We start from the raw sequence: 144,179 nt of genomic DNA on the forward strand, positions 1-144,179 counted from the left end.
ATTCACGAGGATATACCGACAGTGTACTCTCCCATTCTTGTAGTCCTACCAAACCAAATTTGACTGGCCCATTTGCCAACTTCTTTATTGTCAAAGATGAAACTATTCAGAGTGCTAATACTTTGACAACGACTAGAAGCTATAAAGACATTATTTTCTCAACATCAGATCTTAGTATCTTAGAATTGTACTTATAATTACTGTATACTTTGGATTCTTTTCCCACTTCAAATTGATTATATTTTAAGCAAACTAGATATGCTCACTTGACATAGTATCAGACTGCTTTTCTTTAAAAAGAAGAACAATATATATATAGCTCATAAAATGTCAATAGAAGCAACACAAATTAAACTATTGAAATGATTCTACTTATCTTTTATTTGTGGTTTTATAATAGATAAGCTCACTTGACATATTTAATTAGAAGAAGAACAAGAAGCACCAGCAGGCACAGATCATGACATGATTTTAGTAGAGTGTGAATAAAAAAAAAGAACCAATTAAACTATTAAAATGATTTTACTCTTTACTTCATTGTTTTATAATAGAACCCATAATTAAACTATATATTTAATCTGTCATTATATTCTCTTACTTTTCTCTTTTTGCTTCTTTGCAAAAGTGTTCTCTAAGTTGGACTGAAGTTGCAAATAAATATATATAGAGATCCATTCAACCAAAATGTTTAAAGCAAGGGGTTTACTCAAGCACTCATTTAGTATATATTCGTTTTTCCAATCAAATTGCTGCATTTCTAGGGATGAAAACGGAGCAGATACGGAGCGGATAGTGGTAAAATCATATTCATGTTCCTTTTTCTTTTTCCGGATGTAGAAACAGAGCGAATATCAGACGGATCAGAATACAGGTACGAATCTAATCGGATATTTATTAAAATAATATAAAAATATTAAAAACTAAAGTTCATCGTTTATCTAATATAATGGTGAATAACATAATTTTTTATAATATAAATTAAAATATATGTTATATATATACTATTCGGATACAGATAATTGAAACATAAAACCATATTAGTATCCTTATTTACACGGATATTCAAATATCAAATATCCACATCTACTTTTTCGAATACAGATTAAATATAATCCATACCATTTTCAACCCTATGCATTTCACCGTAATATTTTCTTGTGAGTTGTCATCTATCAATTGTGAGCTAAAAGCCAGATATAGCATGTACCGATCGTGATCCAGCAAATCGATTACTGACCTATATATATATTATGACAATGATGTGGGAATAAACTGCTGCTGCAAAATAATGAGGCATCAACTAACCTGCCACTGGCATTCGACGCTGATGGGTGGGCCATTATGCACAGACCGATTGAATCTTTTTTTTTTTTTCTATGAAGGCCTACTTCTGATTTGTTGCAATAGGGGTGGAAAAATGTACACGCCAAGCTAACTATTAATGTAATTAAACGCTTCTAGTCTATTTTCTTAGCAAAGCAAGCTAGAATCATGAATTACAGGGATGGTTAATTACAACTACACATTTTCGAGTAATTAATTCAGAAAATGTAAGCTGTCACCATATATATTCTCATGTTCTTAAAATAACGTTGAATAAGCATCTACTTAAACATGCATGAATAAAATTTGACTTTTCTCCAAACCATATGCATTCCAGGAGAACGGATCCAACTGAACTGACGTCTTGTTATTTAGCTAGATTTTTCTCAAGTCAGATTGCATATATATATATCCATCTTTGCTAAAATATATGTCGAATAAGCATGTAAACAAGTAAAAGATATGAATTTTCACCGAATCATTTCAGGAACGGGTCCAACGGAACTCATGACTCCTTGTTATTTAGATTTTTCTCCAGTAAGAATACATCATTACATATTGAATTAGCATCTAATAAACATGTAAGGAGATTTGAATTTTCTCCAAATCAACTGAAATGACGCCTTGTTATATGGACTTTCTCAGGTTATATATATAATTAATCTAACCAATTGAATGTACGTATCTAATCCCAACATACAAGCAAAAGATCAATTTAAATACATAAAAAATCTAGAGAAACAGCTAGACCCTGGCATCAGCACAAGGACAAGTACGTACGGATTGTACAAATTTTAGAAAAAGTAAATTAAACATAAAAAGTCATAAATATCTACACACAAGATATATATACACACTGTAGCACTGACTCCTTTTTCACATATATATGGTGTAGAAAAACACAAAATATTATATGGACTCAGAACAAGACAATTTTTTTTTGAGTGGTGGTACTATGCTCTGATTAGTTTGCCCTTTGGTGCACACTAAAAGCTCTTTTATTTTTTATACGTCCATGCTGTTCAGTCTGCATGGCTCTTCTCATAATCTTGCACGTAGGTTTCAAATGCCCTTTGGAAAAGTTGGAGAGGTGTATGTACTATATATTTGTATAGCAAATATAACCCTACAAATCTCTGTGTAGCTACATCTGTAGATTGATTTTGAGCCGATCCTACAAGAATGGAACAGTATACGTAATGGTAAAAAGTGACTATCCACGAGGATATACCGACATAAATTAAGGTGTTTTTTCTATTAGCAATGGTAGCATCTGCGAGGGGGTATACCGACAGTATCGTTCGCGAATATTGTCCCATTCTTGTTACACTTTTTGGTAGCATATATTGTTGAATTACCACATAATATGGAATGAGAGGCAAACATGAAAATTTCAGTAAAATTCCTATATAGATGGTTAAATTTTGGGGTGTTAATTAAAAGTTTAAACCAATTCCCAAGACAAATTGTGGAAATATAGAATACCATTGAAAATAATAGTTTTGTGTCGTTAGCAGTGATAAGAATTTTTTTTAATCAAAGAAAATTTGGTTAAACGATATTAATTGGAATGGGGATACTGATGAGAGTGTGCAAAGATCTGACTTTGTTTAAGTACATTTTATAAATACTATCATTTTCAAAACCAGACTGTCAAAACGAATTGGTATAAAATTATGATATTTATCTCAATAAGATATTTTTCAATTCAATTTGTTTGTCGTCTATATTAAGAGAAAGGGTCACTTTTGACCAAAAACTATTAACTGCATTTATCATTTCTCTAATCAATACTTACATATTTTTGGGGATTAGGTTTGAATTGGCAAAAACTATTGCATGTAGACATGTAGTGGTACCGCAGAATGTGGAGTTGATAGTTGATCAAATGAAAGATGAGCGCCAACATGGTCAACTTGTAGATTTTTGTTATATATACCAGCTTGAGGAAAGCTTTACTTGTTGCAGTGCTATTTTGAATAAAATGCATTATGGTTTCAAATTCAGAACCATTCCACTAATTAGGTTAATTTACTTCCTCGCAGTTGTGTTACATGTAGTGGATTGATTAAACCCGCCTAGGGCAGCCTGTGCCCGGTCTGCTCATGCCTGAGCCCGGGTATAGGTTGGGTAAACGGGTACACCGGTACGGGCAAAAAACGGATCGGTCACCGTTTTTTGGGCAAAAACCCGACCATACCCGGACCGAATTATACCCGTGCCCGTCGTGTCCGTGCCCGTGTACCCGTATACCCGTTGTACCCTACCCGGGTACCCTACCCGGATACCCTACCCGACCCGCTTTAAATTTGAAATTCAAAATTTTGAAAAATATGATTAATTGTGAGCTGACGTTATTTAATAACTTTGAATGAGTAAAATGTCTTAAATATTATCTAACTGAATTACTACTGGTTATGTTCAAAAAAGTAATTTATACTTTCACATTTTATCTAATAAACTATTTGGACAAGTATTAGAGAGTGAGTCTATGGTACTATGCATATTACGATTTGGCACCGTGTTACGGCTCTATATTTGAGTTTTCAAATCTTAATGGTCGATCTGAACCGTTCATCTTGTTCTCCATATTAATATGTGTTTGGAGACCAAATTTTACATTTTTTGAAATTTTTTTACTATTTTTTTTACTATTTTTTTAGATTTATTAAAAATCACTGTTTTTGGATGGTCCAGAATTTTCAGATCAAGTGATTTTCTAAATATCTAAAAAAATAGTAAAAAAATTTCAAAAAATGTAAAATTTGGTCTCCGAACACATATTAATATGGAGAACAAGATGAACGGTTCGGATCAACCGTTAGGATTTGAAAACTCGAATATAGAGCCGTAGCACGGTAACAACCCGTGAAATGCATAGTACAGACTCACTCAGTATTAGATTATATTAATTTCAAGTATAACTGTCAGTTTTGTTTATTTAATCACTTGAAATGAGTTCAAAATTAACCAAATATACCTACAATACATACAACATATTCTAACATGTTTCATAAAAATATATGAGTGAGTCTATGGTACTATGCATATTACGATTTGTTACCGTGCTACGGCTCTATATTTGAGTTTTCAAATCCTAACGGTCGATCCGAACCGTTCATCTTGTTCTCCATATTAATATGTGTTTGGAAATCAAATTTTACATTTTTTGAAATTTTTTTACTATTTTTTTAGATTTATTGAAAATCACTGTTTTTGGATGGTCCAGAATTTTCAGATCAAGTGATTTTCTAAATATCTAAAAAAATAGTAAAAAGTTTTCAAAAAATGTAAAATTTGGTCTCCAAACACATATTAATATGGAGAACAAGATGAACGGTTCAGATCGACTGTTAGGATTTGAAAACTCGAATATATATAGAGCCGTAGCACGGTAACAACCCGTGATATGCATAGTACCATAGACTCACTCAAAATATATTTATACTTTAAAAATTGATCTAATAAATATTTATCCAATTTGATGATTTAATCACTTGAAATGAATCAAGAATAAGAAAAATCTTATAATATGCATGCGACATGATAAATATTTATTACTAAGGTTTTATACAGTAAAAGTTATTTATAATATTCAATTAAGCTAATTGAATTCGGTACAAGTATTAGACTATATTTGGAGTATTAACTATCAACTTTGATGATTTAATCACTTGAAATGAGTCAAAATTGATAAGTTTAAAATAAAAAAAATAAAAAAAAAATCTAAATGAGAAGGAGGGTAACTTTTATTTTTTAATCTATTGCTTTAAAATAATTCATAATTATTTTTAAAGTAATTGATTTAAGAAATTTTTTTATTTATATTTTATTGTTTTAGAGTAATTGATTTAAGATATTTTATATTTATATTTTATTGTTTTAAAGTAATTGATTTAAGATATTTTTTTATATATTATTTAACCTATTGAAAATAAATGAACGTTTACAAAATATATTATCAATTTAAAATGAACGTTTACAAAATATATTATCAATTTAAAATGAACGTTTACAAAATATATTATCAATTTAAAATGTAAACTAAAAATTTCGAGATATAAATAAATTATGAAACTATATAATTAGAATGAGAATTTGAAAATAAAATAAAATGACTCGTGTAAAGAAATAAATAAATACATTTGTACTTAGCTGAATAAACATACAAATTTTCGCAAGAATAATTTTTATATATAAGTTACAAATTTTATTTATTTAGGAATTATAAAGATGTGACTTGATAATTTTATGGATATATATATACTATTTGATATTGAACTATTCAGATTTTAAAAGTCGAAAATAAACACGTAATAATATTTATACGACACTGTTAAAAACAAAACAGAAAAAAAGAAAAAAAAAACCGGACCGGACCGTCTACCCGGACCGCCCTGCCCCTCAAGGGTACAACAGGCACGGGTATATGACGGGCAGGGCATGTTTTTTGAAAAAAAAACCCAGGATGCCCAGCCCGAGATACCCGTCTACCCGTGATACCCGTGCCCGTGCTCGGATATGCCTAGCCCACCCTGCCCCTACCCGAGAGCAAACCACTAGGTACATGGTAAGTTTTATCCTTTTAATTTACTTAACATAATTAAACTTGAATTTAAACCGCAAGCTAAATTTTTTTCTATAAATATATAGTTACAATCATTTATTTCTTTGTTGGATACGTAATACACACCGATAATGTACACTTATTTGCAATGCACGTACACTAGTAGTACAAGAATGGGGCAGTATCCGCGAGGGTATTCGTGAGAGTATCATCGCGGATACTCCTGTCGGTAATACTGACACACCCTGTAAAAGCACTTTTCTGTTGGTGTACCATTGCGGATAGTTATTTTTTACTCTCACGGATACTGTCCCATTCTATAGCTTGATCACTACGTCCATAAGCACTCACGTATGATGTCAATACACACGTGCTTATGGCGCTGCACACATCATTGAGATTTGATGCACACATGCTGGAAGAGTTTGTAACCTTATAGAGATGATAGTTTGTCCTTAATGAATCAATTTCTCCTCCTTGATCCTACTTGTTTCTGTTACAGATCAAACTTTGGATAGATAGCTCTTATGTAACCCTAATGGGTCTTCGTTGTGCATACAATAACATCAGATATTAGTTGACAACTTTAATCTACGTACATCAACAACTGACATTAATTAATTAGTTGACATCTTCATTGTGCATTAGTTAAAGCAGACAAATTAACATTTATGTCCACAATGAATTTGTATTATATCAAATCACATTAATTGAAGTTATTGTAACAGTCGATGGGCACTTAAACTGTATATGCACATATCAACTATACAAATCATTAGAATTGGCAATATAGCATGCAATTGCGCCTCTGTCAAGATTTTCGAAAAAAAAAAAGACACTATAGCAATTGCAATTGCAGAAAAAAAAAGGTAATGCTAATTTACCAAACTGCAGGAACATAAAAATAAAATTTTAATTGCAAATATTGAAATATATTAAAATATTGGGTAAATCGCATTTACCTTTTTTAAGAAGTAATTGTTGAATTGACAATGCAGTAAAAAATCATATTTTATATATAACTCTACAAAGAAGAAGCTTTAATTATTCGGCACTCAGAACAAATATTAATGTGGTGCCACTGTCTATTGATTCTAAATGTAATTATATATAGATGATAGATCAAGCTAGATTTTGGTTTGCGTTTAAAAGTTCAAAACATGGTAAACGAAAAGATCGGCGCCAGACGTGATCAAAATTAATCATTTATAAAGCAAGTAATTATTTGCACTCCAAAAATTGCGCTTGACCTACAGAATACAGAGCAGCCGAGCAGGTCAAAAGCGCTAGAAGGTTGGATTAAGCAAGGTCCTCCTTTAATGATATGTGCTTGCTGGTCAATTCTCTATTGATAAAGTAGAAAAAAGACTTCTTAATTGGAAATGACAACTGTTATCATTAGAAGGAAGGTTTACTCTAATTAATTATATATTGTCTGCTTTTTTTATATACCTTATCACTTATTAGAGCTCCTAAGAATATACTTAGACAATTAAACTCAATTAGAAATAGATTTCTATGGTTTCTAATGAAATCGGTAGGTTGCACCCACTTTCTCAAAAAAAAAAATAGATTTCTATGACAAGGCACTACTTCTTCTAGGAAAAAGTATACTTTAGTTAAATAGTCTGTAGCTTGTCTAGCTAAAAGTAATGGTGGATTAGGAGTTCTAAATTTGCACGAAATGAATATCTCATTACTTTTAAAGTGGTAGTGGAAATTCCACAATCCTCAGTATTCAGCCTTGTGAAAAAATAGTAATTTTGCATCACTATTACTTAGCTGATCCTTTACAATAGTCTCCATTTTGGAAAGAGATAATACAACTAGATAATTTAGAAAAAATATGTGTAGAATATGCACCCGGGACAGTCCCAGTTAGAATTTTGGAATGTAATTTGGTTTGGAAATTGTACTCTTACTTCTAGATATCCCCAATTATATAATATATGCACTAATCAGAATATTACAATAGCTGCAGTAATAAACTCTCAAGGAAATGTCATAAAATTTAAAAGAAGCCTTAGTGGGATTTTGGCTAATGAATTGCATGAAATTATATACCTCATTAGTGCATCTAGCTTTACTCATTGTATGGACAAAGTAGCTTGGAGATGGGAATCTTCAGGATAGTTTACAGTGAGAAATCCATTTAGAAAATTCTAAAATTTAGATGAATTAATGCAAATAAGTTTGCTATTGTCTGGGTTACACCAATTCCCCCTAAAATAAGAATCTTTATGTAGTTGGTACTCAATAATAGGATATTAGCTAAGAAATATTTAAGAAAAAGAGGATGGACTGGTATATTGATTTCTCACTTTTGTACTGATAATGAAGATACTAATAATCCTTTTCTCAGGCGTCCACAAGCTCAGAAAATATGGTTCTGGTTAAGCCATAGTCAACGGTACTTAGATACTTGGAGTTCATGTACTGATATATTTGAGTTTGTATGTCAACTTAGTTTTGTGCAACAGTTAGGATTCTTAGTTATTTTTTAGTGCAGTGTATTGGACGATTTGGAAACAACAAAATGATGAGATTTGCTTTCAATCCAGTACTGGTAACAGTGTAAGATATATTATCATACTAATCATATCTGTGTTTGAATATTGGACATGGCATATGGATAAGAGAATTAAGGAAGCTGCAGAGAAATGGCTGCCTGATAACATCAATGCAATACCTCTTCGCGTTTGGGATCCCTCTGACAACGGAGGGGCAAAAGATATTTTGATGTTGAGTGATGCTGGATCTCCAGCTTAAATAAAAAATGATGAAAAACTGCTTTTTTGTACAGATCCGAGTTTAGGACCATTACTGTTATGTATGTGGGCCTGATTTTAGGAGTATGCGGGGGGTGGCAGGGAGGCGGCAGCCCCCTGCGAGCGGTGTCTGAAGCTCTGTTTAGCCCGGAGAATTTTATTTTCAGATAAGTCAATTGCATGAAAATCCTTTAACCGACGGTCCATATTAGTCAAATTATTCATTAAGATGTGCAGTCCAGATTAATCCGTTTTTCGCACCCTTTCAATGGGTTTTGTATTTTATATATGCATTAAATCTCTCTGTAATTTGTAGTAACTGACTTTGAGAAATAGTGGATTTTGTTTGGCGAGCGGCCGTGGGTTTTCTTCCCCTAGAGGTAGGGGTGAGTAAATCGCTCATAACTCGTGAGCCGCTCATAACTCGCTCATTAAAAGCTCGCCTAAACTCGCTCATTTATCCACTCATTTAAACTCGCTCATTTACTTAATGAGCGAGCATGAGCATGTCCCAACTCGCTCATAACTCGCTCATTAAGAATTTGCCACATTTAATCCTATGTAATTATGTGTAACATCAAACTTGCCTCATTAAGATTGATAGATAGTGAGCATAGTTTCATATTTAATCTTGTGTAATATAGTGAGCATAATGTAACATTTAATCATGTGTAATATACTAATATTCATAGTTTCATATTCTTTTTTTTATGTAAATCGGCAGAACCAAAACCTCCGCCTAAAGTCCAAAACAAGTAATAGTCATAACAACTCGCTCATTTAAATGAATTATGACAATTTGTTGGATTTTGTTATGATGACTTTTAACAAATTTTGTTATGTGTGAGCACATTATATAATTATGTTATGAGTCATAAGTTATAACTCGTGAGCCGCTCATAACTCGCTCATTAAAAGCTCGCTCATTTACAACTCGCTCATTTATCCGCTCATTTAAACTCGCTCATTAACAACTCGCTCATTTACTTAATGAGCGAGCATGAGCATACCCTAACTCGCTCATGCTCGCTCATTAATCACCCCTACCTAGAGGGTTTCTCACGTAAAATCTGTGTGTTCTGTTTGTGATTTTTCTCAATTTTCTTTCTTTCTGTGTTGTGTAATTGCTCTCTGGTACTCGTATTCTCAACAATTACTGTACCAGTCCTTTAATATGTGGCTTAATTAGTACTAGTTTCTTGATTTTCCATAACTGTGTTTTGGTGGCTAATTAAACGCAGAGCTTTTGTGTTTTACTCTGTGTTAGCTCTTTATAACTTTGGGTTAGATATGCTATGAACCCTCAAATTTTCTTGGGTACGTAGCTATAATTGTTTCGGATAAGATCTACAAACTCTTTCCTTCAATGATTTCGATCCGGTCAATAACGCTAAAAAAAAGCTAAGTTGTTTAAGTAGCAGATTCTCGACCTTCAAATTAAAAAGTAGCAGATTCTCAACAAAAGATGAGACAGGGAATAATACTTGTTCATTGGTAGGTTCTCGTAAAAAATGCTAGAGCGGAATTGTTTGATCAATTATTTATGGGGTCGGTTAGGCTTGAGGAATCCCGAGATTGCTACTAGCCTAATAGTATTTATATTAGCACGACGGGTTAAGCAAATTGTATGATGAAAGTTTGTTTAATATAAATAAATATTAATCCAAAACAGAAAGATACCTAAATAATTAGAAAAAAAAATAGCTTTCGATTATTTTTTGTTGTAAATATATGTATGCTAGAATTTCTTTGAATTGATGAGGTTTTGGCAACTTTTATTGAAAAGTTATTTACAAATGCCACAAAAACGGAATGTTTGTGTTGAAATTATGCTGGCTAGCTACTTTCTTATTGGGTATTCTAATTCTGGACAGCAAGGAACAATGGATTAAATTTGTTTTTCTCTGATGTTATGGTTGATGAAGAAGAAGATAAGATTGAGCAATCTGATGAAGATCTATCTGAAATTTGTGTAGTAATTGTTTGTTTTGTTTCAACAACTTAATAGGAAGTTGGAATGGGTGGTGTTTATATTTTAGAATTTTCTTTTCTCTGAACACAAGAGGTTAGGTTTCTCCCATTTTTCATAAATTTCACCATATTGAGTTAAAATTATGTAATCTTTCATATATCAAATATTTTATCATAACTAATTAAGTATATATGCTAGACGCTTTTTATATTTTTTTTTCCTTTTATTTTGTAGCTGTTTTTTTAAATAAAAACTCATATGAAAGCTGGTGATTCTGCTATAGATTATTACTTCTAAAAAAAAAAAAAAATACACGACGAGCTAAGCTCCAACATATACTTACAAACGGTATATACTATATATATATCTTCTGACCCGATTATTATGGTTTAGAAAAATACAACATAATTATATATATATGGAGTAACGACAAAAATTAATTAAGGAGAGGTGGTGGTATAGTGTCACTAATTAATTTGCCCCTTGGTGCACTTAAAAGGACCCTTCAATTTTTGCTGTCTGCATGGCCCATGCCTCTTCACGTAAGCATGCAGTTTCAGCAATGCCCCTTGGAAAAGTTGGAGAGGCATTAGATGACCAACCCCACATTAATCCTATTGGCATCCATAGGTTTATTTTGAGGGCTTTACTGCCATTAACGCAGTTGGTTTAGTGGCAGTTGTTTTTTTTTTTTTGGTAAAAAAAAAAGGCTTGGTAGAGACTACCAGGATGGTTTAGTGGCAGTTGATTTGAAGATGATGTAGTATCTATCTTTCATTCCTCTAATTACCAATTATATATAACTTAATTATAAAATGATGTAGTATCTATATATCTTTCATTATTATGATTATCAATTATAACTTAATTGAGGAGGGATCTAATTACACCTTTTTTGGTGATACCGAATTACACTCTTGATTTTCAAAGTTTTCAAAGTCCAAATAGTCGATCCAAACCGTTCAACATAATGGATATATTAAAATGTGCTTGCAAATCAAAATTTACATTTATTGAAATTTTTTTACTATTTATTAAGTATTTAACAAAATCGCTATATTCATACCATTGAATTTTTGTACCCATCTTACTAAATAGTTAAAAAAAAATGTAAATTTGATCTGCAAGCAAATTTTAACATATCAATCATGTGGAACGGTTTGGATCGACTGTTTGGACTTTGAAAATATAGTGTAATCCGGTGTCACCAAAAAAGGGTGTAATTGGATCCCTCCTCAACTTAATTAAGATGTAGTATTTTCAAACAGGTACTAATTAACTCGACGAAATTCTTAAATTAATGATTAATTAATTTAAACACATATTCTTACAACTGTTGTAATTATCATCTTAATATTTTTTTGCAGTTGTCTCTTTCATTCCTATGAATATGATTATCAATTATAAGTTAATAATAAGATGATTTAGTATATTTTTAAACGGGTTACTAACTCAACGAAATTCTTAATTATTAATTAATTAATATAAACACATATTCTTACAACTGTTGTAATTATCATCTTAATAAAAAAAAATTCAGAAGCCTCTTTCATTCATATGATCATCAATTATAAGTTAATTATATCGATTACTAAATCAACGAAATTATTAAATTAGTAATTAATTAATACATATTTTTACAAGTTTTGTAATTGTCATCTTAATAATTGTTTGTAGTGGCTTCTTACATTCCTATTTTAATAAAAAGAAAATAAGGGCATGACCCTTAATTATTTCTCTCCGAAAATAATACTTTGCAGTAGCTAGCACACCCTTTCTAAATCATTACATACAGTGAGCTTGAAAAAAAGGAGACAAAAGAAAATGCAAGTTAGAAAAACTTTTCTTGATTATGAAGTTTGTAAAGTAAAGTTTGTAACAACGTGACTTAATTTTTCTCTCAAAAAAATCAACGTGACTTAATTTAAATTGTCAAAGCGTTATAATGCCAGTATGAAATCACAATAACCTGACATGCACCTGTGTGTGTTGCGCTTCCCCAGTTCGATATATAATTAGTCTTTTGCCAGCTGTTTGTGTGTGTTTATATATTTTTATGAGTAGGAGTGTAGGACAAGAGTGTTTCTACTTTTATTAAATTTTTTTGGAACTCAACTCTAAAATTTATTGGATTAATTTCAAACAATGAATCCAAACTATTAAAATCCATCTCCTTACAAGTGATGTGTCTATATGCAAAAATATTAAAATTTTAAATTAATTTTGTATAGAGTTATAAAGTGGTCGAAAGGCGTTCAGAAAATAGGTGCGTTAAAATTAATTTATAGACGTTCTAATTTTGACCGCTTGATTTTATACTAAATTAATTTCAAAGTTTAAAACTTTTACATGTAGACATATCACTTGTAAATTAGAAGGATTTCAACATGTTGAATTTGTCGTTTTAAACCAATCTGATATATTTTACAGTTGAATTCACAAAGAGACTTAATGAACTTAGAAACAACTTAGTTCTACTCTATTTATATATATATCACAATAATACAACTACACCAGTTAAATATGTTGTATTAGCCCCTTATATACATCTACTAATTTGATCTATTTGTGCAGAAAAGATACTTATTTTCTTAGGATGGAAATTAAACTTGAGAAAAGAAAAAAGCAGTCGGCCATTTTAAGTCCTATGACAAATTAACCAATGAAAATTTACAAATTTGGGATATTGAAGAAAGATGAAACAAAGCAAGAAAAATCAAAATTATCCAAAGATTTTTTTCATTTGGTAATAATGAACAGTGAAATTTTATGTCCTATCAAAAGTCACAACCAATGAAAATTTACAAATTTGGGATATTGAAGAAAGATCAAACAAAGCAAGAAAAATCAAAATTATCCAAAGATGTTTTTGAAAAAGTGCATGACCTTTGGATACACTAAACAGCTACCAAATTAAAATGCGGCGCAAAATCAAGTGACAGACAGCTCGCAACTCCGAAACCGTATGTGGTTCCTGTTCAAAATCACATGCAATCAGAAAAAGATTCACCAATTGACTGGCTTAAATTTCTTCTGATAGATGCATGTTGTCCTGACTTGCTACATTTCTTCTGTTTTTAGATCTCCTCATTTTTGATCAAATTTGGACGGCTCTATTTGCACAAATTCAAATCGTTTACGGTACTGCAAGTTGTGAAACGACAACATATATATATATATATATAGAGTGAGATGGGCTATGGTGCATTGCAATGCATGGAGGGGTTTGTGCATTGGACCATAAATTTAAAATTCAAAATCCAAATGGCCAATCCAAACCGTTTATCTTGTTCTCCATATTAATATGTGCTTGGAGACCAAATTTTACATTTTTCTGAATTTTTTTACTATTTATTAAGTATTTTACAAAATTGTTGATCCAACGGTGGCTGCTGATTTTACTGTTTTGTTAAGCCACCGTTGGATCAACAATTTTGTAAAATACTTAATAAATAATAAAAAAATTCAGAAAAATGTAAAATTTGGTCTCCAAGCACATATTAATATAGAGAACAAGATGAACGGTTTGGATCGGTCATTTAGATTTTGAATTTTAGATTTATGGTCCAATGCACAAACTCCTCCATGCATTGCAATGCATCATAGCCCATCTCTATATATATATATTTATATTTATATTTAAGCAGTTTTACTTTGCTGGTCAACTTCTTGAGGTTAGCACACAGGGTGGTGCTCTTGGAAAAAAAAAATATGAATATAATAATAAGGCAAAAAAATAGCTCTGGTTCTTTTCCTTTTACCAGAATTTTTTTTACCAGTATCTTAACTGGGTGCTTTGTTTTTCAACCTTTTTCTTTTTATTGCATGTGGTTTTGTTTATTTAGTGTCAAATGTATTGAGCGAAATAACTTTTGTTTTGTAAAAAACCAGTTACAATCTCTTTTGTAATTACTTTATCAAATTGGGGCATAGAACCTTATTTTTCATCAAAAAAAAAAAATTCAAGATTCATATACAGATTTAATAAATTATAAAATATAATTTTTAGATATTCATACATATTCGAATTAATTTATATATTGAATTACAAAAAATTCATTGGCAACTCTACTTACAATTAATGTCAAGATAGCAGGTTTGGCAGCAATATAGTCTCAAATTTTTTTGGAGGAAAATGCAGTTTCAATTTATCAAGTGTCAATTCTGTAGATTGATCATGTGTTTCAATTAGTTTCAACTTTTGACTATTCTGTTTTTAGAAAGAAAAAAAAAAGTAACCCCAAAGGAGCCATTTAATTTCCAGCTTAGAGTGCTTAATTTCTTTCTATTGCAATTTTTTTTGTTTAAAGTGCGGTAAATATTCAAGACAAGAAACTTCGTAGAAACATCCATTTATTTGACGAGTCTCCCTCAAAACATGAGCTCATCCTGAATGAAGGGAATTTTTTTATTTTATAGAAAATAATAGATAAGAAGAGAGAGAAATAAAAAGAGTGCATGAGAATTTTCACTGACAGTAAGATCGGTGGTGCGCTGCTACTGATTATAATTTATTTATTTTTGAATCAGTAGAGCTTACTACTAAATAAATATTTGTTGCAAAAAATAAATATACTTAACAATATGGTTATTTTTTAAGAGAGTATTACCTTAAATATCAGCAAATTCAGACATTAGAGTAGACATAAATTTTGAATTTCCTTTATAATTAAAGAGGAGACATAACTTAACAATATGGTTATTTTTAATTTCGAATTTTTTATTATTTGTAGACACAAAATTTGAATAATATAGATAATGTCTATATAATATTAATTTCAACTTTAGGCGTTATTTTTTAGGATTATTAAAAGATTTTCAAAATAAAAAAGTTGACAAGTAATCTATATACCCTCATTATTAATAAGGCGTATTTCTTCTTTTTTTTTCTTATCATTAGCTTCTTTTGAGAAGATAGATATTAATTTTTTTTTATATTTATATATGCATGACTAAATGTGATGGCGAAATGAACCATTATTTATTTATTACATAGTTAAGATGATCCAATTATTAGATAACTTTTCTCTACCTCATTGGGCAAATAAAGAACGAAAATTACCTTTGTATTAATCTCAAAGTTCAAATAGTTCAAATAGTTGATTCAAACCCATTTAATATGATTTTGATATTAAAATGTCTTTGGAGACCAAATTATTTCTTGGAACTTTTTTTATTATTTTTTTAGATAGTACAAAATCATTGTTTCTGGACCATCCAAAAATAGTGATTTTGTACCTATCTAAAAAAAAATATAAAATTTAGTCTCTAAGCACATATTAATATGGATATCATGTTGAACAATTCGGATTAACTATTTGAACTTTAAAAACAGAGATAGAGATGTGAGATATAGTTAAGACACAAAATCAATAATATATTTTAACCCTCATTTATTAAACACATATACGTATATATGTTTAAACCTATGTATATTTAATGCAATTGAACTCAATCCCTCATATCATGAGTCCTAATTCTCACTTGTTAATACTTTCAACCAAAATTATATCAAGCACTGAAAAAAAAATATTAATTCTACTATGTTTAAATATATATGCATGTATAATGGTGTAAATATAGAGCGAGGTATATACGTTAATTTGCAATGTGCACATCAAGTCGTATTCTGAATTCATTTTTTGGTTTTCAAAGACACAAGCAGTTGATCAAAATCACTCAACATGATACTCATATATGAAAATATATTTCGAGACAAAATTTTAAATTTTTAGATTTTTTTTTTAGAGTTGTTGTGTTATAGTTTTTTTTTTCTTTTATCTTACTTAAAAGCTATAATGCTATCAGTTTCCTTTTTTTTTTTATCATGATTCTACATAGTTGCACTATAGTTTTTTCGGACATTAAAAGTGATTTTAATGATGACACAATAATTGCTATTTAGAATCTTTAGATAAGTACAATATTTCATGATTCAAAGATTCTCAACCATTCAAAAATAATAATTTTCTATTTATAAAAAACATATTAACATAATTCTAAAAAAAATAATGGTCTCGAAGTACACCTTTATATAAAGATCATATTAAACAGTTTGGATTAACTATTTAAATTTTAAAGAAAAAAAAATATTAATCTTTGCAACCTGATCTGCACATTGCAAAGCAACGTAGCCTCACTCATGTAAAAATATATATCATTTTTTTAATTAATAGTTTTAGAAACCAATCCTGTATTTTCTCTAAAATCATTTCAATATATCTTAATTAAGCTAAAAAATGGTCTAGTGCTTACAACTAAAAGAATCTTCAATGGATAATGCATTTGTTCCTGTCATAATTTCCACAAACAAAAACAAAACCAAGTTGAATCAACAAAATAGATTCTCATCAAAAGATGAATTAACCCACCCGGTTGGTCCTCATCAAAAGATTCCATATAGCGATTATTAGTTAATTAATCTGTGGGTCCAGATGATCACAAGGGAATTTTTCTTCTTATGAAAAAAGTATCAAGTACCATTTCTAGCTCGAAGAGCTAGTTAGTATCGCTAGAGCAAGAACAGGAGGGTTGACACACCGTACAGTAACATTTATTAAAAAGATTGAAATGATCAAATGATTTGATGTACGGCATGTCAACTCTCTCTCTAATGCTTTCTCCAAAGCGGCAGGTAAAAAAAATAGCGAATTGAATTTTAAATAACTAATTGAATTTAATTTTATTAAATAATTAGTTACTCCATAAAAAAAATGTTTTGATTTATATTTTTCAATACTTAACTTGTAATTTTTCATATTTTAACTTATAATTTTATTTATCAATTATAATTTAAAAAATTTATTTTGATTTTAACACTAAATTTAATCTGAATTACAAATTAAACATGAGAAAAACAAAAAAGATTTCAAAGAAGACAAAGTCATCAATATCAATAAATCACTGCTAAAACTCAGACAGCTGCCTGGATCTGCCTCTTAAGAACCTCTCAAGGAAAACAAATGGAATAGTTTTTCAATCATAACAAATATTGATCATCGCGCAATACCAATACCAGTATGCTGCTGGTTTTTGTTACGACTGATGTGCGCATTACGCTGCTGGTTGCGCAATACCAATACCAGTATGAAAACAACGAAACCATTGAAATCTTTTTCAGAAAAAAGGAGCCCAAAAATGACCCATAACTACTTGACTCGTCGCATTATATTGCTCACAAAAAATCGATAAATAGTGGCCTTAAAATCCAAGCTCCCTGCCGGGAGCACACTCACGCCACATGAAGTACTTGTTTTAATTTATATTTTTTATTTATATGCTGATTGGATCAATTACTCAGTCCCCACAGGCCCACACCTCTCCGAAACCAGTCTATATAACCTCTTCTCGTCCTGCTTTCCCAAAAGCGCAGAGAAAGATATCATTATTCAAATTGACAGACAAAATTATTAAAGAAAGGAAATCAATCAAATTTCCTTCTCTCTTCTTTTGTCTTTTCTTAATTTCTCTCCCTCATGGCGACCTACTTCGACAACCGCCAACTCGACCGTCTCGCAACCCCGGTTCGGTCCGGTTCACCTGTTCGTGGCTGCAGCTTTCCTGCTCTCATATCACCTGTACCTTCCTCGACTCAACACGAACACAAACTAATCGACTACTCATTCTCTGATGGAGAAGATGATGATGACGAAAAGATAGACTGGACCGCTCTCTGCATGTCTCACCTCGAACTGGAGCCCTCTATCCGGGACCCACGAGACGAGGGCACCTCTGACTCGTGGGTTGAGCGCAATCCATCTTTGATCCGTTTAACCGGTAAGCATCCGTTTAACTCGGAGCCACCTCTCGCTCGCTTGATGCACCATGGTTTTATAACCCCTGTTCAACTCCATTATGTGAGAAACCATGGATATGTTCCACGAGCTAACTGGGCCACCTGGACTGTGGAAGTCACGGGTCTAGTTAAGCGCCCGGTTCGTATTACCATGGATCAACTTGTGAATGATTTCAAATCGATAGAGGTTCCGGTTACTCTAGTTTGTGCCGGGAACCGTCGTAAGGAGCAAAACATGGTTCAACAAACTATCGGGTTCAACTGGGGCCCAGCTGCAGTGTCCACGTCAGTATGGCGTGGTGTTCGCTTGTCTGACATACTACGCCGGTGTGGTATCATGAGCCGTAAAGGCGGTGCCACAAACGTTTGCTTTGAAGGAGCTGAGGATTTACCAGGTGGTGGTGGGTCCAAATACGGAACCAGCATCAAGCGTGAGGTGGCGATGGATCCGTCGAGAGATATCATGCTTGCTTACATGCAGAATGGAGATCATCTAATGCCAGATCACGGTTTCCCGGTACGGGTTATTATACCGGGCTTCATAGGAGGCCGTATGGTGAAATGGTTGAAGCGGATTGTAGTCACCCCTGAACAATCCCAAAGCTATTATCACTACAAAGATAACCGAGTTCTTCCTTCTCATGTCGACTCTGAGCTAGCAAATGCTGAAGGTATACACATATAGTCATATATTTTATATAGACATATCATGACTAAATAAATAATGTGAGCTAGAACTAATGGGAGATTTTTTTTTTTTTTTTTCTTTTGAGTAAAGCTTGGTGGTACAAACCGGAGTACATTATCAATGAACTGAACATAAATTCTGTGATTACAACGCCGGGGCATGACGAGATCCTTCCCATCAATGGCCTCACCACGCAAAGGCCTTTCACCATGCGCGGATACGCGTATTCTGGTTAGTACGCTCTTCATTTTCTCCAAATATTTCAAAATTTTCAATCTCCCTCCTTAATCCTTGTAGCCAGGATGTCTATTTGGTAAAAAGTAAAATGGGGAAATATATAATATATTGTTCTGTTATCCGTCCCCAAATATTACATAATAAAGAGAGCGTATAAGAAACTGTTTTATAGATTACCTACCTAATCGAAAAGGTGTCTCAAGGTAGAAGTATTCATTTAACATAATTATATCGGGAATACAAAATAAAAAAATTAATATTATTCCAATAATAAAATAACTAACGGTCAAAACCTCAAATAGTGTATGAACACATTTAAAAAAAAATAGAAAGAAGATAAACAATCGGACGGGCACAGAGCACTAGTCTGGCAACACCTTGCATCTCAGGAGTGGCTCAGTAAACAATTTGTCAAGGTGGCGGTGCTCATAAATGGTTCTTGCGATGAGCGGATGAGATCCTAAACAAAATTCTACTGGCGTGCCGCGTGCATTGGAAATTTTGAATAGTTTGTAGGGTATTACTCAAAAATGGTGTAATTGGATCCCTCTTGTTCCAATCATCTGTGTCTAGGGTATTATATATCGTACAATATATGCATAGCGAGTCAGCAGTGTAGGTGAATGGTGAACTGTTGTAGTTTAATTACATCCATTAGTGACAAATGAATTATCTGGATTCGGTTCGGCGAGATTAAAAATTCATGATTCGGAAATAATTCGGGTATAATTTGGAAATGATTCAGAATTATTCGGATCAGAAATCTCAGTCCTACAAGAGAGTGATGCAAGAGAGCAAAAACAAAATGTTATGGGAAAATTTCGCGAATAATTCGTAAAATTCGCGAATCATTCGGGTTTAATTCGGTCAAAGTTCGGTCAACCGAATAATTCGGCATTCTATTCGGCATCACCCAAAAAACGAATTATTCGGGTTTAATTTGCAAATAATTTGCGAATCTTGTGATTTGACATCACAGCTTGACCAATTTATCTGTAACTCGGTTCACGAAGTTATTGCGAGTTGTCGGCCACAGAGGATCCGGCATCAAGGGTGGACAAAAAGGTGAGGTGGGGAGACGGCAGAACGTAATGTCACAATCGGATAAAAGGAAGTTATATTTATTAGAGTAGAAACAAATTTTGACTTGCCTACGGGCGTGTTTGAAGCAAAAAAAAAAAAAAAAAAAAATTGACGCCATTTTTGCCCACCAAAATTTTTATTTTGAGGTTTTTTGCGCCCGAAATTTAAAATATTTGCAGCACTTTTTTTGTCCGGACGCGATGGAAAGCTTCGACGCTAAGCTATTAAGATCAATTCTCCCAATTTAAACGTCCACAAAAAATTTCGATCTCATAATCTTCGATTATATATAAATTGTTATTGAATTAAAACTGATTACGCTAAGCTATTTTATCTTTTCCACTTGAATTTTTGTCAAGCTTATGTAGTAATTCATCAAGTTTATGTGTTAGCATAGTTAAGCAATATATTTTTTAATATTGTTTCATTTAATCCAAAAACAAAAGTATATAAATATTTATAAACTAATTTATCGTTCAAATGTTTTATATATAATATTGTATATATTTCAGAAAATATTACATTTCATAAAGAAATATTCTATTTCAATATTATATACAAAAAAGTAAAAAAATATTGACCTAAAACAATTTCATATTCTACCATTGGATATCCTCAAGTATTTATATCATGAACAAAGTTAGAGTGTGTTATTTTTTTTTTTAATCGTGGTAGAAGTTGTCCGATGGTTATATTAAACTCTTACAAATATAATTACATCCGTTTATAATTTAGTCTCCTCAAAAATTTTGATCTCACAAAGCATGTGTTATGTTCACTAAAGAGTTTGATAAGCATAAATTCAAAATTTATCAAATTGATTTCAAATAACAAATTTAGTTATTTTCACAGTAAAACTTTCTGCGCATGCTCAATTTGCAAATAGCAGAAAAGATTGAGCTACCAATTTTATGACATCTCAATTAACAGTTTTTATAAAATTATTTCTTGAGTAAATGTTGGAGGTTAAGTTATCAAACTATTTAATACATTGTAATACAATAAATAATTTTTCTATATGAATTTCAAATTCATAACTTTTTACATAAAGATTATGTTTTTTACCTCTATATCATACGCTAGTTCTTAGTTTTTAAGGTATCAAATTAATCTGAAAGGGTGTTCATTTTAGGGTGTACAACCTCGTGAGTGACGATAGAGACGTTGCAAGTTGCAACTTGAAGTAGCTAGATCCAATAATAATTACTTTGATGAAGCACAAATGATGGCAACAAATAAAAATAAAATTAAAAATCCTATGATAAAAGGTCAACACCCACTACTACTAACAGAGTAGCAGTAGCAAGTAGTATTACTAGTGAGTAGTAACCAGACGGACCGCAACAGCTGTAGCTTTTAACTTTCTAGTTTTTGTTTTTATTGGGAAAATGGACTCAAGTCTCAAGGACAGATCTGAACAGGAAATAAATTTAGAAAAAATATTATTCACTAGAATATTCTTCAAGATTCCTGAGGCGAAAGGTCGGTAGGTAAGATATATGTAAAAATCGAAGGAATGTTGCATCGATTCGTTCAGCGAAAGGTCAATTAGTGACCCCTTGCACAATAGAACATGTGATGATGGGAAGAAAAAGCGAATCCAAATTAGTGGGTGCAAGTGTAAGTGTGCAACGCATCTGGCAATTAATTTATTTATTTTCTGCCTAACAACGTGTTTATGACTTTATGTTCAAAATTCTTGACCGTGGATATCTAGAAAGGAATTTTTTCAGAATCAACCCCGTATTTTATAATATTTACTAAATAAATAAATTTCTTTTATAATTTTTAACATGCAAAAGAAAAAGAAATAATGACTTCTCATGGTAGGAACCGGCTCACCTGCCTTTGGACAGGAAATTTATGTCCCTAAAGTCACTAATACATGAATTCAGATAAACTTTGACATTTAAATATTGAATATAATTTTGTCTCAAAATTCATTCCAGATCCACGTGTCAGTGACTTGGGTAGGACCGTAGGAGATTTGGTTCTTCGTGGTAACCCAATTTATAATTAAATAATTAATTATCTAAGCGAAAGATCACCGGATATCAGTATTGCATAACATTAAACTCATTCTTCAACAGAAACATTGAGAATAAATTTTAAAAGTATTGCTTACATTTGGCAAGGTTAATTATTGTTATTTTTGCTCACAATGCATGGTTCTACATATATATAGGTGGTGGTAAGAAGGTAACAAGAGTGGAGGTAACACTTGACGGCGGCGAGACATGGCTGGTGTGCTCACTAGACATCCAAGAGAAGCCGAATAAGTATGGCAAATATTGGTGCTGGTGCTTTTGGTCAGTTGAGGTCGAGGTGCTTGATATGCTCGCTGCCAAGGAGATTTCGGTGCGCGCCTGGGACGAGTCACTCAACACGCAACCTGAAAAGCTTATCTGGAATGTCATGGTGAGTTTTCGAAGAAAGCCAGATATATATCCATGAGCTTATTCACCCAGTGGATTATTGTTTCTAAGTTTCATTTTTCTACTTTTCAGGGCATGATGAACAATTGCTGGTTCAAGGTGAAAATAAACTTGTGCCGGCCCCACAAGGGTGAAATCGGGCTCGTATTTGAGCATCCAACCCAGCCAGGCAACCAAACCGGTGGATGGATGGCTCGGCAAAAGCACTTAGAGAAGGCTGAGCAATCCGGCCAACCCACGCTCAAAAAGAGTATCTCTTCACCCTTCATGAACACCTCTTCCAACCACTATTCCATGTCTGAGGTGCGCAAGCATTCGACGGAAACCTCTGCCTGGATTGTGGTACATGGCCAGGTGTATGACTGCACCAAATTTTTAAAAGATCATCCTGGTGGAGCTGATAGTATCTTGATCAATGCGGGTGATGATTGCACAGAGGAGTTTGATTCGATCCACTCAGACAAAGCCAAGACCATGCTCGAAACGTATCGGATTGGTGAGCTAATAACCACCGGATACAACTCTGATACATCAATGCATGGCGGATCAAATCTTTCTTTCCTATCAACCATTCGTGAGTTGTCGAAGGCCCCAACTGTGGCACTCACTAACCCGAAAGAAAAGGTGCAGTGCCGGCTTGTGTCCAAGGTCATGGTATCACGTGATGTTAGATTGTTCCGTTTTGAGCTTCCCTCGTCCGACCAGACACTCGGTTTGCCAATCGGGAAGCACATATTTCTGTACGCAAACATTGAGGGGAAACTCTGCATGCGTGCATATACTCCGACAAGCATGGTGGATGAGGTCGGATACTTTGAGCTCCTTATAAAAGTTTATTTCAAGGGAGAACATCCAAAATTCCCCAATGGCGGTCTCATGTCACAGTACCTTGACTCGCTACCGATTAATTCCTCCATTGAAATAAAGGGTCCACTTGGGCACATAGAGTACACGGGCCGTGGCAACTTCATGATCAATGGCAAGCCTCGGTTTGCAAAACGGCTTGCCTTGATTGCCGGTGGGACTGGTATCACACCGGTGTACCAAATTGCCCAGGCAGTGTTACATGACCAACCCGACGATGAAACCCAAATGGACCTGGTGTATGCGAACCGGAGCGAAGACGACATATTGTTAAGAGAGGAATTAGACCAGTGGGCTAGGGACTATCCTGACCGGTTTAGGGTATGGTATGTGATCAACGAGGTCACGAGGCCTGAAGAAGGATGGCGGTATAGTGTCGGTTTCGTTACCGAAAGTATATTACGAGAGCATATACCAATGGGTGGAGATGATGAGACATTAGCACTGGCTTGTGGGCCTCCACCTATGATGCAGTTTGCTGTGCAGCCGAATTTGGAGAAAATGAAGTATGACTTGGCCAAATCCTTCTTCACATTTTAGGCTGTATATATATAAATATATATATATATACGCTGCTGTAAATATATACTTTGGTTCTGTGATTAGATTATATACTTTGTTGGTAAGTATACAAGGATGAACCAAAGTGTACTTCTACGAATCAGAAAAACTATGCATGAGATTCAGTTGCTTGAATAGTAAGAGAGAATTATCATCATTTTTTCTCCCATTTGTAAACTCTGTTTTAGCCATCTTGCCTCCTATTTTAGTTGGAAGTTGATATATTATAATTAATAGTATAGATTATTTATATATCATTGTTATCATCTTTAGTATCCAGCTTATATGAGCTGAGATTGAGATTCAGTGTGAAATGAATTAAATATTAAGGTATATCAATATGTCATTGTTATTTTTTTTTTTTATAACAATGCTAAACTAGAAAAATAAATAATGAAGTTAAAAATAAAAATAAAAACAGAGAGAGTTAACTCTATTGGAAGAAAATAATATAGGGTCTTTACATAACGGATTATATCAAAATAAATTTAGTATTCGGTTAATCCGAAATATTTACTACTGCATCGAAACAATTATAATAAAAAGATAAAAAATTTCAAAAGTCCATGATCAGAGGTGGAGTTACATTCAAAGAATGAGAGTCAATTGACCTCATTTATTTTGAAAATTTTCACACTTACACACGATTTTCTACATAGTATAAGATAAAGTGTTATAGATACGATAATAATATTATCTTCCATTCGCAGTTTGAAAATTTTATATGATTGACCCCCATAACTTGAAAATCCGACTCTGCTTTTGTCCATAGCGAAGAGGTCTTTGAGTCAGTTTTAATCTTGCAAAAGTTACACCTAACTCAGTTTAAATAAATTAAGCACTTATGTAATAATATAATTTACACCTCTAGAACTAGTACTTGATAAAAACATTCAATAACAAAGATGTCAGAAATTAATGCTACAAGATGTTGAACTGATTTTAACTGAATATATAAAATTCCTTTCTCAAAAAAAAAAAAAAAAAAAAAAACTGAATAAAATAATACACAGTTTTTTTAGTATTTAGCTTAGTTTGAGCAATATTTTTTAGTGTTATATATCTGCCCTTTATAATAAAAAGGAGATCTAGTGGGCAATATTTATTAAAATAAAAAGTAATAACTAGGTCAAATTAAGAGATATTTAGTGAGTTGTTTAATTTAATTTATATTTGAGTAGGCTTTTTAATTAATTAGTTGACTTTGTTGGCACCTGAATTTAATTGGTAGTCTTTGACTCTAAGTGGAATATAATTAATTGATGTTGCTTTAAATATAATTGCCGACTCAGGAATCTCTGATAGGGACACCCATTGATGTAAGGGAGAATTTCACGTATACCCCTCAAAAACTTCAAAATTACGTACTCACCCCTCTAGAGTTTGAAATTACATATTTCCCCTCTAAACTTAAAAAACTCACAAATTTACCCATTTTATTGTCTTTTATATTAAAACTCATTATATATTTATAAAATACTTATTTTACCCTTTAAGAAAAGCATATAAAGTTCATCGGACTCAAATTTGAATATGAACGGTTCCTCTACCATCTGATCCGCGCGCATCACATTAAGATCTATGTGCATTGCATTATGATCTGTGCACGTCATTTCAATATGTGTGTGTATTTGCATCAAGATTTGTGCTGATCTTGCGCACGGATAATCAAGATTCGTGATAATCAAGCGCGCACGGATATTAAAGCAATTCTGATCAGTGTGCATTGCATTATGATCTGTGCACGTCATTTCAATATGTGTGCGTATTTGCATCAAGATTTGTGCTGATATTGCGCTCACAGATCTAAAAGCAGATTGGACGGTAAAGAAATTGTTCAGATTCAAATTTGAGTTCGATGGGCTTTATATGCTTTTAATAAAGGGTAAAATGAGTATTTTATTAATTTAGAATGAGTATTAATATAAAAGACAATAAAATGGGCAAATTTGTGAGTTGTTGAAGTTCAGAGGGGAAAATACGTAATTTCAAACTTTAGAGAGAGGAATATGTAATTTTGAAGTTTTTGGGGGGTATACGTGAAATTCGCCCTTGATGTAAGATCTGAACTAATTCTGGTTTTAATGGTTGTTTTGTTAAAACTATGTATATGGAAACCAGTAGCTATGAGCACTCTGTTTCAGAAATAGTTCTGATTGCACTGGAATTCTCCATGTGCCGTGTATAGGGCTGTCAAAAAAGCTCGCGGCTCGTGGCTCGTGGCTCGCATCTAGCTCGCTCGCTAACAGCTCGCTCGATAGTGGACCGAGCTGTTAATGAGCCAGCTCGGCTCAGGCTCGAGCCAAAATAAACGAGCTGAGCCAGGGGTCAGCTCGGCTCATTAAGCTACAGTGAATTTAGAGTTTAGTCCAGTCCCATTTTTAAAGGCACAATTATGCAAAATTGATGTATTTTCGGTTTGGGAAGAAATAATATGGCTTTAGTTGCTTGAAGATATGCCTGCTGGACAATTTCTTAAATTTTTTGAATGGGATTTCTTATTTTTTTTTATTTTTGAATTTGTATAATAACAGCCCAATAAAGCCCAACGAGCCAGCTCGTCAGCTCGCGAGCTAGCTCGGGCTGACTTGTCACAAGCTGAGCCAGGGGTTTTGGCTCGGGTGACCTAGGTCCAGCTCGCTCGGTCCAGGCTCGGGCCAAAATAAACGAGCTGAGCTAAGACCCAGCTCGTTTACAGCCCTAGCCGTGTATACTTTATACATACTCTGAATGGTAATTAATTAAAAAATTGGTTTGCTAGTTATAATGCATTTAATTTGGTTAGAAGAGATTAGAGCCCTCTTGCCATTGTTATAGATAGAAGTGTCACATCATGATTTCCAAAACCCCAAAAACATTTAAAACTTAGGAAAACACATCATGTCAACTTCTGTCCAGAATTGTTTTACTTCTTCCAAAATCAACTTCAACTGCTGCATGCGTTAAAATATCACAAGTTGAGATTCAAGTGATAGCCATTTTTCAGAGAAAACATATAGGAAAATAGTAAGGAACAATCCACTGTTATTAATCAATATAATCAGTGGTGGATCCATAATTTCTATCAAAGTAGGACACTAATTAAGTTTAAATAGCTAATTGGATTCAAACCCATTAACTTATCGGTTACTTAATTGCAACTCAACGCCTATAACTATGTTTATTAAAAAATATGTTATAATCATAAAATCGATTGCACCTATTAAAATATTTTTATATGCTAATTAAAATTTATTTGGCACAGTTCAAAGTAGGACTTTTCTTAGTAAATTAGCAGATTGAACTTAAAACTTAGATAAAAATGTGACCGATATATATATTTGAATAATAAATGTTCAAAAAATTTGGCCAATCTATTTCCTTAGAATTGTAATGATAGGTCCCACCGGTAAATATTTCTTGTTCTCTTCTTCTCCTTCATTTTATTTATGAAATACGCAAAATCGACTAAAACATGAAAGAAATCAGTTCAAGAATCATACTAGCTTAGCTCAGAGGAAGGCACTACATCGTTTCAGAAATAGACACACTAAATAATTAATATTGTATCAAAAAAAAATTTTCAAATTCCGAAATACAAACTTACCCTAATTTTTTCTTGGATCCGCCGTTAAATATAATATGCTGCAGTTTTCGATGATTGTAGCATTTATTTATTTTTCACTAGGATCCCGTGTAACTTTTCTCTGGATTGATGTTTCTTTTATTTGTTTTCTTCTCAATTTACAATTTATGGCACTTCATAAAAATGGTTAAAAATCAAGTCTTCTTAAAATATATCCTCTGTTATTATCATATGTCGTCTGATTTACATTAATATTCGTAAATGATATCGATTGAACCTTTAAGATTTATCTTTCTTTAACTGAAAATATCAACATAATATACTATACAATTTTTCAGACAACGGACTGTAATAAATTAACAAATTGTAATAAAAATAAGTTACAATATTCTATTGTAGAAAACCGGCATATTAATTCCTTTCATAATATGGTGAGGTATGCACTTTAACCATTTTAAAACTTCATCTAAAATAACTTATTAATTAGATATATTGTATATATCATGCAATTTTTGTACAAATTAAAAGAATTACACCATTATATTTTTATGTCGATATGCATCAACAGCTAACAAAGGCAATATATCAAATTGTGACCATTTGACCCTCTGCTGATGGCTATATATGGAAATGAAGCCAAAATCTCATATTTTTTTTATATGCATCTAATTGAAATATTTTGAAATACATATTTAATGGTAAAATCTCTGCCATCACCTTCAGAAATATTCGAGCTATATCTGTGGAGAATACTCAAAACCATAGGAACAAATGAATAATTCGGATTTAGTTTGGCAGGGTCAAAAGTTTGTGATTCGGAAATAATTCGGAAATGATTCAGTATTACAAGGAAGCAAAAAAAAAATCCCTAAAAAGCAAAAAAGGTTAAAAACAATTAAAACAAAAATTTCACGTTTTATTCCCGAATAATTTGTGATTTGCATTTTATACGTATTTTATTCGCGAATAAAACGTATTATACATTTTTTTGCGTTTTATTCAGTATTCGGTTCAAAAATATAATAAAAAAAAATTAAACACAAATAATTCGCGAGTAATCGCGTATCTGATTAATATGCTTAGAACAGGCTCTGATCTGGATTGCTAATAATAAAACCACGAAATGCGTACACCTTTTATGCATGGGGTGATTTAATCATTCAAGTCTCGTGGAAATTTGGGGTCAATTGGAGATAATTGGGCTTAAGTTGGGGCAAAATTAAATGGGGTTTATTTGGATAATGGGCCTTCATCAGCCTGTTAACTGCGAAATTTACTAAATGAGCCCATTAGTTCTTCTTAAGCTCGGCCCAATATGTTTGGACAATGGGTCTGCTCTCGGCCTGTTAAGGTCGACCTGTTGTTAATTGTTGATTACCAAATTTTCTAATGAAGGCGTTGAGGGATTTTTATGCCAGATAGCGAAATGACAGTAAAACTGTAGATATGTTCATCAACATAAAAAATAAAATAAAAATCAAATTTTAGAATTTGGTGTGATTTGAAAATTGATTATCCACTTGATTTTACCATCGTTTGATCGATGATTAAATAATTTTTAGGCCGCATCAAGTTTGACACACGGCGTCACATTTTTCAGTCTTTCATGGTGTGGTTAAAGGATTTTGTGGGGTCGGGAATGTGGTTAATGCAGCTAGGGTTTTGGAGAGAGTAATTGGTCTTGGAGTACGGCCTCATGTGGAGACTTGGGATTTGGTCATACGAAGTGTGTGTGTAGATTATTGCATAAGGCAAGAAAGAAGATAAAATCTTAGAGTTGCTCAAGTATATGTTTTATTTTACATTATGAATTAAGTACTTGGTTTCCTAAAATAGACTTTTATAGTTACACAGAATCATTCATTTCTATTTTGTAATTGTATGCTTGAATTTGTTGTATAAGCACAGTAGGAATTACCACGTCCTCTAGATCAATAATTAGTAATACAACTCATCCTTTGATAGCCTGGGTGTGGGTATAGCAACCAAAGGGACAGCCATCTTTGTCACAATCCCAAATTTCTCTAACAAATCAATCTCATTACCTTCTGGGAGCTTCCAATCAAATGAATGCACCATTGTGGCTAGCAAATGACCTAGCATTCTCTCAGCCATTGCAACACCTGCACAAATTCTCCTTCCTGATCCAAACGGTAAGTAGTTAAATTCTTTGCTACTAAAACCCCTCTTAAATTCCTCTTGTGAAAATCTCTCTGGTTTGAACTCCAGTGGATCTGTCCATTGCGATGGATCCGTTTGAATTGCCCATACATTCACAAAAACTCTTGTACCTTCTGGTATGAGGTAGCCATTAATTGTACAAGGGGATCTGGGACTGTGTGGAGCGAGGAGAGGAAGTATAAGGTGGAGACGAAGAGTTTCTTTAATGACACAAGAGAGGAATGGGAGTTGTGGTAAGTGGGATTCCTTCACCAATTTGTCTTTTCCCACAACTTGATTAAGTTCTTCTTGCAAATTTTGGAGTATGTTGGGATTTTTCATAATCTCAGCCATGGTCCACTCAACAGTGGTTGATGTGGTATCTGTTCCTCCTATGACCATGTCCTGTAATACAAGGTTGTTATTTCTGAGAATCTTGATGTATGGAGATAACAGTTTTTCTGTTTGTGCTAACTTAGAATCTTCCTAGAACTTCTTTAAAAAGTAATAAAGTTCTTTAGGACTTCAAACCTATTTGCAATTTCATACTTACTCTCTTATATTTCTGATGTTGTGCTGATTTATGGTATTATCTTAAAACGGAGTAATATGGCAATTGGCAAACTCTTTTCTGACCATGAAAAGGAAATGGAAAAGCAAAGTATTAAAGGAGCAACGTTGCTAATTCCATTTTGGTCCTCCAAGAAGGAATGGAAAATGTTGTATAAGATTAGTAACAGTACATACCATGAGCAAGGCCTTAACATGATTCATAGTGAAGGGGTTTTTGCTATCTCTGTCTTCTCTCTCCATCTTTAGCATGACCCCCAGGAGGTCATTGGTTCTTTCCCCTTCCCCGCTACATTTCTTCTCTATCATTATCTCAAAAATTCTGTCTAATCTCACCCTTAACACTTCCATCTTGCTCTGAATCCCTTGCAAATCAAATTGAGCCAAGGCTGGGAAGAAATCTGACACATTGGGCCGACCAAGCAAGTCAACCATGTCAGCTATAACCTTTTTGAAATCTTTGCCAATCAATTCTCTCTCCTTGTCCACTTCAAGTGTGCGGCCCCATATCATGCTTGTTACAATATTCATCACAGTTAAAAACATTTCTGCACCGATGTCAACCGGGGTACCACACCTTTCACGGATGAGGCGTATGGTCGACCGAATCTCCTGCTGCCAAAGGTCTGAGAATTTGTCGAGACTGGAGGGAGACAGCACCTGTCATGCCCATTATGCTGGTTGTTAGTCTGTGCCAAGTGGATGGATGGTGTATGTTGGTCCATTAGCTAAGAATTGACACATTGGGTTAAACTAACTCTATCATACCAATCAGATTGTATCTAGCTTAGTATTTATTTTAGTTTATTTCCGGTGAAATGGATGAATTGAAACATTGCTTAACTGAGGTTAGAACATGAAGTTCTTGTTGAAATGATTCAAGAGCCCATTACAACTAAGCTTTGTGAACCTATATGCTCGGGAACTGCACAACAAAAGGTGCTGCAACTTTCAAATTCCATCTGTTGTGATTCTGTTTCTTTTTACAAGTCTAATTTAAAGTTTAGTATTGTCCAAGAAAATGGTAAGAAAAATGGTTAGGATAGATTGAGAATAATACTGGCCAGTATTATTGGCTTTATTTATTGTGTATTTTTTTTTTTTATTATAGTTTTGTCATTTGTTGACTAACTTTTAATTCTAATTATACCTCATGCACAGTAACACGGCGGAGCATGCGCCAGGTAGGTCCATTAGGAGACCAGAGTATATCTTTGCCACCATAGGTAGCAATGATGGCAGCTGCAGGGACGTCTCGATTGGCGAATGTGTCGTCATGTTCCTGCAAGATGGCATGAGCCAGAGATGGGGAGGAAATAACAACTATCAGTTTAGAGCCGAGTCGTAGGGAGAATATCGGGCCATACTTTTTGGACAGATCAGCAAAGTATGTGTGAAGTGATGGATCGAGAAAGGGAAGACTTCCAACGAGAGGGAGCCCTGTGGGGCCTGGTGGCAGTGGAGGTGTTCTTTTCCTGCGAAGTAGGAGAAGGGTTGTGTAGAGGAAGAAAGTTGTCAGGAGGAATGTGTAGAAGAAAGTAGTGGGTTCCATCATTGGAAGAGAGAGGTGAGAGTGTGAAATTTGTAGCAGATGAGATCTGCTAGCAATGCTTCTTTTATCACGGCTTCATGTGGTGATGGTTAATTGCTATTTGTTTAAGGTATAGCATTGAATTTTTTTCTTCTACTCTGTCATTTAGTGGTGATTGTTATTTGTCATTTAGTAATGGTGTTTGTAATCTAGACGCTGGAGATTTTATCATCATTTTGTCTTAACCGTACTACCGATGATAGTTTCAGAGTAGCTGTTTCCATTTAAAAAAGTTGTTAGGATCTAAAAAGAGCCAACGCATATTAAAAGCGGACCCGAACAATCAGTGGATGTCATATTATAATAAGAATGAAAATATCTGAATCTTTCTGATGGCTCCGCGTATAATAATAGAGTTAGGGGTGATCTACATTGAATCAATAGATAGATGGTGCTTGGCCATTCATTTTAAAAGATATGTACTGTTCTGTCTTTTCAACTATACGTCTATACAGCTTCTATATTTTGATCGAGACCTGATACAACCGCCTGACGCTGACATACAAATAAAAGAAAAATAAATTTTGTATATATTCTCATCATAATTTCTCGATTTAAATAATTTTCATCAAAATTTAAAATTAATTATTTTTCATCTTAAACTCACTTGTTTTATTAATATCCCCATTTCTTAATTTAATCAATTAAAAATAAATATTAATTAAAAGTAAGGACAATTTTGCCCTTAACATCATATGTACTCAGCACGGTCTCTAAGGTAATCAGAAATATCAAAGCCCTCGAGACTAAGATATGAGTCCTTCTCTGACTGGTTACTTACCCTTTCCTGGATATCTGTGTATAAATTTATAAGATACATGAAAAATTGAATGAGAGGTAAAGTTATATATATAGTAGATCGATAATTTGTTGTTCGAAAAATGCTACTATCACATAGCAAAATTTGCATCAGCTTGAAACAAAGACTATCCATTGAAGGGAAAATAGTGCATGCTTTTCTTGAGAGCAATCAAAGAAATAATAAATAATAAAAACAAAATATATTGTCGTCTGCTAATTTGATAGGCCGGATTATAATTTTTCTTCAAGCATTGCGTGTTCGATGGACACTGTATTCAAATCGGTATAACATCCGTTTAGAACTTTCCAATTCTCTTCATGATTCATACATGTTGTTTCAATATTTGTGCTTATTAAGCACGAATCATAAAGCGGATCAAATAATACCGAGGAGATTTAAATCCGATAATTTTTCTACCTGTTTAGAATCCAACTTCTGGATTAGTTTGTCATGGCCTCATGGGTGTATTTGGGCCTATTATCTAAATGCCGTATTCGCCTATGTGACTTTTCATTTAGTCCTGATTGTCTGCATCGTATTCTGGAGCACACATCGTGCGCCTAAATGATAAGATCTCATGTAACTAAAACTCTATACAAATTGGTGTGTCAATTATCGCCCAAGGAATCTGGATTCTTAATTGAGTAGGGTTAAAATACATCATTGGTTTTGTGTTCCAACTATACCTCACGTCTCTATCTCTGTTTGCAAAGTTCAAGCAACCGCTCAACATGATATACATATTAAAATGTGCTTAGTGACCAAATTTTATATTTTTTTAAATTTGTTTACTATTTTTTTAGATAGGTACAAAATCACTGAATCTAGATCATTCAAAAACAGTAATTTTGTACATATCTAAAAAATAGTAAAAGAATTTCAAAAAATATAAAATTTAATCTCTAAACATATTTTAATATGTATATCATGTTCAATGGTCACTCTTCTTAATTTAGTCCAAGTCGCTGATTCTGGTCTCAGGTCATTTGACAAAGATAATGGCACTTTAGCCTGACAAATATGTCATTTCCTTATCGTTGAAATTTTTAATTATTTAATATACGGTGAAATTTACACCGAGTTCTATTGTTTTTATGGACATGAAATATGGACCGTATATATCATGTGTCTGTAATGTTGCATTTTAATTTCAGGATTCTGATAGTAGTCTCTGTACTCTAGTTTTGACACTGCTTATACATCATAACTATCATAATTATCTGAGCGGACTGTAAAAATTTCAGTGCTGAATTTTCTTTTTAAAGTATTAATACATATGCATGCAATTATTTATATCTATTTATTTGAACAATTTTTACGTAAATAATGTCCCTCTAACCAAATCCCCCACATGTCTTTGCACTGTCTCCAGACTATAACTACCATAACTGTTTGGAGGACCGCAAAAACTCTAGTGATGAACTTTTTTCTAAAGTATTAATGCATATGTACAAAAATATTTATACCTATAAGATGAACAATTTTTACGTAAATAATTATCTCCCAAACCAGATCTCACAAATGTCCCCGTACAATAAATATCTGTGAAGAAACACTCAAACTAAATGGGTGGGACCACACACATTTCTAAAAATATTAATATTGTCATAACTATATGAGAGGATTACAAAACTTGATATTTTTTACATATGGCGTTCGATGATGTCTGGAATTATTAATATCAAGTATTACACGTGTTTATATCTATGCACTGAAGTATTTATATGTATATATATTGTACAAAGTTTAATTTTCAATCATTCGATCATATCAAGTTACACATCAAGTATCAATATCTTATGCATTGAAGCATTTTTTTCTATTTGGATAACTATTTTTGTTAGAGAAATATTAACGCAGGGACAATTGAAAAAGGTTAATGCGGAGACGATTGGAGAAGGTTGATACAGGGATACGGGATCCCCACTACTTCATTAGAGGAAGGTTGGTATGGAACTATTGGTGGATTGGAAAATAAATTATCATAATAATTTACGCATCAAAGAATTAATATCTTATATTTCAAGTATTAATATATAATATTTTAAATATTTATACCTATTAAAGGTTGATGCGGAGACGAGCGCGAGATTGAGAAAGAAATGACTATATAATTAATGAGAATCATAATACAACCTTACTCTATTATTTGTTGTGGAGTCAGAAGAGAGACTGAAAAGAGAGATTCATATAATTATTCTTACTCTCAAGATGATCAAGATTGTCAAAATAAATAATTGTCTAAGTAATCGTTTCTCTTTACAATAATCACAGAAAATATACCTTTTTTAATGAAAGAGTATATTAATTACCAAAGGACAACTAATACAACGATTATGAAAATAAAAATAAGTAAAATAATGGACATTTTCATTATAGTTAGATAAGTGGTGAAGTTTCAAAATTCTTTCGTCACCGAATAATTGTCAATATAAATTAATTAATAGGGTTAAAATGCATTAATTTCGTACTTTAATCGTGCAAATTTCAATCATGTTTCACGCTATTTTTTTATTTTCAAAGTTCGAAAAGTTGATCTGAACTATTCAATATAATCTTTATTTAAAATGTGTTTGAAGACGAAAATTTTATATTTTTTTTAATATGTTTTGGTTTTAATGAGACACTGTCAGGTGCCTCAGCTTTGAAGCTGAAGATACGGTTTTGGTTATAGAAGAGGACGAGGAATCCTTAAATGCCCCCAGCCTTTGGGTTGGGAAGGTGAGCCTTGTCATAACAGAAGGTCGGGCACTTTTAGGTGCCTCCAGTTTTTGAGCCGAAATATTTGGTTTGGATTTTGCAGAAGAACAGGATGCCCCCAATATTTGTACTGGGTATGTCAGTCTGGACTTAATAGAGGCTGATGCAGAGATCTTTGGGGCAGGAGGAGTATAGTATCGACTCCTGCACTGTTTTAATTTGCAGAGTTACCTGTGGACCCTATGGATGGCCATCAAAGTGTCATCAACCGTTGAAACCCATTTCAATTTGGGCCTAAATTAAATTTAGAATTTAATTCAAAAGCCCAAATTAATCAATTAAATTATGGGCTTATGAATCAAGGGGTATTTTGGTAAAAACACCTCAAAATCGACCTTAGAGGGGTATTTTGATAATTTTGGAAACTAACCCTAATGCCTATATAAAGGCATGAAGGGTGAGAGAGAAAATCATCCTGATAGTTCATATTAGATCGATTCAAATATCATTTTCTCTTTCTCGTGTTTCATTCTCTCATACGTAATTCACGTATATTCTTGTGAGTTGTGAATAGTGTTTTTGCGAGAGTCGTGAATAGTGCTTTTGTGAAAGTTGCAGTTTCTATTTTTGCATATTGTCGTGAATCAGTTTTTTCGAGATTCATGAATATTGATTTTATGGCTGTCATGAATAGTGTTTTTGCGAATACCGCGGGTAAAGTATTTCTGGCAAAATAAATACTGACTCTCTGGTTATTTCCTGGTGGACATTGATAGAGACATCAGACGTCTGGTGCTTCGAAAGGGAGTCATATTTCAATTCCAATTCGAATTTAGAACAAGGTACAAAAGAAGCTCAAATCCTTTTGTTGCCTGACCTTATTGCATGGGTTCCACTGATGCTGGACAGCTGCAGTATCAACCAAAATCTCCATTATTAGCTGAAAAATTAAAGAAAAAATTGATTATTTGTCACTCCAAAACTTTTAATTTTGAAAATTGTCACTCTAAACTTTGAAGTTATGCCAATGCCACTCTAAACTTTAAAATTAGGGACCGACTAATAGTCCCCCTATTTCAGTCCTCTATCTGTCCCCCGCACTAAAAGACAAAAAAAAATAGTTAAAACGTGCTAACTACCACCAAAAAGCAAGATTAATGCTATTTTATTAATAGTCAAAACGCATAGTATTCATACCTACGAATTTATAGTATTCATACTTATTATCAGAACCATTCGTCATATGTAAACACAAGTTGGAGGGGACCAGTAATGACCAGGGGGACCGCTGACGTCTTGTGACAGCCTGGATTGGGGACCGCAATCGTCTGAAAGCGACATTTGCCAAGATTGGGGACCAATACAGCGAATCTATATATTATTCATATCTAAATAAAGAAGTATTCATATCTAAACAAATGAAGTATTCATACTGACGATTGTGAAGTATTCATACATGTTTGAAATAATTTATACAATTCAAAATTCAAAGTCAAATTCATCTCTCTCACCCCACCTCTTCCAAGAAGTATTCATACTGATGATTACGAAGTATTCATACATGTTCGAAATAATTTATACAATTCAAAATTCATTATCAAATTCATCTCTCTCACCCACCTCTTCCAAGAAGTATTCATATCTAACATGAAGTATGCATATCTAACAAATGAAGTATTCATATCTAACTAATGAAGTACTCAATATCTAACAAATAAAATATTCATATATATAACTATTCATATCTAACTAATGAAGTATTCACACATGACACTAACAATATTCACATCTGACACTAATAATATTCACACCTGCCTATATTGGGACCAAGAAATATTCTCAACAAACTAGTATGCATATCTAAAACAATGAAGTATTCATATCTAACTAAAGAATTATTCATACTGACGATTACGAAGTATTCATACATGTTCGAAATAATTTATACAATTCAAAATTCAAAGTCAGATTCATCTCTCTCATCCCACCTCTTCCAAGAAGTATTCATATGTAACATGAAGTATGCATATCTAACAACTGAAGTATTCATATCTAACTAATAAACTATTCATATGTTGCACTGTGACAACCTTCGCTGGGCTAGCATGAACCCCCTCCAATGGTGCACCACGCTCTCCCCGCCGAATCTCGACGGTGCACCACTCTCTCCTTGTCGGATCTCGACCGTGCACCATGCTCTCCTCGTTGAATCTCGACGATGCACCACGCTCTCCTCGCCGGATCTCGACGGTGCACCACGCTCTACTCGCCGGATCTTGATGTTGCACCACGCTCCCCTCGTCGAATCTCGACCGCCATCACAACCATCGGCGTGGGTAGGTGGTGGCGAGCAGTAGAGGAGAAGAACAGAGTAGGTTTTGAGTTGTGTTGAATTTTTCTTCCTTTTTTTTAAGAGAAAATTGAAGAGGGTGGATTTTGACCACATGGGGGAATAAAAAATGAAAGTTGTTAGGGAGACAGATAGGAGACAGATTCAAGGGGGACAACATCTTTACTCTTAAAATTATGCCAATGCTATTTTAAAATTGTTTAATTCCTAATTTTACCCCAAATAATATATTACTCTGTTAAAAACAAAATAATAATAATAATAACAATAATACCTTCTCGAAAATCAGAACCTAGCCTCTCTCAATCCCGTACTTCTCTCTCTCAATCTGCCGTGCTTCTCTCTCTCAGCCCTTCCTCAGAAATCGCGACCCTAGCCTCAATCTCCCGTGCCTCTCTCTCTCTCTCTCTCTCTCTCTCTCTCTCTCTCAACCCTAGCCTCAATCGCCTCCTACTTCCCCCTCAGTAGCACTCCGCCAATTCCGAATCAAAATCCTAAACAGCAGCCTCAGCAGAGAGCGATTGAAATTCGTATCCTTCACGGTACTGCACTTTGTTCAACAGAAAAGATATCACTTCCACCTCAGCAGCCTCAACATTATCTGTACTGATGTTTATGAGTAGATGATATGGACAAGTCATGGATTTCTAGTGGGTAAGTGTAAGATTTATGAGTAGATGACATGTTTAATTTGTTTTCTTTCCTTTTTCTCAATTGGTAAATTCACGTATGGAGGAGTAAAAGATTCCAGTACAAGTTTAGACAAATACGAAACTATAAGGGAAATTATGGCAAGATTAGTGAACCATGAGTTAATTACTTTCAATTGCCTTATACAGATATGAACCTATACAGATAACATGTTCAATTGCCTTATACAGATACTTTCAATTGCTTTATACAGATAATCATGAGTGAAATTAATGAACCATATGAAAGATAAGAAGGCTAAATTGGGTGGTTCTTTGCAAGAAAAAACCACTCTTTTTATACATCTGTTCACTCATGGTTCAATAATTTAACAGAAAAATTGGGTGAAGATATGTAAATATGTGATTCAAATATGAACCCGATTCATTAATTTAGTCTCAATTTAGAAGAACCTGATTCATTAATTTAGTCTCAATTTTATACATCTGTTACTTTATTCTTGCAAAGAACCATCTCTGTTGCTATTTAAAATCGGCACTGCACAAAACTGATTTAATTGCAATATGTTCATAAGTCAAAACTAAGCATCTATTAATTGGAGATTGCTGTCAATTGTTGTCTGTATACGATCTGCATCAATTTTGGGAGATGAATTTTGTCACAAGTTAAGCCAACTATATACGAACTGCATCAGTTGTTGTATGTTACTGAATTTGGTTTCTAATCTGAGAATCATGATTTGCTTGAATGGAGATGAGACCAAACGGTTGTTCTTCTGTTAATTTTGGGAGTTTAGAAATACAAACCTTTATGAGCAATGAAAACCTAAAATTCTATTGAAAATTAAAGTATCATGTTGAACGGTACTTCAAGAAGAAATTCTTAGCAGAGAAATATTGTTTTAATGAGGTTGGATTGACTATAAAGGCTGCATGTTCTGTGGGAATCAAGAGTAAATTATTTGTGAGCTGTATCTATGGATAGATTTAAAATAGTTACCAGCCTTTAAACAATGTGTTGGTTTTAGTTCCATTGATTACGTCTAGTTGAATGCAGTTGATTCATGCCCTTGTACCCTTGTTTAAATTAGATTTTGCTACATGCCACAAATATATACCTAACTATAACCCTTGTTTAAATTAGTAACTATTTGTAAGAATCTGAATCTTGATTTTGTTGTTCTGACACTAGTACTAGCAGTTACCAGTGCATTTTGGTCACTGGTACACTGAATTTGGATTTTCAGGACTTGTTTGCAAAATAATTGTTGTTTGGTGTGTTCTATGCAAAATTCCTCAAAGGGCCAAATTGTTTTTTTTTTTACACTGGTACACTAGAATATATCATGTCTTAGTATGCAGACTCTGTACAACCTGAAATTTATTATAGATTAAATTCAGATTGTTCATTTTGTTCATTTTGTTAGTTCAAAGTTCAATTTCTATATACGACAAGTTAAAAGACAAAGCATTATGTTTCCAAAATTGTGCCTAAGTTATTATTTGGTTAAACATCCCTTTTTCTTATTTTTTACATAAAATCATTTTTTGATGATTATGGCAATCTTTATGCCATTCACCCAATGATCTCACAATTTCATAATAAATACAGATTGGCATCATGTCTTCCAACTTATTCACTTACTATTCTATTTGTTTTTTTGAAGGCCCATGGAGGAAGGATGTTGTGCTGAAGAGATAAGCGACGCAATAAATCAAGATGCATCTGAAAAGCTTGTTATTAGACTATACTTGTATTTATTTTGCAGTGAAGTGTGTGTATGAATTTATAATGAAATACTAAAATTGTATTTTTTTTTTTTTTTTTTTTGCTGTTTTGTTGTATAGATAGGGATAGTAATATTAATTCCTCAGTGTTGTTTTGCTGTTTTTGTTGTTTTCTTGTATAGAAAGGATGGCAATATTAATCCTCAATGCTGATTTTTTTTTTTTTTTTTTTTTTTTTTTACATATTTGGAGTTATACTTAACTATTTTCTCAACTTCAAGGTTGATAATGAAATTAATCTCTAGATTGATGGGTTTTTTTTTTTTTTTTTTTTTTTTCTATTTCAATATTTGGAGTTAGCATTGGCAAAGCCAAAAAAATTATTTAGTGGTATTGTTCAATATTTTAATGATTTAAGGCCATAGACGCTACTGACTAGTAGGACTACCATTTGTATCTTCATAGAAGTATCTAACTCTACACAAGCAACATTGCAAAACAATTATTCAGTGGTATTGTTCAATAAAAAAGATGATATAGTCCAAAACATAAGCAACATTGCAAAACAACAATAAATTGCAAAATTGCCCTCTAGGTCACACTTATTACACAATATTACTGTCCCTTGTGTAATGCAACATAAGAATCATCAATACTAGAGTAACATGTTTCGTGTAATGCAAGAAGACAGCAATACAAACAACAACAACACAAGAAATACTGAGTAACATGTAGTCCAAAACAGCACAAGAAAATAAGTAACATTGAAATACTAATAAGTGACGTAGTGATACAGGGACATGAAGCTGTAGAAAATAAAATTGATATCCTCATATAATTAATTACCACAAAAATAATATATACAACAATCATCCAAAATATCCAAAAAATCCAAAAAATCCAAAATATCCAAAATATCCAAAACATGTAAATTCAAGATATAAAGAAATCCAATAGGCTTGAATGGACTCCAATAGGAGCAAGGAGCAACACTCAATAATAATATAATAACAATTATTTTCTCCACTCTCAACATGGCAGTTTTATCACCCTGCCTTTCCAATTACCTTCTTCATTTCACATCACTTGCACAACCCCATCATAACGAGACATCAGGCTCAAGACCTTTAGAAATTATGTAAAGTCAAAATTCCAATGCCTATTCAATTTCACCCTCCTTGCACAGCTCCTCAATAAGAGGGCAATAGGTCATTGCATCAGGATCAAGCCCTTTGAAAATCATGACATCTAGAAAATACATTGCTTTCTCAATTTCACCTTTCTTGCACAGACCAACTATAAGAGGGTTGTGGGTCACGACATCAGGTTCATGCCCTTTGGAAACCATGAAATCTAGAAGATCTAATAAAATTAAATAAAATAAATCAAGTATGTCAACCAAATTAAATAAAATCAAAGTAAATAAGGTTAACTTCGGAGCTGTGTTCTTATGTATCCTTTGATGCAAGGCTCTTAACTGGTTTTTCTTATCTCAGTTCTATGACAAAAAATTTCATAGTGTCACTGATCCAAATTGGAGTGATGACAAAATTAAAACTAACCTTAAGAAGAGAAAATTAAAACATGTATTTTGATTTTAAGCATGAATTTCTGGCTGGTTTGTCACTTTTATATTTTTATTTATACCAACTTCATGCTTTTGATGGCTGGTATCAAGGTTAGAATTCATATGTATTTTGTTTAGAACTGAATTTTACTTAATGCTTTTGTTGCAGATTTTTGCTAAATTGTACTTGTTATTTGTGTTTGCCAAATTGTCAAGTCATTTTTGCTAAACTGTATTTTAGCCCCAAAAGGCATACAACATCAGTAAGCTCAAATGCAATGCACTTCTTTTGTAATGCATATAACAGGTACCTTTTAGTCATCAAAAGGCATGCATATCAATAAGCTCAAGGATGAAAACTTTTTGTCATTTTTCTTATGAAAATCCAAGGAATAAAATATATAAATTTCAGATTGGTAAACTCTATTTTATACACAAATTGCTAGAAAGGATTATTATATACCAACTAAATTGCTGAATTGAAATGTTGCTTCTATACTCTACCTTAATTTCCAACAAAAATTACAAAGATCATTTGTCAAAAATCCAGTATCTTTTTGTAGTTTACGCATTTGTAGAATACTCTCTGTGAATTTTCTGTGGTACCGCTCACAAATCTCTTCACATCGATCCCGTAATTCGGCAGCTGATTGGGTATGGAAGAAAAAGTGATGGTAAGTTGGTAACCATATTCCGAAGCAACACTTCCTCTCTTTCGGTTCTACTTTGTCGAGCGGAGAGGAAATAAGAGAGAGGGAAGGAAGAGCTTGCATGTGGTCCCACATCCCGCTTTCTTCCCTTCTGCGGTCGCCACATAGTCGCTCCCTCACTACATGCTTCTCCTCTCGCGCTCCGCGCCTTGTCGTCTTCTCTTTTGAAAGGTATTTCTTCCCTTGGGCATACTCTTCCCATTTAATTTCTCCATTACGAATGAAACTGAAACAAAGGGTACTTGGCTTAGGGTTTCTATTATGAATATGCGATTATTTCAAAAATGTGAATGATGGATGAAATTGGCTGGCAAGTAAATAATCAAGAAAGTTGGTTTATTCTTTTGTAATAACCCCATGAAATATTTGCCAAAATATTTTGAGCATCAATTACATTACTTGAAAAAGTTATGAGAACGACAAAAGTGAGACAAGCAAAAGACAAATTGACCGTAAAGTAGAAAAAGAAGTATAGGACCAAAAGTAGATATATGTATTAGATAATATTGTTACTTACTCTTTTAATTATAATTTGTATGACATTTTCAGGGTCTGGTACCAGCTGGTCGGTACAGATTTTCTGTTCAATAAAAAATTGGAGGGGATGCTTGCTGGTTTGACAAATTTCATGAGACTGGTTTATCGTCCTTTGAAAAGAAATCAAAAAATTTCATAAGTGTCTCCAATTTGGACACTGGGTTAGGAATATAATTTTTTTTTTTTTTTGGGCATTAGCTGGTACACAATCTTTATTTGTTCTCAAGTAGTTAAATGAATGGAGAAATAAGAAAAATGATCAAATCTTACCAGTGGAACAGAAGCAATCAGATGCGATGAGGGTATATCATAATCGAGGGTGTAGCGGTGGTGCGGAATGGCGGGGAGAGAAAGAGGAAGTGAAGGTAAGAGAAACAGGTTAGTAACTGATATTGAAAGTTTTCTTAATTGTCCAGAGTTATGTTAGTTTATTTCGAGATTTTGTGTTTAGATGACAGAATATATGTTTTTTGTTATGTTGTTACCTACTCTCTTAATTCTATATGTAATTTTGCACTTTTATATTTTACATGACATTTTCAAGGACTGGTACAGCTGTTTGGTATCGGTTTTCTGTTCACTGAAAAATTGGAGAGGCTACTTACCAATTTGACAAACTTCACGAGACTTGTTTGTCGCCGATTGACAAGAAACCAAAAAATTTCAAAATTGTCTCCAATCTGGACACTGGTTTAGGAATAGAAGTGTTTTTTTTTTTTAATTAGCTGCCACACAGACTTTTATGTTCTTTAGTAGTTGAATAAATACAAAAATTAGGGAAATGCCAACAAATCATACCAGTTGAACAAAAGCTAGCAGAGGCAGAGGCAGAGGGAGTAGATCGCAATCAAGGGTGTAGCAGCGGTGCGCATTTTTAGATTTTTTTTTTATAAACAATAATTAGAAAAATGATTTTTATGAAACCAACATGATTATTTTTTTTTTTTTACAAAAATCATAAGAACAGAAATGTCATTTTGGTTCCTTGTATTTTTTGGATCGAAATGGTATTTTGGTCCCAGCTGTTTTCACAGATTTTGAGAAAAGAAATATGTTGAAAATTGTAAAAATATCTGGGACCGAATTGTTATTTTGGTGCCAAAAAAAAAAAATTCGGGACCGAAATGACAATTACGAATAAAAAAATAATCATGTTGGTTTCATAAAAATCTTTCTTTTTTCTAATTATGGTTATTTTTGCCCCTTCTTCTTTTTTGTTTGCTGATAGTTCTTGAATTTAACATTTATTGAAGGCAATTACGAATAATGTCCTCATTGTTGTTCTAACACTCTTGTATGCTATCAACAACTAAAAATTTATAAATGCCAGTAGCAACTACAATATCAATAAAAAAAATATAGTATCACTCGACCAAAAAAAAATCGCTTAAACTTTTTTATTTTAAATTTGTTAATTTTTCTCTGATTTATGGTTTTATATGCAGTTATATTTCAAACCTGCCCCAGTGAACCGACATTTTTAAAAATACCCAATTAGCAAAATATTTTAATAATAATAATCAGGTTTTAGATAGAATTTTAAAAGTACCCAAACCGTGGAAAAAATTTACGGCTTCGAAATTTTTTTTTCTTCGCAAAACAGAATTTTTTTTTATTTGTTATATTGAAATATTAGAAATGTTGAATATATTTCTTTGAAAATAGATAGAATACAATACAATTTGATTTATTAGAAAGATTGTAACAAATAACTCGGATCAACATTTTTCAGGTCGGATTTTTCGCGGTTGTAAGAAAAATTAATATATTTTTTTATGTGTTATTGGAAAAAAAAAAAATGCTTGGATTATGAGTTGTTGATCCCAGTTCAAAATATTAGCTCGTGAATTTTTAATATATTTCTTAAATTTTTTTAACTATCGAAATTTATGAATTTTTATTTCTAACAAAATCCAGATAAGTTTGTTCTACTATTACTAGTCGAATACTCAAGTGTGGTAATAGAAACTTTGATACAATTTTTAGTCATTTGAAACAAGGACAAAATTGTCCTTTAACTTTTCATTAATATTTATTTTTAATTGATTAAATTAAGAAATGGGATTACTGATAAAACAAGTGAGTTTAAGATGAAAAATATTTAATTTTAAATTTTGATAAAAATTATTTAAATTGAGAAATTATGATGAGTATATATATAAATTTCTTTTTCTTCTTTTAGTTGTATGTCAGCATCAGGCGGCTGTATCAGGTCTCAATCAAAATATAGAAGCCGTATAGTTGAAAGGACAGAACACTACATATCTTTTAAAATGAGTGGCCAACCACCATCTATCTATTGATTGCATGTAGATCACCCCTAACTCCACTATTATACACCACTACATGATAGGGTAGCAGAAAAAAAATTCAATGCTATACCTTCATCAAATAGCAATTAGTCATCACCACATGAAGTCAGATCTCATCTGCTACAAATTTCACACTCTCACCTCTTTGCAATCCCTCACCTCTCTTCCAATGATGGAACCCACTACTTTCTTCTACACATTCCTCCTGACAACTTTCTTCCTCTACACAACCCTTCTCCTACTTCGCAGGAGAAGAACACCTCCACTGCCACCAGGCCCCACAGGGCTCCCTCTTGTTGGAAGTCTTCCCTTTCTCGATCCATCACTTCACACGTACTTTGCTGGTCTGTCCAAAAAGTATGGCCCGATATTCTCCCTACGACTCGGCTCTAAACTGATAGTTGTTATTTCCTCCCCATCTCTGGCTCGAGCTATCTTGCGGGAACATGATGACACATTCGCAAATCGAGACGTTCCCGCAGCTGGCATCACTGCTACCTATGGTGGCAACGATATAGTCTGGTCTCCTAATGGACCTACCTGGCGGATGCTCCGCCGTGTCCTTGTGCATGAGGTATAATTAGAATTAAAAGTTAGTCAACAAATGGAGACAAAACAATAAAAAAAAATATAAAAAAATTACACAATAAATAAAGCCAAGAATACTGGCCAGTATGATTCTCAATCCATCCCAACCATTTTTCTTACAATTTTCTTGGACAATACTAAACTTTAAATTAGACTTGTCAAAAAGAAACAGAATCACAACAGATGGAATTTAAAAATTGCAGCACCTTGTATTGTGCAGTTCACGAGCATGTAGGTTCACAAAGCTTAGTCGGCTTAGATGTAATGGGCTCTTGAATCATTTCAACAAGAACTTCATGTTCTAACCACAATTAAGCAATGTTTCAGTTCATCCATTTCATTGGAAATAAACTAAAAATAATACTAGGCTAGATACAATCTGATTGGTATGATAGGGTTAGTTAAACCCAATTTGCCAATTCTTAACTAATGGACCAACACACACCATCAATTCACTTGGCACAGACTAACAACCAGCATAATGGGCATGACAGGTGCTGTCTCCCTCCAGTCTCGACAAATTCTCAGACCTTTGGCAGCAGGAGATTCGGTCCACCATACGCCTCATCCGTGAAAGGTGTGGTACCCCGGTTGACATCGGTGCAGAAATGTTTTTAACTGTGATGAATATTGTAACAAGCATGATATGGGGCCGCACACTTGAAGTGGACAAGGAGAGAGAATTGATTGGCAAGGATTTCAAAAAGGTTATAGCTGACATAGTTGACTTGCTTGGCCGGCCCAATGTGTCGGATTTTTTCCCAGCCTTGGCTCAATTTGATTTGCAAGGGATTCATAGCAAGATGGAAGTGTTAAGGGTGAGATTAGACAAAATTTTTGAGATAATGATAGAGAAGAAATGTAGTGGGGAAGAGGAAAGAGCCAATGACCTCCTGGGGGTCATGCTAAAGATGGAGAGAGAAAACGGAGATAGCAAAAACCCCTTCACTATGACTCATGTTAAGGCCTTGCTCATGGTATGTACCGTTACTAATCTTATACAACATTTTCCATTCCTTCTTGGAGTTCCAAAATGGAATTAGCAAGGTTGCTCCCTTAATACTTTGCTTTTCCATTTCCTTTTCATGGCCAGAAAAGAGTTTGCCATATTACTCCGTTTTAGGATAATACCATAAATCAGTACAACATCAGAAATATAAGAGAGTAAGTATGGAATTGCAAATAGGTTTTGAAGTCCTAAAGAACTTTATTACTTTTTTAAAGAAGTTCTAGGAAGATTCTAAGTTAGCACAAACAACAAAATTGTTATCTCCATACAACAAGATTCTCATAAATAACAACCTTGTATAACAGGACATGGTCACAGGAGGAACAGATACCACATCAACCACTGTTGAGTGGACCATGGCTGAGATTATGAAAAATCCCAACATACTCCAAAATTTACAAGAAGAACTTAATCAAGTTGTGGGAAAAGACAAATTGGTCGAGGAATCCCACTTACCACAACTACCATTCCTCTCTTATGTCATTAAAGAAACTCTTCGTCTCCACCCTATACTTCCTCTCCTCGTTCCACACAGTCCCAGCTCCCCTTGTACAATTAATGGCTACCTCATACCAAAAGGTACAAGAGTTTTTGTGAATGTATGGGCAATTCAAACGGATCCATCGCAATGGACAGATCCACTGGAGTTCAAACCAGAGAGATTTTCACAAGAGGAATTTAAGAGGGATTTTAGTGGCAAAGAATTTAACTACTTACCGTTTGGATCAGGAAGGAGAATTTGTGCAGGTGTTGCGATGGCTGAGAGAATGGTAGGTCATTTGCTAGCCACAATGGTGCATTCATTTGATTGGAAGCTCCCGGAAGGCAATGAGGTCGATTTGTCAGAGAAATTTGGGATTGTGACAAAGATGGCTGTCCCTTTGGTTGCTATACCCACACCCAGGCTATCAAAGGATGAGTTGTATTACTAATTATTAATCTAGAGGATGTGGTAATTCCTACCGTGCTTATACAACAAATTCAAGCATACAAGTACAAAGTACAAATGAATGATTTTGTGTGACTATAAAAGTCTATTTTAGGAAACCAAGTAAAAAATTCATAATGCAAAATAAAACCTATACTTGAGCAACTCTAAGATTTTATCTTCTTTCTTGTCTTATGTAATAATCTGTGTGTTGGTCTATTCAAGACCTATGTTATTTTGTTTAGTATTTTAGTGGAAGAGAGATAGAGAAAAGAGAAGAATTCTTATGAAGAAATTTTATTCTATTGTGTTATTCTTACAAATGACATGCTTCTTATTTATATGTCATATGGTGACCTTTTACAAATCCAAGAATATAAATATAACTAAACACAACACCAATACCAAGTGAATGAATTGCACTCCACAACATGACCCTTGAAAACATAAACAATTAATCTATCTAGAAATTCCAACTACATTCATCTAACCATTTGACTAATTGACCATTTAAATAGAAGAATAGTACCAAAATTTAATTGGAACTAGATGCTTCATATTGCGGCTACGCCGCAACCATTATGGTACTGTTGTGCGTGGATGGCAGATTGATGTTACTAGTGTTGTTAATGTAGGAGCACATATATGTAGTGGAAAAACTTGCATCTAGCCGTTATCGAGCGGAAAATCACAGAAGAAATTGTGTATATTTTTGCAGTAATGACACATATTAGAATTTCAAAGGAGTGGAATTTTTCATAGAAAAAGCTGTGCGATCTATTTATGTCAGGGATCCTTAGATTTACTCGAGCAAAAAATTTCTAATTGTACATAATGGAAAATAATATGAATAATTGTAAATATGTAAATACAGTATGCAATTAATTTTGGAAGAGAAGCTGGCTGGAGTTGGACTTTTTACTCCTGTCTCTTTCGTCTATAGTGAACAAATTCAAATTAGAAAACGAACATATCATAAAAAATAAACAACTCAAATTGATCATTCAGTTACCTCTTTCAAGTAATTGAGAGGAACATAATGTATATTGAAAACTTCACAGTTGCTCCATATGGCGACTTTACATGCACTTACTCCATAACTTCACAGTTACCTCTTTCAAGTTTCAATTTCCTAACTCGACAGTTTCTACTACTACTATCACTTTTTCTAGTGGTAGAACAACAATATTTGTTAGCTTTATCCAGAGGGAAGCAAATCAGTTCACCTATCTTGCCCATTCTGATGTTCAAAATCTTTAAATCAAGTAATTTTCGGCACATTGAAAAAGATAGTAAAAAGAATTTTAAAATGTGAAATTTGGTTTCCAAGTACATTTCCATGTGGGAATCATGTTAAACGGTTTGGATTGATCATTCAGACATTGAAAATGGAGATATAGATCCATAGTACGGACTGATGTGTGCTATGCATAGTATCGTAGCCTAACTCTAGTTATTATGTATCATTTGGTAACTTCATGTACAATAATATGGAAAAATATATGAACTTTGAAATACAATGCCTTAGATAATGTTATATAATTAGGTTTATATGGAATGATTTAAAAAATAAAAATAAATATAGGCAAGTCAGGCTTACCTATCAGGCTTGAAGACCAGGTTGCTCTACACAAACCACTATTACAATTGGAAAAAGAGGCAATTAGAGTAAATTATAACTATAGCTTATATTTTACCAAATATGAAAGTGTGTGTGAGAGAGAGAGACTTACTGCTCTTTGATAGGTTGTGCTACTGATTGAGTGACTTACTGCTCTTTGATTGATGGTTTGGGTAAAAAGGGAAAGTTGGGTGAGGCATATAGGTTGTATGAGACTATGCTAAATGCAGGTCACAACTATAATGCGTTAGGCTATACTTGTCTAATTAGGAACTTCTTTATTTATGGTGGGAGAGAGGATGGTCATAAGTTGTTGAAGGAAATGCACCATACTGGGTGCAAACCTGATTTTACCCTGCTCAATACGTATATGAATTGTGTAACTTGTGTTTTAAAAGCTGGTGAAATTGAAAGAGGTAACTCCTTTTTTGAAGAAATTAAGAAGCATGGTTTATCACCTGATGTGAGAAGATATGCAATTTTAATTAATGGTTTAACAAAAACTGGTCTTGCTAAAGAAACATACAAGTTATTTTATGAGATGAAAAAAAAAAGGTGTTAGATATATGTTCTAAAAGTTATCTTATGTTGATCACTTTTACATATTATGTTTATGAATTGAATGCTACATGCATTTTGTTCCATGAAATTTATGTTTATCTAATAATACTGCCGCCTACGATATCCCCGAATAGGCACCGGACACGTCGGTCAAGCAAAATATGAGATATCTCAGAGGATAAGCACTTGTTTTACTTCTCATTTAGTCCGGATTCTCTACATCGTATTCTGGAGCACACATCGTGCGCCTATAGTCAGTAAGATCTCATGTAACTAAAACTTGACACATCGTGCGCGTATTGTCATGCTGTATTGATGCAATTGCTGATTATAAATATCTTGTAAGGATACTCTTTTAGTTTCTATTTTTTTAGTTAAATAGGTTATATGCCCTTTTTTAACAAAAATTGAAAAAAATTTATTGAATGTGTATTACATAATATTTAAATTTGTATTCTAAATTTATAAGATACATGAAAAATTGAATGGGAGGTAAAGTTATATATATAGTAGATCGGTAATTAGTTGTTCGAAAATCGATATAATATATGTTCAGAACTATCCGATTCTCTTCATGATTCATCCGTGTTGTTTCAATATCTGTGCGTATTAAGCATGCATTATGAAGCGGATCAAATAATACCGAGCGAGATTTAAATCCGATAATTCTTCTACCTGTTTAGAATTCAACTTCTGGATTAGTTTGTCATGGGTGTATTTGGGCCTATAATCTAAATCGATCCGTATAGGCCCATGTGATATCTCAGAGGATACGCACTCGTTTTGCTTCTCATTTAGTCCGGATTGTCTGCATCGTATTCTGGAGCACACATTGTGCGCCTATAGTCAGTAAGATCTCATGTAACTAAAATTTGATACAAATTGGTGTGTCGATTATCGCCCAAGGAATCTGGATTCTTAGTGTCGAAGTCGCTGATTCTTTTTTTTTTTCTTTTCTTTTTTTTTTTGATTCGTAACCCGTAGGCAGAAGTAGGGGTGTTCAAACGGTTCGGTTTAATCGGTTTGGACCGAACCGAATTAGTTCGGTTTAAACGGTTCGGTTATTTTGGTTTATTGGATCGGTTCGGTTTGCTTTTCAAAACCGAATTATAACTTCGGTTCGGTTCAGTTTGAAAATTTTCAAAACCGAAATAACCGAACTATCATATAATATGAATTTGATCGGAACCACCCAGTTTATTTTTTAATACTCCGGTTTATTTCTTAATCAATTGCTTTAAATACTTGATTTATTTTTAAATAACTTAGTTTATTTCTTAATACTCCGGTTTATTTCTTAATATACTTCGGTTTATTATAAATCAATTGTTTTAAATAAAAAATAATAATATATTTCGGTTTGAACTGAACAAACCGAAATAAAACTTCGGTTCGGTTTGGTTCGGTTCGGTTCGGTTCTATTTTTAAAACCGAATTATAACTTTGGTTTGCCAAATTTGGTTCGGTTTTAACCGAACCAAACCGATGAACAACCCTAGACAGAAGTCGCTGATTCTGGCCTCGGGTCATTTGACAAAGTAAATAGCACTTTAGCCTGACAAATATGTCTTTTTCTTATCGTTTGAAATTTTTAATTATTTAATATACGGTGAAATATACACCGAGTTCTATTATCTTTTGTCGTCATGAAATATGGGCCGTACGTATCGTATGTCTGTAATGTTGCATTTCAATTTCAGACTTAGGATCCCGAGTCTCGTACTTTAGTTTTTGCACTGTCTTCGTATTATAACTATTTAAGCAAATTGTAAAAACTATAATGCTGAATTTTATTTCTAAAATATTAATACATATGCATGCAAGTATTTATACTTATAAATTTGAACAATTTTTATGTAAATAATGTTCTCCCAACTAATTTTTCCAAACGTCCCTGCGCTGTTTTCGCACCATAACTGCTTGAATTCGTATCCTCTGCATTAACTCAAAAGGGAATCTTTTGAGTTAATGAATCTCAATCATTCGATCTGTTTTAAAATTCGTGCAGACTAAATTTACACTAATATTGAAAGACCCCAAATGTTATAAGCAAGTGATGGATTAGCTCCGTTTAAAATCAGACGGTTTAGATTCATTAACTCAAAAGATTCCCTTTTGAGTTAATGCGGAGGATACGCATTCTAACTGCTTGGGGGACCGCAAAAGCTCCAGCAATAAATTTTTTTCTAAAGTATTAATAACCATGCACGAAAATATTTATACATATGAGATGAACAATTTTCATATAAATAATTCCATTTTCACATAGAAAAAATCAACAATTCCATTTTTACAGAAAAAAAGAAAATTTTAATACAACATATTATTTTTCTAATAACCCTTCATTTTATATATAATATTGTTCTTTGACCAAAAAAAATATGAACTAGGGTGTTCCTAAGTCTATCAAATTCATTTGTAAACTCAACTTTAAAATCTATCGAATTGACTTCAAATTACGAATTCAAACCATTAAAATCCATCTACTTTACTTTACGAGTGTCCGTCCACATATAAAATTTTAAAAAATTTTGAATTAATTTTGTATATGGTCAAGTGGTCAAAAAAATTTCAAAAATAAATGCATTAAAATTAATTTATAAACATTCTAATTTTGACCACTTTATACAAAATTAATCGAAAGTTTAAATATTTTACATGTAGACAGATCACTTGTTAAGTGGATAGATTTCAACGATTCAAATTCATCATCTGAAATCAATCTAATAGATTTTAGAGTAGAGTTCACAAAGAAACTTGATGTGCTTAGGAACACTCTAGTTTTATGCAACCCTATTACGTTTTAGTATTAATTACCGATTTGCCCTTCCCTTGGCTGATAATTTGCAACCGCCGCCCCCGATACATATGAGAGAAAAAAACTGTACACGATACTTCTTTCATACGAGGGGAAAAAATAGCTTCTTGTAATTTATACCATTGCGAAATGAGGATAAATCACATGCGAAGAGTATCTCCTTATACATAATGAACAAAATCCATAATTTTTTGAGATAGCTACGTCAAGGCGCCATGAACCGAGTCGGTTCACGATACCTTCTCTGTTATGATTTATTTTTCAATTATAAATGACGAACATGAAATTTTGGACCAATTCGTTGCTTTATATTCCTTTTTCTGACAGACATTGTTCAATTTTCTCACTTCTTTTAAATTGTTGGGCTTTTTAAAATTTTATTATAAATAAACTCATTATTGTTGTTCCATATAATTTTTTAATTACGCTGTTTGACTAATTTGTAAAACATATAATAATTGTATTTAACGATTTCATTATATAAGTGAGTTTGCAGGTTTAAGGACATTATAATTGCAAGATTAAGTTTGAAGAACCAAGAAAATGAACAAGATTTTCCGAAAATTAAGATTATAAATTGTAATATTAAATAAATAGAGAAGTAAAGTAAATTTGAGATTATTAATTGATTTATGAAATTATCTGTTCGATACGGAAGCAAATAAGTACATAATGTATTGAATAGTACCGGATGAATAAAGAAGCATTTTAGTACGGAATAATTATTTTGGTTAGCAATCGTTCAGAACGGAATATTTTGTACCATCCAATAACTCCCCAGATTGTCTCTGTTCCGAACAGATGCTAACTGTACTGTACGCTATTCAAGTTACATAGAATAGGGATGAAATACGGACATAAACGTACTGAACGATTAGTATATAATTCAAAAAGGCGAAAATCCTAATTTCAATTACATTTGAACTATTTGTTCGAACGGACGATCACTGTACTAAACGGATTAGTTCAAATACCTAGATCTAGAACTCTCTCTATAGATAGAGTTAATACTCTAACTTCATATTTAAGCTAGTCGGCTCTAAATTTCAAAAAACACTTATTATGTGTTCTTAAGAGCTTCCATATTTGAGAGAGCTAAAACTTCATTACTCCTTTGATAATCTCAAATCCACTTAATTAATCTACTTCTAGATTTAGTTAGAGTGTTAGTTTGTTGTTCTATAGTGTGGAGATCTACTCTAGTGCTCTCTTTGAATAGCCGTGTGACTTCCCTCTTGTAGGTCATTAAAGGGCTCACTGGCTTGAGCGTTTCTGCTCACATATATCCATACTTGTGCGACGATCCTCTGCGTAGGACTCTCCAACTCGAGCTTCTAGGCTCAACCTTGTACATGAGTTGTCCGTGACTCCCCGTGTGTGTTGGACTCACATGTCACGAGTTGTATCCTTTCTTTCATTGGGTAATAGAAAAGGTGCGCCGACACAACAACAAAGTAGGCACTTTTCGCGAGAGAAAAAACGCATTTATGACGGGACTCCGTCGCGAATAGAAAAAACACATTTATAACAGTACTCCGTCGCGAAAAGTCACTTTTTATTGTTGCGACGAGGTTGTGTTGCCTCGAAGACGTAGGTATTTTAAACCAAACTCCGTTAACATCCTGCATATCAGTCTCTCTTACTCTATCTATTTACTTTACATTATTGATTGATTACAGTTGTTTTTTTTTTTTTTACCTACCATCACGAAAAATGTCTAAGGTCCCTTTAAATCACCATATTCACCCTCTCTTTAGGTGCTGTTAGAAACAATAATTATCATATCCAGTTTTATCGTTTATAATAATATGTATCTACTTCTAATATTAGATTTATTCTTAATATACATACATAGCAAATTTTAAAATAAGGATTTTTAACCTATGCTTGCTTCTTCCCACTTTAATATTTCATATTTACCTCTCAAATTTTTATATATTTACTACGTACTCGCACAATACAAATTTACGTGTAGATTGAAAATTTCTTTTGCAAGTTATCTTTTTTTATATATATAAATTCGTCCTTGAATAAAACATATCAGTAATTAGCTTTATCATTTATATCTAATTGTGTACAAATTTATGCTGTAAATAGTACGTAGGTTTCGTTGTTTTTATGTAAATTCATCTCCCATAACCTTGCTATATTTACACTATGTAAAATTATATTAAAAAAAAAAAACAAATTACATTTTGATTTTTTTGGATGTTTGTTATTTTTTTCTAAACGAGTTGTGATAATTTTGTTTTTGTTGTTACCATTGTTGTCATTGTTTAAAACAACAGACAAATTTTAATGTTGTGTTCCAGCCTTCCAGGGTTATAGCGATATTTTACAGTGTGAAAGGGATATAAATGAATTTTCTCTGTTATTAAATATTACAATATACCTATCTGGAGATTTCTTCTCTTCTCAGTTATACCAAACGAGTGCATGTGAGGCGGGTCAGATTTCAGTTTGACGTTTCTCCCGGGTCGGTTCACAGAACCATAGGGTTTTCTGACAGAATCAGTATTCTCTCAGGTACCTGACCGAGAACAATTAGATTTTATTAAATCTGAACCGAGCGATTGAAATCCAAGTGAATACTGACGATTTAGATCTAATTGTAGTCAGTCAGGTATTGCAGTGATACGAATTCTTTTCGACGGAAGGCAGACAACAAATAAAGACGCGAAAAAATGCATTAAAACGGAAAAATAGAAAGAGAATTACGTGACCACAGAGAGAGAGAAAAAAAAATATATACAGAGAGAGAGAACTCACGCTGCAAATCTTTCGATAGAGGCGGCTTATTATTCCCCTTCTCTCTTTTAGTTTGATTCAGAGAGAAGAGAGAACATAAACAAAAGGGAGAATAGAGAGAAAGAAGAGAATAGGGAAGAAGAAGAAGAAGAAGAAGCGATTGATTCCTCCCGTTCTTCGTCACGCTGTTAAACCTGCTGGATATAGAAAGGTCGTTTCTTTCTCTCCATCGAGGCGGCGATTCCAATTCTGGAATTGTGAATTGGTTAGGAGAGAAGAACAATTTGGTTCTTCGACTTGGGGGTTCTTCCAATCCCCTCCCCTCTTTTTTCTTTCGCTGCACGGCGTTGTTCGTCTCCCCCTATTTTGTAACATCAGATTATTTTCACCAAGTACTATTCCTGAAGAATTAAGGTGCTATCTTTCGCTCTCTTTGAGCCCTAGATAGGGTTTGTGGCTTGTTGCTAGGGTTTCCGCAAGCCATTTTTTTCAGGGAAGAGGGTTTCGCCCTTTCCTTGATTGGTTGGTCTTTTGGCTTATATCGTCTTGATTCCATTTGTTTAAACGAGAAATGAACAATTAGAGTTCAATTGACTTCCTTGTAAAAACTGAGGAGATATTGAGTCTTAATTTTTGAGGGAGATTTAGGGGTTTTAGTTTGTTAAGAAGTTAGAACTGAATTGCAGTCCAATTGGTGTGTTGCTTCTCTTTTGTCCCCTTGAGGGGAAGCGTGATATTGTTCAAAGAAATATAGAATAGATTATAATTGGTAGATTGATGCTGATGAAGTGGTAGAAATTAAGGAGAAAATAAAATAGAAATTGAGCATTAAATGGTGACTTCTGGTTGACATGGATAGAGCTGAGCCGGCATTCAAGCCAGAGTGGTTGAAATCCTCTAACCACGTTAACTCAAACCATCTCGTCAGTACTTCACCCCATTCAGGTACTATCCGTTCTATTTCGTCTTAATTTTATGTGTTTAAACTTAAAAGAGTTTTCTTGCTGGTTATGTATTTATGAGATACTCTTCACTGCGTGCCCTAAATTTATCCATTTAATCTTTCCTCTGATTGACTTGAATTGCAGTACAAACTTTATCTGGAATGTAGTTATGGTGCTGTTTAATGGGATTAAATGTAAATTATTCTGATGCAAGTAATTGGGACTATCTACATGTCAAATTAAAATGTAATATACTGAAGTTAATGGCTTCTTAGGTTTGCTGTATTGGATGTGAGCTTTTATTTTGTAATTGTGTTCTCAGTGTAAAGATGAAAATCTGGAATTAATTGTAAAGCAACGTTAATTGTTTTTGCGAAATTGTGTGCGGGGTTATGTTTGGTAGTTAATGGAATATTGTTATCCAGAATTAATTTTAGATTTTAGTGTTTCTGGATTGTTATTTGGAAGCAATTTTACTGGATTTTGTTCAGGATGTTCAGTGCTTACTAATAAATTGAGGCAATTCTTGATTCTCTCTTTTATCTTTTGTAGATGAGCAAGTTGTAGGGATATCTTCTAGAAACACACTATCTTCAGTTGATCGGGACAGAAAATCTTTGACCTCTACTAGACGAAGCTTGAGCTCTAACGGGTCGAGAACCTATGAACCAGGATCTGGCAAATCCAAGGCATACAGCAGCTTTGGCAGTTGCCGGCGTGAGAGAGACCGCGTCAGGGACTATGAGCTCCATAAAGATAGGCTCTCTCCTCTTCTTGATAACGGGTTTGATGAGCGCCTTACTGACAACTCCTTACGGCGGTCACGGTCAATGGTCTCTGGGCGACCAGTAGCAGTTGACACATGGGCCAAAGGGGTAAATGGTAGCACCAGCACCAATGGTGTTGTTTCTAGGTCGGGCACCACCAATGCCTCTTTTGAGAAAGAGTTTCCTACTCTAGGAGAAAACGGACGCCATGATCCAGGCCGGGTCTCATCGCCTGGTATTAGCACTCCTTTCCAGAGCATTCCTCTGGGAGGTGTTGAGAGCTGGAACTCAGTACTGGTTGAAGCACCTCCTGCTGTAGCCTCAAATGGGATGAATTCAGGCAATGGATCAGCTGCTGGTAATGGAATCAGTGGGAGTTCTCATGCTGTTCTAAGCCCAGTTCCAACGACTGTTGGTCCTGGGACAGGGTTGAATATGGCGGAGACGGTGGCTCAGGCTCCCTCAAGGTCTCGTACGCCTCCTCAGGTATGGTATTGCAATATCGTTCTTCATTTACTGGTACCATTGTACTTACAAATGCCTATGATTATATTAGACGTTCCTGTTGTGATATTTATAGGGGTTTTGTTGGTGATGTCAAATGTAATGTAAAAGAAACAACTTACATGTGTTGGTGTGCCAAGTATTTTTAGTAAAACATATTTTCATAGGCATTTTCGTTGAATTATATTTTTTTTAGGTTATTTGTCTTATTGGTAATAATTCTCTTTATTGTTCTAAAACATTTTTTTACTGGCAGTTAACATTTTTTAGGTTATTTTTCTTATTGGTAATAATTCTTTTTATTGTTCTAAAACAATTTTTTACTGGCAGTTAACAATTGATACACAGAGAATAGAAGAGCTGAATCTGAAGACATTTAAACAACTGATACCAGTGACACCATCCATGCCGAAAAGCTCGGTAAGCCCTTTTAACTTAAAAATATCCTTGCAAGTTTGCATTGTGGGCTCTTGTATTTCTTTTGAATTGTGCATGCACTATTTCCAATGTGTCAGTTTGTGTACAACCACTTTGCTGTTCTTTTATTGTTCTAGTGATTTTGATTTCAAGGAGATAAGCTTAAAGAAATCATATTGACGTTGGCTCTGAATGGTTTGTGCATACTTATATTAATTATGCAATTATCACTTGTTCTTTTGTATTAAGAAGGGGCAAATTCGCAAAGAGTACTTCTAGTTTGTTTTCTCTGCTGATGCAATTCAAACAGCAAAATATAAAATCATTAAACAAGTAATAAGCAAAGTAGGGGATCCTTTGGCTTCTAACAGCCGTTATGTCTGCTGTCTATACATAATATTAGTTAAGGGGTGTTAATTTATGGCTATTGAACATAGAAAGTGGTGCAATGTTGTTGCCGTAATACTAGAAAAGCAACATCAAGAAGGGTCATCTATAGTAAATTCAATTGCCATCAACATATATTATAGCCACTGTGCATGCCCCATGTTTTTTTGTATTTTCTTCAGTTATTTGACTCGATAATAAAAAAATATTATTTTTTTTTTTACCTTTTAGAGCGAGTGAATTGAGTTCCCTTTTTTTTAGCATATAAAATTCAGTATGTACTTCTACTTTTAATTTCAGCATTTACTATTCTATAATGGAAAACATAGAACCTTAAAGCACTGAGTTGTCGTTGTTCTTGTCAAATTTAAGATGTTTACCTGTATCAGGAATATATATAAACTATGATTCCAGAAATGACACGTATGTCATAATTCGTAAACAACATATACTATATAATTGGTTCTCTCATTTGCGCGATAATATCTGAATAGCTTTTCCTTGAAAATTGCAGGGCTCTAGTTCTCTGGACAAGAAGAGCAAGAGTCAGCCGCCTTCCTCTCAGCCTCTCAGTCCAGCCTTCCGTGGCTCTGTCAAACCAACACCTGACAGCACAAAACTAACCCAAACCGGTAATTTCCTGGTCCTTAACAGGGACAAAAATGGAATTTCTCTTCCCAGCAAGGAGCCATCTCCTATTGTCACCAAGCCTACAAGCTCAACAGCAGCCCCCGTGGCCTCGGCAGTCCCCCTGAAGAGCCCGACAAATAGGGACAGGAGGCTCCACTCTCAGTCCAGAGAGAAGCTTGAGTTCTTTAGGTTCATCAGGAACCAATCATTGGGTACCTCGCGTGAGCAGGACAAGGATTCAATTGCAGACACAGGTCTTTCTGGTACTGGCCCGAATCCACCTTTTATGGAGAAAGCAACAGCAGAGAGTGGAGGGGTTCCGACAACTTGTGAGGAGGTGGAGAGCAGGGTTGTGATTGGTGATGGGGAAGTGGACCCGGATCCAGATGTGGATTCTTTAGACCCGGAGGAAGAGGCATTTCTTCTGTCACTTGGGTGGGACCAGAATGCTGAAGAGGATGCTCTCACCAAGGAGGAGATTGAAGCTTTTATTACCAAGGTAAGCATTTTTATCACTTTTTCTAACGATTTTTTGGGTTGCGTTTAGCGTATGTTCCATCTGATGTTTTTTGTTTCTTGCCACCCGACTCTTTCATTTTCCAATTAGCCGTTCTGACTGGCACACTGACAATTATTCGGTACTGCCGGTACTTGCAGTGAATATTTTGAGCCTTTATATTTTATTTGGACAATTAGATGGTTGAACAACAAGAAAACACAAAACATAAAAATTGAACTCCTGGTGCATTAGTAACAAGTGCCCAGAAACAAAGCTTTAGTATAACAGAATTGCTTTCAGATATGATATTATGCATTGATGAAGTGATTCCTTGCTGATTTGTAATGGTTCTCTTTTTTAAAGTACAAGGATTTAAAGCACCCTCCTAAGAGTGCATCCTAGGAAGAGATCTCTACACTGGAAGAATAGTTGATGTGATTCAGGAGCTTAGAAATATCTTGTTTGACTCGAACAAAAAAAGGAGAAAAACTAAAATAGTTTTGCCTACAGATCTGGTGTGACTAGTTGATATGTGGGTGCTGAAAAGAATGGTGGGGAGAAGGTTAGAAATTTTTTGGTGCTTTTTTCTTGCTAAATAGAGGGGTCAGTGATATATATATACAGACGCAGTGCTGCTTTCTTTTCAAGCTATGTTGGTTTTACACTGCCCTCAGAGAGACATAGGCTGGTTTTTTTGTTTATCGTTTTGCTTTTCTTTTCTTTTTTCTTTTTCTTTTTCTTCACCTTGTTTAAAATGTTTTGCAATTTTACTGCCCTTGGTTAAGAAATGTCATAGTACGGAAAATGAAAATCAAAGCTTTGATTTTCTTCTTCTTTTTAGTTTTGTGCTTTCTATATCTTGCTCGTCTCCCCTTCTTTCTGATTCATTTTTCTTTTTGCAAAAAGATGCTTACTGCTGTTTGCTTGGCTTATTATCAATTTAAACCATTTAGAAAATCGTCCCCAAAATACGAACAAGAGCTGGGTTAGCTTCCCTCAAAGGCCCAAGGCTTCTATAGGATGTATGGAGCCTGACAAAAGCCTCCTTGGTTTTTAATAACTGCTCAAATTATAAAGTTGATGAACAAGGTGAGAACTGAGAAGTGAATCAGAGTAATGACTCGCACGTTACCAAAGCATAGTTCATTCCAAAATTTTGTGAGTTTGGATTCAGACCGTCCGATCAGAATTCGGATCAATCCGGTCCGAGGTGAAATGTTTGGGACCCTTTTATATTTGTACCAAAGACAAGCAGACGGTCTGGATCTAAACTCAAATTTGAACTACCTTAGGTGATGTGAAACCCAATTTAGGTCCATAACCTCAATTTTCGGACAATGTACAAGAGTGGAAAAAACGTGTCGTGTCATGCTTTCGTGACTTTGGTCTTGTATTGTGTCGTGTCATGCTGTGATCAAGTTAATTTTTCACGTGTCGTGACTAAAATGTCAAGGGTGGTCACGGCATGCGAATGATCATGCCATGTGAGTCACGCCATGTCTAAACGTGTTGTAACCAAACGTGACTCGCGTGGCCATTTAATCATAATTTAGATTAGTTTATTCAAGATTCACAATTTAGTCAAGATCTAACGGTCATAATTACACGTCTCGCGTGATTACGTGCTATATCGTGTCGTGCCAAATTTTATAAAGATGATCACGACACGCGAATGATTGCGACACGGGACCCACGACACGTAACTAATATACGTGCTGTTCCGTAACAGAACTGGCTCCACCATGCCATTTTTCCTACTCTATGCACAAAGTTCATATGAGTTGTTATTTTATTAATTAATATCCCACAATAAATCCCTTCACAGAAACAACACACGTTAGCACCGCCAACTAGTAAAAGGTACGAGCGGCGGTCAAATAAGCATCACACCAAATTCGATATGATGCTTGGTCCTAATTTGCACCAAAATTCGAGCAAATCAAGTCTACACGAATATTAATGCGGACTGGATGGCTCTGATCAAGCATCAGACTGAATCATACTGCCCCCGACTCCCTTGTAAAATCCATCAAATAACTCCTCAAATGGTCTGATTTAATACTGGTGCGGCAATCAACCTTATGAATGACTAGATCGTATAAGCTGTCACTGCTTGATGTGCTGATTTCTGGTACTTCATAGAAAATTAGATGGTAAATTCTTTTTTTATACCTTTAAAGAGAACTTAATATCATAGGCAGTATTAGCAGATAGTGGTAAAACGATATTATTTATTTTTCGGATACGGACACAGGTTGCATATTTAACGGCATACGGATCAGATATTAAACTGATACGAACACAAATTGGATATAAACGGATACAAATACAGTTACAGATATAATTCCGATACCTAATTCGTACATTGTAACAAAATTAACAAAATTTTCAACTATTATTTTCTTATTAGAAAAAAAAGTACATAAAATATAAATATAATTCTGATAACAAAATAATTTTTCTAATATTAAATTTATTTTGTCATTACAAAATATATACTATACATTTTTTTTTAAAAGAAGTGATATATGGCACCGATTTCCATTGCAAGAGACCATTACAAAGTTTACTAGTACCGGTGGTATCAAGTACAAAGCAAACAAAGTATACTGATATGAAACAAAATACCAAAGCAACAGAACAGAATGGAAACAATACTAGAACCCTATTACATCCATCATTAGTACATCCTGCTACCATTTAGAAATATCAAATACAGCCCCTAAAAAGATCTCATATCACTAGTATACAAAAATATGCAAAAGAGAGCTTGTAAACTAAGAAATCTCATAGCTTTGCAAACTGAAAACTACTGTCAGAGTCTTAGTAGTACTGTCATCTCCACCACTGGAACTGATCCATGCTTCAAGCATAGGGATTGAAGCATGTGTAGACCTTACCAAGTTCTTCAAATCACAAGGAAAAATTAAGTTCAATTGAGAAGTAAGATCTGATTTTTTGTTCAAAACTCAAAATCTAGCAACAGCTAAAATTTTTGCCCCTAAAATACTCATAAATTCAAATATAAATATAAACAACTAGTAGGTCAAGTGAATTTTTTTTAGGTGCATAATACTAATACAAGAATAATATCTCATTTATTTATTTATGATATAATAAATGTTTTACTTAAAAATTTAGCAAGCGAAAATTGTAGCATGTGATAGATTTTTTTTAGAACTGCAAGTTGTATATAACAACAGAGCCAGAGTATATGACGTAAGTTCTGAAATGAAATTTGATTTCCTCTTTCTTTTCTTGTAAAAAAAAGTTTAACTGAAACCAAAGCATTCCTAAATGTTTCAGCACAAAAAACGAATTTTCTACATTTAAAATTTTTAATACCCACATTCCAGTTTTATAATACGCGCTTTCCAATCAATTACAGAGAGAAGTGGGGCTGGGTTTTGGGGAAATTTTTTTGTGGGTTAACATAACATATATCCGTTAAACTAAAATATACGGATACGGATAAATATCTGTATCCTTATACATATTTTTATACATATTTGTATCCCCGAATTTTTTATTAATATTCAAATTTTATATTAAATTTTAAAAAATATCTGAATCGGTTGTTGTTTTCAAAATCTACCCATTCCGGAAAAAAATTTTCCGGAATTAAACTCTAAATCCGGAAAAAAAATTTCCGGAAACTCGGTTCTAACTCTGGAAATTTTTTTTCCGGATTTAGGATTTTTTTTTTTTGCTAAATCTGGAAAAAAATTTCCGGATTTAGGAATTTTTTTTTTTTTTAGGAATTTTTTTTTTCAGTTTTTATTTATAATTTATTTATTTTTTGTATTGAAGTATTACAAATATTTAATATATTTTTTTAAAAATAGATGGAATACTATATAATTTGAGTTATTCGAAAGACTGCTACAAATAATCCGGATCAACATTTTTCATGCCGGATTTTTTACGGCCGTAAAAAAAATAATATAATATAATATATGTATATGTATATGTATATATAATATAATATATGTATAGAGTTAGGCTGGGGTGCTATGGATAGCATAGTGGCCTCTATGCTACGGCTCAATATTCGAGTTTTCAAAATCCAAATGGTCGATCCGAACCGTTCATCTTATTCTCCATATTAATATCTGCTTGGAGACCAAATTTTATAATTTTCTGAATTTTTTTACTATTTATTAAGCCACTTTGAAAATCACTAATCCAACGGTTTTACTGTTTTGTGCAGCCACCGTTGGATCAACAATTTTGTAAAATACTTAATAAATAGTAAAAAAATTCAGAAAAATGTAAAATTTGGTCTCCAAGCAGATATTAATATGGAGAATAAGATGAACGATTCGGATCGACCGTTTGGATTTTGAAAACTCGAATATTGAGCCGTAGCATAGAGGCCACTATGCTATCCATAGCACCCCAGCCTAACTCTATATGTATATGTATATATAATATAATATATGTATATATATGTATATATAATATAATATATATGAAAACGAAGATATAAAATATGAGGTATTGGAACCCTCGGTTAGTGTCTCGAAAATTCAGTTTAAGTTTTCGTTCAACGGTAGGCATTCAACGATCGGTATTTTCAAAGTTTTCAAAGTCCAAACAGATCGTTGAATGCGTACCGTTGAAACGAAAACTTAAACTGAATTTTTGAGACATTAACCGAGGGTTCCAATACCTCATATTTTTTATACCTCATCATACCTCATATTTTATATCTTCATTTTCATATATATTATATTATATATACATATATAGAGTTAGGCTGGGGTGCTATGGATAGCATAGTGGCCTCTATGCTACGGCTCAATATTCGAGTTTTCAAAATCCAAACGGTCGATCCGAACCATTCATCTTATTCTCCATATTAATATCTGCTTGGAGACCAAATTTTATAATTTTCTGAATTTTTTTACTATTTATTAAGCCACTTTGAAAATCGCTAATCCAACGGTTTTACTGTTTTGTGCAGCCACCGTTGGATCAACAATTTTGTAAAATACTTAATAAATAGTAAAAAAAATCAGAAAAATATAAAATTTGGTCTGCAAGCAGATATTAATATGGAGAATAAGATGAACGGTTCGGATCGACCGTTTGGATTTTGAAAACTCGAATATTGAGCCGTAGCATAGAGGCCACTATGCTATCCATAGCACCCCAGCCTAACTCTACATATATTATATTAGAGTTAGGCTGGGGTGCTATGGATAGCATAGTGACCTCCCGTGCTACGGCTCAATATTCAAGTTTTCAAAATCCAAACGGTCGATCCGAACCGTTCATCTTATTCTCCATATTAATATCTGCTTGGAGACCAAATTTTATAATTTTCTGAATTTTTTTACTATTTATTAAGCCACTTTGAAAATCGCTAATCCAACGGTTTTACTGTTTTGTGCAGCCACCGTTGGATCAACAATTTTGTAAAATACTTAATAAATAGTAAAAAAATTCAGAAAAATGTAAAATTTGGTCTCCAAGCAGATATTAATATGGAGAATACGATGAACGGTTCGGATCGACCGTTTGGATTTTGAAAACTCGAATATTGAGCCGTAGCATAGAGGCCTCTATGCTATCCATAGCACCCCAGCCTAACTCATTATATTATATATACATATACATATATTATATTATATTATTTTTTTTTACGGCCGTAAAAAATCCGGCATGAAAAATATTGATCCGGATTATTTGTAGCAGTATTTCGAATAAATCAAATTATATAGTATTCCATCTATTTTTTAAAAAATATATTAAATATTTGTAATACTTCAATACAAAAAATAAATAAATTATAAATAAAAACTGAAAAAAAAAATTTCCTAAAAAAAAAAATCCTAAATCCGGAAAAAAAATTTCCAGAGTTAGAACCGAGTTTCCGGAAAATTTTTTTCCGGATTTAGAGTTTAATTCCGGAAATTTTTTTTCCGGAATGGGTAGATTTCGAAAACAACAACCGATTCGGATATTTTTTTAAATTTAATATAAAATTTGAATATTAATAAAAAATTCGGTGTATCCGCATAATTATATTTGTTTTTGCAAGCTATATGTATCCGCAAATTATCTTTATTAGAATATGCAAAAATTTGGATACAAATCTGGATCCGGACAGAAAATATCTGATTTGTTTACACCACCCCTGCATACATAACTCTTTGAACATGAGCAGATTTAGAATTTTCGTCCAGGAGAAAAAAAAATGAATCAGGTTTAAATAGTTAATTAGGTTCAAATTCATTAGCTCAGATACTAGATAAAAAATAATGCTCTAACTTATAATTTTCAATATTCTAATTTCTAATTCTAATCACCAATCTAAATTCAAAAAATTTAACTCAAATTGCATATTAGAATTTCAGAGGGGACAAAAAAAAAGTTTCCAGAAAAAGACAAAGTTGAATTATCTATAAAGAAGCAATCCGTCATGCATATAAAATACCGACCTCATGTGCTAATTATGTTCAGCTTTTTAAAGACGAAAAAAAGTACTTTAGAGCTACCATAAACACATTAGAGTGCATAATGAATTGTAATCCGTTGCAACGCTTTAATTTTCTAGCTATCTTCAATATTACGATTTGTCGAAACACTTTCTCATATATTATAACGGGTGGAAATTTTGTCTAAAATCAGTTATAAACTGTTTGATCTGTGTTAAAATTTACACGGATGGTTTAGATTTACGGAGCCATTTAAAATTATTAAGTTTTAAATATTTTGACACAAATCTTAAAGCAAATCAAACGGTAAGATCCGTCTTTAGATGAGATTATGTCCAAAGCCCTTTGGAAAAAATTCAATCCCTATTATTACAATTGCAACGGAGTTAAATTTTTTATTTTTTTATGTCTACGAGTAATTTAAATTTACTGGACAAACGTAAAAGGAAATTTCTATTTAGCAGAAATTTTTATTTTACAACACTTTGATCTAATTAAAGAGCGATTTCCTCTAGACGAATGGCGCTTTTTATCTCATGTTAATGAAGTCATTTAATGTAATATATCAATTCTAAAAAATATGATTGGAGACTATTAATTATATTGAATCTTTGAAATGCACGTAATAATTGGAATTATGATTATTCACAGTAAATTAATTTGAATATATTGGCAGTTGTTAATAATTAATTTAAATGTCAAATTTTATTTAGATAACATGATTTATGATGCATGTATTTTTCCCAAGGAAAAAAAAATATAAGATCTACTAAAGGCTTTATTAATTTCTATATTTTAATTTCGTACCTAGAACATCTTTGTATGATTGTGAAATTGAATATAATTTGATAGTTAAGACTATTTATATTTCCATCACATGCTTTTATGCTTGTGAAGTTATCCTTTAGAGTTCTGAAATTCTGAACTTTGTTTTTAAAATGTTGTCAAAAAGTTGGTTCCAGTAATTATCAATTTACAATATTTATTCTTTTTTGAAAAGTCAAAAGCAGTAAACTTTATGACTATATCTTGTACAGTTAAGTTGACTAGTTCAGGCTGAAATGTTAGGTGGTGTTTAGTTGAGGTCTAAATTAATTATTTTAATTTTAAGTCAGTCTAGGTTGATATTTGTAGCTTTAGTCATGATTTAATATTAAATTGATTTTATCTGCTTTGTATATAGTTTTGATTGAAAATAAATTTTAAATGGAATAATCAAATTAAATATAACATTACATAAAAAAAAACTTTCTCTAATTAAAAATTAAAAGATATCAGCACCTAATCTAGAACAGATTGATGATCAGATTGAAATAAAAAGTACCAGTACATTAATTTATATTTTCAGAAATAATGGTAAATTGAGAATTAATTGAAATCAAACTGTTCCTAACCAGTAGAGAACATAGCATAAAATAAATTGCTTATACTGATTGCGAATAACATAATAAAATTAAGAGAATTAAAAATATTAACTATAACAAAGAAACATAATATATATTCTTAAAATGAATTCATAATCTCTAAAATTAATTGGTAAATTTTGTTAGGTATCACTAATTTTTGTCCTTTGTCATGAATTTGATCGCTCAAGTTTGATTTTTCTCTCTGTATCTATTGAACTTTTCATCTGTGCCAATCAAGTTACTCCGTTACTTTTTACGTCCAAAATATTAACGAAAAATGCTCGCCTGTCTCCATGTCATTTTGTATTTTATTTAATATTTTGTCAAAAAAAATAATGGGGTGACTTGATAGGAACAGACAAAAAATTTAATGACCATTAACCTGACTAATAAATTTGCGACCAAAAAAAAATAATTTTAGTTACATCCAACAAAATTTACCCATAATCAATTTAGAAAACAATTATTTGCTTACTCAAGAGAGGGTAGAGAAAAAAAAATATTCTAACATAAAATCGAAATCACATTTAGTAAATCTCATATGTTTTTTCATATGAATGAACGAGACATGCATCACATATCAATAATATGATATCATTGCTGTCAATATTGAATTTTATATTTAGAATTAATTATTTGTGATTACTGATTATCAATATAGTCAGGGTTAATTAAATGCGAGTAAATCATAACTCGGTTATTATATGTATTCTGAAGATTTGGTAAATTATTAAATGAACACATTAAATGAATTTTTTATTTTTATTTTTGCAACGGGTGTCTGAAAATCCTGTTTATTGCTAATAAATGCTATCTATAACGTTGTCAAAAATCAAAATATCTTGTTAATAATTAAATTCCGGAAAATTATTAATTAAATGAAGTACACGAGGAGGTGATAGCAAATCCAGAGCGGCCCCATTACACAAGGAGCCAAAGAAGTCAATAAAATATTGATCGCTTTCGCATCCACCAATAATTTCAAATTTCCAAACGAATTCAAAGTTCAAAGTTCAAAACTTGCTGCGGCTGCGCTGGTCCTGGTCTGGTCAGGCCAAAATTCGAAAGTTAGTAACACTGGAAAAAAGGGGCGGGTCAATTACCCTCTAAAACAAAAGGCTCGTTTCAGCAAGTTCGGATCTCCTAAAGTATTCAATTTATACTTTTGATCTAGACCGTCAGATTAAAAGGACCCCATGTCCGGATTCGAACCAGACAGCCATGATCTAAAATAAAATATCGGGTTACTTTAGAGGACCCGTGCCCTAAAACCCCCCACATCTGAAAATTTTTCTGTCCCCACTCGTCAGAGACTGTTCAGCGAATCTCGATTTAAATTTTGAATTTATTCGTTCGACCCTCGCCTCGCCTCGTTCCTTTTTATATTTGCCCCTTATCCCCCAGTTCCCACCTGACCACCTCTGACCTCTCTCTCTCTCGAATAATAATAACATGCTGCGGCCTGAGTGAGGCATTTTCACAAACACCTAGCGGGTTCTCCCGTTCACCACAAATTTGCCAAGAAAAATGAACTATTTACCGGAAGGAGTTGTAGAGCTGATACTCTCCCAGCTGAAAAACGCACGGGACATCGCGTCAAGCACCTGTGTCTCCAAACAATGGCAATCGTGCGTCCCTTACGTCCCATCACTGTACTTCCCTCGTGCTGTGTTTGATTACTCGCAGCGTGGTAACAATAAGGGGTCCGACTATGACGCCACGATCGGTCGGATGATTGCAGAGGCGATCCGGCTAGAAGAGCTCGTGATCTACTGCCCATTTAACCCCTCGAACCTTGGCACGTGGCTAAACCTCCGAGCTGACACTTTGCGGGTTCTGGAGCTTCGAATGGATGGGTTTGGTGACAAACCAGGTCCGGATGGATCCGGGACCCAGCTCGATTGCATCCGGGTTGCAAAACGGCTGGAGCTACTTAAGATCTGGGGCGTCTCCTTAACTGCCGCCCCAAAATGGGGGGTTTTGAAACAGCTTAAGAGTTTGGAGATTGTGGGGGCCACTGTGAGAGATGGTGTGTTGGAGGAGGTGGTGCATGCTTCTCCTAATCTGGTAAACCTTGTGTTGCTGAGTTGTGAGGGGGCTGGGTTGGTAAAATTTGAACTAGGGAGGCTGGAGAGGTGCCGGCTCGATTTCTTGGGACAGGGAAATATAGCTCTTTTTCTCAGTGCACCGAGGCTTGAGGATCTCTATGTTCAAGGTTTCAGTTCAATTTGGGTCAAGCCCAACCATCGGATAAAGACCCTTTCCATAGCCAAAAATCATGGTAATTTCTCCACCCTAATATTTGGTGAAATTTTAGTTAGAATATATGAAATGCTGGACAAAATTTATGTCATATAGCTGGGTTCAGTGTTGATTAATTTTAAAGATTGGATCTTTTATAATCTTGCTTCAATTTCAATGGAAATCAATGGTCAAATGCAATAGTCAAAATACTTTTTTTTTGTTGCATTGCCCATTTGTGGAAGCTGATTGCCAATTTATGTCTAAGAAGATAGTCAAAATACTTGATGAGTGTTTGTACTTGGTAGTGTTTTACAAAAAGTCTTAGGATTTGAATTGCTCAGTCCTCTGCATGTTCTCTTTGTCAAGTAATCTGCACAATTTTCATTTCTAAGCAATTAATTCCCCTTCATGGTATTACAGTTAGTTATTGTGGGGCAAAAGTTTGCCTCATGAATTTCTTAAGCCATCACTGAATCAGTTCATAGATGGAAATATTGATTATATTTGCCTCAGAATCTTAGTATTACACTAAGTTGAGACCAATTTCTCGCACTACATACTAATTACTCCCTCCTATTCTGATTATTTCTATTTCATTCAGGCTATATACTGGTCCGCAACTTGTGCATGCAAAAACCCATTTGTTGTTGATATTGATTAGTAGTCACATTGATCCACCAATATTTGGATTTTGTAAACTTCCGATTCTATGATCTGACATATCTGTAATGTTTTAAGTTAGGTTAATATCAACATAGCCATGGATTTATCTTCTGTAAATTGAGTTGATTTTTTTTTGTGTGAACATATTCAAGTCAGAACGTCTGTTTTTTTTTTCATAATTGAGTCCTTTTATTGGTCATCATATTTAAGAGTTTTCCTTAGATAGGACTTGTGCATTGGCATCAGAATTGGTGGTATCCACATTGGAGACAACAATATGCAAATCTAAATTTAGGAATGTTTTCTTCTTGCTATCCTTGGTTGTAGGTCACCAGTCTGATTTACATTTCATTACTCAGGACATTGCCATAGCCAGCATTGCCAATTTATGTCTAAGAAGATAGTCAAAATACTTGATGAGTGTTTGTGCTTGGTAGTGTTTTACTTTGTATGCTCTTACAATTTAATTGTTTCCATAAAGATGAAACTTTATTTCGTTGTCTAATGCTCTTTGCCTCTTTGGTCCATAACTGTTTCATATAAACCATTGCTAGTTACCTCTATTGGTTTTATTGGGGCAAAGACGTGTGCTGGCATTATAAAATGGGACTCATGAAATGTCAGCATGATAGCGTTTTTATAAACATGTCTGCAAATGCATCTTTTGTAAACCTAACACAATATAACAAATGGTAATAGGAAGAGTGTACAATGTGGAGATGGGAAAGCTGGCTGAGGTGCAAAGCCTTTATCTGCGAGGCATCCAGTGGAGCTGGGGGGCTATAAGCTCGGTACTCCAGTATGCGAGTGATGTAACCCACCTCACCATGAAGGTTGAATTCTGTGGCAATTCTGAGACGCTCCTTCCGTTCCCTGAGGTTGACCTAGTCAACTTTTTCAATAGCCACCCAAAACTGCTTAAGTTTGATATCCATGGCGCCATGTTTGCCTCATTCTGTCAAAAGAACAGCCTTGCCAAAGTAAGCCTCATTTCTTTTTTTACAAGGGTGACTCGTTTATTTAGATACTGTTTCAATTTACAGCAGTTTAAAATGTTATTACTTCATGCGTAATGCTACTTTACGTAGCTCATGCTGTTGCAGCTGGGGTGGTTAATGGAAGTTAAGATAATGATTTGTTGGGAGTATATGTGAAAGCTGAGTTGGGTTCAGAATAGGAACTGGAAGTAGTGTTGTGATGCTTGTTTATTAGAAAGGTCATACTTTGATACTTTTTGTCTGGATTGAATCAAAACAATAATGCAATGCTTATTTCAAGTAACGTGTTATCACTTGGGTAAATTGCAAATTGAAACCTAAGATGAGCAAGAGTAATTTTAGAATGCACAATTTCTATTCGAGTCCTTATTTGTACGGAGAACCAACCTTTGGTCCGGTGGCTAAAGGTAACCTTTTTGTGTGGGAGGTCAAATATCAAAATCTGGATAAGGGATCCTCTATGGAATCCCCCACCTTTATCTTAAAAGAAAATTAGTTGGGTGGCTATGCACAAATCTTTGCCTCAAAGATGAAGTCTTTACAGAGTGGCCCAAATAACAGCTCAGTAAAAAAAGTACTTCGGAAGTCTTTGCGGAGTTCTTTGGATTTGATTAGCAAAATTAAAATATATTCTTAATTACTGACAGTTATTCCAAAACTCTTTCTGTTGGATGCCCTTATTATATGCTTTTAATGATTTTTTTTTGTTGGAAATTGACTTGCTTGGTTTGCACTTGCAGGTGAATTCGAATTTTGTAATTCCTTGTTTGGAAGAGGTCTCAGTAATTGTGAGGTCTGCACTGAATGCAGAGCAGAAACTGAACGCACTGGAGTCATTGTTGACACACACCCCCAAATTGCGCAAGATGGTGATTCGTGTCTCCCAAATGAAGAACTGCAATGAGGCTGCTGATGATTTCTTCGAGGAGGTTTGCAAATTCCGGCTTATGAATCACAGGGTTGTTTGTGTTGAGTAGATTTCATTGAGGTTAGGGGTCCATTTGTTGTTGTGCTAATTTGTTGCTGTTGTTGTTTTCTTGGTTGATTTAAACTTTAAATTGCTGCCAGATTAGTGTCATTGAGTTAGTTTAGGTTCAATGAAACTTTATTTTTGTGGGCTAGCAGGGTGCTAATTTCCCACTAATTCATAATCAGGAAAAGATCTGTCAACATTTGAGCAATCTTTTCTAATTTTTTAAACTTTGTTATTTCTTTTGTGAAACTTGGTGAAGTTATTTGTGTTCGCTGTCTATTGCTTGTACCATTCACAAGCTGATTGCATCTTTTTCTTTTCTTTTTCCTTTTTTCTCTCATACAGTACAAATTAATTTTCGTTTTCACCTTTCCCTGAGATTCTTCACCACTATGCTGTCTCTTGTATGCTTTCTCTTTATGCAGAATTCAGTGTATGATGTGTCGGATTGTTGTGCTTTTGTTGGCTCATTTTTCTAATAATTTGGGTTTAGCTATTAACTGGATTTCTGTCAAGAAGGCTTGAAGTTTAATATCAAACTTTGCCAATATTGGTAACTTTTTAAATAAAAAATTGCAAAATTAACAATCTAAAATAATAAATTCCAGATTTAGCATCCAGTTAGTGACTTTGTCTTATGATTTCTAATTACAAATAGTTTGTTTTGTGATTTTTATTTGGCAAAGATTTTCTTGAATATCTTAGTGCACCGAAATTCAAATACAAAACTAGTATTGTAATAAAGACTGCTCATAAAAAGTATACAGGTTCATACTATGTCATGTGCTGAAACAAACTTGTAGCTATTATAGGACAGAACCTACCTTGTCGCTTTCGGTGCGTTTGGTAACACCACTAGTTTCTTAAGCCAAATCAATTGCCAGAGAAAGTTGTTCAAAATTGACAAAAAAAATCGTCATGGGTTTATAATGTTTCTCCTTTTAGAAGAAAAAATAACCCAAAAGGCAATACAAAGCTGGATCAGACTAAGAGCTTACTAGGAATCCATCGAAACATATACAACCAAACCATGACTAAACAAAAGAAAGGACAATACTGTAAATGCTTTACTGATTATATATCCAGTTTGCAAAAAGAAAGAAAAAGGTGAATCTATAGCTTCTATTGCATGTTCTTTGAAATATTTTTGGTGATGGCTAATCAAACACCGAATTATTTGTCAATAATTTGCAAATTTTACAAATTTGACCCGAATTATATGAATTATTCCTGAATTTTTCTCATAACATTTTTATTTATTTTTGCTTCCTTGTAGGACTGAGATCTTTGATCTAGATAGTTCTAAATCATTCCCGAATTATATCAGAATTATACCGAATTATTTCTGAATTACGAATTTTTTACCCCGCTGAACTGAACCCGAAATATTCAATTGTGACTATGGTCTCATATATAATAAGTGTCATGAAATTTCTATGATTGTTACTCGTACCAAGGCATTTTGTAGAGGATATGGAACAGAGAATCTAAACTCCAAAAGGTTACTTCTCGGTCTTCTCTGAAGTAGTCAGAAGTAAAACACCAGAATAATGAGTCTACTAGTCTTCGCCTACTAGTCTTCTTGCTTTTATTGAACTTCTCTACAGTTATTCAAACTAGAATTCCTACAAAAATATATATATATTTTTTTTTTTGAGTAGAGGTTGGAGTTTAAGCCACCAAACTATTTAATACCCTTGTTATTATAATAAAAAATTTCTCCTATTTTGGTTTCGAATTCATGACCTCTCACATAGAGACCGTGTACCTTTGCCACCAAATCAAATGCTGATTCTTAGACAAATCCTAAATTACCAACAAGCTTTGTTGAGAATACATAATTTTGAAATTTTCTCTATTAAAATGGGACTATCACTGTTGAATACGCTAAATTGATTTCTTTTTAAGAAAAATAATGATATATAAATCGCATATTAGTATTATAAATTATACTGATATCATCCCCATAAAATGTTTTCGCATATTAGGAAAATAATTTCTTATATTAGATAACAAATTAATCAAACTACCAAATGATTGCTGATTACTTGAGTGGCATAATTTGTTTTTTTTAAGTAGGAAATAGAGAATTTGACATTTTCTATTATAGTGCAGGAAAAGAAAATCGTTCTTATGCTCGAAGCCAATTAGTTTGGTTTCTGGACATTATAGCAAGAAACATTAGAACCATTATTATTTTTTTTTAATAAAGAAGAACAAATTATAAACATGAAATCAACAGTTTCATTTTAAGTTCCTGTAGATGAACTTAAAGCGATTGTACATGAAATGATATTAGAGGAGTTGGATTCCAACTCTCCTTTCGTTTACTTTGAAAGACCTTTTCTTCTTTATTTGCAAATATTCAATTTTCTAGGCCCACTAACAAAAAGCTTCAAAAGTTTAAAACCCCAAAGACAGTCCCAATTCCTTGGTCTCCAAGGCATTGACAGGTACAATAAACCATTGTTAGCCCCATACCACTATTTGTACCTCTATATATATCAAAAGCCTAATTCCATCAATGCACACAACAGTTCACCCTTTGAACTAATAAACTAAACTAGAATTAACATGGAGTTCAACTATTCTACCACAGAATGTGAGAAGAGCTGCAGAGATATCCACAGATCATGGAATGAATTGAGTCGATTGGGTGCAGCCCTGGCTCACCTAACCCGATCAGAAAGGCGACAAATCAAGGATACATACCGAGCCATGTTTCACGATGACCTTGTTGAACGACTCCATGGGGAACACATGTCAAACCCCAAAAATGAGGTACATATATCACTGTTTTCAAATTAAGTTATTTGTAATACCTCTTGAAGGGCACTGTACAGTGGGACCCAATTTTTGAAATGTACCAAAAACTTTGCCAATATTGCATTTAATATGCTTCTCAATTTACTCCTCTGAATCTATAAATTATTAAATTGTGATTTTCTCCTATGCCAATTTCTCAGTTGTACAAAATGTTGTACATTTGGATGCTTGATCCAGCTGAGAGAGATGCCATTTTGGTGAGGGATGCTATTGAAAGAAGCTTGGTAGACTATCAGAGTCTAGTTGAGATTTACACAAGAAGGAAATCTGATCTGCTATTCTTCACCAAACAAGCCTATTTGGTTAAGTTCAAGAGAAACCTAGACCAAGACATTTCCAGTGAACCATCTCATCCTTTTCAAAGAGTAGGTTAAACTGTGTTTTATTTACCTTATTAATTTTTAATTTACTGTAATGCTACTTAGTAATTATGAGCATCATATTGGGACCACACTTCACCAAAGGAAGTACTGTCCAAATCCAACCCACAAAAAGAACAGAGGATATTTTTAAATCAACAAGAATATGATAACGACTTAAATGAAAGGGGGAATTTCATGTATATCCCTAAAAATCACAAAATTACTTATCCCCCCCCTCTAAAATTGATAATATCATATCTACCCTTCTAAATTTTAAAAAACTTACAAAATTGATAATATCATATCTACCATTATTATTTTTTATGCACACACAAGCACATGTCTAAATGTCATTGTGTATGTGCCACAAGTAAAGAAATAAATCATTTGTCTTCGAAAACCGACAAATCAGAAGACGAAATGTTTTTACACATACTACATTTTATTTTTTTAATAAAGGGTAAAATACTGTAGTTATATTGTTTAAAGACTTTTAAGATTTGTGATTTAAATTTAACTCATAGATTCTAGCGGCTTTGGCAACTTCGCGTCAATCTCACCAAGACAACACCAGTCAGCACATCGCAAAATGCGACGCAAAGAGGTTGCATGAGGTGGGAAAAGGAGGCACTGGAGGGGTTGACGAGTCCGTGATACTGGAGATAATTAGCAAGAGAAGCATTCCTCAATTAAGACTTGCTTTCACCAGCTACAAGCACATCTATGGCCATGAGTACACCAAGGTATAATTCATTTGCATATTCCTTAATTAAATGCTAAGATTTGTAAAAAAAACTTGTAATAAGTGGGAAATGTTGTATTATTTTATATTGGTGCTGTTAAAAATTAATACATGTTCACTGAGAACTGACAAGTAATTTTGTTTGGTTTTTTAAGTGTAAATTGGGCCTTTTCTGTTACATACCAGTTATACATTTCAATCTTCATGACTTCAAAACAGAAAACCAACTGTCAATTTTAATTAATAAAAGGAGAAAAAGAAATGAGCAATTTCTATAGCATATTTAATTTAAAAAACCTACTCTTTTGTGGATTTTTTGTTCCATAAAATTTCCTCTTATATTTCTATTGTATGATGTTGCTTAATTTCAAAGTTCAATGATGCAGACCTTAAAGGGAAGCAGTGGAGAGTTTGAACAATCACTGAGACTGGCAGTGAAGTGCTTCTATACTCCTGCCAAGTATTATTCCAAGGTACTAAGTTACTAACACTGAATGGTCCTTACTGGTACTGAGATCAGTTGTTACTTGTTAGCCTGTTACAATACCAACATGAAAACTGTTACAATATTTTAATTTTATGTTTCTTTTGTTGGGGATTCTCTGTAGATTTTGCATACATGCATTGAGGGGGCAACTGTAGACAAAAGGATTTTGTCAAGGGTGATAATAGGAAGTGAAGATGTTGGTATGGGAGAGGTGAAACGACATTACGAGAAAACATATGGAAAGAAACTGAAGGATGCTATTTGTGATCGAATCCCAGTTGGTGATTACAGGGATTTCATTGTGGCTTTGATTACTGGTCCTGTTTCAGCTTAATAGTTTTACGCACACAAGCTAATTGTTGTTTAACTGTTGGTAGTACGGTATGAATTATTAGTTATTAGTTGTTAAAATCTATATAATTGATAGAATAATCCTTATATTTAATTTGGGCAGTACCTATCTTCTTGTATTTTACTGTTTTCTGAATGTCAGTTGAGATGCAATGTATCTGGTACAACTGTACCAGTAATCACAAGTTCAACAACTAAGTGCAAACATTTATAAACTCTTACTTAAAGTCACCAGAGCCCAATTTATCAAGAGTAATATACAGTAAAACACTAAAAGATCACTAACAAAATTAGTTGCTAAAAGGAAGCTAAAGATAACAAGAAAAAAACAAGATCCCTTTTCTAATTTGCTTCCAGTAAGATGGTTCAAAAGGACGTCTGAATCCAATCTGATTTCTAACAGAAAGTTGCAAAAACACTGATTCTACGCATTAGAAATCAATCTAGAGAGGCTTCTTCTTTCTGAAGAAATTCTCTAGATGACACATCTGTAAAGCTGATACACCAATGCAAATGAAAAGTGAGGTTATACTTATATACGCAACTCTTGCACTGGTCCTTTCACTGATGTCCCGAATATCCCTTTCCCTACGTGACAAGATTAAAAAGGTTGCAGTTCACTCATTGTACATAATTCAAGAATTTTTGCATCTATCCATGCTGAAATTACCAGGTTCACTAACTCTTGCAATTAAGGGCATTGTTTATAATATATGGGATTAAGCCCAACATAATTGGTATAAGCTGTAATTGTAACCTTGATCTAATAACCAGTAAATATGGGTCAAAGTGGGTCCTAGCCCGTACTTTTTGATGCCACTGGGCTTTTTTGTAACAATTCAGCTGTTGCATCGGTAAAGGAATTGTCTGATACAATGTGGAAAAATTTCTCTATTTTTAACCTGTTTACGAGATGCACCAAGTTCTCACGAATAACTGAAACAGTTGTTTCTAGCTTCCGCAGATCCAGGCTTACTCCCTAGAGATAGGCACATAACAACTCAGTAACTTACAAAATTGTTTGTTCAAAGAAAAAAAAAATTTGCAAAATTGTCTGACACTGTCACTTTTATGCAATCTTTGATTCTTTTTTTTATTATGAAATGGACTTCCATAGAAAATTTATGGTAATGAAAATTTTGAATTTTGAATAATGTAATATCTCCAGATCCCCTTCCGGAACTAATTTTTGACACATTATTCATTTAACTGTTATAACTTCAGCAAAAGCTAACACTACTTTTGGAAGGAAACTGACCTAATTGCCCTTCTGTTATTTATACTGATGTTGCTTTATATTTAGTCTAAAATATATGTTTTGTCTATGAAAAGAACTGAGAAATAACTACTAATATGCTAATTTTCTTATTTTTTTCTAGGTACCATTTGTAGATTAAAATTGTTGAAAACAAATAAAGTTTGTAGCTTGTGTTTTATTGTATTAAAACAAAGAAATAAAACTGATGATAAAAGCTATTAAGTATTGAGTTCTTCAGAAAATAAAAGAAATAATTGATTTATACTCATTTAAAATTGTTATTGCAGTTTGGAGTTTTTCATTTCTAATTGTAAAAGCTCAGGAGGGACAGGGGTATTTACAAATATATACAAATTAAAATTTTGTGGGGAACAATAGTCCGAACTAAAAAGCACAAGCATTGTGGATAGGGTTGTAGGCATTACCCCATTTGAATAATTGCCACAAATTTGTTATTTACCAGTCCACAAAAAAATACTGACTGACAGTGTAAGAAATTCATTGAATGTTTAATAAACTATTATGATAGTTCTTTCGGTAGTGTTATATTAAATTGGTGTCAATATTTACATCTTCAAATTTACAAAATATTTTTTTAATAATAAAATACTAGGTGAGATATAATATAAATTGAGACCTGAAAATATAATTTTCGTGTGAAAAATCATAAGTTTCTAATCCGGATAAGAAAAATTGTGTGAGTATTAACAATTATATGACTTATTTCAACTCTCTTACTAAAAAAAAAGAGTGAGACTATGGTACTATGCATAGCATGGATTGGCCCGTACTACAAATCAATAGCTCAATTTTCAAAGTCTAAAAAATCTATTTGAACCGTTTAGCGTGATCTTCATATGAAAATGTACTTGTAAATTAAATTTTACATTTTTTAGAATTATTTTACTAACTTTTTAGATATATAGAAAATCACTTGTCAAAACTCAATAGTAGTGATTTTCTACCTTTTTAAAAAAATAGTAAAAATTTCTAAAAAATAGTAAAATTTGGTTGTAAGTATATTTTCATATAAAAATCATATTGAACGATTCAGATCGACTATTTACACTTCAAAACATAAAATATTAATCCGCAGTATGAACCAATCCGCGCTATGCATAGTAACATAGCCTCACTCAAAATATAATTTTGTTGTTCAAATAATTTGAAGTATAAATGGATGTTAGGGTTTCAATTAGCACCTCAATTCTCTCCATTCTAGCAACGGAGTCCCAGTCTCCTGTGGCAATTCCAATTTTCCAGTCAAGGTTGACATTTCCACCCATTCCTTTCTCCTTGCTATCCATCCAAAAACAAGCCAGGTAATTTCCAGGCTCCTTTGTAGTTAGTGCAAACTGGCCTTCAGATACCTTATCTTTGCTGTGTAGTATGTTCCCAAACGGTGAAGTAACCTGGAGAGGTCAAAATTGGATAATTTGATTAATTCTTTAGGATGACACTAATATAAGTAATTTCTATGTTAGGCGCAAGATTAAAAGGAATTTCAGAATGGGCCGGGCCAAAAGCCCATCCATGACTCCAAAAGATCTCACTAGATATATCCAGGCCTCCAGGGGACAAGCTGGGTCCATGTCTGGCTTGACTTCTATTAGGGAAATATAGCCGAAATTTTTATTAATATTACTGTAAAAATAAAAATAAAAACAAATTATGAAGAATTCGGAAAATATCAGGGTTTTCAAGTTAATCTGCGACCTTGTTCTTTGGAAGCTGCAGATTGAGGTTGAGGCCTCCAAAAAAAATGCAAAAATGCACTGTAATATACTGATATTTAGGTTTTTGAGAGGCCGCAGATTGACTTGAAGGTTTTGGTATCTTTCGAATACCCCAATTTTAATGGTGTTTTGGTTTATTTTTTTTTAAAATGGTATTAATAAAAATTTCGGAGAATATAGTTGTACTATATCATTTATTATTTGAAGGTCGATACAATAAAAGCTTCTTATTTATTTTTATTATTCCTGGTTAAATTCAATAAGATAAAGAGTAAAACCGCTGAAATTGATTTATGGATGTGTTTTTATACAAATTTTATATATTTTCGAATTAATTTAGTATAAAATCAAACGGTCAAAAGATGATGAAAAATAAATAGATTAACATTAACTTATAAACTGGTTTTTACCACTTGATTTTATACTAAATTAATTAATTCAAAATTTATAAATTTTACATGCAAATGATGTATCGATTTTAACAATTTGGATTCGTTGTTTGAAATAAATAAAATTGATTTTGAAATTAAACTCATCAAGAGGCTTGGTGAGTTTAAGAATGGATGTTTAAGCCTCGCTGTACAATCATTTGCTTAAAAGTTGGTACAATTGTTTGTACCAATTTTACTCCAAGGTTTATTTAATGGTATGAAATGCACAATTAGCTTAACATTTTGTCTAATCCGAGTTTGAACCATAGTAGATAGGCTCCTTTACAAACCCAAATAAGGATGGGGATCAATCCTTGTAGATTTTAAAAATAAAATAGAACTAATTTTAATTATTTTAATATAACAAACACTATGGAGTTTATTTTTATAAAAAAACAGCTCTACCGATTCTAGGAATGGGTGGAGGAAGGAATAAGTAGAAATTACCAACGCATATTCCTTAGAATAAAATTTAAATTCTTGATCCCTAGAATCGATGGAGCTGTTTTTCATAAAAACCTAATCAATAGTGTTTTTTATAAAATCAACTCAATTTAAATAATTAAAATTAATTCTATTTTTTTTAAAAAATCATCCTTTTAAGTGGCTAAACTATAAAAACCTTATGAACTTAACTTCTCTATAGTAACTGGTTAGTTTGTATATGTTAAAAAGATGTAAGAGACTCAACCTTGACGCTCATGGTAGCGGGGATGCGGTTGTCATGTAAAAACAAAGTGTAATTGCCGAAAACAACGACATTAGGTTGTATCTCCTCTGACAAGCTCTTAGCGCCATGTGGCGGCAGCTCGGTCCATATAGCCCCAACTTCTGTTGTCCATTGCCATAATGCAAGCACAATTACCATTGACGATACCGCATTACTTTGCAAGAAACTCGGTTTACAAAGTCCGAATAGTCAATCCGAACTGTTAGATGTGATATATATATTAAGATGTGCTTGGAGACCAAATTTTACATTTTTTGGATTTTTTTTACTATTTATTAAGCCACTTTGAAAATCGCTGATTTTACATTTTCTGGACCATTGGATCAGCGATTTTCAAAGTGGTTTAATAAATAGTAAAAAAATTTCAAAAAATGTAAAATTTGGTCTCCAAGCACATCTTAATATATAGATTGCATCTAACGGTTCGGTTTGACTATTCGGACTTTGAAAAAAAAAAAAAGATTTGAAAGATAAGGTGCATTTGGGTGCATTTGAACCCTCCTCATATTATATATAACAATTGCCAATAATACAAACATTATGAAAGTACTATTTGTGACATTAATAATTTGATATATAAAATTTTACATGACAAAAAGTAAACCATTAGTTTTTTTAATATCACCAACAAAATTATAAATTTTAAAATTTTATAAAAACACATTAAAGTATCGACTGGAATTTGGTTCAAATTCTCTGTATGTTGATTTTTCATCTATTAAAATCAAACGGACTACAAATTTTATAATGTCAATAAACAAATATTTTTCATGACATAAAACGAAATCAACTATTCTAATTTATTTTTTGGAGAAAGGATGAACAACAGTATCGTATATGTCTATGCACAGAGTAAAATGTAAGGAAAAAAATTTAGTTGGTATTTCTTAATTAATAAGGTGAAATCAGTGTTATTTGCCTACACACAACATTGTTCTATGAATATGCAAATGATCTGTATATATGTTTACACTTGCATCATGTTTTATATATTTTAATACGAATAATGGACAAAAAAATTACTTCAATTGAAAAAAATATTATCAAGGTACTGAAAAAATCTCTAGGTGCTTTGAACCAGTGCTAATTTAAAAGTAGGGAAAACAATGGCTATAACAGAATTTGGAAGAGAAAGAAAAAGAAACATTAATGAGGAGATTTAAAGGACACATATTTGGATTACAATAAATGCAACTAATCATTCTATCTAGTGGGAGTAAATGAGAGGGAGGGGGAGAAAGGAGGAGGGAGGGGAAATGTGAGTCCCAGAAGAGTACTTTGTCAAAAAAAATTAAAAGAGGGGTATTATGTTTGATGTTTTTAACATGTGCGGCATTTTATAAAATTTTCCTTTATTTTTACGAACAATTGGTAAGGCACAACATTTAATGAAAAAAGTTTAAAAAATGACTAATGGGTGACTCAAAATCATGTGATTGATTGCTATTTAGTAATAAAATAATTAATATATAAAAGAAGAAAGAAATCGCATAAATTATAATAGAGTGTTTGATGTAATCAAAGCTCTTTAGTTCCACATCTCCTAATTCCACTCATGTAAAAGAGAAGAATTTGACCGCATAAAAGAAGCCGGGGATCGGGTTCGGAAAATCGCTTAACTGGATGAAGTCCGGATGAGAAACTTGAATGGGATTTTGGTTAATACCGGATACCCAATCTGTATTTCTATTAAGAAAATTGTTCGGATCTGAATTTGGATCATTTTTGTTAATAAATATTTGGATGAATTACATGGGGTATTATGCGGTCCACATAAATTGCATACGTGTCCACATGACCGCATATGCGGTTGCACATTCAAATACAAATATATGCAATTATATGATATTTTGAGAGTGGCAGTAGACTGTATATGTATATGCAGTCTATATATCATTTGTGTAGTCACATTTAAAAACACTGATTATAAATAGTAAACGAAGTTTGTCATACTTGTGGGGCTCAGTAAATTGAATGCGAGACTGGGAACGTAGAATTATTTTGGGTCAAGTTTTTTTTTGTTAATCTGGTATGGAGTTTTTGCATAGATTACTGAATCGAAAAAAAAGTTTGATTTGTCTCTCTATAGCTACGTACTGAACTCGTCATATGTTATTAATTTGGATATAAAAGTTATAGAATCACTTGATTAAATCAAATAAAAAGTTCAACAGCTACAAACAAACAAATCAAATTTGAGTTATCAATTCGTAACAAAAGACAAAATTTAATGAACTTCAGCAAAATTTATCATTTTTTTTGTAATGAGTTTTATCTTCTTACGTGTTGACAAACGAATCGAGTTAGATCAAGCTTAAACTAGCTCATAATGAGCTGAGTCATAAACAAATAAGCTAATTACGAACATTTTCTAAACTGATCTCGAACAGGCAACGGACTACATATTTTCTTATCAATTCTAATTACAAATGAGGAGAGTAATACTCTAGAAAATATTTTGGATAAAAAAAATGTCTGTACTCTCCTTAAAATATTTTGGGTTTTTCCTGGTAATAAGAGCATCTTCATTACTTAATTGTAATTTGAATTTATTCGTTGCATCAACAATTTAGCAACATTATTCAAATTACTTATAAAAAATTTCGTACCTGTATTTCAATTTTGCTAACGTGACAAAAAAAAAACATTTCAAGATTGATAGTTTTACAGCTGCTAATATTAACGTGGAGGGTTCAAATATCTTCATTTTTTGTGTCTCCATGCCTATATTTTTAAGAACCTTAATAACTCAAAATTTAAAAAATCAAAATCAAAATAAAACCGTTGGATATGATTCTACATCATGAGATGGACTTGGGTGAGACGCGGAGCACCACGCGTTTGTACTTCACGCCATATTTTCATTTTGAAAGTTCAAACAACCGATCCGAACCGTTAGATATGATCTCCATATTGAAATGTGCTTGGAGACCAAATTTTACATTTTTTGGAATTTTTTTTAATATTTATTAAGACACTTTGAAAATCTGAAAATCCGGGTAAACAGTAAAAAACAGAAAAAATTTCTGGACCACCGGATCAGCGATTTTCAAAGTGGCTTAATAAATAGTAAAAAAATTTCAAAAAATGTAAAATTTGGTCTCCAAGCACATTTCAACATGGAGATCGTGTTGAGCGGTTCGGATCGGTTGTTTGGATTTTCAAAATGGCTAAAATGTACCATGGAGCACCAAACGCGTATACTACATCATTTTATATTGGGGGAATTTTATATGTATCCCTCAAAATTTTCAATATTACATATTTATCCCTCCAAAATCAGTAATTACATGTTTATCTTTGAAAATTGTACAAACTCACATATTTGCCCAATCTAGCTCTATAACATATCAAATATCTCCAAAAATAATTAATTAATATTTTTTTATAACTTTAAAATTTATCTTACAATATTAATTAATAAAATGTTGACCATTATGCCCTTCGATCTCTTCTATGTAAGGCACCAAACCTCCCCGCCTCTCTCTCCAAACGCGCCAAATCACATATCCCCCCCCCCTCCCTAGTCACCTCCCTTCTCACATATTTTTGCCGCCCCTCGCTGCTTTAATTTTCCATCTTCGTTTAGAGAGAGAGGCGGGAGGTTTGGCTCCTTAGAGAGAAGAGAACTTAGACGGGCTAAAGAGACAAATACGAAAAGCATAATAGTCAACATATTATTAATTAATACTGTCAAATAACTTTTTTAAGTTTAGAAAATATTATTTAATTATTTTTGGAGATATTTGATATGTTATAGAGTTAGATTGGACAAATATGTGAGTTTGTATGATTTTCAAGGATAAATATGTAATTATTTATTTTGGAGGGATAAATATGTAATATTGAAACTTTTGAGGGATATACATGAAATTGTCCCTTTATCTATGCACGTGTAAAAAGTTATAACATTTCAACTTTGTTTTTGTTGTCATCAAGAGCTTGTAAAAATGTACTAATGTGGATAATTTTTAGACGTTGATTTTTTAACTTATTGATTCACATATAAACAAAACAAAAAATGTTATATTTTTTATGAGCACATAGTGAAAAGAACATAGATCACATCTAACGGTGTTATTTTTGAAGTTTATGATTTAAATTTTGACTTATTAACGTTTTAAAAATGGAGGCACGGTGGAGGCACAAAAAATGAAGCCATTTGAGCCCTCCTCATAGAATAATGCGATTTTTTAAAATTTTAATATCTCTGAGGAGGCCTCAGATTGATTGCAAATCTTCAGCCCAAGACTTAGGGGTGTCAATGGATATAATGCAAGTAGGGTGAAATCATTTTCATACCCATACTCACTATGAATTGACCTTATTCATATCCTACTCATATCCATTAAGAATTTGTCTTATTCTACCCTACTCATAACATTTAAGATTAGCGGGTAACGAAACAGTAGCGGGCGAATAACAAATAATACAAATATTATAGTGTTATTATTTTTACAAATAAATCATCAAAACTTATCATGTCATACATATGCAATTACAATTACTAATATAAAATTAAAATATAATATACAATTAACTCTAACTAATAGTTTTTTATAAAGCAAAAAAATTCAAAATCATAAATATCGAATCGTTCACTAAATAACAAAACATTCAAATAAAAAAGTAAAATGTTTAGCATAATATTTTTATTACAATAAAATACATACATTTTCTCATGATATAATTTATTTTATATAATTACCCATTACTCAACGAGTACAAAATAACCTTTACCCGTACCATACCCATTTATCTATCGAAAAAAAATTCTTACCCATACCCATACCAATAAATTAGCGATTTTTTTTTACCCATACCCATTTTATTGAATACAATATCAATAGAATAAACAGATAAAGGGGTGTCAGTGACGGATTCATATCCTCCCAGGTATTGTAGATGATTACCCTCACTTTACGGTTTGAGATTAAATCTCAGCCGGTTTGGGATTTGGGCTAGCATAAGGGGTAGTATTATTGGGCTTTGAGATTTGTGCCATATTAAAAAGAACGGTACATATCTACAATTGTAAAAGATTCCCTTATCAGATATTGGAGAGGATGTGAATTCGTTAGTGACACCCCTACCAAGACTCTTCGATAATTCGGTGAAACCCATGATTATGGAATTGGATTTTGTCCAAAGCACTTTGGACAGAATCTCATCCAAAGCTGGTCTTTACCGTTTGATTTGCTTTAAGATTTGTGTCGACATATTTAAAACTTATTAACTCTGAATGACTCTGTAAATCTAAACCATCCATGTAAATTTTAACACAAATCAGACGGTTTACAACTGACTTTGAATGAGATTTTGTCCAAAACCCTTTGAACAAAAACTCCACCCCATGATTATATCACAAGAGGGTTCTAACTTCTAAATATATCCTCCTCTTATTTTAGAGTGAGCGGGTGGACCCTTTTTCAATGTCTCTGTCATCTCTTCAGTATTTTTTAACAAAAACTGTTATTTCTTAAAATTAGGTCTAGAGCTGTTTGCAGATGCTTTCTTCACATCACAAATTTGCTCAAATCAATTGGTTGAGTAAATAACCTAGCTAGGTTAACCATTTCAAATTAAGAGACAAGGTAAGATTCGTTTTCAATGTCTCTGTCATCTCTTCAATATTTAAAGTGAGCGGGTGGACCCTTTTTCAATGTCTCTGTCATCTCTTCAATATTTTTTAACAAAAACTGTCATTTCTTAAAATTAGGTCTAGAGCCGTTTGCAGATGCTTTCTTCACATCACAAATTTGCTCAAATCAATTGGTTGATTAAATAACCTAGCTAGGTTAACCATTTGCTCAAATCAATTGATACGATATGATAAGATGAGATAAGATTCAAGGCATGTGAAAGGAATAGGATTAAGTCAATATTATTAATTAGTAAAGTTTTTTATGACTATCTTTTCCTTACATAGATAAGACATTCTTACCTAAAACCCATTTTGTGATATATTCCCATACAATTTTTATGATAGATATTACGGAATCAAAATATTCTTAATATCTCCATTTCATTATTAAGCACGTTGGGTATCCGATCCGCCAACGGCTACGATTGAAAGATGAAATTTCGAATTTAATCTCAGCCCTCTAATCAAGTAATATGTCTTCTTTTGATTAAATGCATTTTTTTATATGTAGAAGTCTAAATTTAATTAGAAATGTACTCGCCATACGAACAGCCACACATAATGCATATGATATCTGGTTAGAATTAAATTTGAAGCAATTTTGCTATTTGTTTCCTTATTTATCTTCTTCAGATCTCTACAATGAAATTATCCAATCTTTATAAACAATTCTTGCTATATTTTCGACAATAATTATGGACATTATCTGATCTTTCCGAATTTGTGGAGAAAATCAAGAATATAATATAAATCGTATAATGTTTTGCGTTAAATTTCTCAATTTTGTATCTGTGCCATCATTGAAAAGATCATCCAACGGCCATTAAGAGAGCCGGGCCATATCTGATCTTTTTGACTTGTGTTGAAAATCAAGAATATAATCTAAATATTTGTCTTAAATTTCCCATATCGTGTCTACTTTTCCTAAATGTAATTGATATACTTAAAAATTGATCTTTTGGACCAGCTTGTATATAAATGTAATTGTCACATTTTATGAATAAGAGAGCTCTACTTTTCATAATTTGTTTGTTCATTTTTAAAAATATTGGATTACATCGAAGAGGATAACACTGGCAATGATACTTCAAGAACTTTTTTCATGTTATATTTGATCTATTTGCTATAGATCGAATAATTTTCTCTTAGTATTTTTGGTGTAAATAATAAAGACAATTGCATTCCTATGGTATCATCAATTGAATAAATAAGATTTTTTTTTTCACCACCATATGTATTGAATAAAGAAATAAAATAATTATTAGTTCATATTCAACTTCGAATTTAGTATATATTTTTCATTTGTTTCAATAATGAAGAAATAAAAAAAATTGTATGCATTGACATACAAAGAAGGTTGTTAAATTATAGGAGTCACTTGTTGCTATTTATTTAGTGTTATTTATTATTTACCTCTTTGTTCAATCTTAATGTTAAATCTTATATTATGTTTTCGTTGTAACGCACGGGCCCGATACTAGTTTATGCATTATTAACTTATTAATTACAACAGAAAAAAATTTGGGATAATTTAAAAAAAAAAAAAATTTTTAAAAACAAAGCTCTTGTCTAAAAATATCACATTAGCACTTTTTTGTTTTCTCGTGACCCATACGCTTCCTTGTTAAATTCTCCTCCGAACCATCCGGTCTAGGCGCCAAACCCTATCCCGCGCAAAACCCTCTCCTTCCTCGAAAGAGAAACCCTACTGTTTGTCTGGGCCACTTCTTATCCAAAACAGGTACAATTTCTTTCTCTCTTTCTCGTTCTCGATCTCTGTTCGATAAGCAAGTTTTGGTTTACATAGTGCTCTCGCTATGAAGTACTTTCTTGTGCAAAACCTGTGTTTGTTTACCACGTACACGTGACCTGTTTGATAAATGCCTCAGTTGCAGAAACGGGATGTACGTGGTAAAGAGAGATGGTCGACAGGAGATGGTGCACTTTGACAAGATCACGGCACGGCTGAAGAAGCTGAGCTACGGCCTGAGCCAGGACCACTGTGATGTGGTTCTCGTTGCCCAGAAGGTGTGTGCTGGCTTGTACAAAGGCATCATGACTAGTCAGCTTGATGAGCTGGCGGCTGAGACTGCTGCGTCCTTGACCGCTAGTCACCCTGATTATGCTCAGGTAGTTGAATCATCTTTTGTTCAATTTGGTAAATAGTTGTGTAAATGTCATAATTTTTGTGAGGATTGGACTTTCAGATTATGCTTGCTGAGATCATATTATTATGGTAGATCTACAGCAGCTCGTCTCCTCTCAACAAATTAGAAGCATTACATGTCTAAGTCCAATAAATGCTAGATATTAAGCCCTTCTGGTTAGCTATTCTTTTTGTTTTAGTTCTTTAAAAAGAAAAGAGTACCAGCAACTCCTAATGAATTAAGGTTGTACGTCTAGAACTTTTAAGCTCAAATTAGGATTAAACCCATGAACTATCTGGTTAAAATAACTGGAGGGGCATTTTATGGAGGTATCAACTTCAAAGGTACTGGAAGGTGGTATTGATTCCTCCAGCACCTTGACATGGCATTGATCAGAAGAGGAAACTTTTTTTTAATAATTGGTTTTGTTGATTTTTTTTTTTATCTTACCTCCAGCTCGCTGCAAGGATTGCTGTCTCTGATCTCCACAAGAACACAAAAAAGTTGTTCTCAGAGACGTAAGAGCATCAATTTGTGATTGTTTTCTTCTAATCCTTCTTATTTTTTTATTGAAGTTGTGAATTTGGATTGCTGCATCTATGCAGGGTCAAGATTATGTATGATCATTTTGATGAAAGATCTGGACAGAAGGCTCCTTTAATTGCTGAGGATGTCTATGACATAATCATGAAGGTAAGTATTAGAAAAGTTGAGATTTGTCTTAGACCTTTGTATTAATTGTATGGTCATTATTTCAAGCATGTTTCTCCTATCTGAATCAAGATGAGTTTAATTTTGCCATTATTAGCTCATTTCCTTTGTTGTTTCAAAGTTGATGATAATATCCTAAATTGAATTGATTAAATTGGTTGTACTTTGGAAATTCCAAATTTTTCTGTACTGTGTAATTCCACTAATTTGTTCGAAATTAGAAATGATATGATCATCTGGCTAAACCTTATAACTGAATTTACATGTTTTTAATTCCACACAACATCTGCCATAACAATTCCATGAACTGAACATATCCTGCCATTGCTACTGAGTCCATAATTTTACTCTTTCAGAATGCAGCTCGACTGAACAGTGAGATAATATATGACAGAGATTTTGACTATGACTTTTTTGGCTTCAAGACTTTGGAGAGGTCATACCTCTTGAAAGTTAGCGGTAAGGTGGTGGAGAGGCCGCAACACATGCTCATGAGAGTCTCTGTCGGAATTCACAAGGATGATATTGAATCGGCTATTAAAACCTACCATCTCATGTCTCAGAGGTGGTTCACTCATGCTACACCGACTCTCTTCAATTCCGGCACCCCAAGACCTCAGGTTCTTTTCTCCAATTAACAATTATGCCTTGATCTAGGACTTAACCAGAGGTTGGCAAGTAAAATGGGGATGGTTACAAGTTACAACCAGATCCAACTGGTATCTAATTGGGGTAGTTTGGTACTCACATTCTGTTACCTGATCTGACCTGTTGGTTGCTAGTATTGCATGGACCAAGTAGTGGTTTAAAACGAATATATATTCGGTACATGGTTATAAAGAAACTATTCTGAAACTATTAATGCAGTAGTTGCGACTGTCAAAATGAGTGCTGCATTATACCATGTTGAACTAAAAGACTATAATTATACCATTTTTTTAATGTTATTCTTTGTTTCCTTTGCAGTTGAGCAGTTGTTTCCTTATATGCATGAAAGAGGACAGCATTGAGGGCGTCTATGACACTCTGAAGGAATGTGCTGTTATAAGCAAATCGGCGGGGGGAATTGGCATGTCAGTTCACAACATTCGCTCTATGGGAAGTTACATTCGTGGCACAAATGAAACATCGAACGGCATAGTTCCCATGCTTCGTGTTCTCAATGACACCGCCCGCTATGTTGATCAAGGCGGTGGTAAGAGAAAAGGTAATCTTGGCTAAAAGCTGCTAAATATTGAAAAAGATAGAGGATCAACTGTCCCTAATTCCTTGCACTTGGATTTCTCCCTGATGGCAACGGTTGGCAATTTATATTTCTCATTGCCTGTTTTGGGATCATTAGGATCTTCGATTGAATTGATTAAATGCTGCTGTTTAGGTGCTTTTGCTGTATACCTTGAGCCGTGGCATGCTGATATCTTTGAGTTTCTTGACATGCGCAAAAATCACGGGAAGGTATAATTCTCTCTGAGATTCTTAAGTCTGATCTATTAGTTGAATAGTGGCTGATTGTATATATATCTGACAAGACACTATGTTGTACTTGAACTATTATATTAACTTTACCATCATTGAGAAATTGCGCTACAGTTTGAAATATAAAAGTTTGATGTATGGCTTAGCTTATCCTGACTGATACGAGTTAAACAAATAGCCACCGATCTTGATTTTGGTCAGCACAAAGCAGCATTCTCTCTATTGGTATAGTAGTTTTACAAGATGATTAGCTCTTATATAATTAAGTTGAACTGAACAACAACCTATTTCTTTGCAACGGAGGCTAAGCTAAACCAACTGTTTCCAATTTCCTTTTAGATTTGTCACTTGATAAAGCCCTAAAAAACTGTAGGAAGAACATCGGGCAAGAGATCTGTTTTATGCTTTATGGGTGCCAGATTTGTTCATGGAAAGAGTCCAGAGCAACGGCCAATGGTCGCTATTTTGCCCAAATGAAGCTCCTGGTCTTGCCGACTGCTGGGGCCAAGACTTTGAAAATCTCTACACAAAGTATGAAAGAGAGGTTAGTAGTATTTGCTTGCAACTTCAAATTTATATTGTCTGAAATGGTGTATTTCTCTTTTGGAGGTTTTACAGACAGCTGCTGAGTGTAGATTCCGTTTGTATAGCAAATGTAATTAACTCTTACAATTCATTATCAATTTGGATTTATTATTTTTATAATTTATGTATACGCAAAATTCGTATTTTTCTAACTTTAATTAGATCTCAATACTATTTATTTCTTTGTACAAATCATATTATTTTTTTTTCTAAACTTTACGAATTTGTACGAATTTTCGATATACGAATCTCGCGGATAATTATAATTTATTATAGGTTCTATATTATATATATAATTTTTTCACAGTTTGATTTCATAAATTCAAAAATGCAATTATATCTCAAAATTTTAGAAATTCCAATCGCTAGTTTAAGAAACTAATAATTTTTTATTATTTGAGTGAAATTTTAAATTAGCCTTGTTAATCATGTTTTTAAAATTTCGGAATATAACAACAAATGTCCTCAAGGCCTGTTTGTAAAAGAGAATAATACTAATTAGATTCTTTTCATCATATCAATTTTTGTTATAACAGAAGATTTATATATTGTTTGGGTTAAGTTGGGTCGGATCACATACCATATAAGAAATCTTAAACCATACCTGACCCGAGGGTGTTAGGTTGGTTTGACCCTTTGGGAAATAATCAAGATCATAAAGGTTAGTTCTGGTCACATACTAGATTTGATATGCTATATATGCTAATTTGGGGTTTGTGTATACCAGACTTTGATTTTAAATGGGACTGGTTGACCTGATGTGTCTGGTCATTGATTTGACCCTGCTACCTATGAACTCAGTTGATGTTCAAGTGCCAGTATAGAAATGCAAGGCTGCTCAAATAAAAATGCTTAAAAAGTGAAAAGCACTCGAAATCATATCATTCCATAATGGTTCGATTTTTGTTATGATATGCACTGACAAACACTGTCAAGTTACTCTGCTTTACTGATTTAATCTTGATTAACATTAGGGAAAGGCGAAGAAATCTATTCCTGCACAGAATCTCTGGTTTGAGATTTTAAAGGCCCAGATTGAGACTGGAACACCTTACATGCTCTACAAGGTAATATTACATGTTATCGTTTCAAATGCTTTCAGACTTTGAAATAATGATGTCAGTTCTATTTACTGCACATATTATGTCCTTAGAGTGATTATATTATTTAGATTTACCAAAGTAATAAACTCTGCTCCTGGGCTTCCAGTATGGAATTGACTAAGTTTCAGTACCAATGTCTTCAAACCAAATGTACATTATGGAATAGCAGAAATAAGATTCTGCTCCTGGGCTTCCAGTTGGATAGCAGAAATAAGATTTTTAATAGGATCTTTCTTCTTGTAAGAGTTATGAGATCTTAATATGATAATGAAATGCTAACTGGTGAATTTTGAAGAACTCGTAGAAATACTTAATCAAGCTCCAATCCCCAGAGAGTTCTCCTTGGTTAATCCAATGTTCTACCGTGACAGCTATTTATGCCATTTACAGGATACCTGTAATAGAAAAAGCAACCAACAAAATCTGGGAACCATCAAATCTTCGAACTTGTGCACAGAAATCATTCAATACACCAGCCCAACTGAGACTGCAGTATGTAACCTAGCATCAATTGCTTTGCCTCGTTTTGTCAGAGAGAAGGTAAACTGAACTTGCTTTTATTTTTGGGGAGTTTTCGTTTTTTTTTTTTTTTTTTTTTTTCTGTTTAGTTTGTAGTTTAGCTTGTAGTTTAGCTTCACAACATAGATGTATAACTGAAGCTTACTAACCCCCACAAGCCCCAGGTGGGCGGGGGGGTGTTGTTGTTGGAGTTCATTTATATTGATGGTGTGTAAATATTGTTTCAGGGGGTTCCTTTGGAGTCTCATCCATCTAAAGTAGTTGGCAGTGCCAATTATCAAAACAGATACTTCGACTTTGATAAGCTGGCTGAGGTTTTGTTTTTTACTTCCACACGATCCACATAATTGCATTTTTTTTTTTTTTTTTATCATTTTTCTTGTTGAGCTGTTACACTGAAATTACTTTTTTAGGTTACTTCAATCATTACTGCAAACCTCAACAAAATAATCGATGTCAATTATTACCCGGTCGAAACTGCAAGAAGGTCGAACATGCGACACAGGCCAATCGGAATTGGGGTTCAGGGTCTGGCTGACACTTTCATCTTACTAGGAATGCCTTTTGATTCATCAGAGGTGCTTATTTCTTAATAATGTTTTAATTTTCTATCATACAAGGCTTGCAATTCCAGCGGGTACATATTAGTTCCAGGTGCTGGCTAGGAGCATAGTCATGCAGTATTGAATCCTCTCAATTTCTCAATAAGCCCAAATCCCACTTAGTGAACCCCAAATTATGGAAAAGTAATGATCATAATCTGTTATTTATTTATTTAACCATCAAATGAGCAACTAAACATGTTGAAAGATTACAGCCAAGCTAGTACTCAGTACTTCTCCAATCATCACTTTACATTCATACTGCTAATAGACCAAGTGTTGTAGTGCCAGGATTTGATTTGGTGTTCATACAAAAAAATGGTTTGGTGTTAACTTTGTTTATTGTAATTTTATTGCTGTGCTTCTGTAGGCTCAAGTGTTAAATAAGGACATTTTTGAGACTATTTATTACCACGCTCTGAAAGCATCAGCTGAGATTGCTGCCAAGGAGGGCCCTTATGAGACCTACAAGGGCAGTCCTTCAAGCAAGGTTAACATTTACATCTCTTTTTATTTCTTGTCTCTTTTTCTTTTCCAACTTTGGGTTTTAGGAGATGCATATCAAACTCCTCAAATTATAATATAATTCTGATTAGAAGTGCAGTGCTACCCAATTTATCATTTTCAAGAATAATTTATTGTGACTTTCAACAGAACCCGTTGTATTTTCCTTATTTACTAATACTGGACTCAATAGAATTGTTAGGTATTTATTTGCTTACACATTTCCGAATCACTACCAAATAGTGTGAGGCATCCTGTTGCTAATTGACAGAACCTATTTCTTTTGTAGTTGAGAAAATGTTCAAACCTTCACCAATGATTTTTTCATGCTTAACAAAAAAATTGGAGTACACATTGACAACAGCAAGAAAACAATTGAAACTGAAATAACACTAGGTTTGGACTAGGAAGCAAACTGACACTGCACCTAACCAATGTAAATGAATTTTAGCTGAAGTAAGAGCTTGTTTTACAGCATGCTTTAAAATTTTTGCAGGGTATACTTCAACCGGACATGTGGAATGTAACCCCATCAGACAGGTGGAATTGGCCTTCTGTGAGGGAGTTGATTTCGAAAAATGGACTGAGAAATTCGCTTCTGGTAGCCCCCATGCCCACAGCATCAACCAGCCAGATCCTTGGTAACAATGAATGCTTTGAGCCTTACACTTCCAACATTTACAGCCGTAGAGTTCTCAGGTTTTGTATCCACACACTTTCTTTAGAAGTTCTAAGCTTTCTTAATTAATGCTGATGCAAATTTAAGCCACAGTTTAACCGAATTTTGACTCAGTTAAGCCCATTTTTTTAATCTATTTATTATTAGCTCAATTTTAACCTGAGGTTTGGACCAAATAGCTCGACTTAAGAACAAAATTACTGAGATAAAGAAAACAAAAAAAGACAAAGATACATTCAAAATGGATGGAGCCTAATGACACCTAATGTTTAACACTTTCTTTTATAAAAATTTCAGTGGAGAGTTTGTTGTAGTAAACAAGCACCTCTTGCATGACTTAACTGAGATGGGCCTGTGGACACCGACACTCAAAAATCAAATTATTTACGAGGATGGATCTGTTCAAATGATCGCTGAAATCCCTGATAATTTGAAAGCTATCTACAAGTAAGCTTAACATATGTGCCTTGATTTGTTAACTTTGCACTGGTAGGTACCTTATATTTTAGATGCCATCTGCTTTTGGGTACTTGGTTTGAAATTATTTTTTTCTTGGTAATTAATCGGCAGATGTGAGGCCCAAACAAAAAATGTTATAAAATAAAGAAAATAAAAAAGAAACCTTAAAAATATTTAATCTAATGCTCAAGAGTTGATAGTTGATCTGTACGTAAAACATCAACCAAACATAAGTAATCAAAACACGTTTGACCCAGCTGGCGTGTGGTAAGCGTAGATAAAATGTTGTGTCCAGGTTTTTAAGTAATTAGTTGTGGAGTGTGGGAAGAAAAAATAAGTCAAGTATTGCTGCTTCTGATTTTTGCAGAACTGGATGGGAGATAAAGCAAAAAGCCATAGTAGACATGGCAGTAGATCGTGGTTGCTTTATTGACCAGAGTCAAAGCCTCAACATCCACATGGACCAGGCTAACTTTGGAAAATTGACATCTCTTCACTTTCATGCTTGGTCGAAGGTAATCTTTCCTAGTCTCATTTGTGGATGGCAATAGAAAGGTCATACATTTGATGATGCAAACAAAAACTGGGCCGGTTGATTGCTGGTCTACATACTTTTTTGACTAAAACCATACTCAAAGTCTATTTTTGTAATACTTTGCTTATTTGATGAAGCTAATCTATGAACTCACGCCATTTCTGTTTTGTAATGTCAGGGGCTTAAAACTGGGATGTATTATCTCAGAACCCGTGCTGCTGCTGATGCAATCAAATTTACTGTCGACCCTACCCTTCTTAGCAAGGTAAGGCATTTACCAATGCGAAATTTCCCTTTCTGGCAGATAAAATCCAACTTTTCTTGTTCTCAAGTAAAACCGACAATTTCTCATCACATCCTAGGCTGACAAAAGAATATTGTGCTTTTCGTTTAAGGTTTTTGTTTAGGGTAACTCTGGATGAGTTAGCATTTACAAATTATTTTACTCTGAACTTGATTTAACTAGTGGGCGAACAAAATTGCAGGATAAGAAGCCAGATGAAGAGGTGGAAGCAAAAATGGATCAAATGGTTTGTTATTTGAACAACAGAGAAGAATGTATTGCTTGCGGGAGTTAGATACTGTGGTTGACAGCCTTATAATCGGTATTCAAATCAGAGAGAGCATGAAGAATAATTTTGGTATTTGATATTGTATTATTGCATTACATCTCAAGATGAATTACATGTCATATATATAGGCAGAATTATTACATTGCAAAGATTGAGCTGTCAAATAAAATTGTAAATGGTAAAAACGCTGTTAAAGGAAACAAAAGAAATAATGGGAATGAAATCTGTTTTCGTGACAGGGGAGAGAATTAATAGAGCAAATATTGTCTCAAGTGCAAGCTCAAATGGATAGCTCCATTCTTTATTTTATTAAACCTAATATGTGGCCTATGAGAGTGCTTCTTCAATCGGCTATTGTTTACTACAGATAAGCCTTATTTTCCTAACTAGGTGTTTATGATGTTTGATTAAGATCTAAGCGAGACTACTGTATGTATGTAATGTGATGTTCTGAGATGCATGCTCTGCACCTCGATAGTTTGTACTAGAGTTATTAATTGTTGCTGGTAAAGTGAATTGGCAAGAGCCACAGTTTATGCCGCATTAGTTTAGTGCAGATTTTCTTAATTGGAATCTTTGAAGCAATTAAAAGAAAAGCCACAGCTTTCACAATGGATTCCCCAAAGAGAACATGATCTGTTGCTATTATGTTTTCTCTTCTCACAGTAAAGAGACCATTCCTTGAATTTCCTTGAAACATATTTTACTAGACTATTATAATATATTGGCCGAAATATATTAAAATATATATTTCGAATAGAAATTTAAAAGCCCGTCCTCTAAAAAAACAATTAAGTTAACTGAGCTTAGGAATCATTTAAAGTTTTGTTTATCAATCAGAGACCTTAATTTATTTAATTATTTTCTCGTTTCCATCGAAAAAAAAGTGATTAAGATCGGGGTTTATTATTTTGATTTCCTAAATTCAGAAATTCGTTATATTCTCTTCTAATTATTTATGCTCCGTTATTTCGACGTACTTCTGGATTATTATGTCTTTGAAAGAGATAGGTATTTAATGCAAAGATAAGAAAGAAAAAGAAGAAATATCATTCAACATATATAGAAATCAAATAATTAATAAATAATTACAACATTAATTATATTATGGACCGGAAGATATGACATATAGAAGACATTTAAAGAAAACTAATATAGTTCATATTTTTTTTTTTTTGAAAATGATGTGTTAAAATAAAAATAGTAGTGTTATTATCAATTCTCGGGTAGACAAGTAGGGTTAAAATGTATCATTGTTTTTGTGCTCCAATTGTGGTCCACATCTTTATTTATATTTTTAAAGTCCTAATAGTCGATTCCAACTACTCAACTTGATCTCCATATTAAATAAACCAAATTTAATATTTTTAAATTTTTTTATTATTTTTTAAGATAGATACAAAATCACTATTTTGGATTGTCCATAATCATATATGAAAATAATGATTTTGTACCAATCTTAAAAAAAGTAAAAAAAAAATCCAAAAATATAAAATTTGATCACTAAACATATTTTAATATAACAATAATGTTGAGCGGTTTGAATCAACTATTCAGATTCTAAAAATGGAGTATGATTGGATTACAAAACCAATATAGCATTTTAACCCTACTCTTTACATTACATATCTGTGTACGATTACTATTTCTACACAGACTTCTTATATAAATAGCCGTGTACAATTCCTTACCAAGCTACATGGATATTTAGCTAAATTTCCATGTACGATTACTATTTCTACATGGACATTTAGCTAAAGTCCGTGTACGATTACTATTTCTACACGGACTTTTTGTTGGGTTTTGGTGTTACCCAATGCCATTAGGCTTAAGCTGCGGAAAGATCGTAAAACAAAAAATTTACTTCTAACTTAAGCCGAGGATTAAATAGGTATGCCAGAAAGACCACCGAGAGTTCCTTCTCCAGTCTTTCATTGCAATGACCCTTTAATCCTTTACAGATATACTCCATGATTGATTTCTAAAACTTTAATCTAATTACCAATTAAATAGATTAATATAACATTTATACCTTGTTTCCAAATTCGGATTGGAATGAAGACCGACTCGCCTCAGAGCACTAGACGTCTGATGCCTCTATCGGTTATCCACCAGGACTAACCGGAGAGCGGTTTATTTCTTTTGTCAGAAATACCGTAAACTGCATAATTATGCAAAAACACTATTCATCGAGAAAAGATGAAAACACATAAATACAAACTTGTAGTTATTCAGATTCACTAATAAGCAAAAACTGAAATATCGCGAAATTTGGGAAAACACTATTCACTGATTTCGCAAATCTACTAATCAACAACCTGAAATATTATACATGGATTACGTATAACTTTCTTTTCTAGCCCGAAACACTATTTGGGAGAGAAACCGAGAAAGAGAGAAAATAGATTATCGATCGATCAGACAGATTCAATATCAAGTGAATTAGTAATTTCTCTCTCACCCTCACCACTTATTTATAGCCTAGTGTGGCGGTTTCAAAAGGACCAAAATGACCTCCTAGGGTCAGTTATGGGGTGAAATTCCCATTTTGCCCCTTAGCCCAATAAGCTTTGATTAGTTTAGGCTTTTGTATTTGGGCTTTAATTATTAATTAAGGCTTTAATTCTTAATGGGTTTTAAGCCCATAATTTAAATCCATAATTAACATTTAAAATCCAAATCAAATATATATAATTGTTCTGAACAATTATATTTCTCTCGGTTGTTGTTTCGGTAACTTTTATACAACATACCGTGTACGCTTATAAATTAACCTTTGTTTTTTCTTGTCATTTTTACATGACATTTATAATTTAATTATATCATGTATAATTAATTATAACCATCTTATTATTAATCATAATTAATTTATAATTAATCAATAAGATTCTCCGATTAACTCCTATACGGTGTGACTCGATAGGATCTGTGTTATGTTGGTAAATAAAATTAAAACTGTTTTAACTTCTACAAATCATAGGAGGCATCTAACATATGCATTATAACCATCCAATTACACAGATGATGATATACTGTACAATATCACGATCCAGTAAACTATTTACTTGTGTCAATTCTTTTGTCTCATAGCTATCAGATCAGTTTCAAGGTAGGTGTGTGTCATCCTTGCAAACTGATAAGCCAAAATTGTATCTATTTAAACCTAGGGTTAGGTATGTAAATTAAGCCAAGTTTTGGTTAAATTAGTTTAAATTAGGTTTAATTAGGTTAGAAATGTCCAAAAGTTCAAGTTACTGCCCTAGTTATGTTTGTTTTACAGGTAATCAAGTGTTTGGACCTTAACGAAGCAAAACGGGTGAGTTAGCACGAAGAAATGAGCTTCTGCCAACATTTATTGCGGCCCGCAACGCACTGTAGCAGTCAGCCAAAAATAGAGTCTGAACTTAAAACGACCATAACTTTTGACTCGTAACTCCGATTTAGGCTTGTGACCACTTTTTGGAAAGCTAACGAGAAGATCTACAACCTGAGAATATAAAAGGAATGTATTGCGACCCGCAAGGACTTTTATTGCGGCCCGCAATGACTCTTCAGTTTTTTTTCTGCGCAGTCTGTTAACTGCTACAGTACATTGCGGCCCGCAATTAGGTCGGTTCAGAGTCCGAATTTGCTATTTTTGGTTGGTTATTTCTAGGGTTTAGAGGGGGCTATAAATAGGAACCTGTAGAACAGATTGGGGGACGTTTTTTAGGCAGAATTTCTAGGGTTTTAACAAGGAAAAACAAGGAAAAGCTAGAAGAGAGAAGAAGGAGGAAGAGATCATTGATCAATCGGTTTTATTTGTTTTCTTTCTTTCGGAACTCTTCTATTTTTCTTTGATTTGATTTGTATCTTAGCCATGACAGGCTAAGGACTCGTCTAGGGTAGATTAGGGTTGTACTTGAAACTTTTGTTATGATTTAGTTGGTTTTATTTTATATATTCTTGTTCTTTATTATGATCTATTCTTTATTTTAATTGATTGTGAGGACTTAATCGAAATCACATGAAACCCTAGGATTTGGTATTTGCAATTGAGAAATTGAATATTAGGTCCAGACCATAAGGAATAGGGTATTTGATAGGCTAAGTACCGAGAGGTGACGCTTGTCTTATACGGGCTTTACCTAATAGTTTAGAGAATTGTGCCAAGTACCGAGAGGTGAAAGATAGTTTTCTAGATTTATTGGGACAGTAAGAACTTAATGACTTTAGATTAGGGTAGCCAAGTACCGAGAGATGACGTTTATTCTAATTTAAAGATGGTATTAATATAGAGATATCCCTTTGTACCTACAACACCCAACTGTGTCTTCATAACTAAAAGAACAAATTTAATAAACCAATTAGTCATAACACTAGTGGATAGGAACCCTAAGAAACCCTAATTTCTCATACTTGTTAAAAACTCAGATTTTGCTTTAAGACTTTAGTTTAATTCATTTTAATCGAAACCAAACCAACCTTTGAACAAACAAAAACCTTTTTTACTTTCTTTTACTAAATTAAATTGTTATGTTAGATTTGATATTTCAACTTGTCCCTGTGGAGACGATCCCTAAGTACTACTCGACAAGGTTGTACACTTGCAACCGAATTGAGCGTAATTTAGGATTTATTACTTGTATTGTAATAATTCACATCACAAACTTAATATTTTCTTGATCTTGAATAGATTATCCAATATGATTACTCTTATAATCATACCGCTAGCAGATAACCTTACTCTATCAAGGGGCCCAATGATACTATTACTCGTATAGAAATACGAGGGACAATTGTACTTTTGGCAAACCATCTCTTCCTCCGCATAAGTTATGTATATGAAGTGTTACCGTTATAACTACTTTTTACGAATAGCGTTAGACAACACTCACATACACATTTCTTATGTAGAACAGGTAAATACTTCAGACTTTAGAATTTAACACTGAATGAAAATATTAATAACATGAACACAATTTTATTTAATGTTTTATTCGGGATCTGTCAAATATCATGTTCATGGAACATGTATCTATGTGATTAAAATGACATCTCTTGTCTAATGGTTTGTAAAACTTAACCATCTTTTAATCCACATACTAACCTTGTAACGGTTAATTAGTGTTCTTGTTAATTACCTCGGTTGGTGATTACAGGGATCATTGTGGCTTTGATTACTGGTCCCGTTTCAGCTTAATAGTTTTACGCACACAAGCTAATTGTTGTTTAACTTGATGGTAGTAGCCATAGTACGGTATGAATTATTAGTTATTAATTGTTAAAATCTATATAATTGATAGAATAGTCCTTATATTTAATTTGGGCAGTACCTATCTTCTTGTATTTTACTGTTTTCTGAATTTCAGTTGAGAAGCAATGTATCTGGTAGTAATGACAAATTCAACAGCTAAGTGCAAACATTTATAAACTCTTACTCAAGTCAACTGAGCCCAATTTATCAAGAGTAATATACAGTAAAACACTAAAAGATCACTAACAAAATTAGTTGCTAAAAGGAAGCTAAAGATAACAAGAAAAACACAAGATCCCTTTTCTACTTTGCTTCCACCAAGATGGTTAAAAAGGACGTCTGAATCCAACCTGATTTCTAACAGAAAGTTGCGAAAACATTGATTCTACGCATTAGAAATCAATCTAGAGAAGCTTCTTCTTTCTGAAGAAATTCTCTAGATGACACATCTGTAAAGCTGATACACCAATGCAAATGAAAAGTGAGGTTATACTTAAATACGCAATTCTTGCATTGGTCCTCTCACTGATGTCCCGAATATCCCTTTCCCTACATGACAAGATTAAAAAGGTTACAGTTCATTCATTGTACATAATTCAAGAATTTTTGCATCTATCCATGCTGAAATTACCAGGTTCACTAACTCTTGCAATTAAGGGCATTGTTTATAATATATGGGATTAAACCCAACATAATTGGTATAAGCTGTAATTGCAACCTTGATCTAATTACCAGTAAATGCAAGTCAAAGTGGGTCCTAGCCTGTAATTTTTTATACCACTGGTTTTTTTTTTGGTAACAATTCAGCTGTCGCATCGGTAAAGGAATTGTCTGATACAATGTGGAAAAATTCTCAATTTTTAACCTGTTTACGAGATGCACCAAGTTCTCGCGAATAACTGAAACAGTTGTTTCTAGTTTCCGCAGCTCCAGGCTTACTCCCTAGAGATAGGCACATAACAACTCAGTAACTTTCAAAATTGTTTGTTCAAAGAAAAAAAATTGCAAAATTGTCCGACACTGTCACTTTTATGCAATCTTTGATCTTTTTTTATTATGAAATGGACTTCCATAGAAAATTTATTAATGAAAATTTTGAATTTTGAATAATGTAATATCTCCAGATCCCCTTCTGGAACTAATTTTTGACATATTATTCATTTAACTGTTATCAGCAAAAGCTAACACCAATTTTGAAAGGAAACTGACCTAATTGCCCTTCTGTTATTTATACTGATGTTGCTTTATATTTAGTCTAAAATATATGTTTTTGTCTATGAAAAGAACTGAAAAATAACTACTAATATGCTAATTTTCCTAAATTTTTTATTTTTTTCTAGGTACCATTTGTTTATTAAAATTGTTGAAAACAAATAAAGTTTGTGGCTTGTGTTTTATTGTATTAAAACAAAGAAATAAAACTGATGATAAAAACTATGAAGTATTGAGTTCTTAAGAAAAATAAGAAATAATTGATTTATACTCATTTAAAATTGTTATTGCAGTTTGGGGTTTTTCATTTCTAATTGTAAAAGCTCAGGAGAGACTTTTACAAATATATGCAAATTAAAATTTTGTGGGGAACAATAGTCCGAACTAAAAAGCACAAGCATTGTGGATAGGGTTGTAGGCATTACCCCATTTGAAAAATCACCACAAATTTGTTATTTACCAGTCCACCAAAAAATTACTAGCTGACAGTGTAAGAAATTCATTGAATGTTTAATAAACTATGAGTGAGTCTATGGTACTATGCATATTACGATTTGTTACCGTGCTACAGCTCTATATTCGAGTTTTCAAATCCTAACGGTCGATCCGAACCATTCATCTTGTTCTCCATATTAATATGTGTTTGGAGACCAAATTTTACATTTTTTGAAATTTTTTTACTATTTTTTTAGATTTATTGAAAATCACTGTTTTTGGATGGTCCAGAATTTTCAGATCAAGTGATTTTCTAAATATCTAAAAAAATAGTAAAAAATTTTCAAAAAATGTAAAATTTGGTCAGCAAACACATATTAATATGGAGAACAAGATGAACGGTTCGGATCGACCGTTAGGATTTGAAAACTCTAATATAGAGCCGTAGCACGGTAACAACCCGTGATATGCATAGTACCATAGACTCACTCATAAACTATTATGATAGTTCTTTCGGTAGTGTTATATTAAATTGGTGTCAGTATTTACATCCTCAAATTTTATGATGTTAATTTGTGATTTAAACAACACACCAAACAATCTAATTCAACTCTCTTACTAAAAAAAGAGTGAGACTATGGTACTATGCATAGCGTGGACTGGCTCGTACTACGGATCAATATCTCAATTTTCAAAGTCTAAAAAATCTATTTGAACCGTTTAGCGTAATCTTCATACGAAAATGTACTTGTGAATTACATTTTACATTTTTTAGAATTCTTTTACTAATTTTTAAAAGAGAAAATATCACTTGTCAAAAGTAGTGATTTTCTACCTTTTTAAAAAAATAGTAAAAATTTCTAAAAAATAGTAAAATTTAGTTGTAAGTATATTTTCATATAAAAATCATATTGAACGATTCAGATCGACTATTTACACTTCAAAACATAAAATATTAATGCACAGTATGAACCAATCCGCGCTATGCATAGTAACATAGCCTCACTCAAAATATAATTTTGTTGTTCAAATAATATAAAGTATAAATGGATATTAGGGTTTCAATTAGCACCTCAATTCTCTCCATTCTAGCAACGGAGTCCCAGTCTCTTGTGGCAATTCCAATTTTCCAGTCAAGGTTGACATTTCCACCCATTCCTTTCTCCTTGCTATCCATCCAAAAACAAGCCAGGTAATTTCCAGGCTCCTTTGTAGTTAGTGCAAACTGGCCTTCAGATACCTTATCTTTGTTGTGTAGTATGTTCCCAAACGGTGAAGTAATCTGGAGAGGTTAAAATTGGATAATTTGATTAATTCCTTGGGATCAGTGTTTTAAAATGCGGTTTTGTTCATGCATGCGGAAGGCCACTGCATACCGCATATGCGGTATGCGGATGCATATGCGGATTTTCATGCGGATTTATATATGCGGATTTTAAAATAAAAATCCACGTATATATAGAGAGAGAGAGAGTGTGTGACTAATGTGCATTCGTATGCATACGGTCCAAATTTAAAATTTCAAAATCCAAAATGTCGATCCGAACCGTTCATCTTGTTCTCCATATTAATATGTGCTTGGATACCAAATTTTACATTTTTCTGAATTTTTTTACTATTTATTAAGCCACTTTGAAAATTGCTGATCCAACAGTGGCTGCTGATCTGCATGGGAGGACTGCATGGCCGCATATTCGGACCGCATGGCCGCATTTTTAATCCGCATATGTTTTTTTTTATTCCGCATGGCCGCATATTTGGACCGCATATGCGGCCGCATGCTCAAAATCGCATGGGATGACTGCATGGCCGTTCTGAGCACGGCTGCCGACTGCATACGCATATGCGGCCGCATTTTAAAACACTGCTTGGGATGACACAAATGTAAGTAGTTTGAGTTAGGCGCAAGATTAAAAGGAAGTTGAGAATGGGCCGGGCCAAAAGCCCATCAACGACTCCAAAATATCTCACTAGATATATCTAGGCCTCCAGGGGACAAGTTGGGTTCATGTCTGGCTTGACTTTTATTAGGGAAATATAGCCGAAATTTTTATTAGTATCACTGTAAAAAAAAAAAAAATCACAAATTATGGGGATTTGAAGAATACCAGGGTTTCTAAGTCAATCTGCAACCTTATTTTTTGGAGGCCGCAAATTGACTCTGAGGCCTTCAAACAAATCCAAAAATGCCATGTAATATACTGATATTTAGGTTTTTGAAGGGCCGCAGATTGACTTGAAGGCCTTGGTATTTTTCGAATACCCCAATTTCAATGGTGTTTTGGTTTATTCTTTTTTGAAATGGTATTAATAAAAAATTTCGGGGGTCGATATAATAAAAGCTTCATATTTATTTTTATTATTCCTGGTTAAATTCAATAAGATAAAGAGTAAAACCGTTGAAATTGATTTATGGATGTGTTTACATACAAAATTTATATATTTTTGAATTAATTTAGTATAAAATCAAGCAGTCAAATGATGATGAAAAATAAATACATTAAGATTAACTTATAAATTGTTTATTTACCACTTGATTTTATACTAAATTAATTAATTCAAAAATTATAGATTTTGCATGTAAATGATATATTGATTTTAACAATTTGGATTTGTTGTTTTAAATCAATAAAATTGATTTTGAAATTAAACTCATCAAGAGGCTTGGTGAGTTTAAGAACACCCTAATGTTTAAGCCTCGCCGTACAATCATTTGCTTAAAAGTTGGTACAATTGTCTGTACCAATTTTACTCAAAGGTTTATTTGATGGTATGACTTCTCTATAGTAATTAGTTAGTTTGTATATATTCAAAAGCGAAGCCAGACCTTCAGACTATGAGGGGTTAAACGTGAATGAGATCAATTATATAAACTTTTATACTGCAAATGGGAGTCAATTTTATAGTATTCATAATATTTTGTTCTAAATTATATAGAAAAACACGTTAATATAAAAAGTTTGAAAAATAATGGGGGTCAATTGACCCCCATATTTCATGCATAGTTCCTCCACTGTATATATTAAAGAGATGTAAGGGATTCGACCTTGACACTCATGGTGGCAGGGATGCGGTTGTCATTTGAAAACAAAGTGTAATTGCCGAAAACAACGACATTCGGTTGTATCTCCTCTGACAAGCACTTGGCGCCATGTGGCGGCAGCTCGATCCATATAGCCCCAACTTCTGTCGTCCATTGCCATAATGCAAGCACAATTACCATTGATGATGCCGCATTACATTGCAAGAAACTTTGTTTACTTCGCTTCATCGATCTTTCTTGTTCCTGATATCTCTCCTTGTTTGAGCAATTTTGTTATTTGATATGGTATTTGTTTTGCTGCCGAGGAATATAATCAGTTCTTTGTTGACGGGAGATCAAATTTGTTATGTGAAGAAAGCACGCTCTAGACCTAATTTTAAGAAATGACAGTTTTTGTTAAAAAATATTAAGAGATGACAGAGACAGAGAAAAATGGTCCATCCGCTCACTCTAAAATAAGAGGAGGATATATTTAGAAGTTAGAATCCTCTTGTGAATTGTGATATAATCATGGGTTCCACCGAATTACCGAAGAGTCTTAAGGCTGAAGATTTGCAATCGATCTAAGGCCTCTTCAGAGATATTAAAATTAAAAAAAATCGCATTATTCTATGTCTTCATTTTTTGTGTCTCCACCATGTTTTTATTTTTAAAAACGTTAGTAAATTAAAATTTAAATCATAAATGTCAAAATAAAACCGTTAAATGTGATCTTATTTCCTCTATGTGCTTATAAAAAAAATATCATATTTCAATTTTATTTTTATGTAAATCAATCATTTGAAAAATCAACGTCTATAAATTATTCTCATTAGTACATTTTTATTAGATCTTGATGACAACTAAAATGAACTTGAAATGACATAATTTTTTACACGTGCATACGAAAAATAATGTACATCATATCTAACAGTTTTAGTTTGATTTTTAAATTTTGAGTTATTAAAGTTCTTAAAAATAAAAAAATGATGAAAATACAAAAAATAAAGACATTTAAACCCTCCTCATTCTATATCGCTGTTTTTTAAATATATCTACCCTACGCTGGAAAAAAAAGTATTGAAGCTATAAACAAGAGTCGAAATATTTTCTCAACTAATATAATAACATGAGGAGGGTTCAAATGCCTCCATTTTTTGTGCCTCCGTCATACCTCCATTTTTAAAAACTTAAATAACTCAAAGTTTAAAACTTAAACGTCAAAATAAAACCGTTACATGTAATCTATGTTATTTTCTCTATGTGCCCATAAAAAATTATTACATTTTGATTTTGCTTTTATATGAATCAATAAGTTGAAAAATCAACGTCTAGAAATCATTCACATTTGTATACATTTTTACAAGCTCAAGATGACAATCAAAACAAAGTTGAAATGTCATAATTTTTTATATGTGCATAGATAAAATGATATAGTTCATATCCAACGGTTTTATTTTAAATTTTAAGATTTAAATTTGGAGTTATTAGAGTTTTTAAAAATGGAGGCATGATGGAGGCACAAAAAATGGAGGCATTTGAACCCTTCTCTAATAACATATATTTTGGTTTAACCGGTTGTGTTTACTGCTTGATAATTAGTTCAACACACATAAAAAGCCGAATATTTTTTATTACTATAGATGATAGACCGCATATACGTACGGAGTATGCTACTGCGCTAAAAATATCGTATAGTCGCATATATGCATATTACAAATATGCAACTGCATATACGATCATGTGGACACGTATGCAATTTATGCGGACCACATAATACCCCAATTAGTCTATCTAAATATTTATTAACAAAAATGATTCAAATTCAGATCCAAACAATTTTCTTAATTGAAATACAGATTGGGTATCTGGTATTAACCGAAACCCCATTCAAGTTTCTCATCCGGACTTCGTCCAGTTAAGAGATTTTCCAAATCCAATCCCCGGTCTGTTAAAGAGCTTTGATTATATCGAACACTCTATTAGGATTTACACAATTTCTTTCTTCTTTTATATATTCATTATTTTATTACTAAATAGCAATCAATCACATGATTTTGAGTCACCCATTAGTCATTTTTTAAACTTTTTTCATGAAATGTTGTACGTTACCAATTGTTCGTAAAAATAAAGGAAAATTTTATAAAATACCGCACATGTTAAAAACATCAAACATAATACCCCTCTTTTAATTTTTTTTTACAAAGTACTCTTCTGGGACTCACATTTCCCCTCCCTCCTCCTTTCTCCCCCTCCCCCTCATTTACTCCCACTAGATAGAATGATTAGTTGCATTTATTGTAATCCAAATATGTGTCCTTTAAATCTCCTCATTAATGTTTCTTTTTCTTTCTCTTCCAAATTATGTTATAGCCATTGTTTTCCTTGCTTAAAATTAGCTCTGCTTAAAATTTGACTGAAGTGTCAGCTTGTTTCTAGAGTGTGACACCATTTAGTTCACTGGCTTGGACTAAAGTGGTATCCTCTAAATATTCCTAATCTAAGCAATTAGCAAAGGGACACTAGTTGCATATGAGACTAGTATGAGAATTAGATTATGGATCGGTTCCAATCTAATATCTTGTGAATGCATATAAGTGTTTATATGTCATTGGATATGACCATATGTAAATATCAGATTCAGATGGATTCTATGTTTGTGTGTCATTGATGGTTCACATGATTTTAAGTCCGCATAATATTATATTACATATGTATTATTATGAATCGTTAGATAAAAAAGTATGCATAATAATATATTATGATTTATTATCCTTTTATTTATTTGATCATCTTTTAGTCATTTATATAAGTCCGTATTTAAATTAACATATGCAGCTGCATAAAGTATAAACAAAACTGAACGAAAAAGACTGCATATACAGTAATCCCTTACCTGCATGAACAAAACTGAATTTTAAAACATTGATTATTATAACTAAGACGATCAAATCCAATCGTGTCAATCTCTCTCCTACTTTAGTCCACTAGTCCGCTTACTATATTTTATTGCGGCCGAACAAATATTCCCGCGCTTCAAGTTCAAGTTGAACATGTATCCATTCGAGTTTCAAAAGGGGAGAATTAGAAAATCCTTAAAAACCGCTTTCTCTGTCCGAACACAAAATAAACCCGGTTCACGTGACCCCATATGGCTCCCTTGTTAAATTCTCCTCCGAAGCATCCGGTCTAGGCGCCAAACCCTATCCCGCCCAAAACCCTCTCCTTCCTCGAAAGAGAAACCCTACTGTTTGTCTGCGCCAATTCTTATCCAAAACAGGTACAATTTCTTTCTCTCTTTCTCGATCTCGATCTCGGCAAGTTTTGGTTTACATAGTGCTCTCGCTATGAAGTACTTTCTTGTGCAAAACCTGTGTTTGTTTACCACACGTGACCTGTTTGATGAAATGCCTCAGTTGCAGAAACGGGATGTACGTGGTAAAGAGAGATGGTCGACAGGAGACGGTGCACTTTGACAAGATCACGGCACGGCTGAAGAAGCTGAGCTACGGCCTGAGCCAGGACCACTGTGATGTGGTTCTCGTTGCCCAGAAGGTGTGTGCTGGCGTGTATAAAGGCGTCACGACTAGTCAGCTTGATGAGCTGGCGGCTGAGACTGCTGCGTCCTTGACCGCTAGTCACCCTGATTATGCTCAGGTAGTTGAATCATCTTTTGTTGAATTTGGTAAATAGTTGTGTAAATGTTATCATTTTTGTGAGGATTGGACTCTCAGCAAATTAGAAGCATTACATGTCCAAGTCCAATAAATGCTAGATATTAAGCCCTTCTCCTTAGCTATTCTTTTTGTTTTAGTTCTTTAATAAGAAAAGAGTACCAGCAACTCCTAATGAATTAAGGTTGTACGTCTAGAACTTTTAAGCTCAAATTAGGATTAAACCCATGAACTATCTGGTTAAAATAACTGGAGGGGCATTTTATGGAGGTATCAACTTCAAAGGTACTGGAGGGTGGTGTGATTCCTCCAGCATCTTGACATGGCATTGATCAGAAGAGGAAACTCTTTTTAATAATTGGTTTTGTTGATTTTTTTCTCTTACCTCCAGCTTGCTGCAAGGATTGCCGTCTCTAATCTCCACAAGAACACAAAAAAGTTGTTCTCAGAGACGTAAGAGCATCAATTTGTGATTGTTTTCTTCTAATCCTTCTTATTTTTTTATTGAAGTTGCGAATTTGGATTGTTACATCTATGCAGGGTCAAGATTATGTATGATCATTTTGATGAAAGATCTGGACAGAAGGCTCCTTTAATTGCTGATGATGTTTATGACATAATCATGAAGGTAAGTATTAGAAAAGTTGAGATAAATAGTTGCCTTAGACCTTTGTATTATTGTATGGTCATTATTTCAAGCATGTTTTTCCTATCTGAATCAAGATGAGTTTAATTTTGCCGTTATTAGCTCATTTCCTTTGTTGTTTCATAGTTGATGATAATATCCTAAATTGAATTGATTAAATTGGTTGTACGTTGGAAATTCCAAATTTTGCTGTATTGTGTAATTCCACTAATTTGTTCAAAACTAGAAATGATATCATCATCTGGCTAAACCCTATAACTGAATTTACATGTTTTTAATTCCACACATCTGCCATAACAATTCCATGAACTGAACATATCCTGCCATTGCTACTGAGTCCATAATTTTACACTTTCAGAATGCAGCTCGACTGGACAGTGAGATAATATATGACAGAGATTTTGACTATGACTTTTTTGGCTTCAAGACTTTGGAGAGGTCATACCTCTTGAAAGTTAGCGGTAAGGTGGTGGAGAGGCCGCAACACATGCTCATGAGAGTCTCTGTCGGAATTCACAAGGATGATATTGAATCGGCTATTAAAACCTACCATCTCATGTCTCAGAGGTGGTTCACTCATGCTTCACCGACTCTCTTCAATTCTGGCACCCCAAGACCTCAGGTTCTTTTCTCCAATTAACAATTATGCCTTGATCTAGGACTTAACCAGAGGTTGGCAAGTAAAATGGGGATGGTTACAAGTTACAACCAGATCCAACTGGTATCTAATTGGGGTAGTTTGGTACTCACATTCTGTTACCTGATCTGACCTGTTGGTTGCCAGTATTGCATGGACTAAGTAGTGGTTTAAAATGAATATAGCAATATATTTGGTACATGATTATAAAGAAACTATTCTGAAACTATTAATGCAGTAGTTGTGACTGTCAAAATGAGTGCTGAATTATACCATGTTGAACTAAAAGACTATAATTATACCATTTTTTAATTGTTACTCTTGGTTTCCTTTGCAGTTGAGCAGTTGTTTCCTTATATGCATGAAAGAGGACAGCATCGAGGGCATCTATGACACTCTGAAGGAATGTGCTGTTATAAGCAAATTGGCAGGGGGAATTGGCGTGTCAGTTCACAACATTCGCTCTATGGGAAGTTACATTCGTGGCACAAATGGAACATCAAACGGCATAGTTCCCATGCTTCGTGTTTTCAATGACACTGCCCGCTATGTTGATCAAGGCGGTGGTAAGAGAAAAGGTAATCTTGGCTAAAAGCTGCTAAATATTGAAAAAGATAGAGGATCAACTGTCCCTAATTCCTTGCACTTGGATTTCTCCCTGATGGCAACGGTTGGCAATTTATATTTCTCATTGCCTGTTTTGGGATCATTAGGATCTTCGATTGAATTGATTAAATGCTGCTGTTTAGGTGCTTTTGCTGTATACCTTGAGCCGTGGCATGCTGATATCTTTGAGTTTCTTGATCTGCGCAAAAATCACGGGAAGGTATAAATTCTCTCTGAGATTTGTAAGTCTGATCTATTAGTTGAATAGTGGCTGATTGTATATATATCTGACAAGACACTATGTTGTACTCGAACTATTATATTAACTATACCATCATTAACAAATTGCGCTACAGTTTGAAATATAAAAGTTTGATGTATGGCTTAGCTTATCCTAACTAATATGAGTTAAACAAATAGTCCCGATCTTGATTTTGGTCAGCACAAAGCAGCATTCTCAATATGCTGTGGTGACACCTATCTTTCTATTGGTAGAGTAGTTTTACGAGATGATTAGCTCTTATATAATTAAGTTGAACTGAACAACAACCTATTTCTTTGCAACGGAGGCTAAGCTAAACCAACTATTTTCAGTTTTCTTTTAGATTTGTGACTTGATAAAGCCCTAAAAAATTGTAGGAAGAACATCGGGCAAGAGATCTGTTTTATGCTTTATGGGTGCCAGATTTGTTCATGGAAAGGGTCCAGAGCAACGGCCAATGGTCACTATTTTGCCCAAATGAAGCTCCTGGTCTTGCCGACTGCTGGGGCCAAGACTTTGAAAATCTCTACACAAAATATGAAAGAGAGGTTAGTAGTTTTGCTTGCAACTTCAAATTTGTTTTGCCTGAAATGGTTTACTTCTCTTTGGTAGGTTTTACAGCCAGATGCTGAGTGTAGATTCCATTTGCATAGCAAATGTCTTCAAAGCCCTTTCGTAAAAGAGAATAATACTAATTAGATTCTTTTTCATTATATCAATTTTTATTACAAACAGAAGATTTATATATTGTTTGGGTTAAGTTGGGTCGGATGATATACCATATAATAAATGTTAAACCATACCTGACCCCCAGGTTTTTGGTTGGTTTGACCCTTTAAGAAAGAATCAAGATCATAAAGGTTAGTTGTGGTCACATACTAGATTTGATATGCTTTCTATGCTAATTTGGAGTTTGTGTCTTTCTTTGGAGTAACCAGACTTTGATCTTAAATGGGACTGGTTGACCTGATGTGGCTGGTCATTGACTTGACCCTGCTGCCTATGAACTCAGTTGATGATCAAGTGCCAGTATAGAAATGCAAGGCTGCTCAAATAAAAATGTTTAAAACTTTAAAAGCACTCGTAATCATATCATTCCATAATGGTACCATTTTTGTTATGATATGCGCTGACAAACACTGTCAAGTGACTTTGCTTTACTGATTTAATCTTGATTAACATTAGGGAAAGGCAAAGAAATCTGTTCCTGCACAGAATCTCTGGTTTGAGATTTTAAAGGCCCAGATTGAGACTGGAACACCTTACATGCTCTACAAGGTAATATTACATGTTATCGTTTCAAATGCTTTCTGACTTTGAAATAATGATGCCAGTTCTATTTACTACACATTAGAGTGATTACATTATTTAGATTTACCAAAGTAATAAACTCTGCTCCTGGGCTTCCAGTATGGAATTGACTAAGTTTCAGTACCAATGTCTTCAAACCAAATGTACAGTTGGATAGCAGAAATAAATTTTTTAATAGAATCTTTCTTCTTGTAAGAGTTATTAGATCTTAATATGATAAAGATATGCTAACTGGTGAATTTTGAAGAACTCGTAGAAATACTTAATCAAGTTCCAATCCCCAGAGAGTTCTCCTTGGTTAATCCAATGTTCTATCCTGACAGCTATTTATGCCATTTACAGGATACCTGTAATAGAAAAAGCAACCAACAGAATCTGGGAACCATCAAATCTTCGAACTTGTGCACAGAAATCATTGAATACACTAGCCCAACTGAGACTGCAGTATGTAACCTAGCATCAATTGCTTTGCCTCGTTTTGTCAGAGAGAAGGTAAACTGAACTTGCTTTTATTTTTGGGGAGTTTTTGTTTTTTTTCTGTTTAGTTTCATAACATAGATGTATAACTGAAGCTTACTACCCCCCCCCCCCCCCCCCCCCCCCCAAGCCCCAGGAGGAGGGGGGGGGTGGTGTTGGAGTTCATTTATATTGATGATGTGTAAATATTGTTTCAGGGGGTTCCTTTGGAGTCTCATCCATCTAAAGTAGTTGGCAGTGCCAATTATCAAAACAGATACTTCGACTTTGATAAGCTGGCTGAGGTTTGTTTTTTTACTTCCACACGATCCACATAATTGCATTTTTTTTTATCATTATTCTTGTTGAGCTGTTACACTGAAATTACTTTTTTAGGTTACTTCAATCATTACTGCAAACCTCAACAAAATAATTGATGTCAATTATTACCCGGTCGAAACTGCAAGAAGGTCGAACATGCGACACAGGCCAATCGGAATTGGGGTTCAGGGTCTGGCTGACACTTTCATCTTACTAGGCATGCCTTTTGATTCATCAGAGGTGCTTATTTCTTAATAATGTTTTAATTTTCTATCATACAAGGCTTGCAATTCCAGCGGGTACATATTAGTTCCAGGTGCTCGCATGGTCATGCAGTATTGAATCCTCTCAATTTCTCAATAAGCCCAAATCCCACTTAGTGAACCTGAAATTATGCAAAAGCAATGATCATAATCTGTTATTATTTATTTAACCATCAAATGTGCAATTGAACATGTTGAAAGATTACTGTCAAGCTAGTACTCAGTACATCTCCAGTCATCACTTTACATTCCTAGTGCTAATAGACCAAGTGTTGCCGTGCCAATATTTGATTTGGTGTTAACCTTGCTTATTGTAATTTTATTGCTGTGCTTCTGTAGGCTCAAGTGTTAAATAAGGACATTTTTGAGACTATTTATTACCACGCTCTGAAAGCATCAGCTGAGATTGCTGCCAAAGAGGGTCCTTATGAGACCTACAAGGGCAGTCCTTCAAGCAAGGTTAACATTTACATCTCTTTCTATTTTTTGTCTCTTTTTCTTTTCCAACTTTGGGTTTTAGGAGATGCATATTGAACTCAAATTATAATATAACTCTGATTGGAAGTGCAGTGCTACCCAATTTCTCATTTTCAAAATCATTTATTGTGACTTCAACAGAACCCGTTGTATTTTCCTTATTTACTAATACTGTACCAAATAGAATTGTTAGGTATTTATTTGCTTGCACATTTCAGAATCACAACCAAAAAAGTGTGACACATTCTGTTGCTAATGACAGAACCTATATCTTTTGTAGCTGAGAAAATGTTCAAACCTTCACCAATGTATTTTTCATGATTAACAAAAAAGTTGGAGTACACATTGACAACTGCAAGAAAACAATTGAAACTGAAACCTCACTAGGTTTGGACTAGGAAGCAAACTGACACTGCATCTAACCAATGCAAATGAACTTTAGCTGAAATAAGAGCTTGTTTTACAGCATGCTTTAAAATTTTTGCAGGGTATACTTCAACCAGACATGTGGAATGTAACCCCATCAGACAGGTGGAATTGGCCTTCTTTGAGGGAGTTGATTTCAAAAAATGGACTGAGAAATTCGCTTCTCGTAGCCCCCATGCCCACAGCATCAACCAGCCAGATCCTTGGCAACAATGAATGCTTTGAGCCTTACACTTCCAACATTTACAGCCGTAGAGTTCTCAGGTTTTGTATCCACACTTTCTTTAGAAGTTCTAAGCTTTCTTAATTAATGCTGATGCAAATTTAAGCCACAGTTTAACCCAATTTTGACTCAGTTGAGCCCATTTGTTTAATCTATTTATTATTAGCTCAACTTAAACCTGAGGTTTGGATCAAATAGCTCGACTTAAGAACAAAATGACTGAGATAAAGAAAACGAAAAAAAAAGATAAAGATTCATTAAAAATGGATGGAGCCTAATGACACCTAATGTTTGACACTTTCTTTTATAAAAATTTCAGTGGAGAGTTTGTTGTAGTAAACAAGCACCTCTTGCATGACTTAACTGAGATGGGCCTGTGGACACCGACACTCAAAAATCAAATTATTTACGAGGATGGATCTGTTCAAACGATCGCTGAAATCCCTGATAATTTAAAAGCCATCTACAAGTAAGCTTAACATATGTGCCCTTATTTGTTAACTTTGCACTGGTAGCTACCTTATATTTTAGATGCCATCTGCTTTTGGGTTCTTGGCTTGAATTTTTTTTTTCTTGGTAATTAATTTGCAGATGTGAGGCCCAAACAAAAATGTTATAAAATAAAGTAAAATGAAAAGAAACCTTAAAAATATTTAATCTAATGCTCCAGCGTTGATAGTTGATCTGTACGTAAAACATCAACCAAACATAAGTAATCAAAACACAGGTGACCCAGCTGGTGTGTGGTAAGGGTAGATAAAATGTTGTGTCCGGGTTTTTAAGTAATTAACTGTGGAGTGTGGGAAGAAAAATTAAGTCAAGTATTGCTGCTTCTGATTTTTGCAGAACTGTATGGGAGATAAAGCAAAAGACCATAGTAGACATGGCAGTAGATCGTGGTTGCTTTATTGACCAGAGTCAAAGCCTCAACATCCACATGGAACAGGCTAACTTTGGAAAATTGACATCTCTTCACTTTCATGCTTGGTCGAAGGTAATCTTTCCTAGTCTCATTTGTGTATTGCAATAGAAAGGTCATACATTTGATGATGCAAACAAAAACTGGGCCAGTTGATTGCTGGTCTACATATTTTCTTGACTAAAACCATACTCAAAGTCTATTTTTGTAATAGTTTGCTTATTTGATGATGCTAATCTATGAACTCACGCCATTTCTGTTTTGTAATGTCAGGGGCTTAAAACTGGGATGTATTATCTGAGAACCCGTGCTGCTGCTGATGCAATCAAATTTACTGTCGACCCTACCCTTCTTAGCAAGGTAAGGCATTTACCATTGCGAAATTTCCCTTGTGGCAGATAAAATCCAACTTTTCTTGTTCTCAAGTAGAATATTGTGCTTTTCTTTTAAGGTTTTTGTTTAGGGTAACTCTGGATGAGTTAGCATTTACAAATTATTTTACTCTGAGCTTGATTTAGCTAATGGGCGAACAAAATTGCAGGATAAGAAGCCAGATGAAGAGGTCGAAGCAAAAATGGCGCAAATGGTTTGTTCTTTGAACAACAGAGAAGAATGCATTGCTTGCGGGAGTTAGATACTGTGGTTGACGATCAAATATGTGGCCTATGAGAGTGCTTTTTTTCAATCGGCTATTGTTTACTACAGATAAGCCTTATTTTCCTAACTAGGTGTTTATGATATTTGATTAAGATCTAAGCGAGACTACTGTATGTATGTAATGTGATGTTCTGAGATGCATGCTCTGCACCTCGATAGTTTGTACTAGAGTTATTAATTGTTGCCAGTAAAGTGAATTGGCAATAGCCTCATTAGTTTAGTGCAGATTTTCTTAATTGGAATCTTTGGAGCAAGAAAAAGAAAGCCACAGCTCTCACAATCGATTCCTTGAAACATATTTTACTCGACTATTATAATATAATGGCCGAAATATTTTAAAGTTTCGTATTTTAATTGCCAATATTGCGAATAGAAATTTAAAAGCCCGTCCTCTCAAAAAAAATAAAAAATAAATGAGCACTTTGAAGTTTGTTTATCAATCATACACCTTAATTTATTTTCTCCTTATTTAATTGAGAGTAGCTGGATGCTAATGGGCAGTTATCTAAACATATATCTTCCCAAAATCTTACTCTAAAATTGTTGCCAGGAATATACTTATTGTGTATACTTGTGCCCAAATTTTCCAAATCAAGTATATCTGCCCAAAAAGGAGAATGGAAAGCAGGATATATATGAGTGGCATGAAGGAATTGTATTAGTGTTCCAAGGGCTGTTTTGGATTGTCCAGTCATATATGAAAATAGTGATTTTGTATCTATCTTAAAAAAGTAAAAAAAATTCCAAAATTATAAAATTTGATCTCTAAACATATTTTAATATAAAAATGATGTTGAGTGGTTTTTTTTCGAAATGATGTCGACTATTCAGACTTCGAAAATGAAAATAAGAAAGTGGAGTATGTTTGGAGTACATAACCAATATAACATGTTAACCCTACTCTTTACATATATGCTGCTCTCGTAATAATTAGTTGTTCATAGTTTAAGGATAATTAAGAATTATCACAGTAAGATTTGTGGGGGGTGTCAAATTACATAACAAGGAGCAAAATTATTGAAATTTCTTTTGGATAACAAAAGTTTCAGTAAATTGATCCCGTTGACTATATATATAGTTGTATCCAGCTAATGGTGGAAAACAGCGTACAATTCCATGAGAATGATTCCAAGTTCCAACTTCATTTTTGTGATGACTTTGCTCTGTATTAAAATTAGGATGAGCAATAATTTTCTAGAATATCAAATGAAGAGAGAAATAATTGCTAAATATTTTAATTATCGATTGATAATTTGATTGTATTATTCAATTGAAATTTCAAATGTATGTTGCTTGTAATTTTCAACAACCGTTGTATTTCAAGATTGTACGTAACAAGGTAACTCTATATTTTTTTATATAAATTGAGCTTTCGATAGGTTTAATCAATCAATATATAGTAAATTATTGTACATTTGGCAACCGCTGCTAAGTTAAAAAATATATATTAATTATTTATATAAATTGAGCTTTCGATATGCTTAACAAATCACACTTGGTTGTCTGTGGGGAAAAGCATGCTTTGATTAGTTGTCCAGTGTTAAATGATTGATTAATTTAAAATCATTAATTATTATAGCAATGACATTTTTTGAGATAAACATTGATTAACAACGGAAAATATGCTGAGGGAATGATGAAAACAGAGAAAATGGTTCTTTTTGAGTAAAATTTAGAAATCAAGTTACTGAATTATTTAATATTTACCGAAAGCTTCTTTGTTCGGATTTTGAACCTACAATCACATGAATTGCATTGTCTAACAGAGTAAATGTTTTTTGGATGAAAAATAAAATAGAAGAAAAAAGCTATTGCCCTTCACTTTTATTTGTTGTGTGTGTGTGCGGGGGGGGGGGGGGGGGGGGGGGGGGGGGGGGGGGGGGTTTGTGTTTACGAAAAGAATGAAATTCAAGGAGTTAGGCAGTACATAAAATTTTCTAAGTTAACTTAATTTTTTAGAATTTTAGAAGTTAGTCACGTTTATGGTAATAATGAAGAATTTTAGAAGTAAGATTAAAATTCAATATTAAAATGGTAACCGAAAATTGGGCCTTCTCCGTAGCGCATGTTCGAATTCTATTTAATATCAATTTAGTGGTCCTTTTTTAAAAATTGAAAAACTTACTAGTTTAATTTCTGCACTATAAGGGCGTGTTCGGATGTCACGGGATTACGGAATGTGAATGGGAATGGAAATAAGCACTGTTATCAAAACCGGACCGAACCGGCCGGTTCGACCGGAATAAACCGGAACCGGACAGGTTTACAGTTTGGTTCGCTATTTGGACCGGATATGCAATAGAACCGGATATATTTAATTAAACCGGCCGGTTTTATATAAAAAACCGGAGTAAAAGTAAAAAAAAACCGGTTTTATATTGGTTTTTTGTCCACTGTTGTCATGTGACTATTTTCAATTTTGAATGGAAAAAAATAACTTTTGAGGAGAAAATGGAACAACTTTTTAGGAGAAAAAGTGGAATCTAATGTGTATTATTCTGTGGCTAACTTTGTGTAGTCACTAACTTTGTGTAGTCATTTATATTTTGTAATATATTTTTGTAAACAATTACGTGTTTAAGAATAATCTAACATTTGTTGCAATATTATTTTTTTATAAACTAAATATTAATTCTAATATGGATCATTAGGGGTTCACTTGATCACAAAAACTAAATAATTTCTATGTAGTTATTCAATTTATTTATGAAGTATAAAATATAAAATTTCTTCGATGAAAAAAAGATTTCATAATATTTTATTTAATTATCTTACTAATTCTAACAATAAGTTCTATATTTGAGCTACAATAGATATATTATTTTCTAATAAAAATAATTATTTCTAATATATAAATTTACTTTTATAGTACATTGTTAATATGTAAAACATAATTATTTATAATAATAATTATATCTTATAAATAAATATGTATGTATTTAAAAAATCAGCAGTCAAACCGGTTGAACCATCGGTCTGACCAGTGAACCGTTAAACCGGAGCTTTACCGGGTTGACGTTCGGTCCGGTTCTGATAACATTGGAAATAGGAATTCACTTTTGAAAAAGTGGAAACCCACGGGTACGGAATGCACGGGATTAATTATGGGAATATGAGAAAATGAGTGTTCGTTTGTATTATGGGATTAATCGTGGGAAATCTTTATTTATTTTAAAATATGTATATTTATTTAATTGTTTTAGTTTAGTTTAGTTTAGTTATAAATGATTTTTTTTTATTTAATTATTGTTTTTAAATAGTATAGCATTCTGTTATGTATTAATAAAATCATATAGTACAATTTAATGAAATAGATTAATAATAACATTAAATAGATGAAACATTACCTCAAAATAATATTATTAAAATAGATACAATACAATAACAATTTTTTTTATGAAAACAACAATTAAAAATATTTACAAAAAAATGATCATATACCAAAAAAAAAATTAAAAATATATGAAATGCATGCATTCAACTTTTCTAATACAAAATATTTTTGTAATTTTTCAAGTCCGTGAATAATTGTACATATTTTTTCGTATGCATTCAATTATTTCTATATAGCCAAGGCCAACTAGTACACATTACCTATTTATAAAAAAAAAAATAAAGGTCCAGATCTAAACTTTTGATTAGTCCCACATTAGAAATTATTCGTATTAATAAAATTATGATAATGTAATTAAATAAAATATATTAAATAATAACATTATATGTAGATGAAACATTTCTAAAAAGATATTACTGAAATGTTTATATTTTGTAGATGAAACATTTTTAAATTTTTTGAAATGTATGCATTTAAATTTTTTTATACAAATGTTTATATTTTGTAATTCTTAAATCCGATGGATGAATATATATATTTATTTAACATTTTGAAAGCGTGCATCTAAATTTTCAACATAATTTTATTATTGTTTGAATTCAATTGAGAAATTTCTTATAAAAATTAGAAGGTTTGATTTTTATTTTTATTTAGAAAAATTAAAAGTTAGCATGAAAAATAGTAGATGGGTATATCTATGGGTATATCTACGGACATAACAAAAGAAAAATAAAATAATTGGATTATTTACATCTAGATGTCAAGGCCCACCAACAGCCACAAGTTATAATTATTAAAATAAGTGAAAAACGAAGTCCGGATATGAACAATTTCATTAGTCCCACGTTTGAAAAGAATAAGTATTTTGATTCTTTATATATTGGAGGAATAAATGCTTGATTAGAAAAAAAAGAGTTAGAGATAGTGCACAGTTGGAGGCCACGTGTAAAAGAGATAGAAGTTGCACAGTTTTCGAAATGGACCAAAAGGAGGAGGGGGGTGATTGGGAATAGAAAAATTCAGTCTGAGCTTCGGTTTTTGATCTCGCAAAATTACACTGAAATACTGTTGATTGGGAATAACTCATGGAATGTAGGAGGGGAAAATACTGGACTGCCGAACGGGTGCACGGGATTGTAAGTGGGTTTTGTCCAATCCCATCAAATTCCCACTGGAATTTTGCATGCCGAATAGGCCCTAAAAGAGCTCAGCCACATGGTATGCATTATTCAAAAACAATATATTCGCCAAAAATATCTCATAAATCGAGGTTAAGGCAATAATAACATGCCTATTGTTGAATGTTAAAATTATCAATTTATGTTCCTTTCTCGCTTATAATTTTTGTATTCGCATTTATTACAGATTTTTTAGTTAGGTATTGTCTTTTTTCTTTTAGAAATTCTGGCAGAAGCTGTGTTATATAGTAGTTAGGTATTGTCATATTTATTTTTTGTGAAGTCAATTTCCGTTAAAAGAAAAAAAAAATGAAAATATAGTAGTTAGCTTTTGTGATATTTACTTTTTGTGAAGTCAATTTTCGTTAAAATATATATATATATATATATATATATATATAGAGAGAGAGAGAGAGAGGTGTGCTACGGTGAGTTGCGAAGTAAAACGCGTTTCTACTTCACGCCGTATTTTTATTTTGAAAGTCCAAACGACCGATCCGAACTGTTAGATGTTTAATCCATATTGAAATGTGCTTGGAGACCAAATTTTACATTTTTTGAAATTTTTTTACTATTTATTAAGCATTTTTGAAAATTGCTGTTTTGCTGTGAACAGTAAAAAACAGTAAAATTTTCTGGACCATCAGATCAGTGACTTTCAAAATTGCTTAATAAATAGTAAAAAAATTCCAAAAAATATAAAATTTGGTCTCCAAGCACATTTCAATATAGAGAACAAGATGAACGGTTCGGATCGACGTTTTGAACTTAAAAATCGCAAAATACGAGCGTGAAGTAAAATAGTCGCTTTACTTCGTAACTCACCGTAGCCCATCTCTCTCTCTCTATATATATATATATATATATATATGAAAATATGAGAGTAGTTAGGTATTGTCATATTTACTTTTTGTGAAGTCAATTTCCGTTAAATTGTTACGGGTACTCTTTAAGATTTTGACAGCCATTTTTGAATTATTAGCTCAAACTCGATGAAAAGCATATTTAACGAGAGATCTGCATTTTTAACTCACCAATCCACCATCCCCTTCCTCCATATCGACCTTTCCATTCTCATTTGCGGTGCCTTCGTCAATCTTCCACTCGAAGAACTGAACCAGAGCCGCTAAGGCAGCCGGTACAACCTGAAGCGCGAAGCCAATTCTTGAACAAACCCTCCTTCCATTGCCAAAAGAGATCAACTGGTAATGCAATCCTTTTACGTCCAAATTGGCATTTGATTCTTCAAAGAGCCGCTCGGATCGGAATTCGTCCGGGTCGACCCAGTACTTCGGGTCCTGCCGGTGGAATATAAATTGACAGCAACAGTAGTGTTGGCTGGGATGGTGTAGCCACCGATTATTGTTTCCATCATTGATATGCGGTATGCGATGGGTGCAGCGGGATGGATGCGCATGATCTCCTTTACTACAGCATTAAGGTAAGGCAGGTTGGCACGTCAGCCTCACCGACAACACGGTCTTTGCCGATGACTTGATCGATCTCTTCTTTTAATTTTTGAATGATTTTGGAGTGGTTGATCAGTTCTGATAGCGTCCATTCAATTAATGATTCAATCTTTAATATCATGAATTTTTTTTGTTTGTTGCAATTTTTTTTTAAAATAAAGGTACATAATATGATAATATCAGAACTGATCAATCACCCCAAAATCATGCAAAAATTAAGAGAAGAGATCGATCAAGTCATTGGCAAAGACCGTGCCGACATGCCAAACCTCCTTATCTCAATGCTGTAGTAAAGGAGATCATGCACATCCATCCCGCTGCACCAATCACATTCCGCATATCATCGATGGAAACAATAATCGGTGGCTACACCATCCCAGCCAACACTACTACTGTTGCTGTCAATTTATATTCCACTGTCAGGGACCCAAAGTACTGAGTTGACCCAGACGAATTTCGACCGGAGCGGTTCTTCGAAAAATCAAATGCCAATTTGAACGTAAAAGGATTGCATCACCAGTTGATCCCTTTTGGCAGTGGAAGGAGGGTTTGTCAGTATTTTTTGTGCTCATGCTCATATTGGTAGATTGTGAGCCTGCATAATTCATTATCATTAGCATATAGTAGTATTGTTGTAATCAAGACAAGGCATGGATATCTAGGAGAGCCTTCATACTCAAATTAGTTTTGTACCTGAGTTATTTAAAAAGAAAACACAGAGAAAAGAGATAGAAGGAGGGGAAGAAGAGAGGCAGGAGAAGTAAAGAGATCACCGTCAGCATCATCATTATTTATTAACCACAACTATATCTTATTTATACGTAGATATAGTAGATACTACAATAGAAGTGGACGAATTTACAACACCTCCATCTGAATCCGTTGAATTGAGACAGAGGCGAAGAGCGACAAAGCAGAGGAGCCAAGATAGGATGGTGGACCTCAAACTCTCTTATTGCCTCGCTGTCGTCATTGACGATATTAATGAGGGAGCTGACCAAACCCTAAAACTACCCGAGCGGCACAACTCTAGACGAGACGACTGAGCAAAACGAGGCGAAGTGAATGAGCCGCGACTAGATCCGAAGTGGAAGCGTTGGCTCAACGGAGGTGAGGTGGTGGTAGTTGGTGAAGTGTCTGTTGGATTTATTGCCAATCTCGTTTGATTTAATGCCAACATTGAGCATATATGTAATCTAATTATAGATTGTTTACTGTCATATATGATTGTCAATTAAAGTGATCAAATAAGGTAATAAATAATTAATATATTCATTAGGATGTGGTCCATAAATGTGTAGAACAATTTATGCAAAGATCAAATTATTGATGGACTGATTCTCTATATATAAGGATTGGTACCCAAGGCACAAGGTAACCAAGAAAAACACAAAAACTAAACATATGTTTTTCTTTTAAGAAAAATACAATTATGTGTGCTTTCTCTTCTTCTTCCACCATCAAATAATAGAGAAGAGAAATCCATTAGAAAAATTTGGAGATGATTTTTCAAGGGCCACATCTTGCTGTCTTGGAAGACTTATTCCTCGACCCGACGACAAAAGACGAGAAGGACTTTTTGTCATTAAAGACTTGTCTCGTGCTCACGGAGACGACTTGCTCTGCTATGGTTTTGGTCATTCCATGACAAACAACATGAAATCATGTATTATGTTCCGCACTTAAGATTTATGTTTTGGATCTTTTTAGCATATGATGGTCCTTAGGTTAAGATGGGAAACTGTTTCTCCTTCCCCGAAGTGTAAGTGTTTGATCCCTAGATGAGATGTAATTGTTTTATCTCTAAATAAGGCGTAATTGTTTGGCCTTTATGACACCCCAACAATGTCGACTCGAGGGGAGAAACCTCGTCGGCTTGTCGGCTCGGTTCGAAAGGAGTGCCTCACTCGAAAAGAGAATCTCGTCTGTTCAGTAAGAGAGTGGATTGATTGTGGGGGCAGGTTGAGGAGCGGTGGGTACCTCCGACTCTAAGAAAAAAAAATTTAACGAGTTTAACTTTTAATAAAGACTCTTCATCGGAAATGAAACCCCAAAGAATTTAGAAAAAGAATGTGAAATTGTGCTTTATAATGATTGTTGTACGCGCTACGAATTTTAAATTTAACCATCTTCTGTTAACCTGTCTGTAAATTTTTAAGTTGATCTGCATTTTTATATTAATTCGATGTTTGAACAAACTAAAATCTTACTCGCACACGTCAGAAGGGAATAATTTGAAGTAGTTTTGTTGATCCATCGGTTAAAAAAACAGGTAAATAAATTAACAGAGTTTTTTTTTTAACTTCGTGCAATCAGGGGTGGACCCACATGTATCTAGAGGGGGGCAGTCGTCTTTTCTGGATTTTGAGTTTTAGTGCTGATTTGTCAGTTCCAATTGGTTTTGCCCCTCCTGAAATATTTTTGTCACTCTCTGGACGTTTGATTTGTAATTTGGATTAAATTTACGGTTAAAATCAAAATTAATTTTTTGAATTATGATTGATAATTATAATTATAAGTTAAAGAATAAGAAATTATAAGTCGGAGCATTAAAAAATACAAGTAAAAGTATTATTTTCTTATCAAGTACCTAATTAGTTAATGAATTTAAACCCGATTAGCTATTTAAACCGATTCGATATTTTTTGCTCCCCTCTGACGAAAATCCTGGACCTGTCTCTACATGCAACATATCATATTAGTTATATATTTTGAGTATAATTAGGGTGTTCCTAAGTTCACCAAGTCAGTCTCTTGGTAAACTAAACTCTAAAAATCTATCGAATTGATTTCAAATAACGAATTCAAACCATTAAAATTATTCTACCTTATAAGTGATAATACCACTCTTTTTAAAATAAAAAAAATTACATATAAAAATTAAAACTGCCATAGTACACAATCAAATAAATACTACCTACCAAATTAGCGACAACTAGTAGTCTAGCGCTCTGACAATTTTTAATTTATTTTGAAAGATCCGCCAAATTCAGTAGAGTTGAACCGTCAAGGGCTCAAAGCAGTGAGCTACGGATCAAAATTTATACCGGATAAAAACAGATTCGAATCTGCAAATTATTCGTACCCGAATAATCCAAATACACAAAAAAAATAGATACGGATCCGGATCTGACAGATAATATCCGACCCGTTTGCACCCTGTGAGGGGAAATTTGTATCCTCTGCATTAACTCAAAAAGAAATCTTTTGAGTTAATGCGCCTGGACCATCCGATCAGTTTCAAAATTCAGACAAATTAAATTTGCATTAATATTAAAGACCCCTTGTGTTTTAGGCGGAGGCCGAATAAGTTTCGTTTACAATCGGACGACCGATATATATTAACTCAAAAGATGCTCTTTTGAGTTAATGCAAACGATGCGGACTCTGTGAGGGAGACGAGAAAAATAGAGAAAATACCTCTTGGATGGGAAAACTAATATAGAAGGAAAAAGCTCTTGTTCTGGGCACAAAGAGAAGGCATTTCAAGGAGCTAGCTAGTATTTTTTTTCTTTGTTTTTATTGAATTAACCTATTAATTTTACTACGTCTCTCTCTCTCTGTGGCGCATGTCTAAATTCTAGCAGGTTGCCTCTCTTTTGTGTATTTCTGAATTTTAGAATTATCAATTTATGCTCCTTTCTCGCATATAATATTTGTACTCTCATTTAGTAAAGATTTTGTAGTTAGGTATTGTCATATTTAATTTTTGTGAAGTCAATTTCCGTTAAATTGTTACGGCTATTTTTTGAGATTTTGACAGCCATTTTTGAATTAATTATTGGCTCAAACTTGATGAAAAGCACATTTAACGAGTTTGACTTTCAATAAAGACTCTTCACTGGAAATGAAACCCCAAAGAATTTAGAAAAAGAATGTGAAATTGTGCTTTATGATGATTGTTGTACGCGCTACGAATTTTAAATTTATTCATCTTCTGATAACCTATGTGTAAATTTTTAAGTTGATCTGCATTTTTATATTAATTCGTTTTTTGAACAAACTAAAATCTTACTCGCACACGTCTGAAGGGAATAATTTGATGTAGTTTTGTTGATCCATTGTATGATTCTTCTCCCATGTAGTTTGAGTGGTCACTCTATATAGTTATATCAAGTTAGACATGCAAGTATTAATATCTTAATTTGCAAGTATTAATTTATTATCTTCTAAATATTTAAACCCATGAATTTAATTAAACTTGAAAGATCACAGTGTTGTGAATAAATTTAATTAAACTAGTTAGTTAAGTTAATTTATGAGAAGTTAAAATCTGTTTAAGAGATGAGGATACAATGCGGATACTGGAGTGTGGGGATTGAAATAATTATTCATATATTAACAGAGTTTTTTTTTAACTTCATGTAATCGTATCAATTATATTTTTTTTCATTTTGTTTCTATTGTTTTTGTACTGTATAAAATCAAAATAATACTATCAATATCTTTATCAAAACAAAGGTGCATGCTGTGCTCACGTGAGCCGGGAAACCAGGATTTTTTGGGTGCATGCTGTGCTCAAAATAATTCTATCAGTAATGGACTAAAACGAGGAATTTTTTTATCCATATAAATTATTAAAATTAGACGTACGAAAATAAAAAGAGTGCATCGTTTACAACAAATATAAAAAGATCTGATTTATTAAGTTCAATTCAAATATTATGAATCGGATTCAATGATTCAGATCCATGTTTTTTTTTTTTAGTTTGGATCTGGACCGTCCGATTAGAGAAGAATCAAGTTTTGATCATCAAGAAAAGTATAATATTTGAATCTGAACCATTGAGTCAGATTTTTCTATATTTGTTAAAAACGAGACATTCTATGAATAAAAAATTCCCTAAAACAAGATGTCAATGGCCCTTTATTCCTTTATCCCCCTTTTAAAATGCAATCATTGTAGACTTGTAGTATTATTTTTTCTATGTGATGCCACAAAGCATGACCATAATACTAATCAGGGAAGGTTAACCTAGTAACCTATATTGACCATTGTTCATTAAAAATAAAAATAAAATATTTTGAAGCATCATAAAAAATGTTAGGCGACTCACGCTCACCCACGTAAAGATCTATAAAACCTTTTTTTATTTACAACTCAGCAATTGTTTTGTCATCAATGTTTATTTTGATTATATTATTTGGTCATTACATCATTCATAAATGGAATTCTAAATTTTGAAAAAGGTGCTCCTTGTTGGATCTCTTTCGTCAGATTCTGTGCCAGAACAAAGGCAATTGTTTTTCTAATACACAATTTTAAAATTTAAATGAATCTCAATCATTTCCGAGACGACACACCAAGCGTTAGAATTTGGCAGATCATAGACCACTTACGTGGCTTGTGAAACAAATAATTGGTACCCACAAATTAGCAGATTTTCCAGTTATTTATTGTGCACCATGTTCACCTGCATTTTCACTTGGGAGAATTACTCGACAAGGAATAGAGGTCGGCCAGCGACTCAGTGAGTGCCTCCAGTTCTAATTATCTGTACATAAACAATTATGTGATGTTTCCGTGTTGCGAATTACTTTCTTATGATACATGACTCGTTACATATTTTGAGAACTAAGTATATGTATCGGCTGTACCAACCTTTCAGGCGCCACATGGCACAGCAAGACTTGGTGGTCCCCGTACTTGATTCATATCCTCTCCATTTGCTACGGAAGACTTGAAGATCTCTTTCCTTGACCTCGTACATTGACTTGTCTAATTGTTATTTATTTTTTCTTTTTAAATCCTTGTCTAATTGTTATTTCTTTTCCCAAATACACCGACAAGAACTTTTGTTAATTATACTTATTGTCATATCATATGATATTAAGAAGTAAAATTACTTGCCTCAATGACTTTGATATGAAAATTAAGAAAAAAGTTTTATTTGACAATTTTAATTTATTTGATTATCACATATATATATTGTGTTTGATAAGGAGGCAGAATTGAGGTTTTTATTTCGGATAACTAATTGAATGCAGATATGGACAACCAGTGTTTTTAAATGCGGTTGTATGAATCAAATATGTGACCACATATGCGTATGCAGTCTGTTATCGCGTTTAAAATGTTATGCAGTTACATATATACAGATTTAAATATGCGGACCACATATGCGGTCATGCGACTACCACGTGCGGCACCGTCTATTCGGACATCCAAGAGTTGATGAAAATCTCTATTAGTGGTATCTCATTATGTGCCTCCAGAATTGTCTCCAAAACTTCAAAAATTCATATAAATTCACCTCTTTTGAGTTTTTAGGATTTCTTCATATCAAAATTCATGATTTATTATGCAAAGCTTTATCACTAATTTTATTTCATGAAAAAAAATCACTGTCCATTATTAGCGACTTTCAGAAAAATGGGATTTTAGGGTATTATTCTCACCCAATTTTAAAGGAATTAATATGGTAAATTGCTTAGGTCTCAAACTATCTAGGGTTTAACAACAATTAATTTTAAATTCGCATATATAAGTCTGCATTAAAACACAGATATAAACATACATTAAAATGCACATATGCAATATGCAGTGACTTTTTGTATGTATGAACAAAACCAAAATTTAAAACATTGTGAACAACAACAATTTTACATTCGTTATCCCACACGATAATTTATAAATAAAAAATTACATATATTAAAATTTATTAATTTCATATTGTTAAAATGATGTCAAGATCTGTTTACACGACATGCATAGTTTAATGTATTTAGCGGTTGATGTTCATTTTTCTATTGTATATTATAATATTATATAAATATTATAGTACAAATTAATGTACTGTTCTAATATTATTCTTTTAAAAAAATAGAAAATTAGAAAATCATACATTGTAACGTTTTTTTTTTTTTTTTTTTTTTTTTCAAATAATGATTCAGTCCTTGCAATGATTTCTGCCCAATTATGACCCCGAGAAATGTTGTTTAGTCTTTGATAATTTATATTTTCAATATTTTTATTGTTATTTGGATAATGTTGTTTTTGTATGCATATATTGTCACGTGACAATTTTTATTGAACACTTAAATAGAAAATTTTGCTAGCATCTTAACTTAAATCACCTTAAATACTAATAATTGTAGTTTCTGAATTTTCATTTCTTTCATCGCTTTGGTGGCGGAGCCACTTAAAATGAATAGGAGTCAATTAACTTTTATTTTTTTAAATTTTTTTTACCTGTTCCTTATTTTATATAATTTAAAATAAAAATATTATAGGTAGTGTAAATTAATTCTTATTCACAACAAAATTTGTTTATATAAGTGACCTTTATTTATGTTTGATTTTCATAATTTAAAAGACTGACTCCGTCCTGCATCTCTTAACACATATTTTAAGCAAAGTTCTCTAGCTTGAAATTTTTATAGTTTGATGTTGAGAGAATTCTAAGATTATCTGCTACCAAAATGAATTTCGGACTAATTATATGTATTTTATAATAATATCGAATCTTTTCTATTAGTCATTTTGTTATATATAGTAACATCAAACATTCAATATGCATAAAATTGAATAATCCTATTATGAACTTAAGCTCACTTTTTGATCTCAAGTTAAAACAATATGACATCAAATAACAAATAAAAAAAAATGATTTTTATCCATCTGTCAGCCAAGCTTTATGTTCTTGTATTTTATATTTAGATAATATTCTATGACATGAATACTTATTTTTTATGAGTATTTTCATATCATACAATATAAAAAACTTGAAATAGACCAAAATTGACGATTGGAATTTGTAACCAAATAATTTTTGAGATTAATTTTAAGACCTTAATCCTTATTATTTTATCAATATAATGTTACTATTATTACTACATTGCTATTTGAAGATTTCCATTCTGGTATATTTTGGAGATCTTCGACTATACTGGACGTCTCCTGTCTTCCTCAAATTGAGAGGAGAAATCCGAATAAAGGACATTCCCCACATGACGGTAAACTCACCGCACAGCCCCTATTTTTTGAGAGAACGGTAACCTCACCGCGCGTGTTCTTAACTCGAGTCCGTGTCCCCCGGTACCTGAGGTGCAATTTAAAATAATAGACGGTTCAGATTAATTCCAGCCGAACCAAATTCAATCCAATGCTTGTCGTTACAGTAGGGGTTTGCTTTGAGATTCGTGTCAAGTTAAAATAACGGTCCAGATTTAACAATTGCATCTCAGGTACTGGGTGACGGCTTCTCTTCTTCGTGTTAGTACGTCTTTGTTTTTCATTTTCAAAGCTGGCTGCGCTACCACTCGCTACCTCTGTCTCTCTTCAGTCTTCACGCCTCTTTCCTTCTCTCTCTATTTTTCTTAAACCAGACGTGTTCTACTGTCCCTTTCTTTTAATCCTTACATTCCTTTCTTTTTAGTTTCTTACAAGCTATAAAAACCATCTCCTGTTTATCGATCGACATAGAAGAGATAGAATTGAAATGATGAAGGGTCGCCATAGTAGCGGTTGTGATAGAAAAGTTTCAGCTCGATGGATGCTTATTCTTTGCATTTCTAGCTTTTGCATAGGGATGCTGTTCACGGATAGGTAAATCTCTTTTATTTTTTATTTTTTTTTCTCTCTCGAATTTTTGCATTAAAGCTTGGATCCTTTATTTAATTTTCCTTTACAGTAACTTTTTTTTTTTTTCATCTTGTTACCATTTTGTTTTGTGCTTGGTGGATCCAATTTGAATAGATTTTGGGCTGCACCTGATTCAAATAATCTAATCATCTCCAGGCGGCGTGAGGAGCAAGAGCTTCAGATCATCTCTGGCGATTGTGAAACCAAAAGGGTAAGCATGCATTCATCCCTGGATTGATCCATTAAGTTTGAGTGTGAGATCTCCTCCATTAATTTTTGACCCCTTTTTCAGAAACCGGCACAAGATAGGGATATTATGGGGGAAGTAACAAAGACTCATGAAGCTATACAGTGAGTTTTTACTTTTTACTAATGCTTAGTATAAGCTGTTTCCTTTCTCTGCCTAAATTTATGAAATTAGCCATCTGAATTTAATCACTTCTTTGCAATTAGGTCCTTGGATAAAACAATATCTACACTACAAATGGAGTTGGCTGCTAAGAGAAGTTCTCTAGAATTTAATGGTAATAATGGTGGCTCACCATCGACCTCAGTTGGGAATCAGCCGAGAAAGAAAGCATTTGTTGTAATTGGGATAAATACGGCATTTAGTAGTAGGAAGAGACGGGATTCCGTGAGACAAACCTGGATGCCTCAAGGTATATGGCCTTATTTTTGGAAACAGTTGGTAGTATCCTTTTTTAATTCAATTTGATATTTTTGGTTGGTTGGTGCTTTTTTTTGTTATTTAATACCAAGGGAAGTTTTGTATTTGTCCTTCTATGATTAAAGTGTGATCCAGATCACTCCATTTCCTTCAAATTTTTGGGAAAAAAGTATATATATATATTTAAAGTTTTTAATCCAGCACTCTGATATTGGTACCTTCTCTATTTTATCTGACAAGATAAACATATGAATTAATTATATGATTCTGCAATGTTCTCAATATTCTTTTAGGTTTATGAATGGACATAATTAGAAAACAACCATCAATTATACTGGTGCAGTCTGGTCCTGACTGGCAGGAAGACATGCCCTATTTATTTACTGAATGCTCAGTATAAGAGAAAATGGTCCTTAGTAAATGAATGCATTTGTACTAATTGCCCTTCCTTTTTGTAAATTTAATTAGGCGACAGCCTACAACAATTAGAAGATCAGAAGGGAATTGTTATTCGGTTCACGATTGGTCATAGGTAATATACGTGTCTTTTTTTCTTTCTATGTATTTTTTTCATTAACACAGGGAATGTCATATATGATGCAAATCTTTAAGGTGATTTCTAAATTTAGTAATTATACTGTGCAGTTAGGTTATGATCTATTAATGCAACTTAGTATAAACCAAATTAGGAGTGGGACCATCAACCTTATTCACATGGTCTAGTGTTCAAAATCCTTAAGAAGGAAAAGAAGAGAGAAATGACAAAAGGGTTTCCCCAAAATAGCACACAATATTTTACTTCATTTGCAAAAAGCATAAAACTTCATACTGTTTGCAATTGACACTCAACTGTGTGAATAACACAAATGGCCCAACTGTCTAAATTTGTGGTAAAACAGTAATAATTCAATAAATGACAGTTTTAGCCTGAACCTAGTGCTTGTTGTTTTAATTTTCATTAGCTCAAATTGAACTAAAATGAAACGAAGTGACATCATATATTAACTTCGAGAGTTGTAGGAATCAATAATTTTAGTTAGATATTATTACAATGGGGAAATTTTTATCTTTTTATCTTTACCATTATTTTTTACTATAGGTTATTATTATTATTATTTTTTTTTTGCAAATTGTAAGTGTTGGATGTCAATTGCAAATACAAAATATGTTGAATGCTGTAAATTAATAATGATCAATTTGCAAGAATGGAAAAAATGGCATTTTGTTGTTCCCATCTTTGTTGCTTCGAAGTACTTTTGGTAATATTACCGAAGGATCTAACGGGTTATTTCTGTGAATTTTATGCAGTGCCACATCAAATAGTATTTTAGATAAGGCTATTGATGCCGAAGAATCTCAGCATCACGACTTTCTCAGACTGGTATTCAATAATTTAATCTCTTCCATTCTTGTCGTAATATATTTGCACCCAATGCAGCATTATTGTTTTGAATAAACTACGGTAGAACTACCATAACATTCCTGAATCGGACCATTCTAGAATTCTCTATCATGCCAGTTACCAGTATGAGATATTAATGCCTTTATGAAATTTACCATTAAAAATAAGCATCCAATAAAGAAAAAGAAATTGTTGTGAGAATAAAAACTCACCATGGTTTACTTTGTCCAAATAGGATCATGTAGAAGGCTACCATGAATTATCAGCAAAGACGAAAACATTCTTCTCGACTGCTGTTTCTATCTGGGATGCTGATTTTTATGTCAAGGTGGATGATGATGTCCATTTAAACCTAGGTATATCACTCTTTGACATTGTCACTGAAAAAAAAAAAAAAAAACTTGATACTGTCACCTACCAACTGGTATGCCACTGGAACATCTTTTTTTTTTCTTTTTTTTTTGTGTGTGTGTGTGTAAGCTTTTCATGCTGAGGTGGGGTTTATAAATTGATTGGGGCTTATTCACTGTTCTTTCTTTTGGAAATAAGGCTCAAGGCCTGTTTCATATAGAAACAAAGTAACTTACAAAGACTAAAAGTTCGTAATCTAAGGTTTAGAGCATAATCTCTCTAGGATAAGCAATAAAACATAACAGAACTAGTAATATGATAGTTCAGCCACACAGGGCAACAAAAACTATATGAAACATGCCACGCAGGGCATAAACAGAACAAAGCATCCACTAAGTCGATTGGGAGTTTTCCTCAGTAGAATCCACCATTTGCCCTTCAGTTCTTGGATCCCATTCTTGCAGAGGCATATCATCCACATCTTGGGGGAGCCATGCTGCTCTCTCCCTGTTTGCGCTCTCTTCCAAGTTACCTGTCCAGTAGACAACCAAAGGAATATTAGTCACAATATTCCTCACAGAATCTGAATTGGTGTGATTAAAGCAAACATTGTTCCTTAAATTCCAAATGGTCCAAGCAAAAGCACTGATTGTAATTAAAAAGAATTGTTTGGTCTCAGATGGCAATGCAAAACCAAAGTTCTTATACACTGTTCTTGCTAACTACTAGCTCTTATCACCTGATCTCCACTAATATGACCAGTGCTTATAATTTTTCGATGTAGGGATGCTAGCATCAACTCTGGCTCGACATAGGTCCAAACCAAGAACCTACATTGGTTGTATGAAGTCGGGGCCTGTTCTTTCTGACAAGTAATGTTTCTATTCCACAAATTGTAATTTCATTCCACATTCGGTACACAAACAATATCATTTTTTTTAACCTGTACAGAAATCATATTTGTTGTCTATAAATCTCTTTTGCCTGCTCCTATCTCACTCCCTTTATTTCTATACCTTTTATCACCCTTAGTTTTTTTTTTTTTTATGTAGACAACACATTCTGGTCAAACAACCTGTGAAATGTCTTGTCATCTTTCACTGTTGCAAGTTTGATATGTGGTGAAGCTACCTAAATATGGAATTTGTACTTCGTTTTATTCATTATAGGCATCTGAAGTATCATGAACCTGAGGCTTGGAAATTTGGAGAAGAAGGAAACAAGTACTTCCGCCATGCCACTGGACAGATTTATGCCATCTCTAAGGATCTGGCCACATACATCTCAATCAACCAGTAAAATTCTTTCACGCATTCTATTCCAATTTCTATAAAGTCATCCATTTAAGAAAAAAAAAAAAACATCGGAGACAGGCATGCTTCCCTGACAGTACACCTTTCATGGGTCCATTTTCCTGGTATTTTGGAGTAGGTTTTAACTGGGCACTTAAGCAGGAATTTTTATTTTATTTCTTTTCTAAATAGGAATATTGTTCTGGCTTTGTAAGCCTTAGTTGTAAAAGCATTTCAAAATTGATTTTTTCCCCTCCTTTTAGGCACATATTGCATAAGTACGCAAATGAGGATGTGACTCTTGGTGCGTGGTTTATTGGGCTGGAAGTTGAACATATTGATGAGAGGAACATGTGTTGTGGCACCCCACCAGGTTAGATTTAAGGAAAAAAAGTAAAAGCGAAACCAGCAATTCTAAATATCAAGCTTGAATATTTTGATAAAAGATTGAAGTCTCTATATATCTTTAATGAGGTTTGTATATGGAAATCTGTTTGCTTCTTAAATAGAAATTTGCAGAAAACAGCCATATCAGGTCAGTGTAAATTGGAGACGGATATTCTCCTCTCGGGTCGGTCAAGTTTTGAGTTGATCTTCTTTAGTCAAATTTTGGGGACAATGAGGTTCCCTTTGTGGTCATCATTCCGATAATAAATTTTATGGAGTTGAATTAGTTTCTATTGGGTAGTGCTTGCCTCTGGGTTTTGGTTTAGGGTTATCCAGATCTACATGTTTGCAATTCAGTCAGCTTGTTAATTTGGGTTCATGTCAACTCAGGTTTAGGTTATTGTCTTCTGAAATGTTTTGGGTCACATATCAATTCAGAAAAGTTTGAAGGGTTAGCCAGGTTATTTGGGTTTGGGATGGTCATGCTACTACCTCTTAAGTAAGAATTTAAAATTGGAAAATTAATATTTTCCCTCGAAACTGTTTCAGATTGTGAGTGGAAGGCGCAAGCTGGGAATGTCTGCATTGCTTCCTTTGACTGGAGTTGTAGTGGTATTTGCAAATCAGTTGAGAGATTAAAAGAGGTGCACAGCAGGTGTGGTGAAGGAGATGGTGCTGTTTTCAGTGCGCTTCTCTAACCATAAGTGCATGCTGCTATCACTCATCAGTTAAATCACCGGGATCAAACTGTTGTCTTGATTAACAATTCACACCGAATATTAGATCTGCACTAAGCAAGGCCTATGCTTGGAGATAAGTACACAACCTTTTGTGTATTATTGATTTATTACTTTAGATGCCGAACGGGGGCTATGCATGGAGAAGTACACAACTAATCTGGTCCCAACTGGAGTTCCCGTGCGTACAATTTTTTATTTGAATCCCATTGATTTATTATTTTAGATGCTTGTTAAAATTTTGTATGTATTTATGATTTAAATTCAGTTTGTTTTATAATCCAATATTCCTTTTTGGATAATCAGGGAGGTAGCTGGTCATTGCTGACTGATAGAAGGGATTTCTTAGTTGATATACTTAGTGGATAGTTTTATTAATTGAAATACATTTTGTTATTGAGTATGATTTTTTCTTTTTCTATGTTACATGCAATCAGCTCCTCTCCATTGATGGGCTTAACTGTCCACATTAAATTTAATCAAACTTGGCAAATGCATTTATTTTAAAAACATCATATCATAAAGGATGGAAGTCCTGATATTCTTATTTAGCATTGAACAAAACTATACAATCTTCTTTTGACACTAACAAATTATGTACATCAGAGAGAAGACGAAACACAGGGCTTCATGTTGCTCTCTGAGGCTTGCTTTTGGTGCTCATAGAATCTAATTTTGACATATATTTTTGGGTTCATTGGAATCTTCCAAGTAAAATAAAATAAATTTATAATGTAACAATTTATTCACGTGTACTAATTAATCTTTACCAATGTCGGAGTATAAATTAAAGTTAGTATGCGTTCATTCCAGTCTATAAAGATCGAAATCAACGAATTATCAACCCCAAAAAAATGCTGGTAGAAGATGCACCAGGATTATGGTCCATTTCAGCTAAGTCTGATAACAGCATACAAAAAGAAAGCTTAAAAGATGCAACTATTAGAATAGAAGAGTATCCATGAGGTTAAAAGATGCAACTATTAGAATAGAAGAGTATCCGTGAGGATAAAATTGACTTTCTGCGAGGGTATACCGATAAAAATGTACTTTTTCTATTAGCAACGACAGTATCTGCGAGGGTCTAATGACAGTATCAGTCGTGGATACTCTCCCATTCTAATAACAAAACACAGAATAAATAATAACAAAACACAGAATAAATCAATAGAACAAGTACAAGAGAACTAATTGAGAACCACACTGTTGCTCATAGATTTGATATCTTCAATCAGCCGGTGAAATTCTCTAAAAGATGACCCTCCCTCAGCAATGCTCTGCTTCACCTTATCGGCCATATTTTGTGCCGATTGCCTGAACCTTGCGGCTGATTCACCTTCCATCATCTGTCTCACCATCTTCTCCACCATTTCCCGGTTGCGTATGTCCTTCATGTCCAACCCGATCTGCCAAATCTCGCTGACAAATCGACTGTTAATTTGCTGGTCAAGAAAGAATGTCCAGCACAGCATCGGCACGCCTTCGATTATACTCTCCAGAGTTGAATTCCACCCACTATGCGTTAGAAAACACCCGACCGCCTGGTGGGCTAGCACCTTTTGTTGTGGGGCCCATGAGATGATCATTCCTTGTTCTTCTGACAATGATCTCTTAATCTCGTCTATCCGCTCTGGACCTTGTACCATATCCGGCCGTAGAACCCAGAGAAACTTGTGGCCACTGTTAACCAAACCAGAGTAGAATGCATGGAGCTCTTCTTGCATCAGCGTGGTCAAACTCCCAAAGCTAACATAAACTACTGACTTGTCCGGCTGTGAATCGAGCCACTTGAGGCATGCAGTATCTTCCTGCCAGAGACTTGATGTGTGCGGTGATGCGTCAGTGGTGCCACAAGCAGAGCGGTACGATTCGAGAATTGCATGGAGAGGACCCACTGCATAGGTCACAGGGATTTGTGATCGGATGTGATGAACCGCAGTAGATTCCAACACTTCTGTCGTGTTAAGGATGAAACCCCTCGCTTTACTGCTGTATGCTGTCACAGTGGCCATGAACTTGAGTTCGGGATCATCTGCATTTTTTGCTCGTCTGAAAAACTCCGGTAAGTCTCTTCGCCGGAGAAAACCCTCCATCCCTGGCACCCCTTGAACCAGCTCGTCAAAATCAACACCTTCCCCGAACGGCAACACTCCTTTCTGCAACAATTTTGGTATGCATAAGCAAGCCCAGATACTACATGCACTAGGCGTCCGAAAGGACAAACACGGTAAACCTATCTCTTCTGCCAAATCCACAACAGAGGGAAGAAATCCATCGGCTATAACACATGTTACCGGTGGAAACCCATCGGAGGAATCTTCACTTGTCATGGTTAGCAGCAAATTGGGTAATAAGAGGCGGGAGTTCATGTTCAATGACTTGGCGACATCTATCAAGAGGGAGGCATCACGAGGCGGGTCATCGGGGAGGCCATCAGGGATGGATTTGAAACGAAGAAGAGGGATGGTTGGGAGAGAGGCAGAGCTAAGAAAGAGGCGCCGTTGGGTGTCTTCGGTGTTGAGTAGGGTGACGTGGAGGCCAGCTATGGCAAGGAGCTCAGCTAGCTTCATCATGCAGTTCAGTGGGCCCTGGGATGGATATGGGAAAATCAACACGTGTGGGGTGCTCTTCTTTAGTGCCATGGCTGGAGTTCTATGTGATGCTTATCTCTTCCTCCTGACTTTAGCTGTCTCTCTTGTCTGATAGTCAAACTTGATAGAGAGGACTGACATTATTTTATTTGGCAACTCTGTCAGGTTCTGTTTCAAGGAATTATAAAATTTGCCTATCACAATATCACAATATCAGATTTTTGGTTTGACTAATGGTTTAATCTTGGTTTAAAACAGATCAAGTTTGGTCAGACTTGCCTTAATCTGAGTTCACTTAGTTTCGGCTGTATTCTAGAACAATAAGTTGTAGAAAAAACATATGGATGCAGGATAATTAATTTTTGATGGGATTTATATGTGTACAAAGTTGTTGATTTTTATTTATTTGACCAGATTTAGAGTTAGTATTAAAACTGATAAGGAAGTATACGGGGATCAAGTGAAGTATATTGTTTAACATTTTTATCTAAAAAACAGCACAATAATGAATGTTTTGATAAACAAAAGTTCTGTAATTTATTGATTATTGAATCATCATATACTATGTACGAACCTAATGCAATTTATACAAACGTCGGCAATACAGCCGTTTGGTCCAATTAAGGAAGATAATTACAATTAATTAATTAAATGAAAGATTATAGAGCAAATCATAGAACAGATTGTCATCTTCTGAAAATGGTACAATTCCAGGAGAGATAATTGACAGAGATCAAGTAGTGCCAGAGAAGGTTTGAAAGTTGGGTATCTCTATTCTATTATTAAGCACGTTGGGTGTCCGATTCGCCAACGGCTACGATTGAGATATGAAACTTCGGATTTGATCTCAGCTCTCCAATTACATATTTTGTCTTCTTTTGATTAAATGCATCTGTTTTATGTATAGAAGTCTAAATTTAGTTAAAAACATACCCACCACATATGCTGCCACACGATATGTTACAATTAAAATTGAATAAATTATGAAATTTAGCGATATATTTATCTGTTTCCTTATTTATTTATTTTTTTCATATTTCTCCTTTTCAATTGAGAAGACTCCACCTTTCATTTTCTTATTTATTGTTTCCTTACTTCTTCGTTTCTATACGGAACACAATGGAAATCATTTTTTTTTATTTCCTTATTTATCTTTATTTGTTTCTATACATATTGATGTGGGCAATTTAGAATATATTTCCGATATAGAATATATCAATGTGTGTGTGTGTGTGTGTGTGTGTGTGTTTTAAATTGGAAACAAAGAAGAATATAAATTGGAACGTGTGTGTAAATATATATTTTTCTTATAATATGTGTGTGTATATATATCCTATACATACACAAGATAACACTTTTTATTTATGTTTTTTGATATCATATTATATGTTGATATTGAATTGTTGTATGATATTTGATATTAGATTCGAATCGAGCTATTTTTTTTATATCATTGGTACTTAAAAATAAAAAATCATCACATGATCAAATAGTTATCAGAGATCACGATTAAAGTTAATTAAAAATATAGAATCATATAAATTTTCTATTAACATGTGTTTTAATTTTTAGAAAATTATTATTTTCATTGATATATTTGTTTCTTATAATATGTCCCCGTTGCAACGCACGGGTATGATACTAGTAGTATGTAAATTTCCAATATGGTTTGACAGGTATCCCCGAGATGCAGGATTTTTCCGATTTTTTTTATTAATATTCAAAAAATAAATAAAATTTTAAAAAATATCCATAACTGGATTTTCAAAAGTACCAAATCCGCAATTTTTTTTTTTTTGTGAATTTAGGGCCAATTTTTGCAATTTTTTTTGCGATTTCTGGTCTTATTTCTGTAAAAAAAAATTGTTGGAAATTAGCCCTAAATCCGCAAAAAAAAATTTGCGGTTTTAGACCGCAATTTTTTTTGCAGATTCGGAGTGGTTTTGATTATAAAGAGCCACAGATCTCTCAGTCTCTCAATCACTCACTCTGACGGATCTCTGATTGGGATTGGGGAGTTGGCACACGGCGTCAAGATGTTCTTCACCAAGGGGTGGCAAAAGATTGGTAAAAAACTGATGAGGATAGGCTGGCGTCTCTGCCATGATACAGGTTATGGTCCACGTGCGCGACAAATGATGGATGAGACGGGGATTTCGAAAGATTGGGAAGCGGTCCCATCTGACGAGACTACTCCTGTTGGGGTGTATCTATATCCAGATCCACTTAGATTCGAAGGCCCAGATCCTTTTAAGGATTGGTTATATGACGACACCGAATGGAGAAAGTACATCCAAGCAGAAGCATTTGCACCGGTAAATCCACCACATCCAGTCGCAGACCCCGGACAGGTATATGCTATTGTTAGTTTGTAATAATCTAGAAGTTAATAATACGATAATTTATCATATAAAACTTTGTTCATAAATTGAGTGATTAATAAACTGTCATTTTGTTGCCTTGAGTATTATTGCATTTATGAATCATTTCGAGTCAATGACTGGAATTGTGAAACTTCGTAATATAGATAATATATATTCTTAAACCCCATGTTTGGTTGTGGCCTAAATCTAATGAGGCCTAAATTGGTTATTCCAACTTAGGCCGGTCTAAATTATTCATGTTTGGTTGAGGCCTAAAGTTAAATCATAGCTTAAACTATTCCTTGTTTGGTTAGCGTTGGTGGAGGACTAAACTTTTGAAAGCCTAAATTGATTAATTATTTATAATAAGATACTAATTATATAATATTAATATATTAATATTTAATAATAACTGTAATATATTACATATTATTATAAAATTTATTTAATATATTAATATAAAATATTAATCATATATTAATAATAATTCTTAATAATAAAATACGAAGGTAATTAGCAGGAACACTAATTTACTGCTACAAGGTTAGTGTGTGGATTAAAAGATTGTCAAGTTTTACAGACCACTGACAAGAGATGTCATTTTAATCACATAGATACACGTTCTAGGAACATGATATTTGACAGACCCCGGATGAAACATTAGATGGGATTGTGTTCGTGTCATTAATGTTTTCATTCAGTGTTAAGTTCTAAAGTATGAGGCATTTATCTTTCCTACTAAGAGATGTGTATATGTAATTGTTATCTAATGCTGTCTATAAAAAGCAGCTATAACAGTAGCTCTTCGGTATACATAGCTTAGCTGAGAAAGTGATGGTTTACCAAAAGTACTATTGTTCCTCGTATCTCTATACAAGTTATAGTATCACTTGGCCCTTTGATATAGTAAGATTATATGCATGCGGTATGATTACAAGAGTAATCACATTTGATAATCTGCTCAAGATCAAGAAAAGATTAAGTTTGCAAGAATGACACACACCTACCTTGAAACTAATCTGATAGCAATGAGACAAAAGAATTAAGACGAGTAAAATAGTTTACTGGATCGTGATATTGTACAGTACATCATCATCTGTGTAATTGGATGGTCATAGTGCATTCTGTCAGGTGCCTCCTATGATTATAGAAGTTAAAACGGTTTTTAATTCTATTTACCAACATAACATAGATCCTATTGGGTCACACCGTATAGGAGTTAATCGAAGAATCTTATTGATTAATTATAAATTGATTATGATTAATATTAAGATGGTTATAATTAGTTATACGTGATATAATTAAATTATAAATGTCATGTAAAAATGACAAAGCAAAAACAAAAGGTTAATTTATAAACGTACTCGGTACGTTGTATAAAAGTTACCGAAACAAAAACTGAAAGAAATATAATTATATATGACAATTATATATATTTGATTTGGATTTTAAATGTTAATTATGGATTTAAATTATGGGCTTAGAACCCATTAAAAATTAAAGCCTTAATTAAGATTAAAGCCCAAACCGAAAAGCCTAAATCGATTCAAAGCTTATGGGGCCAAAGTGCAAAAATCAAATTTGGTTTCTTCCACTCAAAACTAATTTTGCTTCTTCCATTTTGAAACCGCCACATATGAGGGCATTTCGGTCATTTTCCAACCGACTTCATACCCTATAAATAGAGGGGTGAGGGCGAAGAGAAAGTTTTCTAATTCCTGAGATATCGAATCTGTCTGATCGATCGATAATCTATTTCCTCTCTTTCTCGGTTACGGTTGTTACGAGATCGGGAAATAATATATTTGCAAAAGTCGCAGTATTTCTGATTTTGCTTATTAGTGAATCAGAATAACTGCGGGTCGTGAATATTGTTATTTCATCCTTTTTTCGATGAAT

The 144,179-nt window shown here is 33.4% G+C and overlaps 12 protein-coding genes and 2 long non-coding RNA genes across 18 annotated transcripts; 9 read left to right on the plus strand and 5 right to left on the minus strand.

The window, feature by feature from the left end:
* Window positions 1-17,992: 17,992 nt before the first annotated feature.
* On the plus strand, window positions 17,993-24,457 carry LOC144573799 (nitrate reductase [NADH] 1-like). The gene is made up of 4 exons (XM_078323548.1): window positions 17,993-19,096; window positions 19,204-19,344; window positions 22,619-22,851; window positions 22,941-24,457. The coding sequence occupies exons 1-4, from the start codon at window positions 18,106-18,108 to the stop codon at window positions 24,270-24,272; spliced, it is 2,697 nt and encodes an 898-aa protein (XP_078179674.1). The 5' UTR covers window positions 17,993-18,105; the 3' UTR covers window positions 24,273-24,457.
* Window positions 19,786-21,003, minus strand: LOC144573803 (uncharacterized). The gene is made up of 2 exons (XR_013518089.1): window positions 20,547-21,003; window positions 19,786-20,496 (listed from the first exon to the last, which is right to left on the minus strand). It is a non-coding gene; the product is annotated as an uncharacterized LOC144573803 (long non-coding RNA).
* Window positions 24,458-29,646: 5,189 nt separating the features above from the next.
* Window positions 29,647-32,200, minus strand: LOC144573942 (flavonoid 3'-monooxygenase CYP75B137-like). Its single transcript, XM_078323723.1, has 3 exons — window positions 31,739-32,200; window positions 30,766-31,248; window positions 29,647-30,423 (listed from the first exon to the last, which is right to left on the minus strand). The coding sequence occupies exons 1-3, from the start codon at window positions 32,141-32,143 to the stop codon at window positions 29,797-29,799; spliced, it is 1,515 nt and encodes a 504-aa protein (XP_078179849.1). The 5' UTR covers window positions 32,144-32,200; the 3' UTR covers window positions 29,647-29,796.
* A 6,132-nt stretch (window positions 32,201-38,332) lies between these two features.
* Window positions 38,333-40,616, plus strand: LOC144573944 (uncharacterized). The gene is made up of 2 exons (XR_013518109.1): window positions 38,333-38,685; window positions 40,349-40,616. It is a non-coding gene; the product is annotated as an uncharacterized LOC144573944 (long non-coding RNA).
* A 5,004-nt stretch (window positions 40,617-45,620) lies between these two features.
* LOC144573943 (flavonoid 3'-monooxygenase CYP75B137-like) lies at window positions 45,621-48,243 on the plus strand. The gene is made up of 3 exons (XM_078323724.1): window positions 45,621-46,109; window positions 46,618-47,100; window positions 47,438-48,243. Exons 1-3 carry the CDS (start codon window positions 45,636-45,638, stop codon window positions 48,062-48,064), a joined length of 1,584 nt encoding a protein of 527 aa, XP_078179850.1. The 5' UTR covers window positions 45,621-45,635; the 3' UTR covers window positions 48,065-48,243.
* A 7,526-nt stretch (window positions 48,244-55,769) lies between these two features.
* Window positions 55,770-60,796, plus strand: LOC144573804 (uncharacterized). The gene is made up of 5 exons (XM_078323555.1): window positions 55,770-56,753; window positions 57,305-58,005; window positions 58,354-58,443; window positions 59,342-59,956; window positions 60,320-60,796. Exons 1-5 carry the CDS (start codon window positions 56,660-56,662, stop codon window positions 60,356-60,358), a joined length of 1,539 nt encoding a protein of 512 aa, XP_078179681.1. The 5' UTR covers window positions 55,770-56,659; the 3' UTR covers window positions 60,359-60,796.
* An 8,448-nt stretch (window positions 60,797-69,244) lies between these two features.
* Window positions 69,245-73,008, plus strand: LOC144574255 (F-box/RNI-like superfamily protein). The gene is made up of 3 exons (XM_078324181.1): window positions 69,245-70,086; window positions 71,412-71,692; window positions 72,451-73,008. The coding sequence occupies exons 1-3, from the start codon at window positions 69,333-69,335 to the stop codon at window positions 72,685-72,687; spliced, it is 1,272 nt and encodes a 423-aa protein (XP_078180307.1). The 5' UTR covers window positions 69,245-69,332; the 3' UTR covers window positions 72,688-73,008.
* Window positions 73,009-75,180: 2,172 nt separating this feature from the next.
* LOC144573806 (annexin D8-like) lies at window positions 75,181-102,419 on the plus strand. 2 transcript variants are annotated; one of them, XM_078323559.1, is made up of 6 exons: window positions 75,181-75,464; window positions 75,650-75,874; window positions 76,396-76,614; window positions 77,000-77,086; window positions 77,222-77,469; window positions 102,369-102,419. In XM_078323559.1, exons 1-5 carry the CDS (start codon window positions 75,258-75,260, stop codon window positions 77,432-77,434), a joined length of 951 nt encoding a protein of 316 aa, XP_078179685.1. In that variant the 5' UTR covers window positions 75,181-75,257; the 3' UTR covers window positions 77,435-77,469; window positions 102,369-102,419. The 2 variants fall into 2 exon arrangements, with proteins under 2 accessions (XP_078179685.1, XP_078179684.1); XM_078323558.1 differs by lacking the exon at window positions 102,369-102,419 and having other exon boundaries at window positions 77,222-77,558.
* On the minus strand, window positions 77,890-81,744 carry LOC144573761 (transmembrane emp24 domain-containing protein p24delta3-like). The gene is made up of 4 exons (XM_078323510.1): window positions 81,568-81,744; window positions 79,912-80,121; window positions 78,354-78,430; window positions 77,890-77,947 (listed from the first exon to the last, which is right to left on the minus strand). The coding sequence occupies exons 1-4, from the start codon at window positions 81,742-81,744 to the stop codon at window positions 77,890-77,892; spliced, it is 522 nt and encodes a 173-aa protein (XP_078179636.1).
* On the plus strand, window positions 88,854-97,195 carry LOC144573805 (ribonucleoside-diphosphate reductase large subunit-like). 2 transcript variants are annotated; one of them, XM_078323556.1, is made up of 18 exons: window positions 88,854-88,991; window positions 89,140-89,380; window positions 89,854-89,915; window positions 90,003-90,090; window positions 90,465-90,728; window positions 91,075-91,315; window positions 91,487-91,563; window positions 91,958-92,128; window positions 93,144-93,236; window positions 93,663-93,812; window positions 94,019-94,105; window positions 94,205-94,369; window positions 94,764-94,883; window positions 95,394-95,596; window positions 95,874-96,023; window positions 96,403-96,550; window positions 96,749-96,835; window positions 97,056-97,195. In XM_078323556.1, exons 2-18 carry the CDS (start codon window positions 89,153-89,155, stop codon window positions 97,146-97,148), a joined length of 2,427 nt encoding a protein of 808 aa, XP_078179682.1. In that variant the 5' UTR covers window positions 88,854-88,991; window positions 89,140-89,152; the 3' UTR covers window positions 97,149-97,195. The 2 variants fall into 2 exon arrangements, with proteins under 2 accessions (XP_078179682.1, XP_078179683.1); XM_078323557.1 differs by having other exon boundaries at window positions 88,855-88,991; window positions 89,146-89,380.
* A 292-nt stretch (window positions 102,420-102,711) lies between the features above and the next one.
* LOC144573807 (transmembrane emp24 domain-containing protein p24delta3-like) lies at window positions 102,712-107,297 on the minus strand. Its single transcript, XM_078323560.1, has 4 exons — window positions 107,072-107,297; window positions 105,098-105,307; window positions 103,244-103,320; window positions 102,712-102,927 (listed from the first exon to the last, which is right to left on the minus strand). Exons 1-4 carry the CDS (start codon window positions 107,294-107,296, stop codon window positions 102,783-102,785), a joined length of 657 nt encoding a protein of 218 aa, XP_078179686.1. The 5' UTR covers window position 107,297; the 3' UTR covers window positions 102,712-102,782.
* A 2,865-nt stretch (window positions 107,298-110,162) lies between these two features.
* On the plus strand, window positions 110,163-118,205 carry LOC144573810 (ribonucleoside-diphosphate reductase large subunit). Of its 2 annotated transcripts, none has more exons than XM_078323562.1 (18): window positions 110,163-110,327; window positions 110,470-110,704; window positions 111,113-111,174; window positions 111,262-111,349; window positions 111,726-111,989; window positions 112,342-112,582; window positions 112,754-112,830; window positions 113,250-113,420; window positions 114,058-114,150; window positions 114,526-114,675; window positions 114,858-114,944; window positions 115,036-115,200; window positions 115,563-115,682; window positions 116,188-116,390; window positions 116,669-116,818; window positions 117,196-117,343; window positions 117,542-117,628; window positions 117,810-118,205. In XM_078323562.1, the coding sequence occupies exons 2-18, from the start codon at window positions 110,477-110,479 to the stop codon at window positions 117,900-117,902; spliced, it is 2,427 nt and encodes an 808-aa protein (XP_078179688.1). In that variant the 5' UTR covers window positions 110,163-110,327; window positions 110,470-110,476; the 3' UTR covers window positions 117,903-118,205. The 2 variants fall into 2 exon arrangements, with proteins under 2 accessions (XP_078179688.1, XP_078179687.1); XM_078323561.1 differs by having other exon boundaries at window positions 110,187-110,327; window positions 110,464-110,704.
* A 13,938-nt stretch (window positions 118,206-132,143) lies between these two features.
* Window positions 132,144-137,732, plus strand: LOC144573811 (beta-1,3-galactosyltransferase 7-like). 2 transcript variants are annotated; one of them, XM_078323563.1, is made up of 11 exons: window positions 132,144-132,454; window positions 132,605-132,701; window positions 132,783-132,841; window positions 132,944-133,149; window positions 133,626-133,689; window positions 134,466-134,538; window positions 134,795-134,915; window positions 135,695-135,782; window positions 136,080-136,205; window positions 136,466-136,575; window positions 137,139-137,732. In XM_078323563.1, exons 1-11 carry the CDS (start codon window positions 132,348-132,350, stop codon window positions 137,285-137,287), a joined length of 1,200 nt encoding a protein of 399 aa, XP_078179689.1. In that variant the 5' UTR covers window positions 132,144-132,347; the 3' UTR covers window positions 137,288-137,732. The 2 variants fall into 2 exon arrangements, with proteins under 2 accessions (XP_078179689.1, XP_078179690.1); XM_078323564.1 differs by having other exon boundaries at window positions 132,150-132,454; window positions 132,647-132,701.
* A 404-nt stretch (window positions 137,733-138,136) lies between these two features.
* Window positions 138,137-140,011, minus strand: LOC144574384 (myricetin 3-O-rhamnoside 1,2-glucosyltransferase UGT709G2-like). Its single transcript, XM_078324338.1, has 2 exons — window positions 138,476-140,011; window positions 138,137-138,265 (listed from the first exon to the last, which is right to left on the minus strand). The coding sequence occupies exon 1, from the start codon at window positions 139,966-139,968 to the stop codon at window positions 138,514-138,516; it is 1,455 nt and encodes a 484-aa protein (XP_078180464.1). The 5' UTR covers window positions 139,969-140,011; the 3' UTR covers window positions 138,137-138,265; window positions 138,476-138,513.
* Window positions 140,012-144,179: the final 4,168 nt, after the last annotated feature.

This window comes from Carex rostrata, chromosome 22, assembly GCF_964058835.1.
Source record: "Carex rostrata chromosome 22, lpCarRost1.2, whole genome shotgun sequence".
In the NCBI taxonomy this organism is placed as follows: Eukaryota; Viridiplantae; Streptophyta; class Magnoliopsida; order Poales; family Cyperaceae; genus Carex; species Carex rostrata.

Coding starts and splice junctions, on each gene's coding strand:
- LOC144573799 (XM_078323548.1), top strand. CDS start 18,106: ATGGCGACCTACTTCGACAACCGCCAACTCGACCGTCTCGCAACCCCG. Junction 19,345..22,618: donor GCGCGGATACGCGTATTCTG/GTTAGTACGCTC, acceptor ACATATATATAG/GTGGTGGTAAGAAGGTAACA. Junction 22,852..22,940: donor AGCTTATCTGGAATGTCATG/GTGAGTTTTCGA, acceptor TCTACTTTTCAG/GGCATGATGAACAATTGCTG.
- LOC144573942 (XM_078323723.1), bottom strand. CDS start 32,143: ATGATGGAACCCACTACTTTCTTCTACACATTCCTCCTGACAACTTTC. Junction 31,249..31,738: donor GCCGTGTTACTGTGCATGAG/GTATAATTAGAA, acceptor TGGGCATGACAG/GTGCTGTCTCCCTCCAGTCT. Junction 30,424..30,765: donor ATGTTAAGGCCTTGCTCATG/GTATGTACTGTT, acceptor CTTGTATTACAG/GACATGGTCATAGGAGGAAC.
- LOC144573943 (XM_078323724.1), top strand. CDS start 45,636: ATGAAGTCAGATCTCATCTGCTACAAATTTCACACTCTCACCTCTTTG. Junction 46,110..46,617: donor GCCGTGTCCTTGTGCATGAG/GTATAATTAGAA, acceptor TGGGCATGACAG/GTGCTGTCTCCCTCCAGTCT. Junction 47,101..47,437: donor ATGTTAAGGCCTTGCTCATG/GTATGTACCGTT, acceptor CTTGTATAACAG/GACATGGTCACAGGAGGAAC.
- LOC144573804 (XM_078323555.1), top strand. CDS start 56,660: ATGGATAGAGCTGAGCCGGCATTCAAGCCAGAGTGGTTGAAATCCTCT. Junction 56,754..57,304: donor CAGTACTTCACCCCATTCAG/GTACTATCCGTT, acceptor TATCTTTTGTAG/ATGAGCAAGTTGTAGGGATA. Junction 58,006..58,353: donor GGTCTCGTACGCCTCCTCAG/GTATGGTATTGC, acceptor TTTTACTGGCAG/TTAACAATTGATACACAGAG.
- LOC144574255 (XM_078324181.1), top strand. CDS start 69,333: ATGAACTATTTACCGGAAGGAGTTGTAGAGCTGATACTCTCCCAGCTG. Junction 70,087..71,411: donor TTCCATAGCCAAAAATCATG/GTAATTTCTCCA, acceptor AAATGGTAATAG/GAAGAGTGTACAATGTGGAG. Junction 71,693..72,450: donor AAAAGAACAGCCTTGCCAAA/GTAAGCCTCATT, acceptor TTGCACTTGCAG/GTGAATTCGAATTTTGTAAT.
- LOC144573806 (XM_078323559.1), top strand. CDS start 75,258: ATGGAGTTCAACTATTCTACCACAGAATGTGAGAAGAGCTGCAGAGAT. Junction 75,875..76,395: donor CATCTCATCCTTTTCAAAGA/GTAGGTTAAACT, acceptor TTTAACTCATAG/ATTCTAGCGGCTTTGGCAAC. Junction 76,615..76,999: donor ATGGCCATGAGTACACCAAG/GTATAATTCATT, acceptor TCAATGATGCAG/ACCTTAAAGGGAAGCAGTGG.
- LOC144573761 (XM_078323510.1), bottom strand. CDS start 81,744: ATGGTAATTGTGCTTGCATTATGGCAATGGACAACAGAAGTTGGGGCT. Junction 78,431..79,911: donor CTAGAATGGAGAGAATTGAG/GTGCTAATTGAA, acceptor GCCTATCTCTAG/GGAGTAAGCCTGGATCTGCG. Junction 77,948..78,353: donor TTGGTGCATCTCGTAAACAG/GTTAAAAATAGA, acceptor TTGGTGTATCAG/CTTTACAGATGTGTCATCTA.
- LOC144573805 (XM_078323556.1), top strand. CDS start 89,153: ATGTACGTGGTAAAGAGAGATGGTCGACAGGAGATGGTGCACTTTGAC. Junction 91,564..91,957: donor TGCGCAAAAATCACGGGAAG/GTATAATTCTCT, acceptor AAAAAACTGTAG/GAAGAACATCGGGCAAGAGA. Junction 96,551..96,748: donor ACTTTCATGCTTGGTCGAAG/GTAATCTTTCCT, acceptor TTGTAATGTCAG/GGGCTTAAAACTGGGATGTA.
- LOC144573807 (XM_078323560.1), bottom strand. CDS start 107,296: ATGAAGCGAAGTAAACAAAGTTTCTTGCAATGTAATGCGGCATCATCA. Junction 103,321..105,097: donor CTAGAATGGAGAGAATTGAG/GTGCTAATTGAA, acceptor GCCTATCTCTAG/GGAGTAAGCCTGGAGCTGCG. Junction 102,928..103,243: donor TTGGTGCATCTCGTAAACAG/GTTAAAAATTGA, acceptor CTTGTCATGTAG/GGAAAGGGATATTCGGGACA.
- LOC144573810 (XM_078323562.1), top strand. CDS start 110,477: ATGTACGTGGTAAAGAGAGATGGTCGACAGGAGACGGTGCACTTTGAC. Junction 111,175..111,261: donor AAAAAGTTGTTCTCAGAGAC/GTAAGAGCATCA, acceptor ACATCTATGCAG/GGTCAAGATTATGTATGATC. Junction 112,831..113,249: donor TGCGCAAAAATCACGGGAAG/GTATAAATTCTC, acceptor AAAAAATTGTAG/GAAGAACATCGGGCAAGAGA.
- LOC144573811 (XM_078323563.1), top strand. CDS start 132,348: ATGATGAAGGGTCGCCATAGTAGCGGTTGTGATAGAAAAGTTTCAGCT. Junction 132,702..132,782: donor GCGATTGTGAAACCAAAAGG/GTAAGCATGCAT, acceptor CCCCTTTTTCAG/AAACCGGCACAAGATAGGGA. Junction 135,783..136,079: donor GGGCCTGTTCTTTCTGACAA/GTAATGTTTCTA, acceptor TATTCATTATAG/GCATCTGAAGTATCATGAAC.
- LOC144574384 (XM_078324338.1), bottom strand. CDS start 139,968: ATGGCACTAAAGAAGAGCACCCCACACGTGTTGATTTTCCCATATCCA.